This window comes from Ornithorhynchus anatinus, chromosome 17 (genome assembly GCF_004115215.2).
Source record: "Ornithorhynchus anatinus isolate Pmale09 chromosome 17, mOrnAna1.pri.v4, whole genome shotgun sequence".
Classification (NCBI taxonomy): Eukaryota; Metazoa; Chordata; class Mammalia; order Monotremata; family Ornithorhynchidae; genus Ornithorhynchus; species Ornithorhynchus anatinus.
In genome coordinates, this window is record NC_041744.1 from 5934894 (window position 1) to 6076751 (window position 141858).

The following is a 141858-nucleotide window of genomic DNA, read 5'->3' on the forward strand; positions in this document are numbered from 1 at the left end:
TGTGAATAGTAGCTTTTAAAAATTAATTATCCTCTGAGGTTTCTTTCAGATTTACAGAAAAGTATCTGTAAACTTCTGTCTGACATTTCAACTCTTAAGAATTTTAAGGACACTACTAGAGGCATCTGTCTTCCTTTCTATTCAATGCTTCATTCATACATATATATATATATATATATATATGTGTGTGTGTGTTTTTTTCTTCTCGGGGTTGGTATTCCTTTAAATTGACGTTAAGCTAACATGCCAATTTCCCAAACTGACGATTTCATGAACTTCAAGGGAATCTTAGACTTTGATACCAGCTTTGAATTAGGATGTGCAGAGCACTTTACTCACTAGCACGTAGCTGTAAGTCAGTATTGGATCTGCGGTGTGTGGAGGCACCCAACACTACCCTTTCCTCTAAAGGCGGCAGAAGGGGAAAATAATGTAACTACAACAAGGCCAGGCCCCCCTCAGCACCAGTAAATGTCTCTCTCCCTAGCAGAATCACTCTTTCGGAGCTGCTCAGCTTTGATACTTTTGTGTCTTTTTGTTGTGGGGTTTTTGGTTGGTTTTTTTTTTTGTTGTTTTTAAAACCCAAAAACTGATTCTGTAGCAAAAGGACCAATCACTTAGAAAATTCCACAGATGGGTTTGGGGCCAAAGGCCAAATTCTGCCAACAAATGCTCCCATGCAGTTGAAGTCAGTGGGAATTGCCTGATTTGACTGGAGGGCCGGACTTAGTGCTTGGAGACGTCACCAGCCCAGGTTAAGTGCTCGACGGAAAAGACATAAACTACCTGGATTTTTAGCTTTGTTGTTGTTTTTATGTTCCATTTTGCGTTTTCAGAAACAAAGTATGGGTTTGATATTTTCTTTTTTCCTTTTTCTTATGAGAAGTGTTCTGTGAACTTTAGTCTGACCAAAAGTGTTCCAGGCTTTTGAATCAAAACTCGCAGTGTACAAACCGCAAATAAATTTTGCGTGGAAGCACATGGATCCCAGCCGTTACATAACAGAGTAGCTCTCCCGAGAGACACGGAAATATTTCCAGGGCTAGTCCCCAGCGAGCAACTCTGTCTGGAGCCTAGAAAGAAGTCAGAATATTAGTGGTTTTACCTCAGAGCTGCAATAAAACTCGCTGGAGACGGGACCTTTTCAACTTTTTCTTTCTCTGTGTTTCTGTTACTAAGGTTGACATTGGTTTGCCCTGTTTTATAGCAGATTGATGTGTCCAGTTTTATGATGAATGAGCACAGGATCTAACCTAAACACTAATCAGCTGAGTACTGTATTGATATCCCTATGTAAGGATACTGTTGGAACTGGTCTTTGTTGGGCGGGGTGGGGTGGGAATCTGGAGGGTTTGTGTTTGGACTTTTCCAATTGGCTTGTAACACGTATCCATTTCTGTTCTGGCCCAGATTGACGTTGATGTTGCTTGGCTAAAGATGCCGGTTATCGTGGAACTTGGTATAATTTAGTCCGTGCATGTGCTCCCAAAATACCTAAAGAAAGTGTAATAAGTATCCACAATAGTGTTATGTTTTTGACTCAACGTCGAATTTGTATCCTGTTTTCAAAAGGACTTTTGGCTTTGCTGTCAAATCTGCGGAGTTTATGCGAAATGGACTGATTATTGCTTAAATATTTTTCCCTTAGGTTCTGAGAAATTAGGAAAGGAAAGATACGTGATGCTTGATATTGTCGATGATGCAGTATGATTTAGTTATCAAAACTAACCACATCATGGTCAGAACCAGACAACATTGACTTGAAATCCTTGCAGTGGGATTCCACTTCCTATGCGTATTTGTACCGAAAATAAGGTGTCCAAAAGGAAAGAAGACTTTTTTTTTCCTCTCTCTTCTGGCAGAGATGTGAAAGAATTAGTAAATGACTTGCACTCCACAAATCTTTCCAAAGGACACCTCACCACAGTCTGGCACAGACTAATAGTCTGATTTGAGAACCTCTCAATTAATTTTCACCTTTGTTATTTTTACAAAACAGAATGATAAACTTTTTTGGTTTTTTTTCCTTGCGGGGGTGGGTTGGTTTTATTAGAGGCTTGGTAATTATGAAATTGTCTTTTCTTAGCCAACCATTAATTGGAGGGTATCTTTTTGGATTTTATATTTAAAAGGCCAGCACTCTTCGGGTATATGACAGACCTGGAGGGTAAACTTCTTTTGTCTAACACAGGAGAATCACCGTAATTCATTCGGAACAAAGTAACTACAGCTCTAATGTCTTACTTTATAATCATGTGTTTGATTCTTGTCCTTTACATTTTAATCCACGTCACAGATGTTCTCCCCAGTGGGTTGTCTGTAGTCATAAGAGCAAGAATTGCTCTTTGGGAATAGGGTTTTACTTGTGCGTGGGCAGCTGCTGGACTTATAGAAACCAACTGTCTTTTAAAAATACCCTCTTAAAGCAAAATACTAGTACACTATTCAAGCGCGTTTGTGTATTACATCACAGTAAACTCAGATTGGCTGCTATGTTCTATGTAACCTCATTTCAGCAAAGCCCATCCTTTCAATACTAATATTTGACATGGTTAATTCTTGTTAATTTGTTGGAATTCTTGTTAATAGTGCAAATAGGTAATTTTTAAATATCCTTAAGTAGTAACACTTCACTTTATTAATGGTGGGGGAAAGGGTGATAAGCAAACCGATTTGAAACAAAATATAAACATGTGCCATTGTATTATAACACTATACACTTTCTTGACAGTAAAATTTTTTTTACTTTTTGTAGCATGTACTGTATATGTTTATAGCATATGTAGTAAATAAAAAAAGTATGGCCAAATGATTTGCTTGGTGATCTTTTAGCAGAGAGTCTGTGGAAAGTTTGTGAGTGTAATCAATCAGTGGTATTGAGTGCTTACTATGTTCAGAATGCTGCACTAAGCGCTTGGGAGAGTCCAATACAGTAGAGTCGGTAGAAGCGATCCCTGCCCACAAGGACCGTACAGCCTAGTCGTACACAAAGGCAGCGCAGTGCAAATGAAAGCTGAGCGATTACCCATTCATTCATTGAGCGCTTACTGTGTGCAGAGCACCAAATTAGATCGCTCTGCACTTGAGACGGAGGGTATGTTTCCAGAGGGGAAACAGGCACGCAGACGGACTTGCCTGGTGGAAATTCCTTAGGGTGTCCCCGAGCCTAAACGGCAGTAGTCAGTGTCTTGTCACTTTCTTTTAGATGTGTCTGTTGCCGGCCTGAGTGGGAGCACGAAAGGAACTCCCTCGATAAGCAAAGACGACATCAAAGTTTGAACGCCATCCCGACTACTGAAACAAGTTGGACGACCCGAATTGAATTTAAAGACTCTATTTTCTGTTGCAGGGGCGAACGGGATATGCGCCTTAGGGGCCGAAACTGGAGCTGACTGTTAGGAGACCTGCAAGCTGGTACGAAGCTGGCTGCCGATGGGAGTCACAAGGTCCCATTGGCCTGTGCTCGTCCTCCCTGCACAGCTGTTAACCCTCAGCCCTGTCTCTTCACGCGGATGCTGAGAGTCTTAGATGGTGCCAATAGTATAATAATAATTGTGGTACTTGTTAAGTACTGTGTGCCAGGCACAGTATGAAATGCTGGGGTAAAGACAAGATAAGCAGCTCCCAAATGGGGCTTATAGTCTAAGTACTGGAGAGAGGGCATATTGAATCCCCATTTTGCAGATGTAGGAACTGAGGCATAGTGAAGTGACTATTTGCTGAAGGTCACACAGCAGACAGGTGGCGGGGCCGGGGTTAGAACAGAGGTCCTCTGACTCCCAGGCCATGCCGTTTCTCTTTAGCAAGATGTCACATGTGTACAATATTACTCCTGAAACGAGTTTTCAGTTTCAAATACTTTTCTCCCCTTTCACAAGAATTAAAAAAAAAAGGCCACCCCTGAATACCTCAAAGTATGTGGCAAATATCTGAAAATTTGTTTTAATTTGACCATTTTCTTTATCTGGGGAACTGACATGGGATTTGACAGAACTACAGATTCTCCAAAATGGCTGATCTGTTTTGCACACTTGGGGTTGGTGGGGAATAAGATGGAAAGAGGAGATAGGGCTTAAAATCGTCAATAGGATACTTTCTAGTTTGTCCTACATCCAAAAACATAATGGTGAATCTACCATGGAGCTTAGTCCTGAGGCTGGCACCAAGGGAAGAACCAAAGGAGATAGGTGGTTCCTGAGAAAGCAGCGTGCCCTAGTGGGAAGAGCCCGGGCCTGGGTTCTAATCCCAGCTCTGCCACTTGATTCCTGTATAATTTCAGGTAAGTCACAGTGCCTCCGTTTCCTTATCTGTAAAATGGCCATTAAATCCTACTCCCTCCTGATTAGACTATGAGGTCCATAGGGGTCAGGGACTGTGTCTGATCTGATTTATATTGTCTCTATCCCTTGCACTTAGTACAATGCTTGGTACATAGTAAGTGCTTTACAAATACCATAATTATTACTAGTATTATGTCCACCCTCAAAGAGCTTATAATTCTAAAGGAGTAACTTCACAGGAATGGAACTGGGTTTAGGTGGGTGCACACGTCCACCAAACCCATCAGAAGACTACCAGTTTTTTCGGAGTGATGTTGGCAAATATGTTTAGGGTTGAACTCTTTCCCCACTGGGAAGACTTCCTTGGTGAGGTTTTAATAGAATAGACAGGCTTGGTTGGAAGGAGGGACTCATTCCAAGAGCGTGGAGGACAACAGAATCCAAATCAATCAAGAAATAGTGTCTATTTCTGTGAGCCCAGCACTATACTGCAATTGAGAACTATGCAGTAGAGTTGAAAGACATGTTCCCTACCTACGAAGAGCTTACAATTTAGAGGGAGAGATGACTGACTTGTCAATATTAACACTTTAAATTTAAAGCACTGGATCACCTTGCCCCTATCTACCTTACTTTACTGCTCTCCTTACAACCTAGGCTTCATAAATTGCTCCTCTAAAGTGACAACCCTCTCCCTGTACCTCAGTCTCTTCTATCCCGCCCTGACTTAGGTCACACCCTGCCTCTGGCCTGGAACTCCTTCTTTATATCTGACAATCACTCACCCTACCTTCAAAGCCTTATTGAAGGCACATATCCAAGGGGTCTTTTTGTATGCTCTCACTTCCTCTTCTCCGACTCCCAAGCACTTGGATATGCTCCATTCATTCACCACTCCCTCAGCCATACGTATCCAGAATGTTAAAATTATAAATATTTGTTGGTAAATGAATATGTTGGCATATTTCTATTAATGTCTACCTCCCTAGGCTGTAAGCTCATTGCAGGCAGGAAACATGTCTACCAACTCTGTTATATTGTACTCTCCCAAGCTCTTTCTAGTAATAATAATTTATTGAGTGCTTACTGTAGGCAAAGAACTGTACTAAGCTCTTGGGAGAGTACACTATAACACCAGACACATTCCCTGCCTACAATGAGCTCACAGTCTAGAGGGACCTCACAGTGCTCTGTACACAAGAAGTGCTCAGTAAATCCTAATGATATTGTTAGTGTCCCCCATTTTCCACATTGTCTTTCTTTTGAAATGTTTGTAATACCTTCCTGCTAAAAAATGTGATATCCAAGCAGAAATCAAGAGTCAACTTATTCATCACAACAAGAGTGTGCTTTAAACATGAACTGTGCATTTACTCCAGCAGAGGTAGGTAATTATCTTGGCCAGAAAGCCACATCCTGTCTTCTCAAGGGTTGGAAAACCCCACTCCTCCCTTGTCTGACACGTGGGGTTTAACAAGATAGACTCCCAGGCGTGCATCAGTGGATAATGTAAAGGCAGCAGGCTGTATTTTGCATACCCCCTGCATTAGAGGGCCTTCTTCCCAGTGTCCCTTACTGCAAATAGATACATTTAACAAATGCCTTTGGGGAGCAACGTAAAATACCATACGGTCCAATGCCTGTCTCCAGGGTTCTTTTGCTTCACTGGTGTAATGGCTAGGGTCACAAGAAGTTTAAGAGAAGGTGACCACAGGTGGGGTTAGCCACAGCTGCCAGAGAGCTAGTCCAAGTCGCGTTGGGGAGGAGAGGCAGGAGGTTGAAGAGGAGCCTCAGCAGTAGGGGAGAATGGATATTGCTTCTATTCATACATTTGTACAGTGACGAAGAATTGTGGTAATAGGAAGGAAATAATCCAGTGAGGATTGTGAATTTTTCATCTCCAGAGCCTCATCGTCAGAAAGCAACTTCAAAATGCAAACATTTAGGGCATGATGGGAGGGCTATCAATCAGCGATGTCTGTGGGACATGATAAAGATCCCACAGGTGTAGAACCAGAGACCCGGAAGGATTGCCAAGAGATCATGTGAACCAGTTCGTGTGCGCCCAGGCAGGCAGAAGGCAGCAGACTGGGCTGGGTTGCTGGTCACTCAGAGATGCAATTGAAAATGAATCTCAAAAGTAAGTGATCCACCCATGGGAGACCAAATTAGAGTGAAGAGATTTAGGTTAACCTGGCCTGGTGGTTAGAGCGTGGGTTCTAATCCTGGCTCCACCCCTTATCTGCTGTTTGTAACCTTGAGCAAATTATTTCACTTCTGTGCCTCAGTTACCTCATCTGTAAAATGGGGATTAAGACTGTGAACCCCATATGGGACATGGACTGTGTCCAACCTGTTATCTTTTATCTACCCCAGTGTTTAGTATAGTGCTTAGCACATAGTCAACGCTTAAATGCCATAAATAAAGGTGATTACTGGAACAGGCCCCAGACAGGGAGACATGTCAGGGCTCTTGTCCTGGCTCCACCTCTATGGTGCTGTCACATTTTAGGGAAGTGATTTAACAGTAATGTACCTCAGTTTCCCTATCTGCCCCACCTTTCCTCTCAGGGATTGCAGGAGATAGTAAATAAGAAAGGTGTTTGAGCTCAACAAAAGAGTTCGGAGAAAGCAAGCTGCTTTACCATTCTCAGGGGAAGTTATGGAATTTATAGCCCTTAAAAAAACGGTCTATTAGGCAAGACAATTTGCTATCAGAGATGGTTAAGTGTAGTCATGTCTCTGAGGAGGCAATTGGGCCGGGGGTATCTCTTGAGGTCTGCTCCAGCCAGAGGTTAGTAAAGCTAAGCAATTTGGGATAATGTTACAAAAATGAGAAGGTCACGTTTGGAATTTTGCAGTCTGATAGTTATTCGATCCAAAGACTTCTGTGACTGCTGAGAAACGGTATCCACCTCAGCTAACGTCTCTTTAATATCAGTGTTATGGAAATATTTTAAAACCGGAGTTGGCTCTGTAAATATGAATATTACCTCTCAGGGCTGGTGGATACACTGGACATCCATCTGTGTATCCAAAAACATTATTCCAGGTAAGGGAGAGGAGAAGATGGAAGCCGGACACTGGAATCTGTATGTTCTCATGTCGGGAAAGAACATTGGAACATTCCCAATCTACGCTAGGAAAAGGGGAAAGCGGATTCTCCCATATGCAGAGAGAGCCCTTGAGCAAAAGCCACACTGGACCTTAAACTTCACTGGCTACCGTGTTTTAAGACAAACATATTTGAAAGTTTGGATGATGCTTGATTGCCAAAGAGATTTGGTAACACATGACCCAGACAAAACAATTTTTTGCCAATTACGTCACACTTTCAATAAGCCGTTGGGATCCAACTTGGAATTGACTCAGACCATCAGTTGCTAAAGCCTCTAAAGTGGACTCTCAACTTCAGTAGAGCCATGAAAATTAAGACCCTCTCAGGGTCTGAAAAATTATGTCCTGGGGGAAAAAAAAATCAGTTTGAGATCTAACGCAAGGTATCATTCTCCCTGCTGCTTCAGACCTTTGAAGGAGATCAGAAGACTTTTATGGGTGCCACCCCGTTCAGCTCTCCCTGGACTGCCTGAGCTTCGTTTTAGCCAAACAAAGTTGGGCAGAGGTAGGAATAGAGATAGAGGGAAGGTAGTGGGCAAGTTGCTTAATTTCTCGGTGGCTCAGTTACCTCATCTGTAAAATGGGGATTAAGACTGTGAACCCCATATGAGACATACTGTGCCCAACTTGATTACCTTGAATCTATCCCAGTGGCTGGCACGTAGTAAGTGCTTAACAAATACCATTAAAAAGGTGGCTTGCTGTCAAGGGAGCATAGGTGGGACCCCCTGAAAGCTGAGGAGGCTAACAAGGGAGGTGGGCCCAGAGTAGTTGCCCCTCTGCCCAATACTTAAAAGTAGCCTGTCAGAAGGTGTAGACCCTTAATCACACCCTCTCCTCACCTGGGCCTCACAGTTGGCATAGAACTGTGCCAGCTGTTTGCTTGGGAAAAGACCAGGGTCACAGTTGGTGACATGATCTAGAGGAGGGAAGAGCCCCTCTGAATAAAGAAAAGAGAATGTTCAGGACAGAAAAGAGAGAATAAATGGCAGGAAAAAGGAGGGAAGAAAAAGGAATCCCCAAAAAAGGTGAAAATAAAAGTTGACCTGGAAGACCTTTCAAACTAGAAGAGGGGTTACTTGGGAAGTTTAGCACAACTCCAGGACACAGAAGGTGCTAGGGTGAGGATAATGGGGGGTCAGCTGGAGCCAGCTAGGCCTAGGGGAGCCCAGCAGGCACCCCGGAGTGCTGGCAAGAATAGAATCAGAACAGCCAGTGTTACCACCTTCCAAGAGTTAGGGCTAGAGTTGAGTCCTGGGGCTCTTTAGAGGGGTCACCAAGGTCATTTGCAGCTGTGACCATTTGGCATCCAATGGGCAAATTGTCAGTAGTTGGGGAAGGGGGATCTGACTGTGGGTGAAGGGAGTAGATCTAATCCTCACTGAAGGAGGGCAGGGTCTGACTCCGCCAAGCTGCGGCTCCCGGGGCCCAAGCCAGGACTGAGGAGCCTGGCGTAGTTTCAAAAATCAAGTTTCCCAGAAAAAAAAAGACATTGGGCCAGGACCACTGGGCTTCTCCGCCGGAGCCCAGACCCAACATCACGACTCAGATCTCATCCAGAATGACAGAGATGGGCAGTAGTGAGGCTCTCACGTGTGTTCATAAAAACTGTGCCACTGCAAGATGGATTGCTATTTTAAATGCAATTTCATTCTAAAATTGCCTGAAATGGGACAACTGGTGTGTAGATTGTATTGCAAGAAACTGCTCTAGGAAGTGGAAGAGGCTTTTCTTTTAAAAGGCAGCAGGATCTAATGGAGAAGATGCTAGAAAGTTGGGTTCTAGTCCTGGCCCTGCCACTAATTTATAATGTGGCCTTGGACAGATTACTTGGTAAAAATAATAATTGTGCTATTAAGCGCTTACAATGCGCCAAACACTGTGGTGGTTACAATGCAATCAGATCAATAAAGGTCCCCATCCCACAAAGGACTCACAATCTAAGGGGGATGGAGAACATTTCTAGACTGAGGCCGTTGTTGGGTGGTAACTATCTGTTGCCGAATTGTACTTTCCAAGCGCTTAGTACAGTGCGCTGCACACAGTAAGCACTCAATAAATATGGCAATGAATGAATTAATTTAATCCACATTTTACAGACAAGGAAACTAAGACACAGAGAAGGGAAGTGAGTTGCCCACGGTCACCCAGAAGGCAAATGGCAGAGCTGGGATTAGAACCCAAGTTTCCAGCCTCTTATTCTTATTTTCTTATTTTATAATCTTTTGAATATTTGTCATGGCCTAGTGGAAAGAACACAGGACTGGAAGTTGGGAGTCAGGATTTTAGGCCTGTCACTACGACTTGTCTGCTGGGTGACCTTGGTAAAATCACAGCTTTGGGCCTCAGTTTCCTTATCTTTAAAATGGGGGTAAAATACCTGTTCCCTCTCCCTTTTAGACTTTGAGCCCCATGAGGGACAGGGATGTGTTTAATCTGATCATTCTGTATCGACTCCAGTGCTTAAATATAATTACTACTAATAGTAATAGTAGCAGCATTCTCAATTTGGGTCTGGTTCCCCTATTACTATTAGTTCCTTGGAAATTTGGAACCCCCCTCGTAATAGAGGATACGAAGCAGCAAAGGCAGCCAGAGTTTGGTTCAGCAGATTGTGTTATGAAGGTGCCCTCTGAAACACGAGAGAAATTTGAAGCTAGTATTGATGATCGAAATGATACAGCATCAAAGACTGCCCCTTAGAACTGAACAGTGCCAACAACACGCATGTGCCTATCAAAGCAAATTATTTTAATGAATTTCCATTTGAAGAAGCCTTCTGATGCTTGCCAGTGAAGAATGAAATATCAAGAGAGCTGTTGTCAATATTTTGAATTTGTGCCTTTCATCTTGAAAACCTTGGTACAGTGAGAAACATTTCTAGGTACACCTGATTATAGCAATAAAGATTTTCTTGAATATTAAAACCACTTTTTGGGCTTTGTTTTATTGGAGGGATGAAGGGGAGCAATAGTACGAAGAGGTAAGGAATGAAGGTAAAAGTTAAGAAAATGGAGGTTAAATGTAATTTACTATTGGCCTACTACAGGGTTCAATGGCTTTTGCCCTAGGCTGATACTTTGCAGACACTAGTTTAAACTTGCTAAAGGAATGCATGTCTATAAGGCAAGACTGAGGGGAGGGGGGGTGGATTCCGTTAAAAGCAAGATTTGTGCTACATTTCTCTCTGGGGCCATACTACAAGGTCCGACTGGACAAAACACATATTTTGGAGATTAATCTGCTCCCAGGACATCGTATGTTCAATCAATCAATGATGGTTATTGATTGTTTACTGTGTGCAGTACACTGCACTAAACTCTTGGGAGAGTACAATGTAATAGAATTATACAAGAAGGAGTGTAGTCTAGTGGATAGAACAAGGGCCTGGGAGTCAGAAGAACATGAGTTCTAGTCCTGTCTCTGCCACTTGTTTGCTGTGTGACCTTGGGCAAGTCACTTCACTTCTCTGTGCCTCAGTTCCCTCATCTGTAAAATGGGGATGAAGACTGTGAGCCCTACAAGGGACAACCTGATTACCTTGTATCTACCCCAGCGCTTAGAACAGTGCTTGGCACATAGTAAGCGCTTAATAAATACCAACATTATTATTATTCTCTGTGCCTCAGTTACTAGGCTTCAAGGCTCTCCATCACCTTGCCCCTTCCTACCTCTCCTCCCTTCTCTCTGTCTACCGCCCACCCCGCACGCTCCGCTCCTCTGCCGCCCACCTCCTCACCGTCCCTCGGTCTCGCCTATCCCGCCGTCGACCCCCGGGTCACGTCCTCCCGCGGTCCTGGAACGCCCTCCCTCCTCACCTCCGCCAAACCGATTCTCTTTCCCTCTTCAAAACCCTACTTAAAAATCACCTCCTCCAAGAGGCGTTCCCAGACTGAGCTCCTCTTCCCCCTCTACTCCCTCTGCCATCCCCCCTTTACCTCTCCGCAGCTAAAGCCTCATTTTCCCCTTTTCCCTCTGCTCCTCCACCTCTCCCTTCCCATCCCCACAGCACTGTACTCGTCCGCTCAACTGTATATATTTTCGTTACCCTATTTATTTTGTTAATGAATTGTACATCGCCTCGATTCTATTTAGTCGCCATCGGTTTTTACGAGATGTTCTTCCCCTTGACGCTGTTTATTGCCACTGTTCTTGTCTGTCCGTCTCCCCCGATTAGACCGTAAGCCCGTCAAACGGCAGGGACTGTCTCTATCTGTTGCCGATTTGTTCATCCCAAGCGCTGAGTACAGTGCTCTGCACATAGCGCTCAATAAATACTATTGAATGAATGAATGAATGAATAAAATGGGGATTAAGTCTGTGAGCCCTATGCAGGACAGGGACTGTGTCCAACTTCATTAGTTTGTATGTACCCCAGTGCTTAGTACAGTGGCTGGCACATAGTAAGCACTTAAGAAATACAAAAAAAAAAAAAACAACAAAGAATTGACCGACGCATTCCCTGCCCATGACGAGCTTGTCACACTGCTACATTGTGATAAATTAAGTCCCTTTTCATTATCTTAAAATGCTGCTACCCTTGGAGACATTCAGCCGCATGTGGGATCTGTTAACTTTATTTAACTTTCCAAGGTTTTCATTTCAGATAGACCGAGTCATTGTTATATCTCAAATCCAGGGTTTGAAACCGTGAATAGATACACTAGTAAATTTGAGTAGACCGAAGAGGTTACGTAGAAGAGAATTTTGCATTAGACTTTAACAGGCACTGAAGCTGACTGGGCAAAGATCAAAGGAATAAAAAAAACACTTTCTAAGTTTTTAAACAATGTTTCCATTATTGCTAGTTTATATTTGCCTGCTATAGGTATTCTCCCTCCCTCAAGGTTTCCCTAGCTTAACATGCCCCAAATTCATGAGCTCTGAAACCTATACTTAAAAATAATTTTTTTAAATGTTAGGTGTAAGAGCCTGAGCTGAATTTGGGCCGTTATGGCAGCCAGCACACAGTTGACAACTGTGATCCGAAGTGCTGAAGTCTCCCCCTCCCCGCCACCCTCTGCTTCTCCCCCTTTCCTCTTCCCCTCCCCTCAGCGCTGTGCTCATTTGTAGATATCTATTACCCTATTTATTTTGTTAATGAGGTGTACATCCTCTTGATTCTATTTATCTTGATATTGTTGTCTTGTTTTTGTTTTGTTCTGTTTTGCTCTGCCGTCTGTCTCCCCCGATGAGCCGGTCACTGGATAGGGATTGTCTCCATCTGTTGCCGTATTATACATTCCAAGCGCTTAGTACAGTGCTCTGCATATAGTAAGTGCTCAATAAATACTATTGAATGAATGAATGGATGTATCTATCCCCAGAAGATTGATTTGGGGGCTTTTATCGCACTCTCCCAAGCGCTCAGTACAGTGCCCTGCACCAAATAGACTTTCTTTCAATACTGTTCATTGATTGAAGTATTTGCCATTATTGTAGACAAGCCAGAGCTTTTCAGCATTTTTTTTTTATTGGACTCCCGTGGTTTGAAAGTTTTATCTGAAATGCCCCTTACCTGGCTCCACCTGACTTCCCATCTCACAGTCGTCTCTTCCTCAAATATCCCAGACCTCTCTCCTCTTCACATCCACCCTCCACGCAGAAAGGAATACTCACTCCCTGGAGTTGAAGCAGGGAAAGAGCAGCAGCCAAAGCAGATGAGAAGAGGAATTGCCCTGGCTCTTGCTGCTTGGAGTTTGTGGTTCTGGAGCAGTGTGGCTTAATGGAAAGAGCTCGGGCCTGGGAGCCGGAAGGACCTGGGTTCTAATACTGGCTCTGCCACTTCCCTGCTGTGTGACCTTGGGCAACTCACTTCACGTCTCTGAGCCTCAGTTTCCTCACCTGTAAAAGGGGCATTCAATACCTCTTCCTTAGACTATGAGCTCCAACTGGGACAGGGATTGTGTCCAGCGTGATGTACTGAATTTTACCCCAGCACTTAGAACAGTGCTTGACATAGAGTGAACACTTAAATACAATAATAATAATTTTGAAAATCAATGGTATTTACTGAGCTCTTATCGTGTGCAGACTATTGTACTCAGTACTTGGGAAAGTATGATACAATAGAGTTGGTAGGTGTGTTTTCTGTCCATAAAGAATTTAGAGGGGGAGAAAGACATTGAATTAAATTATGGATATTTACGGAAGTGTAGTGGGGCTGAGGATGGGGTAGATATCAATTGCTTAAGGGGTACAGATAGAAATGTAGAGATAGAGAAGCATTGTGGCTCAGTGGAAAGAGCACGGGTTTAGGAGTCAGAGGTCATGGGTTCTAATCCCGGATCTGCCACTTGTCAGCTGTGTGACTTTGGGCAAGTCACTTTACTTCTCGGTGCCTCGGTTACCTCATCTGTAAAATGGGGATTATCTGTAATTATCATGTGGGACAACCTAATTACCTTGTATCTACCCCAGCGATTAGAAAAGTGCTCGGCACATAGTAAGCGCATAACAAATACCAACATTATTATTATTATTAAGTGCATAGGAGACACAGAAGGGAGAGGTAGTAGGGAAAATGAGGGCTTAGTCGGGGAAGACTATTCATGGTAATCAGTCAAGGGCAATCAGTCAATCAATCGAGCAATTGAGCACTACAAAGCACTGTACCACGTGCTTGGGAGAGTACTATACAATAGGGTTGGCTTCTTGCTGTGCTCAGTGGGAGAAGCACAGGAAAATTAACTGATTGATAAGAACCCTTATAAAGAGAGGAAAAGAAAGCCGACCCGAAAGGGATTTTATGCCTTCTCTGGGAGTACCGGAGGAAGCTGAGACTGTTTGAAAATTGTGAAATTCTTTGATAAGACCCCTGACGTCCACGTTTTGCAACAACGGCCTCTCACGTTCCCGGTGACATAAAGAGTGAAAGGCTAAGACCTTTTCTGTAGCTAGTGAACAGGCTGAAATACATGATTTGTACTCCACTAATGAATACGTAAGGGATAAGAATTCCAGGAGGCAATATTGGAAAGCAGCGGGGCTTACTGGAAAGAGCAAAGGCCTGGGAGTCAGAGCACCTGGGTTCAAAAACTGGCCCCGCCACTTGCCTGCTTTGTGACCTTGGGCAAGTCACTTCTTTATGCCTCATCTGTAATAAATGGGGATTACTCCTTTGAGTCCCGCGTGGACGTGGACTCTGTCCAACCTGATTATCTTGTATCTACCTTACTCCTTTGAGTCCCGCGTGGACGTGGACTGTGTCCAACCTGATTATCTTGTATCTACCTTACTCCTTTGAGTCCCGCGTGGAAGTGGACTGTGTCCAACCTGATTATTTTGTATCTACCCCAGTGCTTAGCATAGTGCCTGGCACATAGTAAGTGCTTAAATACCAGTTAAAAATATTAAATTATGAACCGCAGGTCCTATTATCTCTGTATGTATTAAGCACATACTATGGTGCTAAATATTGTTTTAAATGCCAGAATAAAACACAAGATAATCCCATCAGTCACAGTCCCTGTCGAAGCACAGTCTAAGATTCTATTGCCGGTAGCGTAACATCGATAGAAAACGTGGTATTTCTTAAACTGTTGCTTTCCATTCTACATTGGTTTCCACCCTGCATCTTCAGTGGGTGTGGGTGAAAAAGAGCTGACAGATACTGAATGGTGAACCAATCTATCAGTAGTATTTATTGAGTGCTAACTGTGTGCAGAGCACTGAAACAATGCTCAGAAAATGATTAAAACAAACTTTTTGTTACAGCAACTTTTAACAGTAAACGAGCCCTTTACAGTCACAAGACCCTAGAGTTATCAGGTCCAAAAGGAAAACCCTTCCTTATTTTTGTTCTCTTCTCATCTTCCTCCTGCTCCCACTTATTTGTAACTAATTCAATAGTATTTATTGAGTGCTTACTATGTGCAGAGCACTGTACTAAGCGCTTGGAATGTACAATTCGGCAACAGATAGAGACAATCCCTGCCCAATGACGGGCTCACAGCCTAATCAACTAATTGTCTCACCCCGTTCGATCTTAAACTTCTGGAGGGCAGTGAATGTGTATTGCTTCTGTGGTAGTCTCCCAAGTGCCTAGTACAGCACTTCTCAGTGGGCGCTTAATAAATGCCATTGATGATGATGATGATGATGGGTGGAGAATTGTCAGGTTTTTTTATTGTATTTGTGAAACACTATGTGTACTAAGCACTAGGTTAGATACAAGTTAATCAGGTTGGCCACAGTCCATGTTCCACATAGGGTTTACAGTCTTAATCCCCATTTTACAGATAAGGTAGCTGAGGCACAGAGAAGTTAAGTGAGTTGCCTAAGGACACACAGAAGACAAGTGGCAGAGCCAGAAATAGAACCCAGGTCCTTCTGATTCCCTGTTCTGCTATAACGCATGTTTTCATTACATAAATGGATCTAGCATAATGGAAGAATAAGGGGAATGTCCTTCCCACAACACTTGTCTCTACTGGGTATAACACAATCCACAGATTGGTGCGAATAAATTCAGTGTAGGAAGAAACAGTTATGCGCTTGGGTGAGATGTTGGCTGAGGGGTGATGCTGCCTGGCTTCTCCGCCTCCACTCAACCTTACTGTATTGCACTTTGTGTGTTTTTGCAACTTTACAGCTTTTAATACAGTACAATAACAACAAGTGGAAAGGGCGTAAAGTATTCTGCCCGCCAGTAGACATAACAATAATAAAAGCATTTGTATCAGGGAAAATGTCAGCCATGAGGGTATCGTTGAACCATCTGCCCCTTAACCCCTTAATTCCCATCGAATCTATTTTACTAAAACACGATCATCTCATAACATGAGGCTCTTTAAAACACAACTCCTGCGAGAAAACTGGGTGCACCAACTAGTGTCCTTGTTGAATAGCACTGCTAGGAACTGTTGAGAAGCATTACTTGGAGGGTGCAAAATAGTCCTCACACAGTGTCCCTGATTCATTTTTTTGTAACATGCAGATACAGAAATGCTTTTCTCATGGTGGGGAGGAGGGAAGGTCGCTTGTGAAAAATTCATAATACCTGCTCCGGGTTCAAAATTCCTCCAAGCAAGCTTATAAAAATATTGTGAAAAATATTCCTTAAATGCTATGATTTATCCAATAATTTTAACTGGGAGTTTCTAAAGGGGATTGCCATTTGTTTAATTATTTTTGTAGTTGAACAACTAAATAGACCATTTTTCCCTTATCCGTTTATTGTTGAGGTACTTCCTCCCTCACCCTTGACAATCCTTCCAAATGGCAAAAGTCCCTCAATAATAATAATAATTATGGTATTTAAGTACTTACTATGTACCAGGCACTGTAGTAAGCACTGGGGTGGATACAGGCAAATCATATTGGACACAGTCCCTGTCCCACGTGGGGCTTACACTCTCAATCCCCACTTTACAGATGAGGTAACTGAGGCCCAGAAAAGTGAAGTGACTTGTCCAGAGTCATACAGCAGACAAGTGACAGAAGCAGGATTAGGTCCCATGACCTTCTGACTCCCAAGCCCTGCTCTAGGACCAGGCAGGTTCTCCCTCCACTCTTAGCTCTCTTGCCTTCAGCCCACCATAAGGAAAGCTGGGTCTTTCTATAATTTTGGTCCCCAATATATTATGGCCTCCGTTCCTTATCCCCTTTATTTTTGTTCAACTCTCCTTCACATCTGAATTCTTGGCCACCTCAGTAGTAATAATAATAACAACAATCGTAGTATTTGTTAAGCACCTTATTATGTGCCAAGCACTGTGCTAAACACTGGGCTAGAAACAATACAATCAAATCAGGCACCATCCTTGTCCCAAATGGGGCTCAAAGTCTACGGGAGAGAGAGACCCGATATTTAAACCCCGTGAGGAAACTGAAGGCCTGACAAGTTAAGTGACTTGTCCAAGGTCACCCAGCAGGCAAGGGATGGGGCCCAATTAGAACCCAGGTCTCTGGACTCCCAGTCCCAAATGTGGTCCACCATCGCTCGTCTTAACCCCTGGCCTCTTTTCTCGTGGCCTCGTGAGAAGCAGTGTGGCTTGGTGGAAAGAGCAGGGGCCTGGGAGTCAGAGGACATGGGTTCTACTCCCGGCTCTGCCCCTTGTCTGCTGTATGACCTTGGGCAAGCCACTTCACTTCTCGGTGTCTCAAGTGTCCTCATCTGTAACATGGGGATGGAGACCGTGAGCCGCACGTGAGACGACCCGATTACCTAGTATCTCCCCCAGCACTTAGAACAGTGCTTGCCAGAAGGGAAGCATTTAAGAAACACTGTCATTAGCATGGGTCAGTGGAAATAGCCCAAGCTTAGGAGTCAGAGGTCATGGGTTCTAATCCTGGCTCCACCACCTGTCAGCTGTATGGCTTTGGGCAAGTCACTTCACTTCTTGGTCCCTTAGTGACCTCATCTGTAAAATGGGGATGAAGACTGTGAGCCTCATTTGGGACAACCTGATGACCCTGGATCTACCCCAGCGATGAGAACGGTGCTCGGTACATATTAAGTGTTTAACAAATACCAACATTATTATTATTATTATTTGGGCAAGTCACTTCACTTCTCGGTGCCTCAGTGACCTCGTCTGTAAAATGGAGATGAAGACTGTGAACCTCACGTGGGACAACCCGATGACCCTGGATCTCCCCCAGCACTGAGAACGGTGCTCGACACATAGTAAGTCCTTAACAAATACCAACATTTTTATTATTTGGTTAAGTCACTTAACGTCTCGGTCCCTCAGTGACCTCATCTGTAAAATGGAGATGAAGACTGTGAGCCTCACGTGGGACAACCCGATGACCCTGGATCTCCCCCAGCGCTGAGAATGATGCTTGGCACATAGTAAGCGCTTAACAAATACCAACATTATTATTATTTGGGCAAGTCACTTAACGTCTCTGTCCCTCAGTGCCCTCATCTGTAACATGGGGATGAAGACTGTGAGCCTCACGTGGGACAACCTGATGACCCTGGATCTCCCCCAGCGCTGAGAATGATGCTTGGCACATAGTAGGCGCTTAACAAATATCAACATGTTGATTATAGTTTTGTTTTGGGGCGGGATCCCTCGTCGCTTGCCCGCCATGTGGGCCGCTGCTCCCTGTGCCCCCCCCGAGGCCGCGTGGGGGGAGGGGCGCCCGGTCTCTTCCAGCCGCTTCGGGGGCCCCGCCCCTTCCCCCCCCCCCTCCCGCGCGCCAGTTGCCAGGGAGCCGTTGCCATAGAGCTGAGCGGTTGTCCGCGTGCGCAGGCGGAAGTCCCCGGATCGAGGCGCCGCCATCTTTGCCGCCCGGACGCCGAGCGAGAGGCTGAGACGGTCGGAGACCCCCATCCGCTTCCATCCGCCGCCGAAATGGACGATCGGGAGGATCTGGTGTATCAGGCGAAGCTGGCCGAGCAGGCCGAGCGATACGACGGTGAGCGGGGGGCCGACGGGGGGGATCCGGACCCTGTGCCGTCGCCGCCCACGGAGGCCGGGATCGGGAGACAAAATGGCGGCGGCGGGTCGAGCCCCGGCCCGCCGAGGCCGAAGCGGAGGACCGGCCCCGCCCGGCCCGAGGGGCGTAGGGCTGCCGACCCGCCGGACGCCCTCCCGCGGACCGTCGCTCCCGGGGCCGCCGGCGGGCGGGGGGCGGGGGCCCTGGCGGTGGGAGAGCTGGTTGTAAAATGGCGGCCGGGGGAGGGCGAGTCCCCGGGCGGGGGCGGGGGAGGAGGCGGCTGGGCCCGACGCCTCCGGCGCAGGCCGCCCCCCGGAGAGGCGGCTGAGGGAAAGGCGAGGCGTGGATGTGTGTGTGGGGATGAGGGGGGGACCCTCCACATGGCGGGGAGGGGGCGGGGAACGGCGGCCGGGGCAGCGCCCCGGGAGCGGGGAAAGATGGCGGGTGGGGGCGGCGCAGAAGCTTCTCCCCCGAGGCTCGTGTGGGGCGGCGGCCGTGGAGCCTCACAAAGGACCTGCCCCGCGGGCAGAAGGGACTTCCCCGGGGACCCCCGAGGCCCGGACCCTTGCCCGGGGGTCTTTTGGGGGAGGAGGCGCAGGAGCCGGTCTGTCCTTGGGCACAGCCCGGGGGAATCCGAAACTCCTGCTGCCCCCGGGCAGCGTGCTCTGCTGCGGAGACGGAAGTCGGAGCCTCGGGAGGGTTGGCTCCTCCTCCCTTCCCCTGCCTCAGTTTACCCGCCAGTAGAATGAGGTCGGTGCCCGGCCCCCACCCCGCCGGGATCCGACGAGCGCCAATTGACACCCATCTCCAAAGGCCCTTTTATCGCCGGCTGAAGGAGAGCATTTTGGGCGACCCTCCCCGGGGATAAGAATGACGAGAGAAGCAGCATGGCTCAGGGCCCGGTCTTGGGAGTCGGAGGTCATGGGTTCGAATCCCGGCTCTGCCACTTGTCAGCTCGGTGACTGTGAGCAAGTCACTTCACTTCTGTGAGCCTCAGTGACCTCATCTGTAAAGTGGGGATTAACTGGGAGCCTCACGTGGGTCAACCTGATTACCCCGTGTCTACCTCAGCGCTTAGAACAGTGCTGTGCACATAGTGAGCGCTTAACAAATATCAACGTTATTATTATTAGTTACACGCACAGCTCTCTTCTAAGCGCTGGGAGAGGTACGAGGTGGTCAGATTGTCCCATGTGGGGCGCACAGTCTTAATCCCCATTTTGCAGAGGAGGTCACCAAGGCACAGAGAAGTGCCTGTTTTCTCTGTTGCCGAATTGTACGTTCCAAGCGCTTAGTACATATAGTAAGCGCTCAATAAATACTATCGAATGAAGTGACTTGCCCCAAATCACACAGCTGACAAGTGGCAGAGCCAGAATGAGAACCCTCGACCTCTGACTCCCAAACCCGTCGTCTTTACACCACACCACGTCTGAAATTTTCAAAACGGAATTTTCCTGGACAGGTTATTATTATTATTTATTAATAAACGTATTTATTGAGCGATTACTGTGTGCAAAGCACGGTACTGAGCGCTTGGGAGAGGACATGTAACAAGCAAACACATTCCCTGCCCACAACGAGCTCACAGTCTAGAGACGAACTCACATGCCCCTCAGGCACTCATTACCTACAAGTAGAAATTGTCGGATTATTTCAACCGATGATTTCCCTTTTCTTTTTTTTTTTAATTTCCTACCACGGCCGTCTTAAGTATATCTAACAAAACTGCCTGTTCGTTTTTCGATCCATAAGGACTTTCCCTCTCCTCCCTCCCACCTTAGTATTTTGTTCCCCTTAATCTATTGTCAGTTCTCTACTCCTCTGCCCCGGTGTGGCTAAATGCCTTGTTGGCCCCCTCCACCCAGGCTTCACTAACCCAATATCCTGTCTTTTGAGTTCCTTCTCTTCAGTCACCATCTCATCTCCATCCCCAGTAGGTTTAGGCTAAAGTTAAAAAGAACCACAGCCCTCATGGTACCCTGAATCTCCTTAAAAAGAAGAAAAAAAAACCCCTAGTTTCTACCTTTTTTTTTTCCTCTCTGAACCAGACCCAATTCTGTTCCTACTGGAAATTTCTGCCCTTAGTTTCAAGTCTTAGACTGCAGGATCTGAACAAGGACTTAATACTTTCAGAAATTCCCATTTGAAACATTTGCATATATGTATATACATATATGTTAATCGTATTTTTTAATAATAGTAATGATGGCATTTGTTCAGTGCTTACTATGCATCAGGGACTGTTCTAAGCGCTGGAGTAGATCAGGTTAAATCAGGTCGAACCCAGTCTCAGTTTACAGTCTAAAAGGAGAGCAAGTATTGAACCCCCCATTTTGTGGTTGAAGACACTGAGGCATAGAGAAGTAAAGTGGCTCGTCCAAGGTCACACAGCAGGGAAGTGGCAGAGCTGTGATTGGAACCCAGGTCCTTTAGCTCTCAGGCCTGGGTTTTATCCACTAGGCCATGCCAGCAAGGGCCTTTTCTGGACCTCTTGCTGCAGAGACCCTATTTCATAAAAGCTCTGTTTCATCAAGGTCAAATCATTAATTTCTTGGTCAAGGATTCAAAGCACATGTGAAGATTGAAGGTTTTTTTTTCCCTCCTTTTGACCCAGATGGGTCCCTTTCATCAGTTATGCTAAGATTCCCAAGAGGAAATCTAAAATTATATATAGTTTGTGCTCTAAATGGCGTGAGTAAAACTGGTGACCAAAAGTGTAAAAAAATGCATTTTCTTAAACTTTAATTTTAACAGTGTTAGATAAATTAGGAATTCGGATAAGTGTCACTTAATAGCCAAGTATTTCTTTTTACTGGTGGGAAAGAGGCATTTGTGATGGAAATCTGTGCGGTGCCTCTGTTAAAGCCTCATTGTTTCAAATGTGTAACTGAACATAATGGAAGAATAAAGAAGCAGAATGCTAGTAATGGTAGAGCAAACCTGAAAACGATGGACATGGTATTGCTGCGGGGCGAAGAGGAGTATAAGAATTAGAGAATAGACCACGGGCCTGGGGGTCAAAAGGACCTGGATTCTAATCCTGACAATACTACGGACCTGTGGTGTGACCTTGAGCATGTCACTTCTCTGGCCCTCAGTTACCTCATTTGTAAAATGGGGATTAATACTGAGCATCTCATGTGGCACATGAACTGTGTCCAACCTGATTAGCTTGTATCTACCCCAGTGCTTAGTATAGTGCCTAGCACAAATTCCATGGGGAAAAAAAAATCTCTACCAGAGACTAGATTTAACCATGGCTATTGGTGGAGTATTGCTCCTCAGTAGGATCACTTAGGGGAACTAGGCATAGAGATACATTTTATTTACAGGGGCGGTTGGCATTATTAGTTTCACCTCTCCCAAATAAATGGCATGCTTGTCAACTAGCTGCCCAGGAAAAACTCCCTGGATAATATCGGGGGTAGGAGCAGTCCAATAATGGAAATCTGCTCTTTTGGAGATTAAAACTAGGAAAATGTTAGTACCACTTCTCTAACTGACCACTTCTCTTCTATTGCCCTCTCGTCCCCGCTACTCCCTTGCCCTTTTTATTTCATTGACAGTACTGAATTCCAACGCTTTGCCAGTTTATTGTCCCTTCACCTCTGTCCTGGGGAATTGGAATCTCCACATGGGAAACGGTTTAAGGATCGGTGGGCAGGCTCAGTAACTAGGGCAGGTTTGGGCTGCAGAGCAGAGAAGCTCCCAAGGGTAGGGCGGAGGCAGGGAGTGGGCTGTCTGCCTGCTCCCCTTGAAGGTTGTACTTCCGACCACAGTTCAAATGTGTTGATATTTAAGAGTCCTAGTGGGCTGTATAAATCTGAGCCTGTATGCCTGAAGAGAACGCCTTTGGGATGGGAAATGTTTAGGTGGTTTTGGTATGAAACTAGAGAGCAATTTAAAGCTCATCTTCAATACCTGATTAAGTAACTAACGGAGTCCAGGAAAGGGCTCACCCTCTCCCTTTCCCCATCCTGTCTTCTAAGGGGAGGATAAACAGAACTTCTCCCTCCACTCTCACCTCTTCATCCCTGTTTTCCCTGGGCACTGAAGATTCCTGGTACCCAGAGATGCCATTAGTGTAGGCTAATTCAGAAAGCAGTTCAGAAGGGAAATGCACCAGGAACCTCCCTCCCCACCCCCACCCCCCCACCATCTCATGTGGGTTATAAAACGGAATTTGAGCTTGTGGGTTGGCCATTATTGCCCTTTTTTTTTCCTTCTGCCTTTTTGAGGTAGATGCTTCTCTTAAGACAAGGGTGGTGTGGTATGTGCCTTTCGCACAGATAACCTTACCGCTAGAGACACTTGTGTTCTGAGTTGGTTACCTGAGCCATCATGTCTGACATCAGAGCTCCACCCTTTCACTTCTTTCTGCCCATAGGAAAGCTTGGGTTAACTAGCAAAAGATTCAATTTGAGGAAAGTAGATTGCCGTGACAAAGATTAGTTCTACTAATGTGTAAAGAATGGCTTAGTTAAAGATAGCTTCTTTGAATTGATCTGAAAACTTTTTAATGTTGCTGTTCCGTTGGGAGATTATCTGGATTGTATGAATTCATTACCTGCTGCTAAAATGCATGTAGAATTTGGGCATTTCTTCCTTGAAAAAAGCAAATCTAGGTTTCTCCGATCATTTTACTAACATTTTTATTTCAGAATTTTTTTAGGAGTGGGGATTAAATTAAAACCAAAATGCTCGAAAATCCGATGTCATCTTTCAGTCTGCTCTGCTTTTCCTGCAGTATAGCATTTGTGACAGGTCGTAGTGATAATTGTATTTATTGAGTGCCTGCTGGGGGCAAAGTACTGTACTAAGTCCTCAGAAAGGAATACTTGGGTGACACATTCCCTGGGCCCCAAGGGCTCACCATCTAAGAAAAACATGTGTTCACTAAAAAATTAGATTGGCACGCGATTTCAGAGCAGCAACCTTGTAGTTGCTGTACCTTTCAGAGCCAGAAAGGTGACAGTCTGCATTGATCTGATATTTGGTAAAATACCTGAACTTCTGTAGAGGCCAGCAGATAATCATCACATCTCATATATTAAAACACTGCTGCACAAATTCCTGGTCTTGATTTAAAAAAAAAGCATAAGGGGGCAATTTAAAACTTCACAAATCCTTTAACATTGTTTTTATAACTTATTCAAGGGGATGTGATTAGATCTTGTGTTCATCACTATTATGTCCATATTAACAAGGTGACAAGTTAATGAATGGCTGCTGAGAGTTGAAAAGTCTGCAGCTAGTTGGCAATTCAAGAATTTAGAATCTCTCTATAAAACTAATCTGGAAGTGTGCTTCTGATGATGGTGATCTCAGCAAAGGAGATTTTGAGATACTAGGAAAATGACACACTCTTCCTTCTTTTCTCCCCTCCCATGACTCTCCCAGTAATAGTTACATGTCCACCCTTTCAAATCCTTCGTTTTCATCAACGTAAAACATAGCTGTCAAATCAGGTAAGCTTTTTACGTTGTGTCAAAGGTGTGAAGACCAAAAAATAGCATACATAACAAGATCAGCCCATGGTGGTGAACTTTTTCTCTAACCAATTTGAGAAATAAATAATAAAGCTGGATTGGGAGGTTTTTCTGTTGCAAGATTTTTTGAAGGGCAAGATGACAACTAAATTCAGTGGAATGTTAGGAGGGGTTAAAATTTGGTTACTGTACATGGGAAAAGGTAGGAATTCGGAACAAATTTAGTAGAAGCAATTAATCAATCTTCAGTAGATTAGTGTGCATTCAACAGAAATTTCTCCAGGCTGTCTTCCCCCAGTGAAACCACCTTTTTCACAGTGGATAAAATACCTTTGCCACACAGTCTTCTAGCACCTTTTAAATTCCTTTATGAATTTCCTTGAAGTAATCATTATTTTAGGTAATTTAGCTATCTCATTTGTCTGTATGAATGAATATGGATGAATAGGAATGTATGAATAGGAAAATGGTTTGTCAAACCCGTTTGGTTTCTCAGTTCCCAGGATAGCTTTTTGATTTTAATTCTTTAAATCTTGTTGAAACTTTATGCTGTTCAGTCACGTAGGAGCTGTATCACTGGGATGTTTTCTTTCCATCATCTCCCTTTTATGTTAGGAAATGTCCCGTTACCTGTAGCAGTTGTAAGAACGCCCTCAACAGTATGAGGAAGAAAGTCAAATGTCAGGAAAAAATTAGGTCAGTGGGTTATTTCAGCTTTAAAGGGAGGGATAGAGAGTATGGAAAATAGGGGTGAGAGGGAAGTGACATTTGGTGTCAGAGCGGCAACTAACAGGGATTATAGGAGGAGGGTGTCTGGAAAAGATTAAGAATGATGCATGGTTCAAGATTAGGTAAAGAAAGTGGATGACAGTACTGATGCTGCATGTGTGAAAAGGTCCCCCCTACCTATAGTTTGAAATTTAATTTTGAAATTTAAGAGAAGCAGCGTGGCATAGTGGAAAGAGCACGGGCTTAAGAGTCAGAGGATGTGGGTTTTAATCCCAGCTCTGCCGCTTGTCTGCTGTGTGACCTTGGGCAGGCCTATTAACTTCTCTGGGCCTCAGTTACCTCATCTGTAAAATTGGGATTAAGTCTGAGGGCCCTGATGTGGGACAACCTGATTACCTTGTATCTACCCCAGCACTTAGAACAGTGCTTGGCACTTAGTAAGCACTTAACAAATACCATTATTATTATTATTGAAGTTTACTTTTGTGGGGGGGTGCAGTGTGTGTGTTGGGCGGGGGGGCCGCACAACAGTACATTTCTATACAGGAAATAGTCCTGCCAAGCCAAAATGATCCATCTTCTATTCTTTGCCTTTAACCTTCCCAAAATTTCAAGTGGATAAAGCATGATTGAAGAAAACAAAGTGTCACACTTAAGCGATGGCCTGTGACCAAGTAAATCAAGCCTGTAGTATTGAGGAACTCTATTATATTGGATTTTGACCTTTCTAATCAAGAAAAGCCTATGGACTTTCAGATTTGATCCCTAAGGTGGGTTGAGTGTATTTGAAAATGCTTCCCCATTAGAGTGGCAGTACATTAAAGTTGAAGGACGGTTCACCAAAGACACTTGGGACCTTTTTGTGAGTTCAGTTTATTTTTATTTTTTTAAGATTCTATGTGAAAATCACAACACTAGATCAGAAAACTACATTTCGGAGCATCTAGGATTTCCATCTTTGAAAATTTGTGGATTTTAAATTGATTTGGATCAAACTTATTATTGATGCTGATATATCCAATTATCAGTTGCTATTTCTAAATTTACCTGACAGAATATTTGGTGACTGATTGGAATCCCCTTGAGGGCCACCGTGACTTGATCTTACTGTATATATAATCTTCACATATTGAATACAATGGTGTGTATGCTGAAAGCACTTGAATGGTTAAAATCGTTATTTTTCCAGGAGGAGTTAACTAATGATTTTGACCTTGGAAACCTTTGTAATCAAAGGTGCTATGTAAGGGAAAACATCGAAAGAGGATGACAGGATTGATGAGTCTGGAAAAACCAATTTTTAAAATACTGTGTCATGCTTTTGGCATTTGCCTATATGGGCAGGACTTTTTTGAAATATAGTTCTTTAATTACTTTCTGCTGATGAATCTGTAATGGGTTACTTGGAGAGTTTTGATAATAGATTTTCTGTAAACAACTGGGTAATTTTATATTTAGCCTTTTTTCCAAGTTAGAAATTAAGTAGGTATTTCATCATAACATTAAAGTGGCTATTTACAGAAGTGTGAAGGTTTATTTTGTTGCCAGAGACTTTAATAGAAAAAGACACTGTCAGTTCTTCTATATCGCAGGGTTGCATTCTGAAAGAACCCTGCATTCAAAAAAGCTCAAAAAAGCTCAGGATGTAACACTCCCTAGCCCCACAGCGCTTAAGTACATATTCTTTTTCTTTACTATTTCCCTTCTCATTTATTTTAATGTCTTGTCACCCCCTGTAGACTGTAAGCTCCATGAGGGCAGGGATTGTGTCAACCAACTGGTATGGTACTTCCCCAGCCGCTTAGTGCAGTCAGTCCTCTGCATATAATAAATGTTCAATAAATACTATTCACCGATACCCTGAGTCCAACGTCTCCTAATTCTGCCACTAAATTCTCTGTGAAAGACGTAATGAAAATGTCCTGTGAAGGACTGACTATAGATTCCCCCCCTGCTTTGTGCTTTCTTTGTCCAAAGGAATAGCCTGGCTCTTCTAAGCACTAAACAGGGGCAGGATTAGGGGAAAAATTTCCAAATTTAATTTTTCATGAAATCTTTTAGCCTTTTCAAGGGTCCTCCTTTTTTTTTCCTTCGTGCCCCATCTGCACACTAATACCTCATTGATGGTTCTTACTGCTTCTGTAATCTAGTGGGGAGTGGTCAACCACAACCCCACAGTCTTTATGTGGCCTCCCAGATAGCTGGTGGTGGCCTTCGAGCTTGCTCACCCCTCGTCCAGTGTGGTTGTCCAATACTCCCACAGCATAGTAGAAACCTAAGTTTTCTTCAGGGAGCCTCACTGACAACCAGGTAGAGAGCAGGATTGATGAACCAGGTGGAGTAGTTGGAGCCTAGTGTGGCTAAGTAGAAATTGGGGGTCAGTTCCTGCCTCTACTCCTGGCACTTCTCAGAGAAGAATTTTAGAGGGCTTGGGTAAGGAGAAAGGAAACATCCCCTGTATTTTCTTCTCTCCTTCCCACTCCTGAGAGCTGAACGAAACTGTTGGCCTTCGGGGGTTTGTACCCGATGAAGAGTTCTGATAAAAATTTTTAGGCCAATCCAAACAATATGCAGATATTTGAGAGACCAGTGACCACGCAGTAGTAGTTGGTAGTGTGCTTCTAGTGGGCAAAGCAGTAGATCCGGAGCTGGTAAAGGGTATCACCTCTTCGATGCCCTTCAAGGGGTTCATAGTATAAGAGTACCAAGGGGTGTGGGCACCGGGGACAGACGCAAAAGGAAAGATGAAACAGTAAAAGCCCACACACAACAGGAGATGGAAAGATATATCTACATAATTGGCAAGAGCAGGAGTTACTGTGGCTGAAGGAGCAGCATCGTCTGGCTCCTCACAGTTCAGGGTCCATCCATCAAAACCCCAGCCAGCGTAACCTCCACAGCAAAAGCTCTCTCAAGGTTTTAAATTGGGTGAAGACCTGCTGCTGCATCAGTCTTTCCTGCCCCGCTGATGCAAGGCATGTTGGCATTGAGACCCCATGGTGATGCCAAGGTTGGGCGGGATAGCATGAGTTACCAGAGAAGCAACTCGGCCATCTGGCAGGTTGGCGCCAAGGGCATGTGCTACTGCTTCTCTCCTTCCCATTCTGCTAATGCAGGGCAGGGTGGAAATGCTGACCATCTAAAGGACCACTGTCCCCTTTGAATGACTAGTAGGCAGCGTCATTAGGGCTGGCCCCTGTGCTCATTAGGCCGAAGCACGTGTGCAGGACTACAGGTCCCAAGATGCACTGTGCCCTCCTCTCCCTGAAAGAATCATGCATCCTCCCATTTGGCTGGTTTAGTCAATGAATTGAAATACCTTCAATTAGAAGACAGACTCTTCCCGTGGATAGACGGTTAATATGGAGGGATTGGGGAAGTTCCTTTGAGCTTGGTCTGGCTCTAATTAGACCTGCAGGCCCCCCCCCGGGCATTTGCAGTGGATCCAAGTAGTAGTACAAATGCCTGGATTAAGCATTGGGGAAAAAGTACCCAAATGAAAATTAGAAAAGGTCCTCAATCTCAGAATAATGGGATGGAAAGGGTGGAGTTAGTGGCAGACATTTAAGGAAAGATGAAACAACATAGAGACAAAAGATCAGAATAAATACTAGAAGGGCTACAGGAGCTCCAGCCCTACACACTGCCCAAACTTTACCCCTCATCTCCAAGAAGTTAGCCTTGGTCCTCTTACAGTGTGGTTCCCAAATTTTCAAAAGATTGCATTAGTCTGAGCTCTTACTTTACTGGGAAGAAGTGTAATGTCACCAGATGACCAACATAAAAGCCTTGTGGGGTTAATTAGTGTCACAAAACTAAATTAATGACACTAAACTGAGAGATTTAAAATTGTTGAAACAAAAGTAGAGTGGATAGTTAACTCTTCCCAATCCATAATTAGTTCAAGGTAGATGTAGTTAGGAGCACAGAAAAGAAGACCCATCTATTCCTGTTGAATATGAGGCAAAAGGTGGAGCCAAATGTTTATGGGGTTATGCCTTTAGAGTTAGCTATATTGGCAGTGCATCTTATCTTTTTAGTTCTACAGTTGATTGGCCTCTTCAGTTTCATTTTAAGCATATTGCAAGGTTGTTTCTTAGTGAGCTTCATAGGAGTTGTCAGCATTTTCCTGTCTGCTGTCTTGTGTTTTTAAGTCTAAAAAAAAATGATTTAAATACGTCCATGCACTGATCTCTTCTGACAAATTATAGAACTTTTTAGGGCAGATGCTAGACTATATAAGCTCTCCGTGGGCTGCGATTGGGTCTACCAGTGCTGTTGCGTTGTACTTTCCCAAGCGCATAGTTCAGTGCTCTGCTCACAGAGAGCATTCAAAAGATACTATCGATTGAATGGCAGTTACCAAATAATGCCGAAACATAAATCTGACACAAAATATCCAAGAAAAAAATGGGTTAAAGAAGGGATAGAACTAGATAGATATACAGGAATACTCAACCCTCAACGAGTTCTCCAGGAATTCTTTCTGGTAGCAGTCATTACTTTGGTCTCGTTTGTCAGTCACAATGAAATGCTGGATATTTTAGTTATGAAAGGTTTATCTTAAAATGTCATTGATTATTTTAAGTTTTTTATAACTGGTACTCCTGAAACTGACCTCAGACCAATAGCATTCTATTTTTAGAAAGTGCTCAGTCGCTTATCATTATTTTCTTATTTCTATTTTACTGTTTCCTGTTCATACATGGCTTTACTAAATCTTATTGGTGCTTACTTAATGTTAAAATACGGTCTTTTATTTTCACTCACACTATTCCTCTACCTTGCTTTAGTTGAATCTTGCAATATTGCTTCTCCTTTTTTTTCCTGCTTTGACCTCAACAGTTTCCTTTCACCTGCTTTAAATGTCTCTCTTGAAATCTCCCACTCTTGTGCTATGGCATATTTGATCGAAATATGAGAGCTGGAAGACATCTTGATCTCATTTGGTCTTACCCTTTTCTTCCATCAGAACAAACTCCTGGGCACAAGTCATTCCTGTAATGGTTGTGATTTTTCTTTTTTTAATCATTCTGGTATAGACTGACTCTTTAAGTTTAGGAGAGGGACAGGTTGTGGGACCAGTTGTTTTTGGAGCAGCTGGGGGGGTCACCTGCTCTGGTCCGTGGGAGCTCCCCCAAGTCACTTGCACTGTAGAAGATCTGATTCTTTCTAGGTCTGTTAGGGACTTAAGAGCCACGCCCTGCTGGGGTGGCAGGGAGGAGTTATCTTCCTTTCTTCATTCACTCCACTTTGAATGATCTCTTGGTTTCACTTTCTCTCTTCCCCACTGCCTCTGCATTTTTACATACCACCCAGTATGGCTGAGTCATTTTTCAGTGATCCACATATCCAAATGCCTACAATCCCCTCATTAGTTCCTTTCATAAAGCATTTCTTTGTGTTGATTTTGGCTAAGAATCCATTTTTGAGGGCAACTATAGATGATCCATATAGATGACAATTGTCTCATTGCCCCAATCGTAGTCCCCATTCTTCTGTCTTGCCTGTTTGAATCAGATTGTCCAAGTTCCTTGGGGCAGGAACTTCGTTTTGTGCATTGTGGAGTCCAGCTTTAGCCTTATTAGGCATTTATTGAATTAAGGCTCGTGAGTCTTAATAGTGGCAGGAAGGTGTTTTGGCCTTCAGTTTCCCATCTCCTTTGGAGATAAAAGATGTAAGGCATTGTTAATGTAGTTGAATATCTTTTGAAGAAATTTGGACCTCACAAATACTTGACCTAGAGCGAAGGAAGTTTGTTAGTCTTATTTAGGTGGAATTGGTAGATCTACTTGGTTGGGATTTTGGGAATAGGAGGGAAGATTCTCAGTGAACTTCTAGGTGGCATAATATTGTAATTCAGTTAACATCTTTAGTCAGCGTTCCTCAAATTGAACCTTTCCCTGTGTTCTCTTCATGCCTGCCTTGAGTTTCTGATCTGTGTTCTCCAGAGAGAGATGAACTGGCTTTGTGTTTTAGTTGGTTTTGCCGCTCAGGATGCCATGGGAGTGTCTGGGTGGGTGGAGGGCTGTCTCTGGATGTTGAAGTTTGAGAACCACTTGGTATTTGACCTTGCAGTATCCCTGGTGGGGTTATTTGCTTTATGCCTGCTAACGAGTAGCATAAAGAAAATTACTAGGTACCTGTCCGATCTTGTGTTCTGTCTCCAGCAAGTGACAATAGAGTGCTTGTGGAGAAACGGTGAAACGGTTGCCCTCCTTGGCATCCATCCTAATGCTCGTGGCATTTACGGTAGACTGCTGCTAACTTCAGGGGCTGACAAATGAACTATATTGCTCTAATACCGCTGAAATCGCCAGAATCAGAAGTGTCTTTTTTCCTCTCTTGAAAATAACGTTATTTGGAAGGTGTAGAGGCTGTTTTGCACCATCATATTCCCAGAAGGATCACTACAACTTCCAGCCCTCCCGTAGCATTATGTACTTTCCCGGAAACGGAACTGCTCCTTGCAGGGTGATGGCGTGTCGTCCCCCCGTCTTTGTCCTCAAATTATTTTTTTCCTTTGCAGCCATCTTCACTTGGTTTTCAGACTCCCATTCTTTCTGAATGCCTTTCTTTGCTTGCCACCTAGTGGTCAAAAACGGCAACTGCGCAGGGCCTGCTCAGGAGCAAAGACCAAAGCTGATGGGGGTAAGAGACGGTCGAACTCGCCCTTCAATGCCAAAAGCAGCCTGGCAGTGGAAAGGTGGGCCAGCTCCGGGTCAAAAGTAGGCATTCGCTGCTCCTCCCTCCCCCCCACAGCATCCTCAGACCCTGCACCCCGTGGCCAGTGGGCCAGATGCGATGCTACCTGTATCGCAAGAGAAAGAGCTGTGAATACACAAAAGTTCCTGTGGACTCCTTGGTATGAAGAGAATGCGGTCCTGCCAGTCCCCTCAAGTATTTTGGTCCCATCAGAGGGATGAAGCAATTAGGCCTTAAATATTCTGTTGCTGTGAATGCCATCTGTGACCAACCCTTGCCTCCCCTTCGTGCTTGAAGGCTGAAGCCTGGAGACTGTCTCTTGAGAGGAGGGGGCTTTGTGTCTTCCCTTTTCTTGGCACTCTCCCAAGCAGTTAGTACAGTACTTCGCACTCAGCAGGAATTCAGTAAATGCCATCGATTTCACCATCTAGGCAGCCATTTTGTGGGGCTCTTGATCTTGGTATTTCTTAAGAAAATGACCTCTTTAGGTTACTGGGATGACTAGGTGGATTCAGAGCACGTTTTCTCAGAACCCGTTTTCCTCACCAGCCTGTGTGTTGGGGATTGGGCTGGGAGGAAAGCTAGGAAAAGTGGCTATCCCCATGGCACTGCCAGCTCTGGTGTAAGGGTAAAGGAGGAGCACAGTAGATGGAGTAGACACAGAAAGTGATTTTTCTCCTGCTACCCAGTTAATTAGAAAATGTCTTTCATCTCCAGGAGGAGGAAGGGCCTTTGGTCTTTTGAGGGTCAGTTGCTGTCATGGAAACCTTTTTCACTAATATTTGGTAGGCAATCAAGGGATATTCCTCAGGGATTTGAGTTGAAGACAACCTTGTTTAGGCTATCAGACATAAATTGGGCCATTCAGTGGTTCCAAGAAATTAGCTTGAGTGGAGGAAAAGAATGAGGACCCTAGATGGTGTGTCTGTTGGAATAGTCTTTCTAAACATTTTTGAGTTGTGTTCACTTAATTCCTTTGCATTGTCTTTTTGGGGCTGAAAGCAGTCATCTTTAGTTTATATTGAGGGTTTATATGCTGAGAGCATACAAAATAAAATAGATTTTACATGTCCTTCAAGAGTTTAATGGAGAGGCAGGCAGATTCAAAGTATTCATATAATGGGAACAAAGGGAAGATGGATACTAGTAACCAAAGTAAGCCAAACATGATGTCCCTAAATTGTAAGGACGGGTAATGGGGTCATCTGAACAGGGATTTAGTTGGGAATACCTCCCAAAAAAGTACAAAAGCTAGAGGAATTCGAATCTGGTAGACCACAGGATTGCTTCCAACTACTTGGACTAAATGATTGCAGGGTGGTTGTCCCCAGCCTTTTATTTTGTGAGTTGTGCCCCGAATTGTTTTATTTAGGACTCAGTTTAGAATGTGTGAGGTTGTCACTGAGTGGAAGGTGTTTGGATTGGTCTAGATCGGCATTACGATTTCTCTTTGCCCTGTTGTCTGGTTCAAGCAAGCAATGACTGTTGCCAACATACCTTGCTTATATCTGACACTGTTTTCCCCCTTCCCTGTAGAAATGGTGGAGTCAATGAAGAAAGTAGCAGGAATGGACGTGGAGTTGACAGTTGAAGAAAGAAACTTACTGTCAGTGGCGTATAAAAATGTGATTGGAGCCAGAAGAGCTTCTTGGAGAATAATCAGCAGCATTGAACAGAAAGAAGAAAACAAGGGAGGTGAAGACAAACTAAAAATGATCCGAGAATACCGACAAATGGTAGGTGTGCTGCGTATTCGATTTATCTTCCAAGAGGGTGAGACTGATGAAGTTGGTCAGTATCTTTCATTTTAATAGCCTGGCTGTACAGAGGCATTACTAGGTTCTTGGGAGCATACAGTAGAAGTAAAAAGAAGAGGTCCTGCCCACAAGGGGTTTACAGATTTAGTTGGGGAGGCAAGTGGACACGCAAATCCTATAGTGGTGAAAGAAAGTGAATGGGTGCAGGTCAGAGGTAGAAATAAGTAACCCGTGGAGATGTGTTGAAGTGGCTCGGTGGAGTCCTAAGGGCAGGAGAGGCAGGGATGAGTGAGTCAGAGGTGTAAACACCCAGTGTTCTAGTCAGGATGTCCTGGTCCTCTTCCTGCCTTTTTGGCAAATGTCCCCACGTGTTACATTACATGTGCACAACCTGTGGGGAAAGTCTTAGTGCACTCTCTTGTTGACCTCCCTCTTTCCTGATTAGGAAGTAACAGTGCACAGAAAGCACTGTGAAGCGTTATTTAGCTGTTCGTCAGGTTTGGAACCCTGGATTTCATTAGCCCAATAAACATGTACTAGAGGAATCCTTCTACCCAATGTGGGGGAGAGATGCTCCTGGGAAGGGGAGAGCAGTGCTGACTGAATATCCTCATCACTGCCTCACTCTGGAGTTTTGCGGTCCATAGCTTATGATGAGAGGAGCTTTAGGACACAAAATAGGTAGAAACAGGCTCCTGCCCCAAATGCAAATCATTCCTCAGGTCTTTGTTGAAGCGAATTGTGTTTGTGGTGTCTTGCTATGTTCACAATTGTTGTTGGCTCTTTCCAGGTTGAAACTGAACTGAAATTAATCTGCTGCGACATTCTGGACGTACTGGACAAACACCTCATTCCAGCAGCTAACACTGGCGAGTCCAAGGTTTTCTATTATAAAATGTAGGTTCCTTACTAGGAGGGAAAATGACGAGATGAATAACTTGGTTCCAGTCCTAGGATTCTGACCATCTGATCTCTTTCATTGTAGTAGCCACTGGGAGAAGTGGCTTGTTGAAAAGGGGCGGGGGGAGGGGGCCCTACCCTAACAAATCCAGTCATTCTAACTAGTACTGGTGTAGGGGGATGGCTGTTGTTGAACTTTAAAGTGACCCAAAAGAAGTAATCTAGTGCCTGAGACATCCATTGAGAAGCTTAAAATTCACTCTAGCCCTTTTTACCTCTTAAGTTTCTATTTTTGGCATTTACACCCAGCCTCTACCGAGTGCTACTGCTGACCGAAGAATCAGATTTTCTTGGCTTTTGATTGACTGTGGGTCGATTGTCTTTTACTAAAATATCCTGTCCTGTCAGTAACAGGCTTCCCTTTCACCTGCCCTTTTGCTCATGAGAGCATTCATTTTGAGGAAACTGCTGCTGAGCGCGGCCTAAGCGCTTAACAAATACCATCATTATTAATTCAGGGATGGAATGTGGAGTTTAATACTGGTAGACTTGTGGCAGGATGGAGCTTAAAGGGGTAAAAGCAATTCTAAAGCAGCACCTCACTACAAATCAATCAGGATTCGAGTCTTAAAGTTCTTGCATTGATTTGTACCATTAATCGGTTGTAGGGGGAAAACATGAGTAAAACATGGGCTCAGATGCAGGAAGCCTCTGCTCTGTTGTTGACCAGTATATACATATATGCGTATATGTGAATGTGAGTGTGTGTGTATGTGTGTATATATATGTATAACCATGGTTGTCATATCCATATATCCATGGCTAAGTCACTCAACATCCCTGTGTTTTTAGCTCCCAATTTGTAGATGGGGAAATAATTGTGGAAATTGTTAAACAGTTACCACCTGCCATGGACAGCTACAGAATAATAAGGTTGGACACAGTGCCTCTCCCACAAAAGACTCACTATAAGGGGGGAAGGAGGAACAGGTATTTAAACCCCATTTTACAAATGAGGAAACCGAGCCACAGACAAGTGAAGTGACTTGCCCAAGATCACACAACAGACAAGTAGCAGAGCTAGGCTGTGATTAGAACCCAGGTCCCCTGACTACTAGGCCCATGTGCTTTCCACCAGCCTAGACCACACTGCTTCCAATCCAGTCGAATCTTGTTCACTACTTTAAAGAAAATGATTTTGATAACCAAATCAATCAGTGCTGTTTTTTGAGCACTTAATATGTGCAGAACACCCTCCAAAGCACTTGGGAGAGTGCAGTGCAACAGTGGTGATGGACACTTACCTGACACCTTGCCCACATCTCGCTTAAACTCTGGTTCCTGATATGTGTCAGAAATTCAGAAGTCATGGTGACTTAGTTGTTTCCAAAGAGTCCTGGACAGAACCCCGAAAGGTAAGATGTATGAAGAGCTGCTCAGTAAAAGAATAGGGTTTGTACTTTGTAGAAAATTTTAAATCGTCTGTCTGCAGTAGACTATGCGCTGGCTGAAGTGCTCCACCAGTAATAGGGGATGAGAGGGGAGGCGGGGGTAATGGCAGATGGCCATAGTGAAAGAGAGATGACTGACCCTGGGAAGTGTAAAGGAGAGACAGGAGGGATGGAGGGATCTCTTACTAGGGGAATCGTGGCTCTGTTACCTTCCCCAGTGCCTCTGCTTCCTTGCACTGCCCCCCCCCCCCCAACCAGTTCTCCTTCCTCCCCTTCCGGGACCTACAGATTAGTCAGAAATTCCTGGTTCGTGTTCAAGAGTTTGGGATAAACAGCATCAATGCTGCATTAAAACGCAGTCTGCAGATGGACCAACAAATGTTGGTTCAAAAAGAAAGCGAGAGAGAAAGAAGAATGAATGAAACAAAAGGCAACTCTAAATCATTGGCCCCCAGTGCAGTTTTTTGGGTTTTAAATTAAAAAGTTTGGTATTAACTGGGCTTATAAAAACTGTATATCGCTGTCCATTCTGAGTACTTAAAGTACTGGTTAAAATAGTAAAATTGCTTAAAATCTGAGGCCTCTAGAGCTCATTGGCCTAATTCAACTGGCTGGGACCAAGGGCTTTGTAGTCTTTCTGGTTTCCCTAAGGAGTAGATAATAGTGAGATTCAGTAGCTGGCAGCTAGGCCAACCTACTTGCTGGTCTCTCTTTTTTCTTGGGGTGGGTTGGGGGAGAGGAGAACTCTTGGCAGAACAATGCCATGATGAGGAAGGGAGAAGGAAATGAATAAGCAAGATGGAGGCAGCCACTGGGCTGCCTTTGGGAAGGAAAGGAAATTTCCTGTGTCATGGGATTTGGGTCTCTTCACTCTAAAGGCATTTTGAGTTCTTAAAGACCAGTGCTAAATAAATTCTTATCAGTATCCCAGCAACCTTTGTAGGGCTGAGAAATTCTGGGTGTGGGTGGAAATCAATGTTTCTTGTTTTCTGATCTTTCTGGACCCCACCCATGGGACTCCAGGGTGACCTCTGCCTGCTCCCTTTCTGAACTGGAAAGGTCGTCAGCACAAGCTTTGGACTTTGGGAGGCAGAGGAGACCCCTGGTTCTCCCAAAGTGGTACTAGAAAAGATTCGAGGGTGAACACTGCCTCAGCTCTGACCTCTCGGTTGTTTCCAGACTCTATACCGGCTGGAGCCCGTGAGATGGATTTGTTCCTGTCCAGGCAAGGAGGGCCCCCTCCCCCCTTGAATAACTCTCCTCTGCTGTTTTCCTGTTTCTGATTCTGAGTTGTAAGTCCCTTGGACTCCCTCCCAGGGTCTGCGGGCACCCAGGCATCCCTTAGCAGCTGTGGGGTCTGCACAGAAGGCAGGAGGCAGGCTAAAGACAACCCCTTTCCAGATCCAGAGTTCCTCACGGTCAAGCAGTGGGACTGGGCATTTCCACTGGTATTGTGACTGGGTGATATAATGGAGTGGGGGAGACTGCCTCGCCCAAGGTTCATGTTCAAACCAGAGCTAGGCTGATCGTGGTTAAAGTTTTGAGTAAGCACAGTCATTTTACGGTAACCCTGGAAAGCATTAAGTGGTTCATGTTTTGTGACTTTTTCATGAAATGTAGTCAGTTTAAGAAACCAGTTTTTCTACCTTAAAGATGTTTAGAAGTTTATGCTCACTTTAAATTGGTGTTTTCTCTCCCTCCTTTCCAGGAAAGGGGACTACCACAGGTATCTGGCCGAATTTGCCACAGGAAATGACAGGAAGGAAGCCGCAGAGAACAGCCTAGTGGCTTACAAAGCTGCCAGTGATATTGCAATGACAGAACTTCCGCCAACGCACCCCATCCGTTTAGGTCTTGCTCTCAACTTTTCCGTATTCTACTATGAAATTCTTAATTCCCCTGACCGTGCCTGCAGGTAAGTTATGTAGCTGTAGATTGGAGGCTCTCTCTGCCTAAACCAGAATGTTCAGAAACACATTTAACTACATGTGGAGTGATGTAATCCTTCCTTTTTCTGCCAGGGCTGAGGATTATGCATTTGTGTTTTAAGGATTATCAAATTGGTACTAGACTGAGTCCAGTGCTTGGGAGAGTGCAACTCAATAGAGTTGGTAGGCATATTGACCATGAGTTTCCAGTCTGGTCTTGTCCACTGATTTTTCCCTCTTTTTCATTGTGTGTGAGTGTGTTTATGTCTGCAACCTGCAATGAGCACTAGCTACTTGTGAGCCAACAACAGGCTTTAAAGACACAGTTCCTGACCTTGAGCTTAGTCTGCCCTGTCCTCCTGTTGTGTGATCTTACTTTTTAAAATATCTGGTTGTCTCTGACTTGAATAACTTAAAAAAAAAAAAAAAAAAACTTCCCCCTATCCTCAGCTGTGTCTTTGTCATGCACTGTTGTTACTTTTTGTAAGACTTCATGGCTTTCCACTTCTTTCTTTCTTTCATCCTTTCTACTTGTCCTTAGAAATCTAGGTTTTTCTTTTTTACCTCGATGCTTTTAGGCCATGTGATTTTATACTTGTCCTTGGCTGTACTCAGGTTTTGTCCTCCAAGTTCTTGCTCGGTTTGCTTCCTTCCTCACTTCCTTTCCTGTGCTTCCTCTTTCTCTCATTTGCTCTCTCCTATTGCCGTAGCAGTTCCTTGCCCCCAGTTTTTCCCCCTTTCTCCCTAATTTTCTTGCTTTTAGTGCCCTTGGTCTTCTGTAATAGTAATAAAGGTATTTGTTAAGCACTTATAATGTGTCAAGTACTCTTCTAAGCACTGGGGAAGATATAAGCCAACCAGGTTGGACACAGTGCCTGGTCCACATGGGGCTCACAGTCATAATCCCCCAGTTTACAGATGAGGTCACTGAGGCAAAGAAGTGAAGTAGCTTGCCCAAAGTCACACAGTAGACAAGTGGCAGAGCCAAGTCCTTCTGATGCCCAGGCCCATGGTCTAACCACGAGGCCACGCTGCTTCTGTGTACACGGTCTTCATGTCTTCCAGCACATCTCTTGTTGTCTTCCTGTTCTTTCTCTGGGCTCCCAGTGTGGTTTTTTTTTCTCTTTTGCTCCTTTTTCAGCTCTCATCCAATTGTGTTGGGTTACACTGTTCTCTCCCCCTGCCCTCTATGGTTCACAGCACTGAGTGGGATGCTGGGATTTCCTCATGTTTCTCTGGCCTCTTTCACTCCCAGCCTTGTGCCCTCCTCACTCCCCTCTTGCCTGCATTCTTCCTGTGGTATGCTGTCATTTCTCCTTTCCTTCTCTTCCCCTACCTTGTCACTGCTGCCTGTTCTCATCTCTTTCTCTTGCTCTCCTTTCTAAACTGCAGGTGATGGGCTGCTTATCAGAATCCCTGTCTTTTGCCTCCTCCCAAGACCTCGTTTAAATCTGGCTCCGTCTCCGACTGTAGCACGGGGTTGGGGGGGAGGGAAGGGAAACCTTTCCTCAGAATTGACAACCAATTGGCTGTTACTGGAGCCAAGATTGGCAGGGGAGGGTGGGGGGTGTCCCCTTGGTGGCCTGCAACCTGCATTTACTCTGTCTTTTGGCGCCCCATTAAAATCTCAGTAAGCCTAAATCCCATATTCTTGCATAGCATAATAGGAAAAATAGAAATAGAATTGGCACCAGAATTACTATGCATTTAAACCTCCATGGTCTCAAAAATGTGAGTTATTTGAAATGGAAAATGAAATTCTTTCTAATGGACATTTTCCCTACTTGTGCAGGAGTTTCCCAGAAATCCTAGAAATTCCTCCTGAAGACAGGAAAGCCAGTACTGTAATAGCCCCGCTCTTGAAGCCTACATATCACATGATATTGAGTGTTTAGCTTCTTGTGGTGTGCTGTTTCTTTAAATAAATGTAGCTAATATACTTTGTTGGTGTACTAGCAGTCATGCTATGCTTTGGAGAAACTGATAATTTATTTGTCTAGTCTGAAATACAAAGCAGTGTGGGTAGGGAATTCTGCACATCAGTTCAAGTGGTCTTTGTTCGAATACTGAGTCTATTGGCCAAAGTAAAGTAAACTCAGACTCTTTCCTTGAAATTTTGAGGCATTTTAATTTATATAAAATTACACAGAAAATCCACTTTTAATAAAAGCATGCCAGTTATTTTTTGTCGTGAATAGTTTTATTACTCTCCCAGTGGATAATTTAGTTAGCTGATTTCTGAGTCTGTAAATGTATGGTTTCTGGATTGGATTTACAGGAAGTACTCAGACGTAGGACACTATTTATATCTATATCTTATGGAAAACTTGTTGACGTAATCACAAATCCAATAAATATGACATAGTAGTACAGTGTACATATAGTTGTGTGATTATCTCTACTTATAAATTGTCTAAAAAGCCTCGGTAAATTTTAAACACCTCTTTAAAAAATTTTTGTGAAACAAAAAAAATGAGCTGCTTGGGTGACCCGGGTGACACCCCCCCCCCCCCCCCGGACATGTCACAACTTTAAGTCAAGCAGATCGGCAGCATTCGGTAAACAGTGGTGGCTGACTAATTTCTCTGAGAAATCCCCTTGGACCCAGGCCAGCCAAGGTGGGAGGAGAAAATGGCAGGGAAATCCCACAAAAGGGGTGGGGTGTGGGATGGTGAACACCAGCTGCAGTTAGCTGTCGGGGGGACACCGTTGCAGGTCCAGTCTGGGTCAGGGTGCCGACCGAGGGACAGTTGAGATAGCTTCAGCTGTCACCTCCCCCCCCCCCCCAAAAAACACACCTCTGGATCTGGGGAGTTCTTCCCCACGCCAAAGTGGTCTCCTGAGGCACCGTCCCAGCTCATTACCACAAAGCTGGGGCCCTGGGATTGATTTTGGGGGTCACGGAGGGGCCAGCGTGAGGGGGTGGTGAACAGGGAGCTGCCAGCAGCCCCCACAGCCATTCAAGTGAGGGCGTCACCTCGTCTGGTCCCCTCCCTCTTTTCCCCTTCCTGGCTTGGAGACCCTGGGGGCAGAGGTTGCCAGAATGGGAGTCAAGTAGGGTTCAGAAGTAGGAAGAACAGGAGAGCCCCCTACATGGAGGGATTCACCTTCCCACCTTCTCACTGCCAAGCTGGCTCCAGTGGGGGAAAACCAGAAACAGATGTCGAATTCTGAGATGGGGCTGGGAAGTTTGTCACTTGGGAAGTCACTCTCAGGATCTGAGGATTTGGCAAGTCGGTGTAAACGCACTTCTTATTTTGCTTCTTTTAGGTTGGCAAAAGCAGCTTTCGATGATGCGATTGCAGAACTGGATACGCTGAGTGAAGAAAGTTATAAGGACTCTACACTTATCATGCAGTTGTTACGTGATAACCTGACACTATGGACTTCAGACATGCAGGGTGATGGTAAGTGAGCACCGATGTCAAAGGCTCCCAGACAGAGGCCGGAAAATAGACACAATGGAGCACAGACAGATCACACACGAATCATCGCTGAAACTCTGTCCTCTTCATAAGTACTTAGAGCACTCAAACCTTGACTCTGTTCCAGAATGCTGTTTAACCAAGCATTTGCCCCAAATACAGTTAGTTTCAGGTGAGGTTTCACTGCATTTAGCACAATGTGCTAATTGCAGTGTGAAAGGAATATACTTCAAATGGAAAAATTCAGGTGACTCTTGCTCTGGGTAGCTGCCATCTTGAAATAGCAGGGTGGCCAGGGTTTGACTAATTCTGTTCCGGGCTTAATTTGCATGGAACTCAGTGGAAGTGGTGAGTAGAAGATTTAACTAAAGATAATGGGTGTCTCTAGTTAAATTTCTATCCACTGAAATTCACTTCTAGAGCCATGTCAGCTAGGAATCCTGGTCACTTAGAGTTTATAGGAACGCCCCTGGTTCTGATCTTCAGAGGCAAATACTTGATGTGGTCATTCAGGTTGAGGAGCCGAGATCACCCTCGTTTCACTGCAGGTCCCTTGCTCCACAGCATGTTTCTGAAATGTCATTATATCCTGTTAAATTTATCTCAGCCCTTCATGTGGCTAGGAAGGCAGAGAATGAGAAGAGACAAGAAACTTAATTGAAAGCATCGCTGTTGAAATTACTAGCATGACGTTGTGGGGTGGGGATTTCACTTTGTGGTGAATCTACAGCCCCAATCCCCTAACACCTTCTGCCCTTAAAAATAATGGCAATAGTTCACATTTTCTAAGAACCGTGCAATTTGAAGTTTCTCAATTATAAAAGGAGGGCTTGCCCAAGTTGTTTAACCTGTAGACCACTCCGCCCTTAAAGAACGAGAAAGCAAGATTCTCCTGCTGTGTACAGCCATAAAACCTCACATGGGAGACCCACTGATGGCGTCTCCCCAGGAAGCCCTCATTATCTTGTACTTACTCTGGTGTTTAGCACAGGGCTGGGCACATTGTTAAGAGTTTACTAACACCCTGAACATTATTATTAGAAATATCTCATCTTCACAATATTCTGAGAAGGAAGTGGTGGCAAAAAATGAATAATAAACTCACACAGTCCCTCTTTCCCGAAGGCCATAAATTGCTGTTATCTCATTTATCCTGCCAAGCAGAAGGGAGCGGACTTCAGCGTCCTTTTTTTAAAAAAAAAAAAAAAAACATGGAGAAGCCCCAAGCCTGGGAAAATTAATTGAAAAATTCAGGGTCATCAGGGAATCTGTGGGAAGAACTTCGTCTCTCGCCTCCTGACTTCATTCGAGCTCATTTTTTTCTAATGTGTCATTTCCTCTCCTCCTGGAGTTGGAATCTGGAGGAATCTTGAAATTTCACCGGGGAAATCTGCCTGAATCATTGTTCTCTTTCTGGCTGGAGCATGGACGTCTTGAGAGTTGCAATAATTTGAGCAAAACAGGCTCTCCTAGTTCATTTAAAGAACCACAAGTATTGTGCTATAGTTGTGGCACAGAGGCAACTCCAGTCCTCTAGGTTTAATCTACATTTCCTGGAAGTTCCCTGGTGACCCTACTTACCTTAAACATAAATACATACATGTATGCTTGCATGCACACATACATACACGCACCCTCCCATGTACATGTCCTTTGCATGTAAAGATGCTGCTACTGATGTGCAGACCCATCTGTGTGAGGGTCTGTAGCCAAAAAGACTGGTGATTGACCCCATAACTCTTTCCACACTGGGGCTGGGCCCCCCAGATTGTCCTTGGTCATGCCGATGCCCCACCTTGCCACCCCTGTTTTCACGTTTTGTTCGCTGTCCGGTTCTTCTGCGAGCGCTTGCTCAAAGAGACCTGCCCCTTTTCTGATTCCTGCAGGCCGAGTTGGTCCAGGCAGAGCCGTGCCGAGCCCCTCCGCCGGGCAATACCAGGCTTGCTACCCTGAGTGTGCCCAGGCTGGCGTATGACTTGGATGGATGTGGTTGGGTGCACGGTAGCTGATGCTTCCTCCCGGTTTAGAGTCGGCTCTGTAACGCGTATGTGGTGAATTTGCTTAGGCTCAGAAGCTGGGCAGACTGTGGTCCCGCCAGTCCCAGCCAGCCTCAGACGCTGAAGTGAGTGGGATTGGGCTGAGGATGGGCCCCACTCCCCTCCGTGGCCCCGTCCCAAAAAACTACAGGTTATTGGGTTTGGGCAGGGCTGGCGTTGGTCCTTGGACCCGTTCTGGCCAGGGGGATGGGGAGACTGCCAGGCGCGGGGGAGCCTGAGGTTGAGTCGATGGGTTTGAAGAGGTCAGTTCCCACGAGGAACCCCGCAAGTCACGTTCCGTCAAGGCTGTTTCGACTGCCATCGTGTGGCCCGGCACAGTCCAGACTGATGGCTTTTGTCGGACAAACATGCCTGGATTGCCAAATGCAGCCCTAGCCACAGCCCCCCAGGGTAAAGAGCATGTTTAATTTTCTAGGGTATTGTCAGCTGCTTAAGGTGTGAGATTCTGTTGGTAAGATACATTAGAATGAATAGTTGGGTGAAAGAGTAAATTGATACTGGTGCAGTTTTGTTAAAATAGCGACATTAAATTTCCAACGTTTCAATGATTTGTAAATACGCCAACGTTGTTTTTCAGGGTTAACAGTAGGTTGCCTATTATCCCCTCCCATCTTTCTTCTCCCCCTTGGCACAAGCTCTTCAGATTGGGCAAGAAGATTGTTGTATTAGATAAGACCATTTTGCTTTGTTCGGTCAGTTCTCAATGATTGCAGCAGGATTTTTGCATCTATTTCAGTTGGATCAGTGGTACTTACTGAGCCCTTAACTGTGTGCAGAGCACTGTACAAAGAACTTGGGAGAATGCAATACAATAGCGTTGGTAGACGCTTTCCCTGCCTCATAGTTATAGCCAGATATATTCAGTCTGTCAGACGTAGGCAATTCTGTCTCTAGCTCTAGAGCCCATATAAAAATAAGCATTTCCCCATCATCCTAGAGAAGGAGTGGACCCACGTCAGCATACTCCTGTCCCAGGGGAGGAAACTAGAGTGAGAAGAGGATAGAGGACACCGATTCACAGAAGTTAGTGGCGAGATCAAAATTAGGATCTCTTTCCAGACCTGGCCTTTTCAGGATCTGGCCACAAGTTCCCACTGCCTCTGTTTTGTTTTCCACTCGTTAAGTCGCATTCATGTGATTCCTGTTTTTCCCCCCCTCTCTCCCTGCTATATAGATTCCTAAAGGAAAACCCAACTGTTCCTTTCCTAAAAATTCTACTTTGTAAGTCATCGTGGCACAGTGACACGTTTCTGCTTTTAGACTTTTCTTCACTAATCATGCCTGCGATATCACAAGTCTGCTGCTGTAAACTGCCTGTTTTAGACTCCATCCCCGGGCTAAGCACTTCCATCCCTTCATGGAACCTGCCTTCTCAGCCTATTTCTGGAAGGTGGGGACTGGTGCGGGAATTAGAGCTTGCTCAGATTTGGGGTATTGACCGGGCTCCAGCTCTATTGCTGATGAGGATTTGAGTCATTGAAAAGTTCCCTTACTGCCCAGAAGAAGGCATTCTCTTCCCTCCTTCCTCCTCCTCCTCTTCTTCTTCCTCCTTCTCCTCCCCCCAACTCCACCCCTTGGGTAGGAGGCTCCGAGGGCTGGTTCTGTGGGGACCCCACAGCCTTTCTGGTGCGCTGTTAGATATGGTCCTGGTCGTGCCATCACATATGCATTTTCTGATTCTGCTTTTGAAAGTGAGGGAATGGCCAACTCTGGGTTTGGTTGGCCCCTTGGGTCAGAAGTGCTGCTCCAGGAACAGAGGGGTTAGCCACCTGATTTCCATCCATTGGATTTAACCCTAGTAACTGTGGAAACTCTCGGTGGCTCACCACCAAGAACATATGTGTTCACCAGTTTCTTCAGCTATATAGGGCAAGTCATGCTTAAGTAGCATGCATGTTTCTAGACTATGGCTGGCGTGTTTAGTGCTCATCAGACTGATGGTGACCAGTGAGTAGGCTGGCTTTCTGGTGCATGTTAGAGTACAGTTATGAAAACGTCCCTCCAAACTAATCAGCATTATTTATTTTATTTTTAAACAGCATGAAAGCCAAATGGTCTTCTTTAATAACCTCAGTGGTCTGGTTTATTTTGAGGATGCCGTGGCACTCTGGAACTGAAAAGTAGGGTAATTTTGGCCTAGCTTCAGAAGGCACACGAGCTTGAACGAAATCAAAAACGTGTGACCTTGGAGAACGACCGTTGCCAGATTGACTCTTTGGAAACATCTTTGAGTTTAAACAAAACGAACTAAAAGTGTTTTCTCCTGTGGAAAAAGTATCCTTTACTTAGCAGGCTGTGCTCTTGGTGACGTAAAAAGTAGAAGTGAGGTTATTAGGGAAGCACATTTTGGCTTAAGATGGATACACTAAGATTTGGCAACCATCCTGCTGAGATCATTATTTGGGGCTGCCCACATGTCAGAAATCGTATCTAGGCTGACTAATTTGGGTAAACCGGTTAAAAAGTCATTTCAGGTTCTACTGCAGTGTACTCTGCTTCTCTCCAAACCCGAGCGGTTTTTGCCTGACAGTCTGCCTTAGGAAAGACAGCTCATTTGAGTGTTTTTATTTGCAGTTTGACAACCCGTGTGAGAGGGGTCTCTTGATGAGCAGCCCCTTGGGTGTACTGAGCAGAAAAATGATGAAATACCTGATCTTTCTTTCAAATCTACAGGTGAAGAACAGAATAAAGAAGCGCTGCAGGATGTGGAAGATGAAAACCAGTGAGACATCAAAGCCAACGAGAATCCATCTCTGCCCACCCCTATCCCCTCCCCACCCCCGACCCCTGCCCCACAAATTCCCCATTGTCACTGAGAACCACCAAATCTGACTTTTACATTTGGTCTCAGAATTTAGGTTCCTGCCCTGTTGGGGTTTTTTTTTTGTTTTTTTGTTTTTTTGTTTTTTTGTTTCGTTTTGGTTCTTTTTTTGGTTTTGTTTTTGGTTTTGGTTTTTTTTTTTGGTTTTTTGTTTTGTTTCCTTTATTCTTTTTCTTTTGGGTTTTTTTTTTTAAAAAACAGTTTTAAAAGTTCTTAAAGGCAAGAGTGAATTTCTGTGGATTTTACTGGTCCCAGCTTTTAGGTTCTTTAAGACACTAACAGGACTGCATAGGCTTTTTCAGCATTACTGTGTTGTCTCCATGCCAGACGTGGCAAGGTAACCATTAGACATGAATATTACATTCGAAAGCCATTAGACTTCTAGGTAAAGTGTCTAGGAGAGAGGTTTATCGCACTGTAGGGCGCATGTGGTGGCATTTTTCCTTTTTATAATTGTTTAAACCGAATTTTATACCAATGTTTAAAATTAATTGGGTGTTTAGCTTGAAGTTACAGGTTGCGTTGGAACGTTTATTGTAGTGGTTTTGCTGTAAAAAGTGTTTCCAAACTGTGCTGAAATGTTGCTGAAAAAAAAAAGCATGGTGCTGGTAACAGTTCAACAATCCGTGGCTGCTCATTCTTGCCTACTTTTACTTTCCCTCAAAGCAGGTTAGCATTGAAGGTGGTATTGAAGAGCCTGCATGCGTGTTCAATTCTTTGTTTTTTCTCCTCCCTCTTCCCCGCCCCCTTCTCTCCCCTCCTCCCCCCTTCGCTCGCTCAACCTCTTTTGTTCAGTATGTGTAACTTGAAGCTAATTTGTACTACTGGATATCTGACTGGAGCCACAGATACAGAATCTGTATTGTTCTTACTGAAACACAGCATGAATTAACATTAAACTTAAATAAAACAAACCTAAATTAAAAATGCCAAATATCATTGCGACTCCATCCTTTATACTTCTAAAATAAAGTCTCTAGCCTAAACGATCATAGCCGTATTGTGTTTGCATGTATTCTGAGAAACCCAGATGTAAGGTGCTTTGAGTCGAAAGGAGGGTCAAAGATGTAACTCTTCCCGTCTCCTGCACGTGGCTTCACGATACACATTCGGAGCCGCACCTCTGGCCGGCGGCCCGCCCGTATTCGCCAAGGAGCCCAGGCTGCCGCCCGACTACCGGCCCGCGGACCAACGGCAAAGGGTGCCGGGACAGCACGGTGCACGAACGTCACGTCGGGGAGGCTTGCGTCCCGTTGGGGCTCAGACAGGTGAGAGGTCAGTCTGAAAGGCCGCAAGTCCCTCCCCCCGACCCCGAAAGGTGACGGTGGCCCGCCTGACACGAAGCCCCGGCCTCATTCCTCTCGCTTCGGGTGTTGAAGGAACAAAAACTGTAATATAGATTTAATTCTGTGTCGAATTGCAAGGTTAAAGAAAGACGCGCCAAGAAGCCTCCGTTGTGATGTCCAGATGGTTTGAATTCCTTGGGACCGGTGGCAGCGCCGGGTTCAGAAATGGTTTCCAGCCATCTGGGCGGCCACCAGGCGAAGATCTCCGGGATTCTGAAGAGCCTCGCTTGGACTTGCACGTTCCCAAGGGACGATGGACTCCTCTCCTCAGAGGGAATCTGGTGGAACTAGCACCCAAGTAACCTCACTGCCCACAGGGAATAAGGCCCTCCAAAGAAGAGTCTGCTTCGAACCGACTCTGTGGAGCCCCGAGAAAGCTTGAGTCTCCAGAGCGGCCACAGTCACCGGAGGAACTTGAAAGCTGGTGGACAGATGGATGGCATTGCAGACCTCTGGGGAGGCTCCTCTGATGACTGGCGGGCGAGGAAGCTAATGGGTTTCAGTGGCAGAGTCCGAAAAGGAATTTTCTGGAAGAATCCCCTCTGCGGATTTTGCTTGTTTAAGATCATGTATCTGGAGTGGTTGAACTCGGTATAAAATTAAAAGTCAATGTTCTCGAGAGTGATGGTGAGGACGGCTCCAAGTTCTGGAATGATTTCTTAACCGGCGGACCCCGAGCGACCAAATCCTGTCCCCAGAGTTTGGATTGGATTACTCAGGGCCCGGAAATGTATTCTTGAATGTGTCTTTTACAAGTCTGTCTGCTCCGCAGGGATCCGGTGGCAGGACGACCAGGCCCCGTTGTGAGATGGTGGACCCCCAGAAGTAACAACCAGATGGCTGCTCCCCCTTCGGCTCAGCCCTCGTTCAGCAGAGTGGAAGATGACAGACGGCCAAGGGGATCCCACATTACGGAGGTGTGAGGTATTAGCCTTGGATTTTAAGTCGGGGATGTTTGAAAGCGGAGTTCTTAAAAGTGCAGCAGGAAATGGATTTAGCCTGAAAGCTCCATGAGAAATCTCTGGAGGCATTGCTTGTCCACACTAGGAGTAGTGGTAGTTATTTATTGAGCAGCCACTGGATGCCGTGCACTATAGCAAGCACTCAGCTTTGCGATTTTTATGTCGTGTCTCTCCTGTGGTGAGCCAATTGCCCTTCTTATGCTCCACTGTTTCCCGAAGTAATTTTGCCTCCCTTAGCCCCTACGCACCCAAACCCTGCATCAGTCCTCCCCACCGGGGCTGTCACGTTGCTTTTTTCAACTAGTGACCTGGGCCCACCGTGGGAATGGGGACATCCTGATTGCCTTGTATCTACCCCAGTGCTTAGAACAGTGCTTGCACATAATAAGCACTTAGAAGATATCATAATTGATATTATTTTTGGGCAAAAACTCCATTTTCTCCATCACTAGTAACCAGTTGTTCGGCTTCGATTGATCCTGGATATACTTTTCAGAGGAAGTTCTTGTAGGGTGGGAGGAAGGAGTATTTTCTCGCCTTCATTTATTGGTTCTCATGGAAGAACTCATTTAGAAACTGCCCTCTTCCCTTCACCACCCCAGCCGTCAGCATCTGTAAAAACTTCCCTCAATTGTTTCTTTTTCTCTATGGGCTCACGGCCTTGAAATACCCAGGTAGGCCTCAGGCAAATAGATGGGCACGTGAGTCTGTGAGTGTCCCCCATCTCTGGCCTAGCAGGAAATGGCACGAGCTGCTTTTCTTTCCTATCATCCGTTCCCCGAGAGAAGCGTGAGCAACCCAGGCTAGAGGAGGCTGGTGTCGGGAGGCCCGAGAAAACCCACCCCTGAGCCTCAGTTCGCCTTTACTGCCCCTTCTCTCTCACAGCTTGAGTGTTTTGGCCAGTTGTTTCCTTTTGATCTGGAACACGGGGAGGTCTTTGACTGGACCTTTACTATTAGCTGCCTCCCCTTCTTAGATTAATTATCCTCTCTCTACTAAGTGTCCTTTCCACTAGGCTGTAGCATAGCAGAAAGCACAGACCTGGGTTCTAATCCCGGCTGTCCCGTACCTGCTGTGGGAAGTAGTATAGTCTAGCAGAAAGAGCCCAGGCCTGGGTCCCGATCCCGGCTGTGTCACGTACCCGCTGTGCGACCACGGGCGAGTCGCTTCTCTTCCGGGCCTCGGTTCCCTCGGCTGCAGAATGGAGATTCAATACCTGCTCTTCCTCCTCCTCGTACCGTGAGGCCCGGGCGGGACCTGATTATTCTGTATCTGTCCGAATGACTGGCACACAGTAAGTGTTTAATGCAATTACTTCTAAGCCACCCACATGGGGATCTGCTTTCTCTCTGACAAGCCCCACTGGCACAGGGTCGAGGAAGGGCCAGGGGTGCCGGGACTGAAAAGTGTCAATTGGCTGGGCTTAACTAGGTGCGTAGGCGGTGCGGGACCAGGGGCCGGGGGCGCCACGTGTGGTTTCCCCCCTTCCACCCCAGCCCCCCTCCAATTTTAAGGAGAAAGATACCTCTGCTGTGCTTTTTTCCACTTTACTGTAGGTGCTAGACATCGTTATAAATATTAACAAAGAGAACCCAAAAGTACACAGTTGTGTAGATAATACTCAAGTACAAAATTCTGGTGGCGGCGTGCAGTGAGGGACAGTTGCTGCAGCCTTCACGACGTAGCAAAACAGTATCAAACAGACCAAGTTAGAGGAGGGAAGGACAGCGGGGTTCCATGCACGCCAGCCACACGAGGGACCAATTAGAAAAGGGACAAATGAAGACAACCACCCACCAAGGCGCCAGGCCGCTCTCTCGGGGGCCCTTGCCAGTTCAGTTAAGTGAAACCAACAGCTTCCCGCGCAAGTGGGCGAGAGCCCCTACCACCCTCACCCCAGGCCCTTCCGCCTAGGAGAGGCCTTAGGGACTCCGGTTGGGAAGCGGGGCCGCGGGCTCCGTTCCTCCCTCTTTGCTTGCTTCCCCGCTATACTTATCAATCCCTCTTGCACACACCGTGCCGCCTTCCTCCTCTAACACACAAGCAAATGAAACGTGACTTAACGAATGTGACTTTTGTCCCTGTTTTCCGCAGGGGCCCAGCAGCCAGCCTTTCCCTCTGCTAAACACTGTAACTCTAAACACCAGAGAGAGAGAGACCCTCTGAATCTGCTTACGTTGGACAGGCTTCTCCCCAGAGCCTGAAACGAGGGGTGGGGGAGAAGCCGTTCCCCAGCTCCTTGCACCCTGCCACCCCTTCCACACGAGTGGCCCTCGCGCAGTGGGTCACCCTTCCCGAGAAGCCGAGTGGGCTTCCCTGCCAGGGAATGATCTCCTCCCACCACCTCCTCACTTTATACCTTCACTCTCCCTTGGGCAACTAACTCATCCGGTTCCCCCTGCTGCAGGATGGCCGACTGCCTATCACCTCCTCTGCCATCTTGACTTCCTCTTCACTCTGGCGAATCTCCACCTGTTTGGGACCCGGTACACCCTAAACACAAAGAGGAGCCTGAAACAGGAAGAACTCACACTTCCCAAACCCTCTCTCCCACCTCTGTCTCTCAAGTTCCGACTTGAATATTATTCTCGTCATCTCTTTGGACTATTTTAGACAGAAAACTCTTCTATGTTTTTTTCCTCCAACTAAAACCTGCCCCGTTTCCCTCTATCTTTACCAGACCTGCCCCTTCCTATCCATGCTTCCTTCACAGGCCCTATTTCTTCCCTCTGCTGCCTGGTTCACTTTTCTAAAACATCATTCTGTACCCAGAGCTCCCTTCCTCTCATGCCAACCTAGGCCCTATGCCCCATTCTCAACGACCCCTTCGGGACTCTCTACTTGTTGCCGCCCAGAGCCGTGGCCCACCTTACCTGTGAAGGAGAAGATTCTCTCCTTGGCTTCAAACCAGATCCCTGACACTGACCACCCCCCACCCCTTGACCCCATCGCTGCTGGGCAGGGGGCTGTGGCTTCCCTCTTGCAGCTGTGCTCAGTGGGTTTATTATTCCTGACTGGTGGCTGGAGGGGTTCAGACTGGCAGAGATGATGCACACATATACACACATACACACAACCCCCTCCCTCCCCCCAGGTGGTATTTTTCTGAGCTCACGAGAGGCAAGGGGTGCGAACACCAGTGCGGAATTCAGAGCAACTCTGGCCACTCTTGCTTCTTTGGGCCTCTGGCTCAGCCGCTGCTGAAATGAGATTCTGCTTCTCAGATGGTTAAGCTAATCAAGATGTCCATTTCCCCCTCTCTAAACCCTTGAACATCACATCACTAAGGGTCTCTTTGTCTAAACTTCCCCCAACTGGCAAATGCTGCCCTTCTCTCGCCCTGGTCACAAGGTGAATCGAGAAAGCCCATCACCTAAGGCAGGGCATCCTCACTTCTGCACCCCCCCACCCCCCGAGGCTGGGGGAGGTGGGGTGTGAGCCAGAAGGGTCGGGAGAGCGGCTCACCTCTTGCCCCGGCTGCCTCTCCCGGGGCCCCCGTGGGGCGGAGCAGGGCCAAGAAGTGCCACTGGCGCTGGGGAAAGGGCTCCCGCCCCAAGGCCAGAGTCAGCATTTCCCCTTCCCCAGGGCAGGAGGGCTCCGGCCCAGTGGACGGGCCCGGAGGGGACACCGGGGGCCCCCACTCACCCTCGCTCCCCACCCCGCCGGCCTTTCGGCGCGGTCAGTCACTCAGGACGGAGGTGGCGCCCGGCAGCTCGTTGGTCAGGGTGTGCCACCGCTCCATCTTCTTGTCCTTGTTCTTCAGGCAGTCAAACCAGTGCTTCAGGCGCTCTCCCTTGGCGTTGATGCCCAGGACCACACCTCCTGAAGGACACAGACCAAAAGGGCCCTGGGTCAGCAGTGGGCGGGGGCCTGGGGACAAAAGTCTCATTTCCTCACACCCCCATTTCCCAGCCTCCACCGCCCTTAACAGGTCTCACTCTCCACCCCAACCACTCCTTCCCCTTCCTGCTGCTCCCAATGATAAGCTCTTCCCGGGGCCTTTCCCAAGACCATCCCTATCCCTCCTCCCTTGACGGCGGAGGGGCAACTTCCTCTGGGCTGGGTTTCAGGTTAGAGCAGCCAACAGTCTACCCTCCATTCCCCCTCGGTTATTCAAGTGCTGATGTCTCCCTCCTGTAACTCAATCACTGGCATTGACTAGGCACTGTATTAAGCGCTTGGGAGAGTACAACACAACAGTCAGACATGATCCCCACCCTCATCACGACATGCCTCAGATTTAACGTGTCATTCATTCAATAGCATTTATTGAGCGCTTACTATGTGCCCAGCACTGTACTAAGCACTTGGAATGTGCAGTTTGGCACCAGATCGAGACCATCCCTGCACCATGACGGGCTCACAGTCTAATCGGGGGAGACCGATGGCAGAGCAAAACAGAACGAAACGAAAACGAGACAACATTACCACGAATAGAATCAAAGGGATGTACACCCCATTAACAAAATAAATAGGGTAATTAAAAATATGTACAAATGAGTGTCCAAAACAGACCTCCCCACCCAAACTGTCCTCGTCTTTTCCCTCACTGTAGATGACATCCCTATCCTCCCTATCTCACGAGCCCCCTAACCTTGACATTATCAATCAGTGGTACTTGCTTGCTCTGTGCAGTGCACTGTATTGACAGTACAACAGAACTAGCAGATACGTTCCCATCTCTCACTTGACCCACATAATCAAATATGTCACCAAACGCTGTCGGTTCAACATTCACATCCCTACTAAAATCCTCACTTTTCAACTACTATGCTGACCCAAGCGTACAATAATTGTGCTATTTGCCAGGCACTGTACTAAGCACTGGGGTGGACACAAGTAAATCGGGTTGGACACGCTTCCCGTTCCACGAGGGGCTCACAAAAGGACAAGTGGAACCGGGATTAGGAACCGGGCCCTCTGACTGCGGCCCTGCTCTATCCATTAGGTCACACTGCTTCTTGTGGGCGAGGTTCGTATCTATCAATTCTACTGTACTCTCCCAACCGCTTAATACAGTGCTCTACACCCAGTAAGCGCTCAATCAGTACCACTAATTGATTCATCTCCCAAACTAGCTATCAGTGACACCAGGGAAAGTCATCCCAGACGGCGGGATGTGCTCCTACTTGGCAAAGGTCAGCCGAGCCCTCAGCTTCCCCGGAACCCAGGCCAACGGTGGGAAAATGCGAGAAAGAACGGCCGTGCTCTTCCTTACCGATAAAGTCGTTGGATTTTCCAATGTCATAGTCCCAGACTGTCACTTCTAAGGTCTTTTTGGTCAGGTCACCATGTTTGATTTCGTAACAGAATTCCTATCGGCAAAAAGAAACAGTCAGGCCCGTTGGCCCCCGGCCAGACAGCCCCCTCCCTATCCCCAGCTCGGATCAGGCAGTCAGACCCTTTGAGCGTAGTGAGAACCCAATAGCCAGGCAGTGTGACAGATGGGCCAGTGGAGCCCCGGGGAGGGCCATAAACTAAGGTTGGAAGGCAGGTCAGCCCAACCTCAGCTTGAGGGAGGGATGGATGGATGGAAAAAGGGAGAGGTGGCGGCAGGCCCGCAACACGCCCTTCTCTGGTGGACGGGACAGGACAGGATGCCACGCTCTTCTCTGCATTGCCTGGGCCAGGCAGCAAAACACAAAGCCCACAACCAAGTACCAACAGCCAGGGATCCAGCAGACAAATGTCTACATGTTTTTGAGCTTGGGGGATTGGGCTTCCCAGCAGAGCCCTTTTAGAAAAGTTTCTTTCGGGCGGGGGGCCGTGCCAGGGAGATACAACACTCTGGAAGGATGAGCAGGACTTGCCAACTGGGGAAGTCCGTGCCACCTCCCGGTGTGAAACTGTTTTGGGAATTTTTAACCCAACTGGGTAGTTCCTGGGGTGGACAACCCCAGCACGGGAGAAAGCACTTTGCCGGCTGGCCACCCGGTCGTGAGGAATGGTAGATGCCTTCCCCAGCCCCACAGGCCCCTGGGGTGGCTGGCTCCGGGCCCTGGCACCCGCGGGCCAATGCTCCTCCCCCAGAAACCAGGCCGGAGCCAATGTACCTCATTAAATTCCGGGTTCAACGTTTTCTTTTTCACTGCCGTCTTGTGCTTTGATTTCTTGTCCACGTCGGGTTTGAGATATCTAGAATCGAACAAAGAACTGGTTACGGACAGAAAGGCAACGCCGGAGAGGATTTTCCAGTTCTGGGAGGGGGCGCTTTCTGCCCTGGTAGAAACTCTTTCTACTCTCTTCATTAGGTAGCCATCACCTTGCCCGGAACTAGCCTAATTTGCTAGGCAACATTGGGTCTCCTGCTCACTTCCTGGCCTATTCTGAAAAACCCTTACACAAAGAGATGGATCCTGCAGGGAAATAATTACGGTATTTGTTAAGAGCTTAATAGGTGCCAAGCACTGTTCTAGGCACCGGGACAGATACGAGGTAATCGGGTTGTCCCACGTGGGGCTCACAGTTAATCTCCATTTTACAGATGAGGTAACTGAGGCACAGAGAAGTTAAGCGGCTTGCCCAAGGTCACTAGAACCCACGTCCTCTGACGCCCAAGACCGTGCTCTTTTCATTAAGCCCTGCTGCAAGTCTTCTGTCACCTGGGTGGCTGCCCCTCGACGTTCAGAGGGAAACTTTGCCGCTGGACTAGAAATGGCAGCCACTATTTCGTCAGGGCTGGACCTTTAGACCTTTGGGGAGGGGGCAGGGGGGAGACCCCAAAATGGGGAAAGAGTAAAATCAAGCCCTAAAGGATCACCTCTCCTCTGTGGTCTACATCCAAGAGAAGCAGCGTGGCTCAATGGAAAGAGCCCGGGCTTGGGAGTCAGAGGACACGGGTTCGAATGCCAGCTCTGCCACTTGTCAGCTGTGTGACTGTGGGCAAGTCACTTAACTTCTCTGTGCCTCAGTTACCTCATCTGTAAAATGGAGATTAACTGTGAGCCTCACATGGGACAACCCGATTACCCTGTATCCACCCCAGCGCTTAGAACAGTGCTCTGCACATAGTAAGCGCTTAACGAATACCAACGTAATAAGTGACTGAACAGGAGGAAATGAGATCAAAATAGAGCAGGAGAGTGTGTGGACACAAGGGAGAATTTGTCAGTCGTCACTGGGAGAGAACCCCGGGGAGGGTAGAGGTCTCCATCCCCAGGGGAAGATTTAATTCATTCATTCAATAGTATTTATTGAGTGCTTATTATGTGCAGAGCACTGTACTAAGCGCTTGGAATGAACAAGTCGGCAACAGATAGAGACAGTCCCTGCCGTTTGACGGGCTTACAGTCAAGGAAGAGTGGGTGCTGTCCTGGGTGTTTAGAGGCTTAGTACAGTGCTCTGCACAGAGGAAGCGCTCAGTAAATTCGACTGATCGATCGATCAATTGTAGCCGGCCGGACCGTGGCCAAAGGTCCCCGCCTCCCCGGCTCTGGGATGCAATGTTTCTATCCCAGATGGTGCCAGGAGGTGGCGCCACCAGGGCAAACAAGTCACGAAAGACTAGACTGCTTCCTCCCACCCTTCCCCCCCGGCTCAAACGCGGGGACAGTTTCGGGGGGCAGTTTCAGGGTCCAACCTCCCACCGGCTCTGCCTAGTTCTCTGGCCGGTGCTGGGAGCCAGTCCCCCTCACCCGCCCCCTAGATTCCCAGGGCAATGCCTGGTCCGGGGGAGTAGGGAAAGTGCACAGCAGCAGCCCAGGGCCTCTGTCTTCCACCTGGCAGGTCTTCACGGACAGATCATCCAGATGCTCAAAATACAAGCCCACACTTTGGCCACAATGATCTGGGTATTCTGGGCCAGAAAAATTACCTTCTGGATTGACAAGACTCAAGTCTACCTGCAAGGAGACGGGGGCTGAACCACCCCGAGAATTCGACGGCGCAGACGGAATTCAATGGGTCAAATCCCCCTGAGGCCGTCACTGGGTTTACCAGTTGGAAGGCTGGGGGCACCCCCTTCCCAGCTCTGCCGGGCTCTCCAGAGCCTCCCCGGACTCTCCCGCCTGAAGCTGCCGACCTGCGAAATGTGCCCGATCCTTCACTGCAAGGGTGATGGGGAGGAGAGGCTCCCACAGAACCCCCTGGGACACAACAGAGACAGCTCACCTCCGTCTTTCCTGACTTGAAGCGTTCCTACGGTGGCGGGTGTAATGAGATAAATAGATCATGTCTCCCCTGGGAATCGCTTAGAAGGCGAGGGACCCCCCCAGAGCCATCCGTTGGCTCCCGTCCCAGATGGGGGCTCCCCTGGTGACCTCTTCATCCTCCTCCTGCCCCCCGCCCCACTGGACGCCTGGTGTTGATGCTGCCGCTGCTCCTCCCGACGCCGAGACAGGGCAGGTGGCCCAGCTTTCCGAGCCACGGACTGCTCCCGCTCCTCTGGCCGGAGGGCTCTGTTCTGCTCCAGACCCAACTCCTAGCCAGCGGCTACCCGGCAGGGGACTGAGCCCTCTGACCTCTGCGCTGAGTCCCATACTGACCCGGCCCCAGACCACCCTTTCCCGAAGGAGAGCAGAGGGGTGGACGGGGCGAGGCGGGGTGTCGGAGGCCCGGGTTCTCCTGCTTCCCAGGGGCACCACCTACTCACATTTTCACATAGGGATCCGAGTATCCGTTGGCATCCATCGCAGCCAGGTGCGCGCACCTCACGATGCCCACGAGGAGGCCTTGCTTCTGTGAACTGTATTTTAAGGAGATGAGGATCCGGCCTCGTTCTTCCAGGGACTTGTCTTCTGTCTTATCCACCTGTGGGAAGCCCCAGGGGACGGGTTCAGGGGAGGAAAGGGCCGGAAAACAGGAGCCCGGTCGGAAAGGCCTTCAGTGAAGGGTGGGCTCCGGTGAAGGGAGAGGGAGAAATGGGAAAAAGATAGGGGGTGGAAGGGATGAGGGGGAGACAATGAGGAGGGAGATGAGGGAGAGACAGAGATGGAGAGATGAGGGGGAGATAAGGGACTGGCGGGATGAGGGGGAAATGGAAATAAGGGGGAGATGGGAATCAGGGGGCAGAGGGGCAGGACTGAGGGGGATGAGATGGAGGGGGAGGGGGAACTGGGGTGGGTTAGGGAGGCAAGGGAAGAGAGGGGAGAGGGAAGAGTGATCCCTCAGCCCTCCCACTCCCGAAGCAGATTCTGGGAGGCCCTCTGGGAGCCAAGGCGATCTGACCCCATGTCCAGGGCCTGAGCTCCAGGCTTGAGCCCCGAGCCCAGCTCCCTCACCGGCAGCTGCTTCTCCAGGCAGATGCTGAAGGTTTTGGTCTGATTGGGCTTGAGCTTCTTCAGGGGGATCCTCGTCTCTCCGATGAACTCGTTGTGGCGGAACTTGTCTTCGTCACAGACTGAGATCCTGGAAAAGAGAGCCCGGGGAGATGGGGTCACAGGGATATCCCAGGGGGCCCTATACTGGCCCGAGACCCCCTGAAATGGCTGCTCCGTAGGGGAATTCGATGTGGCCAGCCCTCAGACTTAACCTCGCCTTCCAAAGTCCCACCCCTTACTGGGTCAATGCCCCTGCCACGCTGCTCTCTGCCTGGCTGTGCCACCTGGCCTCCCGGGGCCTGCACTCACTATACCCACCCCGGACCATCTGCTCCAACCTCCCTCCACCACAATGTCATCTCGTTCTCTGAGGAAACTTGGCTTAAAACCATGCCTCCTCCATGAAGCCTCCCCGATTAGACAGAGTAAACCCAGTTATTATAGGAAGCCCAGTGTCCTGCTTTTACAGCTCTGAAAAATGTTTCTGTCACTTGTGATCTTCGGTGCAATCCAATCGTTGTGACTACCCAGTGTTTTTTGCCCTGAATTGTTAAAATTAGTTTTGACAAATCAGTGGGACCAGACGATCCATCCAATCCAAGAGTTCTTGGAGAGGAAGCTGCAGAACTCTTGCCAAGAGCGCGTAACCTATCGTCACAAACAGCTACTCTTACCAGAGGGCTAACGGACTGTCAAACTCCCACCTTTGGAAGGAGTTCCAGAAGAGCTCTTGGAAATTACAGACTAACGAGTCTCGTTTCAAACCCTGGCAAATCTGTGGAATCTAGAATGAAATTCAGGAATGACGAACACTTACAAAAGCACAACCCAGTGGGGAAGATGATACAGTTTCTCTAAGAGGAAATTGGGCTTCACCAATCTGCTGGAGCTTTTTGGAAGGGTGAACAAGCAAGTGGGTTGAGGGGAACAGGTCGACTTAATATATTTGAAATTTTCAAAAGGCCTTGGACTGAGTCCACCCCAAAGGCTCTGAAAGAAAAAGTAATCGTGGAATTGGAGGGAGTGTTCTGTTGTGGTAAAACTGGTAAAAATACAGGAAGAAAAAGGGTAGGGATAAAGGTCACTTTTCAATATCGAAAAGGGTAAACAGGAGGGTCCTGAAGATCGTTTGGAATATCTTCATTAATAATCTGAAAGAAGGAGTATGAAGTGAAATCTCAAGTGCACAGATGAGAAGCCAAGCTCCTCCAGGTGGTGAAATGCCATGCAGACGGGGATGAGTTAGAGGAACTCGACCCCCACCACCCCCACCCTGCCCCCAGAGAACCAAGTGAGGGGGCTGAAAAATGGCACAAGAGCTTCAGGGTAAGGAAGTGAAAATCAGGCCTGGAGGGAAAACCAAACCCCAGTCCCAGTGACATTTTTTTTTTTAAATGATATTTCTTAAGCATTTACTTTGTGTCAAACACTGTTTTAAGCACTGGGGTAGATACAAGGGATTCAGGTTGGACCCAGATCCCGTCCCACATGGGGCTCCCGGTCTAAGTAGGACATGAAGGAAGGTACCTTACCTTACCTCCAGCCCACCTGTCACCACTGAAGGAAAAAGGACTTGAAGTCGGCATCAACTCTTCCTTTGGAGCACAGTCCCACGTGTGGTGGTAATCGAAAAGGGTCATTATGAGTTGGAGGGGTAGGAGGAGGGGTCACACGGGAAGGCACAGACAAAACTCTCGACCGGAAACATCGTATGGGCCGTGGACCACCCCCTTTGGAAACATTACCTAACCTTGGCATTACTAATACTGATCTCTCCCAGTTCTCCTTCCTACCACTCTGGCCACTCCTTCTCCGTCTCTTTAACAGGCCCCTCCTCTGCCTCCCATCTTCTAATTGGGGGGGGGGTCCCTGAAAGCCAAGTTCTGGGTCCCCTTCTATCCCCCACCTACACCCATTCCCTTGGAGTGGTCATTCGCTCCCACGGCTTCAACTACCATCTCTATGCAGATGATTCTCAAATCAACTCTCCAGTCCTGACCTCTCTCCTCTGCAGTCTCACATCTCCTCCTGTCTTCAGGGCATCTCTACTTGGATAATCCCACTGACACCTTAAACTTAGTATGCCCAAAACAGAACTCCCCATTTTCCCACCCAAACCCTGTCCTCCGCCTGTCTATCCCATCGCTGTCGACAATACCACTACTCTCCATGCCTCACAAGCCCAAAAGCCTTGGCATTGTCCTCAACTCATCTTTCAGTCAACCCACATGTTCAATCTGTCGCCCAAATCTGTCAGTTCTACCTCCACAACGTAACTAAAATCCTCCCTTTCTTCTCCATTCATACTGCCACCTTGCTGATCCAAGCACCTATCGTATGACGCCTGCATCAGCCTCCTCACTGACCTTCTTTGCCTCCTTTTTCTCCCCACTCTCGTCCTTACTACGCTCTTCTGCCCAGCTCATTTTTCTTAAAAGTTCAGTCCATGCCTCCCCACTCCTCAAGAACATCCAGTGGTTACCATCCATCTCTGTAACAATCAGAAACTCCTTACTATCAGCTTTAAAGCACTTAATCAGCTCTCTCCCTCCCACCTTACCTCGCTGATTTCCTATAACCCAGCCCACACATTCTGCTCCTCTAATGCCAACCTACTCACTGTACTTCAGTCTCATCTATCTCATTGCTAACCCTTTGCCCACCCCCTTCCCTCTGGCCTGGAACTCCTTCCCTCTTCATAGATGGCAGACCATCACTCTTCCCACCTTCAAAGCCTTATTAAAATCACATCTTCTCCAAGATGCTTTTCCCAACTAGGACCTCATTCCCCCTACACCGTTCTCCCTTCTGTGTCACCCATCCTCTTGGATTTGTAGCCTTCAAGCCCTTGCTATTCACTCCACCCTGAGCCTCACAGCACTTATGCACATATCCCTAATTTATTTTAATGTCTGTCTCCCCAACTAGGCAGTAAACTCCTTGTGGGACGGGGACAGGTCTACCAACTCTGCTGTAGTGTACTCTCCCAAGCACTTAGTACAGCGCTCTGCACACATTATGCTTAATAAATACTACTGATTGATTCTTCCCTCTATCACACCATAGTACACCGTCATTTAAGTACCATGTGCAGACCTGGCTGTCAGGGTTTAGGAAGAGCATAGTGGAGCTGAAGGGGGGACAGAAATAGGCAACCAGGACGACCAGGGGGGATAGACAAGCATCTGACAGGGAGAGATTGAAAGGATTGGAACTCTTCAGGCTGAAAGGCAAAGGCTGACAGAGAGACATGACTGGGTCTACGGAGCAAGAAGAATGCAGGCAGGGTGAGGGCAGCATTGGTGACCGTCAAGTCTCACAACGGGGCTTAGGGCACCAGTTGAGTCTCGAGGGTGGCCGACTCGAAACAAGCAAGAGGAAGCCTATTTTGGCCCAGCGGCTGGTGAGCCTGTGGAACATGTTACTGCAGGGTATCGTGCAGGCTGAAAATCTCAGTTGGAAGCAGGGGTCTGGAGAGAGCAACGAGACTTTTGCTCCAAGCATCCTACTCCCATGGTCACAGAGGGAATCCTAGGCTGGAGGAGCCATTGGGATGACCCAGTAGTAGGATTAATCATCTTTATTAAGTGCTTACAGTTTGCGGAACCATGAACTTAGCACCGGGAAAGAATCCACAAGAGGGAGGCTGCTTGTGTTCTCAGAAACCCCGAAACAGTGTACACACAAAGTAGAACGAACACTAGACTGTAAGCTACCAACAGTTACAGTGTACTCTCCCGAGACCTCAAAAATGCCAATGACTGAAGTAGACCGGTGCATTCCTCATCACCGTCGCTCATCTCTTCCCCTCCCCTTGGCCGCACCCATCAGCTATTCCTTCAGGCGTGATCATGACCGCCACACTTCCCCTCTTCTCCATGAGATTCTCTAGCCCATGGCAGCTCATCTCCCTCAGGGTTGGCCAGAAAAGCGCTAGCTCCTTCCCCGACCCCTGGCTAGCTGTTCCTTCAGGAGCCGTTCGGTCTCAAACCTGGAAAATCAGGGTGATCGACAAATTTGGCTTTCAATTCAGACCTCCCCTTCGAGCTCCCCAAAACTACATTCAGCTCCTCAAACCCCTCTCTCCTCCTGACAAGGCATTTTTCCCCCTTGGCCCATTTGCGCTTGGATTTCCTTCAAATTTTCCAACTGGCCGGCCTGGGCCCGACTGTTGCAGTTCAGTGAGCGGAGCGGCAGCTGGCCGGGAACTGAGGAATGTCTCGGCCCGGCCTGGCCGGGAAGCGAGGGATAACCGGGCCCGGTTGGAGCTGCCGCGGGGCTCCCTGGCCCGCACAGCCCAGGACGGCTGGGTCTCACCTCAGTGTCTTGCGGATCATATCTTCGTCTGTGATCCCGTAGTAGGTCAGGGTCTCGTTCCAGGTGGGGTTCAGGGTGTTGCGCAAAGTTTTGGTCCTTAACTTGTTGGCCTGGAAGAAAAACATGAATGGTGAAGGAGGCCATCAAGGCCTGTCCTTTACACAAGGGCCCGGCAGGTAAGAGGAGGTTGTTGGGGCTGGGTAGACGGGTGGCCGCAGGGGACAGGAGAATGGCCTATGGAAATGCCCGGCCCTGCAGAGTGTGAGCACTGCTCATCTGACCCCACAAGGCTCTTGATTCAGAGTCGGTGGGTGTGGAGAGGTAGGAGTCGGGGGAGAGAGCATAGTGGTGGAAATGGCAAACTGCTAAACATGCGCACACACACACTGACCCCCACCCTCCTTCTAGCCCCCCAGCCCCTTGTTGGAATGGGCTGAAATCCCAGCAAGGGGGATTTTCAGTGGATTTGCGAAGGAAATTTTTAACCGTCAGGGGGATCAAATACCCGAGAGGGTGACTCAGGGAGGCTGTGAAGTCTCAATCCCTGGAAATCTCCTAAAAGAAGAGATGGTTTAGTCATTTCCCTGCCTGGAGGGCCTTCTTGGTTCTCTGAAGACCACCCGCCAATTGGTTATTACTGTGGAGGCGGAAGAGGTCACAGTATTCAGGAGACACACAACCTGTAATAACTTTCCACTGATGCCAGGGGAGTGCCTGGAACAGAACTGGCCAAGCAGAACGCAACACTGCATTCTGAGCCTGGTAATTCTTTCAGAACTGTGACCCAGAGCTGCCCTTTACTTCTTCCTGTGTCCAACACCCGAGGCCCTAACTGGACCGAGGGTCAGTGCCCCACTGCCCTTTCCAATTCTTCTGCTAATCACAGAGGCTCCTGAAACTGTGAACTTCAGCCTTTCATTGTCAGAGGAGCTGAGTTCGTGCTGTGCTGCAAACACCTTTAGGGGCAACGGAACTGTTGAATTATTAGTTCTTATTTTACTACTATTAATAATAATAATGATGGTAATAATAATAATAATGGTACTTAAGCGCTTACTACGTGCCAAGCGCTGTTCTAAGGGCTGGGGTTGAGTCAAGATCATTAGGTTGGACACAATCTCTGTCCCACATAGGACTCACATGCCTAACCCCATTTTACAGATGAGGTAACTGAGGCCCAGAGAAGTAAAGTGACTTGCCCAAGGTCACACAGCAGACATGTGGCAGAGGTGGGATTAGAACCCAGGTCCTTCTGACTCCCAGGCCCACACTCTATCCACTATGTCACGGTGCTTCACCTAGGAACAAATAATATTGTTGGTATTTGTTAAGCGCTTACTATGTGCAGAGCGCTGGGGAACAAATGAGTGAAGCGGCTGATGGGAAGTGAGTGGATGACCTCCAGACTGTTCCCAGCCAGTTGATGTCTCTGCTCCCAAATCCATCTTCGCTACAGCCAAGCCGGTAATGTTTGGGCACATGGGCTGAGGGCCAGGGCAGGGACAAAGGCCAAACAGCCAAGGCAAAACTATGAGAAGAACCTCCCAGACCACAAGTCTTTCTAATGTGGACAAACCCTTCGGTCTGGGAAAACACAGAGAACCAGAGAGAAAGTGGAGTCCTGTCACCTGTAATTCATGCAAAATGGAAATGACAGCATTGATGAGTTGTGACATTAATTTGTGAGGCATCCCTGAATCAACTGTGACGTGAGCGATAGAAACCGTACCCTTGCTGGAAACAACGTCAGGAACGATGCGGCCAGCAATGAGCCAGGCAACGTACAGCAAGTGTGGAAAACTAGCCCGCTCCAGGAAGAGGGTGGAATAGTGCTATGGCAGTGGAGAGGCTAGAAGGGGCTGGGGGGAAGAGGAGGGAGAAACAGCAGAAAGAGGAAAGGGGGCAGGGAGACGTGGAAAACCTCTGATCGGCAATACCCCTGTCACTTCTAATTTTGATTCTTTTCCTCCTCTCTTGGACACTTAGGCTGAGCGAGTTTAGGAATCATGCCCAAAACACTTGGTAGGTGAAAGCGAAGGTTTTGTCCCATTCGTGGCTGGAAATCCAGTGGGGATGACTGCCCCCACTGAAGGGGCCTCTAGGGCAGGGTTCCTCTTCCCCCAAGCCAGCACCGCTAGACAACTTACGGAGCTCGGTGTGAGAAGCCGAGAGGAAGCCGTGTGGCCAGCAGCAAAGACCCCTGGGTCTGGGGAGCACCTCCACTCGGGGGGGATCCAGGACTGACTCTGGGAAGGAAGTGGTTGGGGACCGGGGGGCAGCCCCTTGGCTTGTGCCCTCCCTATGAGGCTGGGCGGATCCAAGCCTGCACACAAACTGGATTTTTCACTTCCACATCCCAACCGGTTCCTCCTCTCCTCCCGCCCCGCTGCCTCCGGTCTTGGCCAGAATGCCCCTGGATCTTGCCCGAGGGGACCCCAAGCCTCCACAACCTCCCTATCACAGCTCTGCAAAGGGCAATGACCATCAGATGCCTAGGTGGCTCTGCAAGAGAGCGCCAGCACACATCTTGTTCTATGCCATCTCTCCCTTTGCCAGTCCAGGGGAAAGTCAAAAGCGGCCCCCTCTCCGGGGGCCCAAGGAAAATCTGCCCAAGAGGCCGGCACCAACCCGTGGAGCCCCAGATAACAAGGGGTCACCCCTTTGCAGAGGTCCCTCGGGAAGGATCCAGAAAGATCCTCCCTCTGGACCAGGAACGGCTTCACTCTGGTTTCTCCTGCAGTGACTCTTCCCAGGGCCGGTGGGCCAGGAGGCCCGAAGGATGGGGTCGGCGGGGAAGCTGGGTATGACTTCCTGGCACTTAGGGAGCCATTTATTGAGCCTGCTGGAGTTTGAGAAATGCCAGAGACGGTAACTAGATTGCAGTTCCATCAGGAACCCAGAGATGAAGACAAACCAATGAGCCACCCTGCGTAGAGCCGCGGACCCAGACGGAGTGTGCCCATCACCCTTCCGGTCAGTCGGCCAGCCCAGGGCATCCCCCTGGGGGGCTGGGGGCTGCGGCCACCCCCACTCCAGCTTCTGCCAATTGCTGCCGAATTGGTGCTGGACCATTTCCTCCTCCCGGGACTGTGTTGGGGGAAAAGGAGGTTCGGTTTGCCGGTCTGGAGTCAGAACCAAACCGGTGTGAATCTCTGGGACTAAAGGGGGGAAGGCGGGGTAGGGTCTGGGCTGGGGGTAGTAGATGCGGGGCCCTGGACTGGAACACTTCAGGCCCAATTCCAGCCTCTGCTGACCAGGAAGGCAGAGGAGTTGGAGAGATCACGGACCACGTGGGACCCCTGGACACTTCAACTCAGGACCGACATCTGGACGCTCAGATTCACAGATCTTCTGGGGAAGTCTCGAACCCCCCAACAGAAGAACCCTAAATCTGTCCAGTTCCGGTTTAAGCCCCAGGTTTCAGGCAGAACCCCAGAGTGACCCAAGAGTCCGGGGAGGGACCTGACGGTGAACGGGTGAGCGACTGTCCCACCGACCTGATATCTTCCCACAGCCACACCCTGGAGGGAGCGAAGGACGATCTTGGGCCGCTCAGGCGCTTGCCAGCCAACAGTCCTCAAAACCCCATCACCCCTTTCCCTGTCAGTCCTGCTTGCCCAGGCTGGGGGCTGCCAAGCTCTCCTTTTTTCTCTACATCCCTTCTGCCAGCCCAGAGCTGGCCCCTCTGTTCACTTCCACCCGTGCCCAGAATGACAGCCACCGCCCCGATACTAGGGTTGGAGATTCAAACTCAATGCAAAGCCACATAAATCGGACCGCTGCCATTCCCCTTGCCAACACAAATGTGACAGGAAAGAACTGCCCCGAGAAGCAATAACATTCAACACCACCAGGCACGAGAAGCCAATACAGAGAAATCCAGATGACCTGCCCTGCCCATTTTTTAATTGCCACACTTACTGAGGCTCATGGGGGCAGGAGATTTAGAGATGCCTCACCCAAACAAAACCACATTTCTTCAACCTTTTCTTCTAACAGGGTGGGTGATACTTTCTTTTAGCCCTTTTTTTTTTTTTAAACAAGAAGTCGGACTTTCAGGCTCTGGTTTAAGTGAAGGGGATTCTTGGGACTACGGATACCCAGTAGAGCTACAAAAAATGGCTCAGAAGATCCGAATGGGTCAGAGGATGGGAGTTCTGGGTTACGAGCCCTGTCAATGGGCACTGAGAAGAAGTCTCCATAAGATTTGGCTTTGTTTGGGCTCTTAGCACTTTTAACTCCTTACACTTTCATCAGGCTCAGAGATTTAAGCATTTTGGACCAATCCCACTCACTCCCATGGCCAGTGTCCAGTTCCTCAGGAATTAACTCCCTCGACTTGGTAAGAAAGGGACAGACTGAATATGGAAGCCTTTGGCTACAGCCTGGCCTGGACTCACAATCGATCGATCGATCGTCACAGCTCCCAGGATTATTCAGGGAAGTGACCAGCCCCTGGTTGACACACCCTGAAATCTTTCTCTGGGTCAGGAGCTAAAGACCCTGAGGGTTCCGAAGAACTGAAGCGCTCAATAAATATAAGTGAATGAAACAATGAATCGAGAATCTGCAAAGAAAAAGGCCACTCAAGTCAGTGACGGGGGCGGCTGGCTCCAAAGTCAGGTTCAGACTACAATGGACTAGCTATGCCTTATTTCAGCTTCATCGCTTCATCGACACCCGGGGAGCGGTTTCACCTACTCTGGGCAGGGGACTCAGGGAAGGTGAGGGGGATATGGTCCAAACTTCTTCATTTATCTCCCCGCCGGGGGTCTCGGAACCAACTCCCACACTGGTCCTTAAGCCGTGACCGTCTCAGCCTAGTTCCAGGAGCCCCAGGAGGCACTGCCCAGCACTCACTACAGCCTACAAGGCGTTTTCACTGCAGCTGATGTCCTCTGAGTTTCAGAACAACCCTGTGCCCTCTCAGTTCCAGTGCAACCCCAAGGCATGGGTTGAGGCAGAGAAAGGCTATGGGTGGGGTAGATTTGGGTGTGACCCACATCTGAGGCAAAGACTGCAGAAGGGGTAATTGGTCTGCTTGAAGTCCAAAATGAACAACACAGCTCACCTTGCTGGCTCCTGGCAGTAAATGCAGTTTGACGTACGGATCTGCCAAGCCGTTGTGATCCATTGGTTTCAGGCCCTTCGAGGGAAAGTAGAAATGGAGCCTGTTAGAATGATGGACTGACACCGGAGCTGCCCAAACTCCCCCCACCGACCTCTGCCCAACTCCTCTGTTTTCCTCAAGGTCTGAATTAAATAGTGGTATCTTTTGAGCACTACTGTGTGCAAAACACTGTTCTAAGCGCTTGGTAAAGTACCATATTACAGAGTTGGCAGACATGAACCCTGTACACAGTCTGTAGCTTACAGTCTAATAACTACTGTAATATCTGTCGAGTGCTTATGTGCCTACCTCTGTAGGAAGCACGGGGTAGATACAAGATAATCAGGTCCCACATGGGACTCACAGTCTAAGTGGGAGGGAGAACTGGTTTGAAAATCCCATTTTGTAGATGACGGAATTGAGGCACAGAGAAGTTAAGTGATTTGCTCAAGGTCACAGAGCAGGTAAGGCTAGAGGGGAAGACTGACATTGAAACAAGTTAAATGAACCCTAGCCATCAGACCTGTATGGATGGTGGCCTCCCCATATCCTGACCCAAACCTCACCTCGGAGGGCCTGAAGGGAAGATGCGGGGGTAAGAAGAGGTTAGTAATAATAATAATGTTGGTACTTGTTAAGCGCTTACTGTGTGCAGAGCACTGTTCTAAGCGCTGGGGTAGATACAGGGTAATCAGGTTGTCCCACGTGAGGCTCACAATCTTCACCCCCATTTTCCAGATGAGGTAACTGAGGCACAGAGCAGTTGAGTGACTTGCCCACAGTCACACAGCTGGCAAGTGGTGGAGCCAGAATTCGAACCCATGACCTCGGACTCCCAAGACCAGGCTCTTTCCACTGAGCTGCGCTGCTTCTCTAACAGCATTCCAGCATTCTCTGTCATTCCAACAGATACTCTTCCCCACTTTAAATCCTTTTTGAAGGCACATCTCCTTCTCTAAACTGTCCTTTCCTCTTCTCCCACTCCCTTCTGCACTGCCTTGACTTGCTCCCTTTATTCATCCCCCCATAACATCTACGTACATATCTGTAATTTTATTTATAATGAAGTCCATCTCCCCCTCTAGACTGTAAGCTCGTTGTGGGCATGGAATTTAGGAGTACTAAGTACTAAGCGTACAACACTCTGCACACAGTAAGAGCTTATTCAATATGACTGAATGAATGAATGTGGGACCTGGACTGTGTCCATCCTGATTAGCCTGTATCATCCCCAGTGCTTAGTAATAATAATGTTGGTATTTGTTAAGCGCTTACTATGTGCAGAGCACTGTTCTAAGCGCTGGGGGAGATACAGGGTCATCAGGTTGTCCCACGTGAGGTTCACAGTTAATCCCCATTTTACAGATGAAGTAACTGAGGCCCAGAGAAGTGAAGTGACTTGCCCACAGTCACACAGCTGACAAGCGGCAGAGCCGGGAGTCGAACTCATGACCTCTGACTCCAAAGCCCTGGCTCTTTCCACTGAGCCAATACAGTGCCTGGCTCAAAGCAAGCACTTAATGGATACCATTAAAAACATAAAGCAAAATGCAAGGGCGAGGATGTCTGGGACACAGGAGAAAGCAGGTGCTGACACGTGTCCACCTCTTTGGGGTCCCCAGGCCCGCCCGCAGCTACCCCGCCACCCTTTGGCGCTAACGGGAGGCCACCTGAGTTTCGATGGGAAACATCAGGGAGGTGAAGCCCGAGGAAAAACGACAAGAAAAGCTGCAAACGGCCTCCATTTACTCACGCAATAACGACCAGGAGGCCTCAGGACTGGGCCCACGTTGGCCATGCTAAGGTCGCTGCGCACGGCCCCATCCTCGCTCACGTGTCGCTGCGCGCGGCCCCATCCTCGCTCACGTGTCGCTGCGCGCGGCCCCACCCTCGCCCGCGTGCCGCTGCGCGCGGCTCCACCCTCGCCCGCGTGCCGCTGCGCGCGGCTCCACCCTCGCCCGCGTGCCGCTGCGCCCGACCCCACCCACGCCCGCGTGCCGCTGCGCGCGGCCCCACCCTCGCCCGCGTGCCGCTGCGCACGGCCCCACCCTCGCCCTTTGAATTTTTTTTTAATAGTGTTTGTCAAGTGTTTACTGTGCACCAGGCGGTGTTCCAAGCAGTGGAGTTAGGTACACAGATTGGACACAGTCCCTACAAGTTAGGTACAAGTTAGATTGGACACAGCTCACAGTGTAAGAGGAGGAAGACTAGGTATTGAATCCCCATTTTATAGTTGGGGAAACTGAAGCACAGAGAAGTGGTGACTAGCCAGAGGTACCACAATAGAAGAGTGAGGGCTTAAGTGGTAAAAGCATCCTGGCTTTTTGTTTTGGGTAGTTGCATCTCGCTGCTGTCCTTGGATGGAACACGGACCCGGGAGTCAGAAAACCAGGGTTCTAATTCCCACTCGGCCACTTGTCTTTGGTGGGACCTTGGGCAAATCACTTCACTTCTCTGCGCCTCAGTTCCCTCACCTGTAAAATGGGGATTGAGGCTGTGAGCCCCATGTGGGACAGGGACTGGGTCCAACACAATTATCTTGCATCTGTCCCAGTGCTTGCACGTAGTACACAAAGTACAGTGGTTGGCACATAGTAAGACTTTAACAAATACCACATTATTATTATTATCCTGTCTCCACTGTTATAATCAACTTCTAATAATAATAATAATGTTGGTATTTGTTAAGCGCTTACTATGTGCCGAGCACTGTTCTAAGCGCTGGGGTAGACATAGGGGAATCAGGTTGTCCCACGTGGGGCTCACAGTCTTAATCCCCATTTTACAGATGAGGGAACTGAGGCACGGAGAAGTTAAGTGACTTGCCCACAGTCACACAGCCGACAAGTGGCAGAGCTGGGATTCGAACTCATGAGCCCTGACTCCAAAGCCCGTGCTCTTTCCTCACGGGGAAGGACACCTCTGGCTCTTCTGTCCCCTCTTCACAGTCCCTGGCTCAAAACTCTGGTTACAGCGGGTGCACAGTACACATTTTTATCTGACAGTGCTTCTCCTTGAGCCCCCCTGCTTTAAACATCCCACTGCTCCTCCAAAAGGATTCTCCTCTCTAACTGGGTTTAGGAGAGGCTGAAACGGTTGGCAGGAGCTGCTTTCTGAGGGTTCTGAGCTTGGGCTGCTGGGTACCAGAGGGAGCAGGACAAGAAAGGGGGCATAATCAAGTAGATAAAAATGACATTTTCAAACTGAGCCTAAATGATGAATTTAAGGAGAAAGTTTGGGATGTTAGAGCAGTGAGAACTTCAAAGTCAAGGAAGGCAATTATGGGATTGTTCCCCCAAGCATCCTGTTGTCACTGGATGAGACAAGGACACTGAGCCGGGATGAACGATGGATCTCAGTAGTGATGGCCTGACCTCTGACCTGATGATCCTTTCTCTTCCCCTGCAGAGGAGCCATCTGCAGCACAGTGACTGGTCCACCATCAAACTGAAGGATAACTCTACTGCTACCAAAAGATACTAGAGGACGTTGTCTGAGGGCTGCAGGGCAGCCTATACTTTTCTGGGCAAGGGGAGAAGGTCGGGACTGAGCGGGGAGCTGGAGCAGTAAGAGCTCTCGGACGTGGTTAGGCTTGCGGGTGGCGATGGGTGTCGAGGGGCCTTGGGGTGGGGCCGGCTGCGTCTTAATAAAGCATTCGTTTCCGGGTGTCGTCGCGGCTGCCTCGGGATCTGGTCACTGACGTCTTCGGTCCCACCCAAACGGGACTCTGAGTATAAGCAGCATGGCTTAGTGGACAGAGCACCATGTCTGGGAGTCAGAAAGATCTGGGTTCTCATCTCAGCTCTGCCACATATCTGCTGGGTGACCCTGGGTGAGTCACTTTACTTCTCTGGGCCTCAGTTACTTCACCTGTAAAATGGGGATTAAGACGGGGAGGGAGTCCCTTGTGGGACTGGACTGTGTCCAACCTGATTAGCTTAAACCCACTCCAACACTTAGTACAGTGCTAAGCATCTAGTAAGCGCTTAACAAATACCCTAAAAAAAAATGCAAATATCCAGTTTGTCCCTTCCCTGACTGCTGGGTCACAGCCCCTTCTCAGAGCTCCTGAAATCTGCACAGGCAAATTATATGGGAAATTGAGCCCTACACTTTCTGGCTAGTTTTAGGAAATGTCTATCTAAAATACCTGGGTAATTCTAGCAAAGGTTCATTCGGAGGCCTGAGTTAACTGGATCAACTACGTGTCTTAAGGCAGCCAGGTGTTCTGCTGTGCCTCTGTCGCTGCTACCCTTTCTCTGGTCAGTGACATTTCATTACAGGCAGATCGATAGGCTCTCAATGCTGATTGCCTCTGCTGGGCAGGAACACATTTCTAGAATGACATCAACTCTACCGTCATGTGCAGCCTTCTGTGCAGTCAGGAAACTGATTTTCTTTTTTCTCAGGCTCTGGTGGTGATTTCTTCTGTTCCCCGGGCTATGGTGAACTCCTACTTAAACTCCTGAATATCACAGAATCCTGGAGTGGGGCGGGGAGGGGGGGCTCAGGAGGTCATTGGATCCAGCCCCCAGCCTCTGATCTGGGACAACAGTTCCCTGTCCTTTTTCAGAAAACTCTGCTGGGGAGAAGACTCCAAAGCCTTCCTCAGTCAACCGGTTCAGAGTTTAATTCCACCTGATGGATAGGTGGAAAGTTCTTCCTTAGGTCTCCGGTTGCAGTATGATCTGTTTCCTCTTGTTTGCTTCTTTGTGTTCCCAGAAGACAACTGGTCAGCACCTTCTCCATGGAACCCTTCATGGGCTTGGAGATTTTGTTCCCAGTCAATTCTGCTCTCCAGCTTAGGACGACGGTTCGCTCTCCAGACGCTCAAGCCCGTCCCTGGAACACACCCCCGGTTTCCAAGAACTCTCCTGGGAGAAGTGCCCTTTCGGCCCAGGTGGTGGTTGTGGGGAGAGGAGCAGGCTGAGCGGAACCGGCCCCAGCCTCCTAAGCCCTGGCCGGCTCAGTCCCGGAATTCCTGGGAAGCCCCGCTGTGAGCTGGGGGTGGGAGAGGGGAGAGGCTTGCCTCTGCCTACCCTTCCCAAAGCTCATGCAGGATTAAGGCCTGGCTCTGGGCAGGTAAGGAGCCACTCAGGGTCAATCAAAGCCCAGAATGATCCTCCAGACACCATCCCACTGAGATTTTCCCAGGATCCCCGTGGGCTGGAATGGCTCAGGGCCGTCAACCTCCATCAATTTACCAAGGAGGGAGAGAGAGGTCACCACTCCTCTCACTAGCCATGACATCCCAGGGCCAGTCTGGGGGAACAGAGAGGAACTGCTCATTGCCTATCCTGACCTCCACATCCCCTCCTACCAAAACAGCACATTTGGGAGGAGGCACAACTTGGCTTCCTTCCTGTACTTTCAGAGGCCCCCTGAGCTGTGTGCGGTGAACAACTGACAGGCCCAGAATGGTGAATTAAAACAACACTCACATATCCAAGGTAAACTTAATAAACTACCACTTTCCATTAAAGGGACCTAAACAGGTATCTGAAGCACGCGAGCCTGCAGATTTCCTTCATCCTCAGTAAAGCAAAGGCTTCAGTGATTTCTCTGAGGGTCTTGGGCTATAGGTTGTGTCTCCAAGTGTGTCATGAAAGATGACCGGTTGATCCTGCCCCAGGTCCCTCAGGACCCCCGAAGCCAGAAGGGACCCATCAATCAACAGTATTTATCCAGCACCCACTGAGGAGCAAAGCTTGATGCTAAACATTTGGTTGAATCCAACAAAAGCAAATGTGTTCTTTACCCTCTAGCAGAGTGACCATGTGGTCTGTAGAGATCGGGAGTGAAGCTGACCACCTGAAGTTTGGACAGGGTGAGGAAGGGGCAGGGAGGAGGGTTTTTCCAAGAATCTGCCCCTCCTCCAGTTTTTCTTCCACCACCTCTCACATCCTCCCTGACGTCTCCAGATCATGGGCTGGGGGGTCCCCACCCAGCCTGCCCCTGCAGCCCCCAGGGATTGGGTGGGCGGAGCCGTGACCCAGGACACCACGGGATGACAGACCAATACACAGAACATGATCTCGCTAAGAGGGAGAGACCTACCTTAGCTTTATTGATTGTGCAGTGGAGAGCATTGTTTTCCTGGTCGTACAGCAAACTGAAATCTAATGTCCCCAGGGCAGCTGAAAAAGACAAGACAGTGATATTAATTTCAGCTTCCAGACCAGACCCCTTAAAAGCAGGAATAAAAATGGATTATGGAAGGAGATGCATCACCTTCTAAGCGGCCAACTCTTCGTTCTGTAAGGGTTGAGCCACCTCCCCGCTTGAGGCCTCCTGGGAATTTCTTTCTCCACTAGCATCCCAACATTCGCTCTGTCCTCTTTTCAGTCCTCCCTCTTTCTCGATCCCTCTTTTCCCCACAAACCTCACCCACGCCCTCTGTCTCATTCCCAAACATTCACTTTTCTAACCTTAATTTTGCCCATCTTTCCTTCGTGCTGCCTGTTCTGCTGTGTGAATAGGGTAGAAGCAGGGGCACAGCTGTGAATTACGGGAGAGAGGACTAATCATACTTACTGTTTGTGTCCCACTTTTAGGTTTCCCAAGGGCTTGCACATCGGTTATCTCATTTTACCTTCCCATCATCCCTATTACTATCCCCTTTTTATAGGTGAGGAAACTGAGGCCCAGAGAAGTTAAGTGATATGCCCAAGGTCACAGAGCAGGCCGGAGGCAGAGCCGGAACTAAAACCCGGGTCTTCTCGTTCCCCATGCTCTTTCCATTCCCTCAGAGTAGGCTTTCTCTAGGCTGTAAGCTCGTTGTGGCAGGCAACGTATCTACCAATTCTGTGAAACTAGATTCTCCCAAGTGCTTAGTACAGTAATTTGCACATAGTAAGTGCTCAATAAATACCACTAATTGATTGACTGATTCCAACCCTACTCCAACGTAACAGGAACAGCCATCTGGGCCTCTGCAGTCTTTGGTGGGGAGGGGAGACTCTCCAAAGGGAGAGACTGAGGCTGAATTCTGGGTGGCAGGGAGAGGAAGCAGTTATAAAAACAGAAACACCACCACCACCTTGGTTGGCACTGGCCACTGCTTGGCAGGCCATATCCCAAGCTATCACATTCAACTAGAAAATCCCTCCTGCCAATGAGAGTGCCGCGGGGCCCGATCAGATGCTCAGCAAGTCCCTCACGTCGGCGTTAGAGCGATACGACCTCCTTCCGCGATTAGCAGGGCCAACTGAGTGTCGGCCTTGCCTCAACGGCCACCTGCCTTGTCGCTCCCATTGAAGCTGGCCTTCCATTCAGCCTAGTGGGTAGAGCCCGGGCCCGGGAGTCAGAAGGACCTGGGTTCTAATTCCGGCTTCGCCGCTTGCCTGTTGTGTGACCTTGGCCAAAAAGTCACTTCACTTCTCTGGGCCTCTGTTCCCTCATCTGTGAAATGGGGATTAAGACTTTGAGCCCCATATGGAATAGAGACTGTGTCCAAAATAACTTACATTTACCCCAGCTTTTAGTACAGTACCTGGCACAAAGTAAGTGCTTAACGAATACCATGAAAACAAATAAAAAACCCAAAAAACTCACAGCTTGAAGACTTAAATGGGCCTCCCATGGAGGTACTGGGAAGGGACTTCTCCCTTCTACATTACAGAAGGTGTCCTAATGAACTTGGAATCCAGCCCAGCCCGGCCAGTTAGCGAGACTGGCCTTTTCCATCACACACTTCATTCATTCATTCAATCATATTTATTGAACCCGTAATATGTGCAGAGCGCTGTACTAAGCGCTTGGGAAAGTACAATTCAGCAATAAAGAGAGACGACCCCTGTCCAAAATGAGCTCAGAGCCTAGAAGGGGGAGACAGAGTGAGTACGAGACACATACGCACTCATAAGTGGACTTCACCACAGGTGGTGTCTTTTTAAAATATAAAAAGGTGGTGGAGGGGCCCTACTCTTGCCTGGGGGGATTGGGATCTGGGGCTAGAGCAAAGACATGGTTCTCATCTCCCCGGAGCTTACAGTCGAATAACTTCGGGACCTGTTGAACCTACTGTGTGAAGGGCACTGTACCCGGAGCAAGGATGACTCCTGCCTTAAGACGATCCCTGCTCTAGACTGGAAGCTCCTTGTGGGCAGGGAATGTGGCTACCAACTCTGCGATACTGTACTCTTCCGAATGCTTAGTCCAGTGCTCTACACATGGTAAGCACTCAATAAATACCACTGATTGATTGATTGCTCTTGAGGACTTGATGGTCCAAAGGGGGAAGAGACCGTAACCACCTGAATCCTTGGAGTTTCTCCACAAGCACACTCTTCTTGGGGTCCCAGGAGGGAGACAAGCATAATGCATCATTCTTTCCAGCTGCCAACTGCCTCTTGCCCTCGCTTACCAGAGGCCACAGATGGGATTAAAGTGTTTGTGAGACGAGGATGGCTGGGGGCAGGGACCCCTCCTGCCCAGAGAGGGGCCCAAGTGGAGCCTATGGGGAAATCCTCTGAGCTCAGGGAAAAAGGTCTAATCACGCCGGCCAGCACCAGCCAGTGTTCGCGGGGCCCTGAGACAGAAGCCTGTTTCTGATGCATTTTAATTAATGTTGCTTCGTTGTACCTGCTCCCTTAGGCTATCTGAGTAAAGGACGCACTTTCAGAAATCCAATAAATAAAACGAGAACAAAGAGTTCCACCCCCCGATTAAGCTGGACGGGTAATCAGGTTTCAAATGATCAGCTTGGTAGCCACCCATTTGTTAAGCAGAGCAGAAGGAAGGGAAATGCAGGCATCTCTGGAGGCGGGCGGCAAGTGGAGGAAGGGAAAACAGGAGCCGGGGAGGGAGACCCGACGTCGTTAATGGACAGAGTTCTGCCCATTAGACTGGAAGTTCTTTGTGGGCTGAGATAAGGGCTCTTCCTCTAGTGTGTTCTCCCCAGCGTCCAGTACAGTACCCTGTTCACAGGAGATGCTCAATAAATACCACCGAATGAATTAATGTCCTGGAGAGGCCAGAGAACTCAATTCTGTCCCTGACACCCACACTCGCTGGAGTGTGAGACCCCACCCCCGAGGCTTCAAAATAGCCCCAGTTTACCTCCCCAAGGGATTGGACTGGAAACCACTGCTTTGAGAGACAAATGGAAAGGGAGTTTGAGCAAGTGTTCCCTGTCCACGGAACCAATCCTTCTTCTTCCCTGCTCCTTCCCACGAGCCCTAAAAGCCTCACAATCTTGGCATCAATCCATCAAAGGTATTTACTGAGTACTTACTGGGTGCGGAACACTTGGGAGACTACACTATAACAGAGTTGGTAATAAGAATTGTGGGTTTGTTAAGGACCCACTCACTGTGTCCTGAGCGCTATATTAAAGCCCTGTTATAGCTAGAAATTAGTCAGATCGGACACAGTTCCTGTCCCGCATACATCTCACAATCTAATTAGGCGGAAGAATGGGTATCAAATCCCCATTTTACAGATGCGGAAACTGAGGCACAGAGACGTTAAGTGACTTGTCAAAGATCACACAGCAGGCAAGTGGCAGAGCGGGAATTAGAACCCAGGTCCTCTGACACCCAATCTTGGGATCTTTCTACTAGGCCATGCTGCTAGACACAGTTGCTGCCCGAGCTTCTGCTCTCAACTCTTGCTCCTGTGGCTGACCCAAGAACTCCCACCAATCCCTAAAAATCCAAATGCAGATGGCTACTCCCTCTTAGCCAAGACTGGGCAGGACCAGCAGGAGAACTTCAGTGGTCTAGTAGCCAGGTGAGCCAGTGTGGACTGTATACAGCTCTAAATGACTCAAGGAAATCCTTCTGAATTCCCCTGGCTGCGCTGCCCTCCTTCCTGGCTCCAGGTCAGATCATTTGAATTTAATTTTGTTATTTATTAAGCACTTCCTGTATGCCGAGCACCAAGCTAAACCCTGGGTTAGATATGAGGCAACCAGGGAAGTAGCATGGCCTAGCTGAAAGAACATGGGGCTTGGGAGTCAGAGGACCTGGGTTCTAATCCTGGCTCCGCCACCTGTCTAGGTGACTTTGGTCAAATCACTTCGCCTCTCTGGGACTCAATTACCTCATCTGTAAAATGGGGATTAAATCCTCCTCCCTTCAACTTGAGACTGTGAGTACTATATGGGACAGGGACTGTGGCCAGCTTGGTTATCTTGTACCTAACCCAGTGCTTAGTACAGTGTCTAGCACATAGTGAATACTGAACAAGTACCATTAAAAAAAAATCAGGATGACAAGACAGGGAGAACAGGCTGTCTTCAGGGGACAAGAATAGAGCGCAGAAATCCCCTCGAGCTTCAGAGGGTGACAATCTTCCTTCCTCTTGATCCTACTCGCCACGGCGGTGTGGGCACATCGGTGCTGAATGAAGAGGGTAGGCAGTACCTGGGGTGTGGGCAGGCAACGGGCCACTGGAGACAGTCTCTGATGCCTCGAGGCAGGTTTGGGAGCTGCAGAAAAACAACTGCTTGATAGAAGAGTCATCAGAGCGCCTGCCAGCCACCCTGATGAAGAGAGATACCCCCTCCCTCCTTCAGCCCTGCCCGGGGAAGAGTGTAGCCTGCATCTTTATCCGGGGGTGGGCGTCTGGTTTCCATCAGTCAGCTCCACATCTAAGCAGCTCGTGGTCTCCCGGTGGGCCACGGTGCAATGGTTATTACCTTGGAGTCTATTTCCAGGCAGAATTCCGGGCAGCTCTTCACAGGACGCGGAACTAGCTCTGACGGCCCATAGGACCCTAGAATCCCTACTGGAAGTCACCTCGAGAGGTCTTCCAGTCCAGCCCCCTGCCTCCAAGCTGGACCTCTGACTCCCAGGTCCGTGCTCTTTTGCATTAGGCCACACTGCTCCTCATTTTTGAAGCTTCTTCCTCTGGACCCTTCCCCTCATTCTTCTTCAAGGCAGCCGCCGAGACAGGATCCGGAACTGTAACTAGGGTGTGTTGGTGCCGAGTCAGCTGCCGAGGGTGTCTTACCTGGCTCGTGCGTCCAGCTCCGGTGAGCTCACCTACCCCATCCAGCCTGGGTCCCTGACTCGTCAGCTGTTTGGGGTGCCCTTGGATCCCATAGTCTTCTCATCTCAGGCTGAGATGGACTCTCCTATCCTGGGCTTGGGCTTGGTTTGCATAATAATAATAATAATGTTGGTATTTGTTAAGCGGTTACTATGCGCAGAGCACCGTTCTAAGTGCTGGGGTAGATACAAGATCATCAGGTTGTCCCATGCGAGGCTCACAGTCTTCATCCCCATTTTGCAGATGAGGTAAATGAGGCACAGAGAAGTGAATTGACTTGCCCACAGTCACACAGCTGACAAGTGGCAGAACCGGGATTCTAACCTATGACCTCTGACTCCCAAGCCTGGGCTCTTTCCACTGAGCCACGCTGCTACTTCCATACTTTTTCCCCACTGAATTTCACCGGTTCCCCAAGCGGGCTGAGGGCTCCGAAGGCTGAACCAATAGATGGTCAGGATGCTCGAGACTGGGAAATTCAACTGAGGGGATGTTAATGGCCCCTATTCACTCATTCTGCAGCTTGGAGAGAGGACCAGGAAAGAGCACTTCTGCTTTCCCTCCATCTATCTGGCCAGGAAACTCCCTCCCCCTTTCCCTCCCCCTCCCTCCCTCTCTCAATATATAGAGTCTATCATTATGCATATATATGGACAAGTTAATCAATATCAATCGTTTTCATTCATTAAATTCATTCAATCATATTTATTGAGTACTTATTGTGTGCAGAGCACTGTACTAATCGCTTGGGAGAATACAGTACTACAATAAAAAGACACATTCCCTGCCCATGAGGCTCTTGCTTACTGTATGCAGAGCACTGTACTAAGCACTTGGGAGAGTACAATATAACAGACTCTCTCCATATGCAGCCAGGAAAGCAATTTAACCAACCAACCAAATAATAACATTAAGCACCTGCAGAGGTAGAGTACACCCCAGCGCTTAGAACAGTGCTCGGCACATAGTAAGCGCTTAACAAATACCAACATTATTATTACACTAGATGTCAAAATACAAGCCGTACCCTCAAGGAGCTTACATTAACCAGGGAGCCTACAGCGCTATGGTTTAACTGGTCCAAATCTTAAATCTCCCTTTTAGTCAGGAGGGGATGAAAAACCTGGGTTTCTCTCTCCCCCGCCCTCCTCCCTACTCTCTGCTTCTGACCTCTCTCTGTCCCTGCAGGATTTTCTCCTTTCCCCAGCGGCTCCTGGCCTACTCGTCTTCCCCTGCAGGTTTTGGACCATCTGCTCCACCCCTCACCTGCACAGACCTCTCCCCATCTTGCTCGCGGATGCCGCCGAGCCTCGATTATCCAGGGGGCTGATGATATTTGTGGATTTTCTGAGCCCTTCGCTTCCCTCCTTTCCTCACCGCAATTGGAGCCGGGCAAGATAAGGGCAGGAACAGTAGGGGAAACTCCTGCTGCCCATCTACCTGGCTCCTTCGGGTGGTAGGTCTGGGGAGAGAGCGGGGCCTCCTCTTTGGTTAAAATGGGGCTGGGGATCATTGGCAGACAACCTGGAGCCAGCTTCTGGTGCTTGGCTCCCTGCCAGAGCGGACGCTTCATTTCCCTTGGCCAGACCCAAGAGAATCCAACGGTTAGCGCCCGGAGGCCTCGGGAGTTCTGAGCAGGTGTGGCTCCCATTGCCCAATTCCAGCAACATAAGGGAGAGAACTGGCCGGTGGGAACATGAGTCTAGCCAGACACGGCGCGTGTATGCACTGACCCCAGCATGGGCGCTGACCCAGAACATGTACACTGAGCCCAGCCCTCTGAGCAATAAAAGGGTGAAGCGGTAGTCTGGAATCCCACAAAGACACAGGCCTTGCTCTCTGGGAGGTGGTCTTGTCCTCCCCGGGTCTCTGAGCAACGTTTCAGCAACCTTGGGGGGGTCTGGTTCAATCTAGGCGCCCTCCCCCAAATTGAGAAGCAGCTGTCTGAGGTCCCTAAAGAGGGGCACGGCACCCACCGGGTCAGCAGGGGTGGCCGACCCCCGCCCCGGGGTGTTCTCGGTCTCATCTTTTGGAGGGTGGGGGCGGGGGGCCCACCCTCTGTCCCAGTCCTTTGGGGATCAGTCCAGGCCCTCCAGCATACTGTGGAAGGCAAAGCAGGTGGCTGGGGTGGTTAAAAGCCCCGGTGTCCTCGCTTCCCCTGGTGGGAACAAAGCTAATCCAATCAATAGGGCCGCAAATAGCCCCGATCCGGTTAGAGCCCTAACAAGGAACCGAAATAGCCCTCTGCGTGTAGGTTCCACTTCCAGCTCTCGGGGGCCCACTTGGAACTGACTCGTGTCGCCGGAGGGGTCCACACCCATCCTGCTCCGTCAGGGCCTGGCTCCCTTGGGCCAACCCAATCCAAAACCCGCTCCTCACTCAACTCCTAGCAGCGCTGGGGGATACTCAGGTAGGCCCTGGATCCGGGCTTGTCCCCGGGTTTGGGAAGGTGGGAATGGCAGCCAAGGGGCAGGAAGCCCACTCTGTTCGACTCCTTCCCTGAGCCTTTAAATGGAGGGGGTGGGAGACTCCCACGGGGTGCACACTCTCCCCCCCATACCCCTCCCGGAGTTCCTTCCCAGAGTTTCCTGCCGGAGGGAAGAATCGCGGAGCTGGCCGGGAACCTGCATCGGGGTGTCAGGGCTTCCCCCATCCCAGAGGGATGAGCAGTCGGTTTAGGGAGAGGGCCTGCTGGCCAGCGGTGCCGGAAGGCATCGCCCCCTCCCCCGGAGGCACCAGGACCGGATGGTTCGGCTCCCCCCAGGAGGGGTTCGACCGGGGGCCCGCATCTGCCCTCTCCTCCTCCTCCGGGGGCCGGGGTCCCTAAATTTCGGCCTGGGCTATAGGGGAAAGAGACGCCCGCTTTGGGGAGGTGAAGGGAGGGAAAGCCCCCACCCAGAGAACTCCTTTCTTCCCGAGGGGTTCGGCCTGCCTCCCGGGGTTGGGGGTGGGCGGAGGGGTGGGGGTTCTGAGCCTCGGTTGGGGGCAGGAACCTCCAATCCTAGTCCGGTCATAGATTCGGCAACCCACCCATCCATCAATCCATCCATCCATCGATGGTAGTGGGCGCTTATTCTGTGCAGAGCACTACACTAAGCGCTTGGGGGAGTACACTACAACACAGCTGGTAGTCGCGTTCCCTGCTCCCACCCATCCATCCCTGCCTCGATTTCCCGGGGGGGAGGTCGTCGCCGGCTGATTTTCCCGGGACATCAGTTTCCCCCCGCGGATCCGTCCGGAGCCAACACGACGCCTCTTTCCCCCTCCCCTGCCTCCTTCCCCTCCCCGTGTGGTTTTCTGCAGGCAGCAGGTGGGGGGTTCGGGGAGAGCAGGTGCGGGGGGGGGGGAGCTGAGCTCTGTTATGCAAGAATCGGGGGGAACCCGGAATGTTTGGGGAGGGGGGCACAACCTCCGACACCAAGAACTGGGTTGGAGGTCCCTCTCATGCCAACTCCTCTCCCCGGTGGAGCCCAGCCCGGGGGGGGGGGCTCTAACGGACCCCGGGGAGGCCCGAGCCGCCGTGAAGGGTGTGTATGGGGGTCGGCGGACGCCCCCTCGGCCCCCAGCCCCCGGCCCAGGGAGGACGAGGTCGGGGATGCACCTGCACGAACAAAAGGCGGCCCAGCCGATGGAGCAACTAGTGTCCGCCCGGCGCGGCAGGACTGGCCGGGTGTCCCCCGTCCATCCCTCCAGCCCGCCCCCCGCCCCGGGGAGGGTCCCTTTGGCTGGGGGGGGGCGGGGGGGCGAGGGTCGGGCAGGTGGGGAGGGGGCGCCGAGCGGGGGCAAACTCACTGCAGTCGTCGGATTCGTAGCCCTCGGCGTCCACCTCTTCCTCCTGCTTGGCCGGCTGTCCGGCCGGGCTGGACCCAAACGCCCCGAATAATTGATCGACGTCCTCGTCGTCCTCCCGGGGCGGGTCGGAGGGGCTGCCCGAGCCCTGGGCGGCGGGGGGCCGCGGGCAGTGGCCGCGGGGCACCGGCGCCGGGAGCCCCCGGGGGAAGCGGGGGAAATAGTCGGAGATCTGCTTGATGGGCTTGATGGGACCGGGGCACACATCGATGGCCATATGCTCCTGGATGCTGATGGTCATCTTCTCTCCCTTCCGGAGGGTCATGCGGGCGGCAGCTCTGCCCCCGAAGCCCCTCGGGGAAGGACGCGGGCAAAGACCGGGGAGGTGGGGGACGGAGGACTCCGGGGCCCAGGACCGTCCTCGGTCACCAAGGCGCTTCGCCCGTTTTCCCGCTCGGAGCGCCAGCTCCTCTGTGCATCGCTGCAGCTCCTCCTCCTCCTCCTCCTCTCCCTCCTCCTCCTCCTCCCCGCCCTCCGAGGGGCTGGGGACCGGAGGGGGTCGGGGGGCACGGGGGCTGACGGGCTGGGGGTGGGCTCGGGGTGGCGTCACCGGGAAGCAACGGAGCAGGAGGGAGGAAGCGAAGGAATGAAGCTGGATGGGGCACGCGTACACACAAGCGCACACAAACACACACGCACACCCAGGGCACAGGTGCACTCTCCACAAACTCGGCCACTCGTCACAGTCCCCGCCACTTCATTGTCTTTCTGGGTCGTCTTCAACGCCCTGGAGAGAAGCAGAAGCCAGAGGGGAGCTGGGTTTGGTTTGGGGGGGGGGGGCTCTGGGGTTTAGCTCGGTGGGTGACCCTGCCCACTCCTCCCCTCCGGCGACGCAGGTTATGGCTTCACTCGGGCCCTACACAGAGGGACGAGGACCGCAAGGACCCCGCAGACTTCCCCCGGCCCCCTTCCCAGACCTGCAGGGCGATGCCCGATGCCCATGAGAACGGTAGAAAAGGCAGAGAGGTTCATCCTTCCCCAAAAGGGGGTGTCGGACTCCACCATTCCTCAGCCACACGGGGGCTGGCCGAGGACCGGGAGGCGGCGGCCGCCGAACCCGTCTGCCCTCTCTCCTCTCCTCTCCCCGGCCTCGGCTCTGGGCGGTTTAGTGAAGAGGCGGGCTGGGCCGGGATGGGAGCTGGGAAGCTGAAATGTCCAGCCTAGAAAGACAGTAAAGGAGATCCCTTTCAGGAGGAGGGCTTGGCTTCTGTCCGTGGGGGTGAGAGGAAGGGAGGGGCAGGTGTGTTAGGTGTCCCCCCCCCCCCGTCCCTCCCCACCCCAGATGCGATGGACACTCCCTCTGGCTACCCACCCCAGACCAGGTGTGATGTATACTCCTTCTGGCTGTCCCCACAGACCGGGTGTGACGGACACTCCCCCTGGCTCCCTCCCACCCCCGCCAGATCGGGTGTGATGGACAACCTGTCCCTGGCCAGGTTTAATGGACGTCCCCTCTGACCGTCCCCTCAGACCAGGTGCGACGGACGCTCCCTCTGGCCGCGCCCCCAGACCAAGTGTGACGGACATCTCCGCTGGCTGTCCCCCCGATCCCCGTCCCTCCCTGCCCAGATCAGGTGCGAGTCTTCCCAAACCCTTGGGATCTGCCCTCGTGGCTGCGGCTTTCACCCAGGTAGAGCGCCTGGCCTCCCCAACTGTCCCAGCCTCCCTGGTTGTCGGGGTTTGTGTCAAGTCTGAGTCCTTGAGAATATTGAGTCACTTGCCCAGTGGCCGGCCCCGCTCCCAGCTGGCCTGCCCTGGGCTCTCTGCGGTCCCTTGCCGACTCCAGCAGTCGGTCGGTCAGTCGTATTTATTGAGTGCTTACTGTGTGCAGGGCACTCCTTTTGGGTTTCCCTGAACCAACTCTTCTGGTTCCAGGAAACTGCCAGGAGTGTGGAGTTGGTTGTTCCCCTCTGGCCCCTGGCTGGAGCCCTGAAAGATGCATTTCCCAGGCAGCTTGGCATTCGGATGATCCAACAGAAGCCGGAAGCCCAGAGACGGGCTGCCAGTTCAGACAGGGCACTGGGCACAAAGAAGTTAAAGAGTCAGGATAAGGGAAAACCGGATTAAAAGGCAGTTTCTGGAGGAAGGAAGACAGTAGAATGGGTCCCCGTCGGCTCTCCCCGGGAGCCACTTCGGCCTCTTCAGATATCTTTAGGTCTATAAGGGGGGGATGGTTATAGCTGCCCCCCATCACATAGCTTGGAGTAGTCTTGGTGTCTACACAGGGGTGAAAGGAAAGAAGATGCTTAAGGAGTGGATCCGGGAGGAGTGAAGGAGGAGGAGGAGTCCAGAGAGGGCATGATTAGAGAGGGATTCTCTAGTATTCCTCCAAAAGGAGTTCTCGGAGGCCACGCGCATTTCTATAGGGTCAGGCCGGCTAGGGCTCTGCCGGTTGGGTCGTACTAGGTCAGACACACTTATGTGCTACCTCAGCCCCAGCCCTGACGGAAGAGTGAGTGGAGTCGGGAGAAAGTTCACAGCCGACATTGGGCCAGGAGCAGATCAATCTCCCAGATTCCCGGCGTCAGGACTGGGTGCCCTTCCTGGAGGGCACCCAGTAAACACTCAATAAATACCATTGATCAAAATGATTGACCGATTGGTTGGTTGCTCTGTGCTGGGTGACACAGCCCCCTCAGCCAGCCGGCATCCCTTCCCACACTGTCCAAGCCCTGCTGATTTAACCGTTGTGCTGCAGAGCTGCAGGCTGGGCTGTGAAAATGGCTGAACTTTCACCTCTTCACAAGTGAGACTCATTTACAAGTGAAAAAACACACCTTCTCGCTTTGCAGCGGCACCTGGGTTTTTAGCTTTCTGGTTTCCATCCCTCCCTTACCTTCCTGCCAGCAAGTGGGGAGGAGGGTTCCAAATTCAGCCATTTGACTTCTCAGGGCCCCAGCGACAGGGTCCGGTCCTGGAAAATAAAATTCAACGTCCAATTAGTCTCCCTTAATCCCACCCTGTCTGAGGTCACCCTTTCACTGCCAGGACTGGGAGAAAGCTCTTTAATGGGGAGTTTTTGTCAGAGCATACTGGTGGAAGGCAGGGGGGCCGGACACATTTGGGGTCCCTTCAGCCTCAGTAGCCCTCGGGATTCATCAGAGATCTGGGATGAGCGAGGCCGGGAGAAGAATCCAAAAAGACAACATCAGTGCGCTCACAGCTGGAAAACCAGGGGCTCCCTTAGCGTCGAGATGTCTGTCTCACTCTCTCTCGCATCTCTCTGTGCTGTTTGGAGTAGTTTCAACTTTCCAGAAAAGTTGAGGGGAAGTTATCACTGTCAAGAACAGTTAACTAGCTATAGTTGTCTGAAAATGTGAGTCTTCACTCCCGGGGTAAACATCAGGAGGAAATAAGGATCATTATTCCGATAAAATGCGTCTGTCTAGCTAGAACATGTGACGTCAGAAGAAACTGTTGCGTGTCTGTGTTGGGCCGGGCTGTCTTACTCCACGATATCTCGGTGCCGCGAGCTTCCTCAAGTACACAACCCCCGCGTTCCAGAGAACTGACTGTACAGGGACAATAGATCCATAATGAGTTTTCAAAGGGAAATCATTAAGAATGATAGATGATCCATTCTAAGCCATGAAGGTGGATATTGAAAAGGGCGACCAGCCCACTTGTTCCTCCAAACACCTGCTTCTGATGAAGACAGAATTCGGCTCTGGATAGAACACCGGCAGTCTAAGTCGGTAACGGGCTTCCTTAAGTGTAAATTCCTTACGCTCTGAGAAGCAGCGAGGCCTAGTGAATCGAGCAGGGGCCTGGGAGTCAGAAGGCCCTGGGTCCTAATCCTGGCTCTGCCACTTGTCTGCTGTGTGGCCTTGGGCAAGTCACAACTTCTATGTGCCTCAGTTACCTCATCTGTAAAATGGGGATTAAGACTGTGAGGTCCTTGTGGGTCATGGATTGTATCCAAACTAATTAGCTTGTATCTAGCCCAGCTCTTAGTACAGCGCCTGGCACGTAGTAAGCACTTAAATACCATAGAAAAATTCAATCTTTTCTCTTCCCCATCCACAACCAGTCAGAAGTGGGGCCAGCTTTGAGGGAGTGCTGCTGGCCCCCTGGCTTCACTGGGGCAAGCGGGGAAGGATGACAGCCAAGCCACTGTGGCATTGTGAACTGAAGTAGCTAACCCCAAGCGATGCATAAGAGTTTAATCCTATAAGCTATTTATTTCACTAAATCTTTAGTGAGTGTATCATTTACCTTTATTGCGTGCTCCCTAGTGTTCATGCAGGTCCATCATTGTCCAGCCTCTCCTCTCTTCAATCTCCCCTGCACTGGCTGCCCACCCAGATAATCTTCTCTTCCTCCCTCCCAGCCCCACAGCACTTAAGATATATATATGGATATAATTTTATTTATTTGTATTGATGTCTGTCTTCCCTCCTCTAGACTGTGAGCTCATTGTGGGCAGGCAATGTCACTGTTTATTGTTGTACTCTACTTTCCCAAGAGCTTAGTAGAGTGCTCTGCACACACTATATGCTTAATAAATATGACTGAAGGAATTAATGACTCTTCCGAAACAGTTGCTCAGCCCTCACCTCTCCACTCCCCAAACTCCCTAACTTCCCGTGTCCCTCTGTAACAAGCAAAAACTCCCTTCCCCATCGTCTTCGATAACCTCACCCCATTTGACATCTCTGGTCTCCACTCGCTTCTCTCCAGCTCACTCTCCCTGGGCCTCTTGAGCTCCCCTCCTAACTGAACCTCACTCTTGCCTCTCCCTCGCTGTTCCCCCAGGCTGGAACTCCCCCGGCCCCACCAACCCAACAGACCGTAGTGCTCCTCAAATGCAAAGCCGCCTAAAACCCCACTTCCTCCGACAAACCTTGCCCGATCCGTTCCCAGAGCCAAGATGAACAAATCCACCAGCAGCCTCCAGCACTTACGCACTGATTTATACCCATCCTGGGCCCTCTTATTTACACGCTATTAAATTATTTCCTCTGATCACTCCATTTGTAAATATCTTCGCGTCCAGCTCCACCGCTGGGATGACAGCTCTTCGTGGGCAGGGAATTAGCGTAGCGGATAGAGAGCGAGTCTGGGACTCAGAAGTTCGTGCGTTCTAAACTCGGCTCTGCGACTTGTCTGTTGTATGATCTTGGGCAAGTCACTTCACTTCTCTGTGACTCAGTTATCTGGTCTGTAAAATGGGGATTAAGACTGCGTCCAACCTGATTTGCTTGCATCCACCCCAGCGCTTAGTACAGTGCCTGTCACATACTAAGCACTTAACGTCCACAATGATTACTATCATTCTTTGTCTTGTACTTCCCAAGGGATTAGCACAATACGGTGCATCCAGTGGGTGCTCATTAAGGGTTTACCGCCTTTCTCCTTTTCCTCTCAGCTGCATTCACCCAGCTAGTCTCTCTTCCCCTCCGTCTAGTGAGCTGGGACTCTGGGTCTGGATTAGAAGTCTTTTTAGGGGCTAGCAGGTCAGGCACGGACTGAGCGATGGATTAGGCTGCCCGGGGCCTGGACTCAGGGCCGGCGGACATGGAATGCCAGGAGCCGGGAGGGAAGGAAGAGAAGCTGCTTGGCTCAGTGAAAAGAGCAAGGGCTGGGAGTCAGAGGATGTGGGTTCGAATCCCGGCTCCACCACCTGTCTGCTGTGCAAACTTAGGCAAGACACTTAACTTCTCTATGCCTCCGTTACCTCATCTGTAAAATGGGGATTAAGACTAAGCCCCAGGTGGGACAATCTAGTTACCTTGTATCTACTCTAGTGCTTAGAACAGTGTTTGGCACATAGTAAGCGCTTAACAAATACCATTATTATTATTAGGAGACAGAAACAAGAATAATGGAAGGCGAGAAGATGCCCAGCTGGGTCCGTGCTGTATCAGAGTCAGAAGGGCCTGGATTCTAATCCCGGCTCTGCCGCTTGTCTGCTGTGTGACTTTGGGCAAGTCATTTCACTTTTCTGTGTCTTAGTTCCCTCACCTGCAAAATGGGGATTAAGACTGTGAGCTCCATGCGGGACATGGACGGTGTCCAACCTGATGAGCTTTTATCTAGCCCAGAGTTTAGCACAGTACCTGACACCTATGAGGTGCTTAACAAATACCATAAAAAAACCCCCAAAACAAAATGCCGTGGCTACTTGAAGGCCAAGGGATGGATTTCCCTGCTTTAGCAAACTTTTTGAGAGCCAAGTTATTCGCTGCAGAAGAGGCTAGTTCCCGCACACTGAAGTGGAAGCCCGGAAGCTGGCGTCCAATCATGGACCACAATTGGCCTCCAGCTGGGAGCGGTCCAATCTGCCCGTGGGATTGAACAGGGCCTTGTTCAGGGGACACAGTCTCCTGGGGATACAGGTGAACAATGAGAGCAAACATAGAAAAAAGGCTGAAAAAGCCCAAGGGAGAGAAACATTTAAATAAAATAATTTAGAAATGGCAGCTGATATAAATTTATACAATTGTGTTATTTGGTAAGGGCTTCCTTCGTGCCAAGCACTGTGCTACATGCTGAATGTAGTAGGTCAGATGCCCCTATCCCACATGGGGCTCATAATCTAAGGGGGAGGGAGGGCAGGTATTGAATTCCCACTCTACAGATGAGGAGACTGGGGCACAAAGAGGTTAAGTGACTTGCTCAAGGTCACACAGCTGGCAAGGGGTAGAGCCCAGATTAGAACTCTTCTTCCCTGCTCTTTCCACTAGACCACACTGCTTCTTGTTGTCTGGATACGTTAACCAAGGGAGAGTTTGGAGGATCTGGATCCAGGACCTGAGGTGAATCTGGGAAGCCTTTAAGGAGGAGCGTTTGTAGATGAGCTCTGAAGGAGGGTCAGGGTTGGGGGAAGGTGGGCGAAGGGCACAAAGCTTAGTGGTGGGAGAACCGGGTGGTGGTGAGGGAAGGAGGTATGCTTGGCTGGTGTGGGGCCATTTGGGTGCCGAAGCGGATGAAGGAAAGGGCGGATGTTTGGCCTCCTGTTACCCCATGAGCCCTGAGCGTGTTACCAGGCTTCAGGTGCCCAATCCAGAGCTCTGCCGCCTGTGGTTGGCTCCCGAGCAGTGGAGTGGTGGAGGCAAAACACCACACCCTGTGGTCACCGCTGCAGGTCTGGGGATGCCACTGGGGGCTGGGCGGACTCATGACCCATATCAGTGTGTGTGTGAGAGAGAGAGAGGGAGAGAAGGCAGGGAAGACTCACCCCCAGATCCCATCGCTCGCTCCACTCCCCCATCCCAGGCGGACCCGGGGGTTCAGGTCAAGCTGGTGACAAGGCACACTGGCAGAGCACTATCCTTAGAACTGAAGAAAAATACAATAGAGGATAATCCCTGGCTCTCAGGGGGCTCACAGTCTAAACGAAGGGTGGGGGCTGGGGGATAGAAGGGTGGCTATGCCACACGAGGCAGGACCGGTCACATAATGATAAAACAACACGAGGACAAGATGCCATCGAGGAACACGGAGGAGCTCAAGACTACGGTAGGCAAAGGAATCGCTTCCAGGCTTCTTAGTGGGCAGGCAAGGGGTCCACAGTTCAACAGTCATAGCAACCGCAGCCTTCCCCGTGTTCTAAAATCTGCGGGAGCCACACCCCCCTCCCGGCCCTGCCCGGGCAAAGTGGGATGGGATACCCAAGGATGGCACGGGGTTCAGCCGGTGGCCTTGCAGATGGCGATGTCACTGCAGAGGCAGCCCGCCTCCTCTTCTGCCCCAGTTTACCCCCAGGGCACGAGAACAGGAAGGCCCCCTTGCTGGCTATGGTAAAGATGACCTTTAAGTCTTTCCTGGCACCTGCTCTGCTCCTTCTGGCCGTGGATTCCATCCGGGCAAGTATTTGAAAAGGACCAAGGGGAAACGAGAAAATGGAATATGAATGGGCCAGTGGGTGGAGAGCCCTCTGGCCGGGGTCTGGCTGAAAAAGGAAATCTGATTCATCAGGGTGAATGTGGTGGGATGGGAATTGAAGGAGAGGAGCTGTCGGTGTCCGTGGTGGTCTTTTGTGTGTGCACGTGTACCCACCTGTCCGCTCTCCTCTAACTTCAGCGTCTGCCACTGTGGTCTCTTGCCCACCTCCACTGCCCAGCTCTGGCCTCTTCCACCTCTCCTCTCCCACTCGCGCAAGGCTCAAAGCCTGCACCCCCATTTCACGGGCCGGCTCTCGGCACCGAGGATTATTCATACAGACACGAATCCAAAAATAATCCGAGGGGGAGGAGTGGGCCGGGGACTCTGCTGGCAGGTTGAGAATGGGTGTAAGCCAACCAGGGAAAGCTTCCCAGCGGCGGTGGGCCTGGAGCTGGGGGATAGGGGGATGAGGAACGGTCGGGGTTTGTATGTGTGTGTGTGTTGGGGGGGAGGGTTAGGCCCCACCTGAAGGTCAATTTGGGCAAAGGCTCGAGTAAGCCTCAAAAGGGAGGCTCAGAGCTAATGATGGCTGTAAGAGGCTTGCCGAGCTGGGGCACGGTGGGAGGGAGGAGCTGGGCTGACCAGCCGGCAGACCACATTTGACTGAAAGGAGTCGGGGCTCGTTGACGGTGGGGTGGGCGGCCAAGCCTGCTTGGGACGCCGGTGAGCTGGGCCTCTGCACGCTCCCTCCACTGGGCTTAGGGGTGGGACAGGACCCCCAAAGGTGGCATGGGGCTCAGCAGGTGGCCCTGCAGAGGGAGATGTCACCTGCCGAGACAGCCCGTCTCCTCTCCCTGGCTCTCCGGGCAGATCTCGCCCCTGGTGCCGGGGAGGGCCTCTTCCGCAAGACGGCTCGGCCCAACCAGTGGGCGAGCAGAGGCCGCCGCCCGCCACGTGGGCTGAGGAGGCAGCCGCTCAGCCGGGGGCCCACCTCCAAGTGTTTTAATTAAGCACGTGGGGAAGATCAAGGCTCTTTTCCACCAGCGGTCCTGGGCGTCCCGTTTCCCTCTCCCTCCCACCACGGGCCCATCTGGGGCAGAGGCAGGTGGGTAGGTCTTGGCTGCCACCGGCAAGCCTCTCTCCTTAAGGGGCACAACCCAGTGAGCCCCCTGGTTCCACCCTCTTCTACCCGTCCCTGGGGGAAGCTCGGGCTCCGGGAGGAGGGGGTGGGACCCTCCCCCAGGGAGCCTGACCGGCACTCCTGTCCTGGCCCAGACCCAGTGGGGCAGTGCAGACAAGTGGGCTTTCAATCAATCAATCAATCAATCGTATTTATCGAATGGTTACTGTGTGCAGAGCGTTGTGTTGAATGCTTGAGTACGCTAAAACGGGGTTGGTAGATGCGTTCCCTGCCCTCAGGGATTTTACAGCCTAGTTTCCCATCCAAAGACAGCTCACCCCCCTCCCCCATATAACCCCAAATCTTCCTGCCACGTATCCGAGTCCCTCCCCTCCGGTCCCTGGCATCCCCCCTTTCCTGGCTCTCCTCCCTGCCCCGCATAGACGGTGCCGGCCGGTACCGGGCCACCCTTCTGCCGGGGCCTCCCTGGGTGCTTCTGGGGTCCAGGCCTGCCCTGAGGCAAACTGCTCGCTAGCTGGGCCCCAGAGTGCCCGGGTCCCCATCAGTTTTTGCTGGGCACTGGGGTTTTCTTCCAGCACCAGAGAGAGAAGCCGGAGAGGAAACAGGTGGCCGCACCCAGGAGGGTGTCTCCCAGATCTCTCACGGGGTGGACCCGAGGCGGGCCAGGCTCAGATGCACCATACAGACTCGCCTCGGTCCCGAGAGGCCTTCTGGGGAGAGGGGAGAGCCCCACGGACTAGCTGGGTTTAGGAGTAGGGGTCCCACTGGCCAGGCCCGGGTCCCACGGGGGCCTGATCTCCCCGACACCAGTTTGGCCTGGAGGGAGGAGGACAAGGATCCAGCCCGGCACAGCTCATGTGCGAGGGGGCCTGGAGACCCGGGGGTCGGTCTCTCCTCTATCTCATCTAGATCAAGGGCCGGGGAAAGGTGGGAAGCAGCCGTGGGGCAGTGGCCTCGGGCAAGGGAAATGGGGCTCCAAACGCCAGAGCCGGGGCAGCCCATCCATCTGGTTCCGCTGTCTGCAAGAATGCCAGATTTAGGCTGCGCCGACCTCACGATCGGAAGGATGGCAAGAACCCCCTCTGATGGTGAGGGTGGACTGCGGCCAGGCAGGGCCGGGCATCGCCTGAGGCTGCCCCGGCTCTGAGCTGGGGCTGTTTGGGACTCTGGGTTGCCCTCGGCCGTGACAGCCGGCCGGGACCAGCTCAGGTCTCTGGGGTCTCGGGGATGGCAGAGGTTATGGTACCCCTTCGGAGCCCAGCCTGCCCTCTGCCCCCTCCCGTGATGGGGAGCTCAGACGGTCTGTCGTTGTTTCCTAAGGAGCAGTGCAGGGGTGGCCACTGGGCTACCTGAAAAATGACCAGGCCCAGGCCCCACCCCCAGATCTGCCCCAAACCCGGGTTCAAGGAGGCGGGGGTGGGTGGTGGGGAGGGCCAGGAGACGACGGGGAGCCTCAATGTGCTCAAAGCCGCTCTCCTTTCCCTTCCTCCTCCGCTCTCCTCTCCCCCTCCCATCAAATGGGATGGGGGAATAATCAGACACACTGTGTTTCTGGATAATCACGGTATTATTATTGGATTAGAAAATTAGCATAATTATGGGCAAACAGCTACCTATTCCTCAGCAACATGTGTACACGAATTTACATTCATTTGCAAAGCAACTAGCTGCTGCTGCTGCTTTTGTCACCCGCTTCTCCCCCTTCTCCCCACTGAGAAGAGAGGCCAGAGAAGAGCTGAGCCCGGAAGGGCGGGGAAAGGCGGGGGGTCGGGGGGCAGCAGAAAGCAGGGGGGAGGGTGTGTGTGTGTGTGTGTGTGCGCACCTAAAGCCCACCCATGATTTCTCCTGATTGGGCTTGTCCGATCTACCTCAGGAGGAGCTGGAGGGCGAGGGAGGAAAGGGTCTTCGCATGTTTTTGAAGGTAAAAAAATGGCAGGCAAATGACATACTATGCAATTTTGATAATGATGTGCAAAATATCAGCTGAATGATAATATGGCTATATTATAGACCATAAATCATGGAGCCCCCATGCCATGAACTACACTGCGTGATTATCCTATGAATAAATTGCCAATGATCTGCAGCTCTTAGGGAACTTGGTGAGAGCAGATTGTGCCAGATGCAGGAGGAGCTTCTGGTGCTGTTTGGCCCAGGATGGGTGTGGGGCTGGGGTATCTCAGGGAACCACACTGCCCATGGTGGTGCCCACTAGGTGTGACCTAGGGCAAGTCACTTAACTTCTCTGCACCTCAGTTTCCTCAACTGCAAAATGGGGATTCCATGCCTGTTCCCCTCCTACTTAGAATGTCAGACAGGGATTTTTTTTAATGGTATTTGTTAGTACAGTGTCCGGGACATAGTAAGTGCCTAAGTGCTGAGGTAGACATAATATAATCCAAGTTGGACACAGTCCCTGTCCCACATGGGGCTCACAGTCTTAATCTTCATATTTACAGATGAGGTAACTGAGGCACAGAGAAGGCAAGTGACTGACCGAAGGTCACACAGCAGACAAGTGGCAGAGGCATGATCAGAACCCACATCATCTGACTGTGTCCTACCTAATTACCCTGCATCTACTCGAACGCTTAGAACAGTTCTTGACACAGAGTAAATGTTTAAATACAATAATAATGATGGGAAGAATAAGCAGAGGAGGAGGAAGAAATATCACGTGCCTGACCAATGGCCGGGCAAGCCTTGTATTCTACTGCTAGCACCTCCAACAGCAGTATTAGAGGAACCACAACATGGTTGTCTTCCCAAGTGCATTGTACAATAAGTGCCCACAGTAAGTGCTCAATAAATATCATTACCTATTGATGGATTCCATCCTCATGATTAAGGATCAGTTATATTTATCGAGTGCTTACTGTGTGCAGAACACTGTTCTAAGTGCGTGGGAGAGTATAATACACTGGAGTTGGTGGAAACGTTTCCTGCCTCCAGTGAACTTACAGTCTAGAGGGGAAAGCAGCCATTAATATATGACCCAACATCACTGACGTTTCCTTTAATAATTCATAATTTGACCATTGTTCTTGAATCTAGATGAACCTTTTTTCTATGCTTCCATCTCCTCTAACATCCCTAAACTGCCCATGAATTTATCCAAATCGTTGTCAAACCCGTTGATATTCCGTCTCGACTTCTGGTGAAAATGGATTCTGCAAGATCTTTTCTCATCTCATAATTCTATAAGCCAAATGTTACTGGACTGGATCAATGTCTCGTCCAGGTCTGGACTCTGTCTCTGACAGTGGCTTCAGCCTTCCACCTTTAATGCTCCTCGTAGGAGAGCAATTTCAGAACCCCTTTCGGCCTCTCCTCTTTCCTTTCAAGAAGGAGGAAGAGTGTGCAGAGTGGCCTGGGAAAAAAGCCTGGGCCTGAGGGTCAGAGGACCTGGATTCTAACCCCAGCTCTGCCACTTGCCCGCTGGGTGATCTTGGGCATATCACTTCACTTCCCTGAGCCTCAGTTTCCTCATCTGTAAAATGAGGGAAGCGGCATGGTTTAGTGGCAAAGGCACGGGCTTGGGAATCAGAGGACTTGGGTTCTAATCCCGGCTCCGCCACTTGTCTGCTGTGTGACCGTGGGCAAGTCACTTCACTTCTCTGGGCCTCAGTTCCAAGTTCATCTGAATGAGATTGTGAGCCCCATACGGGACGATTTGCTTGTATCCATCCCAGGGCTTAGCAGAGTGCCTGGCATATAGAAGCGCTTAACAAATACTGTTATTTGTTATTATTGAGTTGCATTAATGGGATGACTCTCTAGGAGGGGGGAGCAGGAGGAGCTGAGCCTAAGAGTGGAAAGTTTGGAATGGCCCAGACCAGCTTCCCAAGAAAACGGAAGCCTGTTAGGGTGGGATCCCCATCCCTTTCCGGCTTCTGGATTTCCCCCGCCAGTCCGGTCCAGTGCCCTGCCCACAGAAGGGCTTCATCCTCTGCTGTTGATGCTGAGCCTGATTGCTGCTTGGCTGGTCCTCCGGCAGCTGTGATTTGGGTCTTAGCCAGGGGAGCTTTCTCCAGGGTAAAACCGGGCCTGGTTGGGATCCCAAGGTGACATTTAATTGCACCCTTTATTCGTCCCACCTTCATCCCCACAGAATTTTTGTATGCAGCCAAAATTTACTTCAATTAATGCCTAGCTCTCCCTGTAGGCTGTATGCTCCCTGTGGGTGGGGAACGTGTTTACCAAACTTGTTATATTGTACTCTCCCAAGGACTTTATAGTACTCTGCACAAAACAGTAATAATAACTGTGGTTTTTGTGAAGTGCTTACCCTGTGCCAGACACTGTTCTAAGAGGTGGGGTGGATATAAGTCAATCAGGTTGGACACAGTCCCCGTCCCACATCAGGCTCACAGATTTAATCCTCATTTTACAGAGGAGATAACGGAGGCACAGAGAAGTGAAGTGATAAACATGATTGATTATTTCTGGGAGCAAGGCAGGCTGGATCGCCTTCCCCACGCACCTTCCAGCCCTCTCCACCCACCAAACTACATTGGGGAGGCCTCTCTACCTCTTGTTTTGCCGAGTTCCTCCTCCTGGTGCACTGGGTGTTTTTTCAACATTCTTTTCGTACCCTGCCGCTGCCCAGAATAGGTTATGTGATCTCTTCTAGGGACTGAGTTAAAGGGATTGGGAACCATCAATGAAAATGACCCCACAGTAACCCCAAATTAGGCCCCTCTCCCAATTTCTTTGTGGGGGCTTGTTTTCCCAGGACGGCACCTAAAGGGAGAGAGGCAATCTCAATTCTATGAATTGAGGCATTCGTGGTGGCATCATTCAACCCCTAGGTAGCGCCCCCCGACCCCTTGCATGTACCTATTAAGGGGTGGCTCATGTCACAGGTCCACATTCTACTGTCAATCCAACTTTGCCAGCCCATTGAGAGGCCCGGCCTCGCCTCGCGCCGCCGGCTTGTTCCAGAAAACGCTTGCGGGAGGTTAATTACTTTGGCAAAGAGACTTGTAATTCGCCAGCCACCCCGCGTGCGACTTGATGGGCGCAAATGTAGTGTGTCCGGGCCTCTAATTACCCCGGGATTGTTTGCTAAACAATGCCGGGAAATTGGATCAGTGGTTTCTGCCCTCAGACATTTCGAGCTGATTAAAGCGTGTGGGTTTGGTAGGAGGGGGCAGTGTTGAAAAGCTGTGATTACCTTGGGGTAGTTTGGAGGAAAGGGGCCAAGATTCCTCTCTCCAGCTGAGGGGCCGGAGCCAGGGGGGACCCATTAAAGCCCCACAGGTCGTTCTCAAGGCCTTATTTTAGCCCACGACAGTGCTGGAAAAGGCGTGGAGCTGGAAGGGCAGCCCACATGGTCGTGGGGAGGCTGGGGCAGACCGAAAGGGGTTAATAGCTGGTGTTTGGCATATGCCAAGAGCTGGGGTAGATGCCCCGCGTGGGGCTCACAGTCTAAATTGGAGGCAGAAGGGGTACAAAAATCCCCTTTTTATTATTATTAATAATAAAATAATAATTATACTATTTGTTAAGCGCTTACTAGTGCCAAGCACTGTTCTAAGCTCTGGTAAATAGAAGGTAATCAGGTTGTCCCTCGTGGGGCTCACGGTCTTAATCCCCATTTTACAGATGAGGTAACTGAGGCACGGAGAAGTGAAGTCATTTGCCCAAGGTCACACAGCAGACAAGTGGCGGAGCCGGGATTAGAACTCATGTCCTAAACAGTGAGCCTGTTGTTTCGTAGGGATTGTCGCTATTTATTGCCGAATTGTACTTTCCAAGAGCTTAGTACAGCGCTCGGCACACAGTAAGCGCTCAATAAATACGACTGAACGAATCAACGTCCTCTGACTCCCAAGCCCCTGCTCTTGCCACTAGACCATGCTGCTTCTTTCATTTTACAGATTAGGAAACTGAGGCTCAAGGAAGTTAAGTGACTTGCCCAAGGTCACAAAGCAGACGAGTGGCGCAGCTGGGATTAGAATCCATGACCTTCGGATTCCCAGGCCAGGCTCTATCCACTACACCATGCTGCTTGTTGTTGAGCACTTAGTGGGCACAGAGCGCTGCACTAAGTGCTTGGGAGACTACAAAATAACAGTAAGCAGACACACTCCCTGTCCTACTTCCCAAGCAGATGACTCCCAAACCCCCTTCTCCTCCCCACGACTGGACCTTCCGCGTCGCCAAGTGAATCCTAAACCACCCGTTGGGGCTCAGCCCTTCCACGGCCTGGAACCGGCCACCCCCAATTCTCCGTTATGGTTGTTTTTTTTCCCACAGTGGTATTTGTCGGGCACACGTGTGCCAGGCACTCTTCTAAGATCTAGGGTAGTCATAAACTAATCAGGTTGGACACAGTCCCATCCCACACGGGACTGTCTTAATCCCCATTTTACAGATGAGGTGATAAGGCACAGAGAAGAGGCTTGTCCAAGGTCACACCGCAGACAAAGGGCAGAGCCGAGATTGGAACCCTAGTCCTTCTGACTCGCAGGCCCGTGCCACACTGCTTCTCAGGGTTGTTCCTATAATTCTGGGCGGGGGGGGGGAAGTAGAGCTCCCCAAACGACACACCGCCTACCCGCCTGGCCTAGCAACCGGGGTCCTGAAGCCCGGAATCCTGCAGAGAAACTTGTGACATTACACCTCTTTTTTCCCCAGGGTGGGCCATTGCGAGCGCCTGCCTTTCAGCGGCAGTTTTCCTCCCCGGCAGTGCTAATGAGGGCTCTTCTCAGGCGGCAGAACCCACAGGAGGAAGCCAATCCCGGATCAAAAGCCCAGCTGCTAAGTAACCTATCTTGGGCGTCTCAATTACCGTTCGATTTCCCGTTCAGACGCTGCTGGCTGAGCTCCAGGCCGATGTGAACGAGGGGGAGAGAAGGTGGGGGGCTGGCGCTGAGCTCGACAACTCTCCCTTTCCCACCCCACTTCCATCCTGAGGCTGTGGATGGGGGCAGCCGGGCCTAGGCAGTCACACCGACTCTGGGCCTAGGAAGGTTGCGGGGGTCTCCCCGCGGAGCTGACTGCTCTTTGGGGGCCCGGGAGGGGATGATGGGGGTTGATGCCCCCCTGCTCTGGGGAAGGCTGGAAGGATGCTTTCTACATCAATGCACGGTCAACCGTTAGGACGGAGGGTGAGGGAGGGGGCGGCGCTAGGACACCTGCACCCTCAGCTTTTCGGGAGGCCTGGGAGGGGGAGGAGGGTGAAGAAGGAAAGGCTGATTTCCTCTGCCTTTGCTGCTGCGCCCGGTAGTATCTTCCTGGGGGCTGTGATGGAGGGCTCCGTCAGGAGGTGGGGTTCAACCCCAGGGCGGACTCACCGTTATTCAGAAGCTCCTCCTTTGGCTTGGAAGGGCGCCCCGTTAGAGGCCCGGTCCTGCTTGTCCAGGCCACGGGACCTCGGCCCAACCCCATTGCCCGCAAAGCCCTGGGCTTTTAAGTAGAAGTGGAGGCTCGGAGGCAGGGGACTGCCTCTCTAGAGGCCTGGCCTGGGGCTCCCTTGGCCACTTGCCTGCCACGCGAGGGGCGGGTGACGCCCTGCTCGGGTGGCCAGCGTTTTGGGGGTAGAGGGAGAAGGTTGAAGGAGCTTAGTTACCCGCTTCTCCTTAAACCGACCCCTACCCGGAGATTGAGGGGGGTGAGCGTCGCCTGGGCGGCCCACGCCGCCCTGGGGCACGTGAGGGAGGGGTGCCCCCCAATGCTTGGCCAGAGTCGGGCGTTGCCTAGGAGATCACTGGCACCACACAGGGCACAGTAGTAACGTGAGCACATCCGACGTGCTACTTTAAAAAAAAAAAAGGTACTTATTAAGCCCTTCCTATGTGCCAGACACTGTACTAAGCACTGGGTAGATACAAGATAATAATAATGTTGGTATTTGTTGGTATTTGTTAAGCGCTTACTATGTGCCGAGCACTGTTCTAAGCGCTGGGGTAGACACAGGGGAATCAGGATGTCCCACGTGGGGCTCACAGTCTTAATCCCCATTTTACAGATGAGGTAACTGAGGCACAGAGAAGTTAAGTGACTTGCCCACAGTCACACAGCTGACAAGTGGCAGAGCTGGGATTCGAACTCATGACCTCTGACTCCAAAGCCCGTGCTCTTTCCACTGAGCCACGCTGCTTCTCTATCAGGATCCACATGGGGCTCTTCATCTAAGTAGGAGGAAGAACAGGTATTAAATCCCCATTTTGCAGATGAGGGAACTGAGGCACCGACAAGTTATTTTTTAATGGTATTTGTTAAGCGCCGGCTCCGTAACGGGCACCGTACCAAGGACCGGCAGATACAAGCTAATGAGGTTGGATACAGTCCACAGCCCATGTGGAGCTCGTGGTATTAATCCCCCATTTTACAGATAAGGTAACTGGGGCTCAGAGAAGTTAAGTGACTTGTCCACGGCCACGCAGCAACTAGTGGTGGAGCTGGGATAAGAACCCATTCTGTGGAAGAACGCTAATTCCACCCAATTCTGGAGCTCTTTGTGGCCCTGGCAAGTGGGGAATGGCATGGTGTGAGGACGTCTCTTCCTTGCCCCACGTTCCAGAGCCTTTGGATTAGAATGCCCTGTGGATGTGACATTGGGCACCGGATCCATGGCGCAGTTTGGCTCTGTGGAAAGAGCACAGGCCTGGGAGTCAGAAAACGTGGGTTCTAATCCCGGCTCCACGATTCATCTGCTGCGTGAGCTTGAGCAAGTCACTTAACTTCTCTGGGACTCAGTTTCCTCATCTGTCAAATGATTCAAAACCTGCCTCCCACCTGCTTAGACAGTAAGCCCTATGTGGGCAATAAGAGGCTGGGCCTTTACAATAAAAATTCAGGCATAAAAAGCATTTGGTACTTTATTCTGAGGCGGAGGTTAGAGCTGGTCTTCCAGTATAAAGCCGGACGAATGACTTTCCAACGTAGCCCTGAACTTGGCCCAGTTTAAAGAGTGAACTACCAGGGAAGCAGGTAGTCTAGCTATTTCAATCTTTGGAGCAGGTCTGCATACACCAGTTTGCCAGGGGTCACGGGATCTGCTGCCCATGGGGAATGGCAGGGCCTGGGTGCTCACAGCCTAAAAGCAGTGCTGGGTTACAGAGAGACCACAGTTGTTTGTTGCTGAGAGTCCTGGAGCGGACCTGCTGACCCAAGGCCCAAGTGTTTAGCCCAGTTGGAAGCAGCGTGTTCTAGTGGGAAGAACATTGGCCTAAGAGTCAGAAGACCTAGGTTCTAATTCCATTTATGCCGCTTGCCTGCTGTGTGACCTTGAGCAAGTCACTTAACTTCTCTGGGCCTCAGTTTCCTCACCTGTCAAATGGAGATTCAACACCTGCCTCCCTCCTACTTAGCGAGCCCTATGTGGGACGGGGACTCTGTACAACCTAATTATTTTGTATCTACCCCAATGCTTAGTGTTTGGAACACAGTAATCGCTTAACAAATACAGCAATTATTATTATTCGGGGGCAGGCAGTCGGGGTTGAGGCTAGTTTTAAAACGAAAGGTCTGTGCCAATCAAGGCAGTCTGCCTATGCCCTCCCCAGGCATAGTATCATAGAAACACTGTGCAGACTAACTGATATGACTCTTTACAGGGTTCTCTATTAAGCGCTTGGAGGAGCACAGTAAAAGATCCAGTCCCTGCCTTCAAGGAGTTTACAGTCCAATGAGGGGGGATACATAGACACAAAAAAGAAATGAAAAATAAGTAATAAAAGAATATGAAAGACAAAAACACAGCCGGCGCATCTCCACACATGATTTACTAGTGCTAAGGGATAAGAGACTGTTTCTTTAGAACCCAACTGGGGAGCTAAGGTCTTCTGGCAGTTGCCAAGCCGAAGACTAAATAGCGTTTTCTTAAAATCATTAAATACCAAGAGTCGGCTGCGACCTCAGTCTGTCCACTGAACATTACGCAAAGCAGGCAAGACCTCATTACGGGGCTGATCGCTCATCTGACCTGCAGGAATGAAGGAGTTAAACTCCGTTTACTCATAAACAAAACTGACTTTAAGAGGTGATTAATGTCTTCCAAACAAAAGACATTTCTAAATGTCACCCTCTCTCGTGTGTTGGGGGCGGCAGCAGGGGGATGGGGGGAGAGAGACATCATCCATCAAAAATTATTGGAAAAGCTTTATATAGATCTTCAGAGCCTCAAAAAGTCTGAAGCTGGGCAGGCAGGGCTGGAGAGTGTCAGACTGCATTTACACTCGGGTATAATCCACAGAAAAGCCCACCTCATGTGTGACAGGCACAGTGGCAAAAACAAGAGATACTCTCTGAACAGAAAAACATAAGACCCCATTTCTGCAATTTCAGTTAACATGTAGAGGGGGTTGGGGTGAGGGAGGGAAGAATATACCGAAAAGGAGAATGGGATTTTTAAGTTTCCCCCACCCTTTCAGCAACCAAATCCCTTTAAGGGGTATGAAGGCTTGTGCAGAAACTGATGAAGCTGAATCTTGGACAGAAATGAGCCTCTGATTACACCAGCAGTCCAGCAAACAGCTCCATTTTCAACAACACATCTGGGGCTTGGGGCGGGGGTATTTGTTAAACATTTACTATGTGCCAGGCACTGTACTAAGCACTGGGGTAGATACAACCTAATCAGGTTGGACCCGGTCTATGTCCCACATGGGGATCACGGTCTTAATCCCCCTTTTACAGATGAGGTAACTGAGGAACAGAAGTTAAGTGACTTGTCCCAGGTCACACAGCTCCAGTTTCCCCCTCTAGACCGCAAGCTCATTGTGGACAGGGAAGGTGTGTACCAACTGTTTTACTCTTCTAAGTACTTAGTGTGTACAGTGCTGTGCACACAATAAGTGCTCAAATACCAGTGACTGATTGATTGATTGATTGACTGATCGAGCCTTTCTCCTCCAGATCCTGGTTCAGAGTGATTTCGCCACCCTTGTGAGCCAGGGCTGCAGACATCCACAATGCATCAAAGGCAGTCCCGGCTATTGACACAGAGAGCACAGGGCCACTTCGACACTCGGGATTGGCTTTTAGCCAAAAATTCCTGCCGGTTTGACGGTCGTGTTTGTTGTCATAAAGCAGAGAGAAGAAGAGGGGGAGGTGGCAGAGAGCTTGACAGGCGTCTTTAAGAAAAGCAACTTCATTCTCCAGAAAGTGACAGCCCTGAACCCGTAGGCGAAGAAAGATCTGAGAGGCAATTCATGTAATGACTTAAAGGAAAAACAGATACAGATGCTATTTATGACCTTAAAACACAAAAGCGAGAAAATAGGTTTTACTAAGTGGAAAAAATACCGATACCTTTCAGCATGTTTTGAAAGGACTCGTTTGCTCGGGGAATCCCGATTCCTGATCTTCTGAAGGATGAGGGGGAAGGTCCAGCAGGCTCCTCTCTTCACAGCTGACTGTGAGCCCCATGCGGGACAGGGACTGTGTCCAACCTAATTAACTTGTAAGTACCCCGGGGCTTAGAAAAGTGTTTGACACATAGTATTCAATTAACACATTAAAAAAATGAAATTTAAAAAACCCCAGAAAAGGGTGATGCCTCCAGGACCCATCTGACTGCTCACAAAGCCCCGGCAGTGTTGGCCGAGTGGAAAAGTATCTGAGTCAGGAGACCCTGGTTCTAATCCCAGCTCTGCCACTGGTCTGTGGAACCCTGGGCAAGTCAGTTAACCTCTGTGTGCCTCGATTTCCTCAGTTGTAAAATGGGGAGACGATACCTGATGGCCACTTGGATCGTGAGCCCCAGGTGGGGCAGGGACTGGGTCCGATCTGATTACCTTTACCTACACCAATGTCTGGCATAAAAGTAGTCTTCCCCAACTAAAAAAAGGCCTTTATATTAAAAAAAAGGTATTTATCAAGGGCTTACTGTGTGTTAAGCCCTGTACTAAGTGCCGGGGGCAGGTACGAGGTCCCACATGGGGCTCAGAATCTAATTAAGAGGAAAAAATAGGTATTGAACCCTCATCTTGCAGATGAGAAAACAGTCACAGAGAAGTGAAGAGACTTGCCTAAGGTCACTCGGGAGACAGGCAGCAGAGCCGGGATTAGAAGCCAGATCCTCTGACTCCCGGGCCCAAGTTCTTTCCACTAGGCCACACTGCTTTACACTATTACGTACCTTACACCCTGTTGAAACAGCAAGTCCTCGCAGCCTGGGGGCTGCTCCCTTCTCGATAAGACAGAGGATTTTCAGTCTACGGGAGGAGCAGGCCGATGGTAACCAAACAAGAAGACCAATGTGAGTATTGATATTTTAACACAATCAACGATGAAATGCCCCTTTCTAGCAAACGCTTTTCCAGAACCACTGGCTGGCCATTGGGAATTAAGTATTTACATGTACGTAAGACAGGTGAAATGCCCCAAAGAAAAATGAAGTATTTCAGGAACCATACAAAGCACCTCGACTGGGGAGTGAGAAGAGATTAGCTAGCCAGGGGGTAAAAATGTAGGTTTGCTGTTCAGGACACAGAGGTGATTTTACAGTGCGTACAGACTCAATTCTGACTCTCCATCCTCCCTGAGGAAGGGTGACTACACTGGAACTCTACAAAGTAAAGGAGATAAGAAGTCAGGTAGAGAGAACAAAGAGCAAGCCTGAAAACACAGGGCCGCTTGCCGTTCTGGCAGCAGCAGGAGCGGTCTGCTTTGCTCAATTGAGTTTGCTGAGGAAAGGTTGAAATTGCTATGAAAAGGTCTGGCAAATTCTGCATTGATACCTCCTTTGGTTTCCCTGGGGTTTCTTTGGTGAGGTTCCTGCTGTTTTCCCCAAGCTTTGGGGAGGCTCTAGGAAAGTCAGTGCTTTGATGGGTTTTTTTTTCCCTCGCAGAAGAGAAAATCTATAAGCTGGTGTTTTGTCAATGTCCACTCACAGACATCACCCATGTAGACAGATCAGTCCCAACTGAGTGGTTCTGAGAAGGGTCACCTCCTCCGTGCCCTGAGGACACATGGAAGAGAAAGCCAAAGGACGGTCTGAATCTCAGGACAGGAGAGAAGGCTGGGGAATAGCTGAGGATAACCCTGAAGGCTGGGGGATGCCTGGCTGGGGAAGACCTCGCTCAGACAAGCCCGGGAGAGGGGATTCATTACCTAGAATCCCCTCAGGAGGAAGGCCACCGTATTGACAACTCCATTTCATTTTCCACAAACCTTGGTCAATCCTCAGTTACCCCAACCACACACTTAGATGTCCTGCCCTGAAGCTTCAAATTCAAAACACTTCATCACCCTCAGTGACAAGGGCCCCCCATCCAAGCTCTTAGTACAGTGCTCTGCACACAGTAAGTGCTCAGATACCATGGATCAATATTCACTGATCCAGAGAAATCTTTGAGGGAGGCTGGAATGGGAAGAGGCAAAAAGCATTCTTCCGGGAGTTGTCCTCTGTCAGATCCAACCTATTTATCTTGTAACGGGAGGGGTCCTGGTCCCCGGTTTCTGATGACACACAGTCTGTCCAATAATTCTGGCTCAGTGCCCAGAGCGCAAAAGTTCCAGTCTGGGACTCTCAAAATTGTGTCCAGGTTAACACTAACGTCCAGACTGCCGGGTTGAGGCGGGTTTTGGGCTTCCATCAGCAACTTGGACCTGTCTGTGGGCGTCTCTTGCCTTAAAAAGACAAAAAGGGAAGAGAAAGAGAATAAGAAACTGACAAAGGGGTTCATTTAATCCATTTTTATATTTTCCTCACCCAAAAAACATTCTAAAGCTTGGGTAAAAAAAAAAGGATAATTATAGAGAAGAGTCTTATTACCTTGAGCTCTGTCAGCATCCGAGCCCCATTTAAAGGGTGGGGGAGAGAGAGTGAGCGAGCGAGCGAGAGAAGGTGAAGGAACGGAGGGGAAGGATGGAGGAGTTGGGGGGAGGGGAGGTACAGGCATGACTGGCAATTTGGGGAAAGCAAGCAGGATTCAGGCTGTGCTCTCATAGAGGAAGGGGAAGACAGAGATAATAATAATAATAATGATGATGATGTGGTATTTGTTAAGGTCTATGAATATGCCATTCATTATACTAAGTGCCGGAAGAGATACAAGATAATCAGGTCACGCATGGTCCCTTTTCCACATGGGGCTCACAGTCTAAGGGGGAAAAGGAAAGGAAAACGGGTATTCTAATCCCCAGTTTACAGATGAGAAGCATCATGGTCTAGTGGATAAAGCAGGGGACTGGGAATTGGGCGTTGTTAGAAGGACCTGAGTTCTAATCCCAGCTCTGCCACTTGTCTGCTGTGGGACCTTAGGCAAGTTGCTTCACTTTTCTATGCCTCAGTTACCTCATTTGCAAAATGGGGCTTAAGAGCGTGAGCCCAATGTGGGATATGGGATATGGACTGTGTCCATCTGATTAATCTTGTATCTACCCCAGCACTTAAAACAGTGCCTGGCACAAAGTAAGCATTTAACAAATACCATTAGAAATAAAAAGAGCAAATATGAAGCCCAGAGAAGGGAAGTGACTTACCCTAGGTTACACAGGAGCAGGAGGCAGATCTGGGATTAGAACCCAGGGTCCCCGACTCCCTCCCAGGCCTGTGCTGTTTCCCTGGCTCCTTGCAAGTGTAGTGTCCACTGACTTCAGCAAGGACTGTCACCGCCAGCCCACCCCAGCCGTCTCCAGTTCCCGCCTTTCCTGTCTGACTAGATCAGCTCCGTTTTCTCTTTTTAATCGCTCCAGTAACCCCTTAGCAGATCAGAAAGTTACATGCTTAAACACTTTCATCTTTTTATTCTTCTATAGGTTTTCTTAAATTGTCTCTTCTATCGCAGGTATTTTTTGTTTGTGGTAGTTTGTATTTTCGGGTCTCCTCCGTTATAAAGGAAACCCTCAAGGGCAGAGTCTGGGTTTCCAACCCCCTGCAGTATCCCGAGTTGTTTCTGCACCTCCGCTGGGCACTTAATAGAGTTTCTTTCCCATGGTGGACAAAAGTTACATCAGATCATGCTGGCTATTCACAGAAACCAGTTCACCCTGACAGAATGGACCTATCACAGTCCATGGGCCTCAAGTTTCCTCCCTCGTAAAATGGGGATTCAATACCTGTCTCCCTCCCACTTGGGCTGTGAGCCCAATGTGGGACACGGACTGTGCCCAACCTGATTAACTTATATCTACCCAGTGCTTGGCACATAGTAAGTTCTTAACACATACCATTATTAATTAATAAGAACCTAAAGGATGGGGCCCCAGGGAATTAGCAGACACCGCCCTCCCACCAGGGGCAAAGATTTGGGGATCTGCTACTAAAACTTCGGTCAGAAATCAGCAGAGCTCCAAACCTCAGGTTCCCCAGATGTGGACACCATCATTTGGCCGAGATGGGGAGGGATCTCCTGTCCGAACGTTACTGACCGACAGAGTGTGGGCCCTGTCAGAACATGGTCCCTAAGCCGGATGTCAGGTTTAAGAAAATTGGAGTGTCGGGGTGCCGAGGACGTTGGGGATAACCCAATCGGACACCCTGCGCTTCAGAGGTCGGAGGACCAGGCCGGCCCCTCAGGTGTGCAGGAGGGTGAGGCCAAGCCTGGGGTCAGGGAGGGAGACAGGTGATCCCGGCCACCCAACATTTCAGGTTCGAGGAGCCCGACCCGACCTTCGGATCTGCAGATTTGTGCCCACGCGGCCTCCCAGTTGGCCTTCTGTTCCACTACCCCTCCCCTCCGGGTTACTGTACGGTTCCTCCTCGCCCAGCAGACACCCAGACACGTCCCTCCCCTCCCGCCACCCCCACCCGACCTTTTTCCCAGCAGCAGAAGACAGATCCCTTCTGCATGTTCACGCCAGCAGGGCTTGCTGCCTTAGGCCAGAAATGACAAGGACCTGGAGAAGACATGAGCTGCGCCTGAAGTGAGTTGGCAGCAGGGGGGTGGTGGTGGGGGGAAGAGGCTCAACAGGAAATCTACTCTCGTTTGCCAGGCGCGGGCCCCCTCCCTTCCCGCCTGCCCAACCTCAAAGCCCGACTCCAAAGGAGCCGAAGAATTCCCTGATAAAATTATCGCTTTGCCAGCTGTTAAACCCACCCCTCAGCCCCTTCCTGCTGTCAGTAGCGCAAACTCCCTCTGCTTCATGCCCCCCTCTTTCCCCGAGTGGGCACCCCGAGTGTGGCTTTGTGAAGACAATTCAATTTGATAAATGGCAAGTTTCCGCTGGGCCTCTCCCATTATTAAATTTCCCTCAGGTAAGTAATTTATTCTTCCTGGGGCTGTGTTCTTGTGCCTTCTGAGATGCTCGGTGCAGTAATTAAACTCAGGGCCCCGACGTGGAACATGTGTAAATATTTTATCATGATTCCTACTCCGATAAAGAAAACAAATTTAATTCCCATCCCCCTTCTAATTCTCCCAAGGGGCGAGGGGGGATGAGGGGGGATGAGGGGGAGGGAGCAGGGGAGAAACCAACAGGCGGAGGGTCCTGATTCGTAGTATTGTGCTCATTCAGTCACGAAACGTCTCGTTTGCAACCTGCCCCGGCGGGTTGTGGAGCCCTGGACTTCCCTGTCTCTCCCCTGACTGGGACCCTCCCATTATATCCATGTTTCCATTCTCTACTGCCTCTTATTTGCCATTTATTTTAGGGTCTGTGTCCTCCGCTAGATTGTACGCTCCTTGAGGGCAGGGACTGTGCTTATAACTTTACCGTATGCTCCCGAGCACATAGTATGGTGCCCCCCCCACAGAAGATGCTCAATAACTACTGCTAAGGGAAGAAATCCAGGCCCAGAACTAAGGGGAGCAGGAGAGGCTTGGCTGGAGATTCTTCCACAGCCCGCGTCGGCTTGCGCGAACAGAATCCCCAGAGTATGTGGCATTCCCAGCCAAGAATAGGAACGACGAGCCCAGCTGCAGACATCCCCAACGCTCCGACGACCGGCTTCGTGGCCTCCATCCCGAACCAACCCCTGGCCCGCCGTCCTGGCCCGGAGCCGGTCCTCTTCCCTCTTGCTGACCTTGAGAGGTCAGGTGGATTCCTTCAGGTTAGTGCCCCCATCGCCCTGGGATCCGGATGGTGGCACACGCTTGTCGGGGCAAGCTGCCTTGCACTACCCTCTGCTTGCGGTTCTCCTCTCTAGCTGGAAGAGATCCCCCTCCAGTTCAATTCACGATTCAATCACAATTCAACGTGTGAGGGGAATTGCAGCCAGTCTGGCTTGATGATAAGCATCACCCTCTAAGGGGAGGAACCACTAAGGACAACCTGATAACCTCGTGTCCACCCCAGTGCTTAGAACAGTGCTCGGCACATAGTAAGCGCTCACCAAACACCATCGTCATCATCACCAAGGGAGGAGGCGGGAACTTAGAAACCGGTGGTGGTTCCGACGGGGTGATGTGAAGAGTAGGGCTTGGGCCTGCCCATCTGCCCACCTGGGATGGTTTCTCTCCCCAGCCCAGGAAAGGGAAGGAGGAGACCCGAAGGACTGGCCAACGGTGACAGGGTGGAGGGAACGGAGCGAGGAGGGGGAGGGAAGGGTTCGGCGATACTCACCGGGAGCCTTCCTGCCGCCATCCCTGTCCGAGGCGTGCCCCTGTGGGTCCCCAGTCCCACCATCTGCTGCGCCGTGGCCTCCCCCGGGCTCGGGGCCCGCCCGGCCGGTCCGGCTCTCGGGGTAGGCGGCGCCCGACGCTCCGCTTCCTGCCGCCCTCGGGGTCTTGACGTTCAGACCTGCCCAAACACCCAAGACCCATCTGGCTTCACCCGCTGCCCTGCCCACGTAGGCTCCCGCCGCTGTGGGCTGGCACAGTCGCCCGGGAAGACCGTCCTCCTGGTCCCCAGCATCAAGGGACCATGTTTTTGGGAGCTTGAGGCGGAAGGGAGCGGGGCCTTCAGGGGGCGACAGACTCACGCATTCACACCCGGCACCGCCTGCCTGGGGGGGGCCAGCGGGCACTCACACAGCCTCCGCCCTCATCCCGGCTGCCACGGCTTGTGCGGCGGAGGCGGATCTGATGCCAGGACAGGCTGCATCCCGGAGGTTTCTCGGATGGCTGGAAACCCGTCACAGGGGTTCCACCAGAAACCGTCTAGGAAACTCCGTGGGCGGCGGTTAGTTTAGCCACGACGTTGGCTCCCACCGCAGAGGAGGAAGAGGCTGGGCCGCCACTACCTCCTCCTCTTCCCAGCCGCCACGGCCGCCGTAGCGGCGATGACTTCTGGGTTCCCTTTCAAAAGTGGGGATCTAAATGGACCCTTCCGGAGAGGGGCTTTATGGGAGGTGGCACGGAACGCCCGGGCTGGTGACGCCCCCTCCTAACGCGGGTCCTTCGGCCCCTTGGCACGTCCAGGACGGGTTGGGGCTCGAGGGGGAAGCTTTTGGAACGTGCGAGGGGATCTAAGTAGGCGCTCCCTCCGGAAGCATCCTAAACTCTGTCCCCGGACTCAAACCCAGCACCACCGGCTTGTCCAGTTGGGAGCGAGGGTCAGCCAGGTTGGGATCTGATGGTCTCGGTCACCCTGATCGGGAGGGAGGGATGACGGGGAGGAGAAGCTGCTGAAGAATGTGGTCCTCGGGAGTCCCTGCCCGCTGCCCCGGCTCCCCATTCCCCTTCTTACCCGATTCCCCGTGGGGAGTATCGCTCTTGGAGTCCTTGTTCCTTCGGGAGGAACGCTTATCATCCGGACTGGACGAGCTCGGTTCCGAGTCACTTTCGCTGTCGCTGGAGACCACTGGGAGAGGCCACGATGCACGGTAGTTAGTGTCTTGGCACCGGGTCACCAAAGTCAATCGATCAAGGGTATTCGTTGAGTGCTTACTCCTAGTGGAGCACTAAACTAAGCGACTGGTGGAGTACAAGAGAGGCAATGGATCCCTGCCAATCTCCTTCTGCTAATGCCTGTGCTTCCTCCACAGTGCCCCACCACCCCAGCGGGGTCACAAAGGCACAGAGAGCTTAGGTGTTGGGTGGGAAACAGCGTGGCTTACGGGATAGAGCACAGGCCTGGGAGTCAGAAGGAGCTGGCTTCTAATCCTGTCTCTGCTCTATGACCTTGGGCAAATCACTTCACTTTTCGGTGCCTCAGTTACCTCATCTATAAAATGAGGATTAAGACTATGAGCCCCATGTGGGACATGGGCTGTGTTCAACCTGATTAGCTTGTATCTACCTCAGTGCTTAGTACAGTGCCTGGCATAGAGTAAGCACTTAAATACCATAAGAACAGCAACCAAAAAAAAACCAAAACCCCAGAGAGATGGGAAAAGCAGGTCTCTTGTCAGGGGGTTAATATCTTGAGAATTTACAAAACAATTTATTATCATTATTAATATGGTTAAGCATCTATGATTACCATTATTACTGTTGTGTTTTTTAGGTGCTTACTATGTATCAAGCACTGTTCTAATCACTGGGGTAGATACAAAAATCATCAGGTTGGACACGGTCCTCGCCCCATACGGGGCTCCCAGTCTAAGTAGAAGGGAGAACCAGGCATTAATCGTACCGTGGTATTATCGGCATGAGTTTTGAGGGTGATGAAGACCTCTGCAGCACTCACCTGGAGGAAGAATACTCAACTCCAATTTTATCAAGTGTATACTGGCCCCCATGGATTCACTTCTGAAACCACAAAGCCAGGCTGAGTTTTCTATCACCGGGCTTGGGAAGCCCCATCAACGAAGGTGCCGTCCCGCCACCCTGCTATCCCCCCACGTCCCCCATCCCCGACTCAAAATGAGGAGCGGACACCCCCGGCCACGGTGGCTGGCTCCTGCCCCCCAGCCCTCCACCTCCGCCTTCCACACTCAGCCGCTTGGTCCAGGTGACAAAAGAGGAAAGTGGCTGGGAAACCGTTCCCTTTCGAAGGAGACCGATATTCTGCCCTCTCCCCGCCGCTGGGCTCACAGGTGGGCAGGCGGGTTGAGACCGAGAGAGCCGGGGAACAAACGATAAATTTTCATTTCGTACACTTAAAAAACCCTCACTTTGCCTTTCTGCTGGGAGGTCTGTCCTGACTCCCCTTTGCTGCTGGCAGCCCAGGGCTTTACCCACTCTGCAGTCAGCACCAATTATTTTAGGTTTCCAGCTGCTTCTGCGACACAGGCGGGGGTCCTCCCAAGGGCCGGGGGGGGGGGGGGGGGGGGGGGGGGGGGGGGGAGTAGGGAGCCGGGGAGGGCCTCGTTAGATTCGTACAGCTCAGTTGTGGCCGTGCCGGCTGGTCTGGAGTCAGTAGAGGTTGAGGGCGGCCTATCCCTGTCCTTCCGCTCTGCTCCTGGGCCTGGCAAGAACTACCGAGATCTCCTGTGGCAGGGGTTTAAGTTTTATCGTCTCCACTCGGTGGGCAAAGTGAAGTCGTCGGCCCTGAAGACAAGGGGCTTTTACCACACGAGACACAGTGCGAGGATCCCCAGTCCTAGGACTCTCTGGATTCTTTCTAACGCCCTGCTGGAGGCGGATCAGATGATCTAGGCAGCACCCGCTGGCCACGTGTGCTTGCAGCTAGAGGACGGCTCCCGAGCGGCCACAGCTGGACCTCTGGGGGCCCCTGATCCTGGTCTCTACCTGTACTTGAGGTTGGGAGGGGGTGGGCGGGCACCCTTGCCCTCTCCAGACCCGAGAAGCCCCATGTGCAATTTTGCTTCATTCCCCTCGACACATAATAATAATAATAATAATAATAATGATAATAATGGTGCTTTTTGTTAAGCACTTACTATGTGCCAAGCACTATACTACTAAACACTAGGGTAGATGAAAGATAATCAGTTCAAGCACAGTTCCTGTCTCACTTGGGGTTCACAAATGCCAGAGAGACAAGAGGAAGCTACTTGGAGACAGAGCCGAAGAGACGCATTAGAGCAAGCAAAGAACATGGATTTGGGAGGCGGAAGACCTGGGTTCTACTCCCAGCTTTGCCATTCGAGTGCTACGTGACCATGAGCAAGTCACTTAACCGCTCTGTGCCTGAGAAGGGCACAACTTTAAATGGGGATAAAATACCTACTCTGATCGGTCTCACATGTATGTGGAACCCTCTGCCCGAACATCTCACTTTCCCAGAAAGAAAGGGGAATCCGGGGGGCCTCGTGGGAACTCCTGCCCTCTCTCAGCACCAGGCTAGCCATCCCAAAACAACACTGGGATAAAAACACCAAACATTTCTCACTCACGTTTCTTCTGGAGTCTGAACTCCATCATCATCATCATCAGTGGTATTTATTAAGCACTTTCTACGTGCAGAGCACTAAACTAAGCGGTTGGGAAAGACCAATACAACGGAGTTGGCAAACACGTTCCCTGCCCACAATGAGCGTAACTCCACGTCCAAGAGTGGGGCCTCTCTGGAGTCTCAGCGACTCACGCGCCACCGGGGCTGGGCAGCAGTCCGGGGACCTCCCGGAGCAACCCTGCTGGGGGGAGGGTTTCAGAGGTGGCTGCCATTTTTGGACTGGAGGCCAAGAAACTTTACAGGTTACTCAGAACCCCGACCTCATGACATACAATAGGGAAGGAGGGGCAGCCTCAATATTCCTGGATATTTTGAACCCTGATCTGCTTCTGGGGCCCACCGGGAGCCAAGCTCCCCAAACCGTGGTTGGGGAGAGCATGCTTCCCCTCTTCTGTTTGCTCCAAACTCAACTTCTCTGGGGGATCGGTTCAGCCCTCTGCCCTGCCCGGTGACCCTTCCTGTTCTGTGAGCCACGCCAAGAAACTCTCAATGGTTTCTCCCAGCCATCCTGTCCGAGTCAAAGCCTGTGACGCTGTAGATGGCAGAGCCATCGCTATGGGGCTCGTGACAGCGTTGCTGTTTTCTGAACTCTCTCTCAGCCGCCCAAGTGGCAGCAGGAAGCTGGAAAATGGCCTCTCTTCCCCGACCCCTGCAGGACCCGATTTTCATTTTTCAACTTGCAGACGACAAAAACGACAAGGGCAGCAACAAACCAAGGAAACACGTCGGCCAAGAACCAGATCTCAAAGAAAGCAATGACCAGCCTCTTCGTCCGGAAAAAAACAAGACCACAAAGCGTCTCCCATGTCCACTGTGTGTTGCGGCAAGGATGCGGGAGCAAATGTCAAATGATTTGTGAGCCTAAAAGCTTTCCTGATAGACTCCAATTTATGATCTCAGCTCCAGTGTGAGGCAAAATGGAGAAAATAGCAGTAAAATGGAAAATTAAATCCAATGAGTTTCTGGCTTGAGGGGGACACTCCTTAGGCCTGTTTTCTTTCCCCTTGAGGAGACTTTATGTAACCAGATGCCCCTCAGAGGCGGCGCTGCTCTGGGGGACCGGGAGCCTGGAAGAACCAGAAGAACCCAAGGGAAAGTGTTGGAGGCCAAGCTGACACTTCTATCTCAGAGTGAGGCCAAGGGCCCAGGGAGCCCCGGTAAGGTGGAGACTGGGGGAAGAGGGACCTTGCTTGAGAGTCTGCGGGGAAGAGTGTAACAGCTTAATCAAACAATCCCAATAACTTTAAAAGCTCACCTAAGTCTTATTACGCACCCCTAATGAACTGTACACCAGCATGGGCCCTCACGGAACAGCCGGAGACGCTCCGCGGATTCGGCGGGACTGTGACACCCCTAACAAATGAGCATTTCGGGGGGAAGAAATATCTTATAATTTGAGATCTGAGAGCACTGGCATAGCCTTCCCACTGATAACGAGGCTTCAGTGCGGGGCGAGAGAAGCCGCAGATCTATCCTGTTTCTTCGGTGGAATCGATTTCAACAGATTAGAAATGGGATTTCTGTCAACGCCAGGAAAACCTAAAAACTTTGGCCCAGCTTGAAGTCGCAGACACAATAAAGGCCAATGCTACTGGGGGGCGGAAGGGGGGGGGGTGAGCTGATTTGAGAGAGAAAATCTGTTGACAGCTGGTACCCTGCTCTCTGGGACTCTTGTGAGCGAGATTGCTATTTGAGGTGAGAGAGTTGGCGTCCTTCAGAGTATGTCAGTTTCGGTGGAAACTGAAACAGCACGCCCCCTCCCCCCAGCCCTCTCCTCCCCACAACCCTCCCACCTGGCAAGAACCACCTCAGCTGGTCTGGAGACACTGGAGATAACTGACAATAGGAAGGAAATTTCTGGGAAGGTTAGAGGGTGAAAATCATGGTTTCTTCTTCATCATCAACACTGCCAAGGAGGCCTTATTGTACCCGCATCTGTAGGCAGTGTAGATGAGCAGAAGCAAAGAAGCACAAAGAAGCTGCGTGGTTCAGTGAAAAGAGCCCAGGCTTGGGAGTCAGAGGTCATGGGTCTGCCACTTGCCAGCTGTGTGACTTTGGGCAAGTGACTTAACTTCTCTGTGCCTCAGTGACCTCATCTATAAAATGGGGATTAAAACTGTGAGCCCCACGTGGGACAACCTGATCACCTTGTATCCCCCCAGTGCTTAGAACAGTGCTTGGCACATAGTAAGCGCTTAACAAATACCACCATTATTATTATTATTATGAGCAAGAAAATGGACTCAGTCCCTGCCCTCTGGGAGCTGCCCATCAGAAGCAGACCACCCCCACCCATCCCAATAGGGAATCGCTCCCCCAAAATCGAGAAGTGAAGTAGCCCCGCCGGTCGTCGTGATAAACAGATCGTTATCGAAGAGTTTAGGGTTCAGGATTCTAGGGTTCCAGAATTATTTCCAAATCTCACTTGGATGGGGGTGGAAAATGATTTCTGACGAAGACCCATTCAAAACCCTGCAGAGATAGAGAGTGGGCATAGAGTCACGCATCCCAAGCTGGTTAGAGTTTATTTTTACCATTGATGTAGGTTTCAATGGAATATTTCAGCTGCGCGTCTCACAGCTTCTCTTCACACCCATTAGCCTTAATGGGTCCCGGAATGAAGACCCCACTAGAGTCAAGACCAAAGAGCTTGCTCCCAGGCTGCAATCCGGATTGAATCTGTATCGACGGTAATAGCTTGGTCCCCCAGACCTTTACTGTCAGGAAAGCTCTAGCGGCTGCCATTCCCACTCTTTCCAATGCAAGGGCAATCTTGGCTGCCTTGGGGACACAGCTTCTGCCATGGGAAGAATTTACAACGATCATGGCCTAGTGGAAAGAGCCCAGGCCTGGGAGACAGGCAAGTCGTTCCCCTCCGCCACTTGTCCGTGAAGATGTCACTTCACATCTCAGAGCCTCGGTTTCCCCATCTGCAGAAATGGGGATTCAATACCCGTTCTCCCTCCCTCTTATCTTGCAGCTCTCCCAGTGTTCTGTACAGTGCCAGGCACATAATAGGCGCTTAAGACATACCACCGCTGCAGTGTGGGAGGTGCTTGGAAAGAAGGCAGGCTCGCAGCTGGTGAGACCTTAGAAATCCTTGTGGATAACTGGATAAGTCACAGTTGATGGAATGGTTCTACTTGGTTATGAGAACATTTTGGAGAATACTGACCTCGTTTCGGCGCCCTATCCAGGTTCCCCAGATTGGCCAAGTCCGGGGACTTGGCAACCCTTCTCTGCCCAACATTTAGCTCCTGTGCCATTCATTTCTTGTCCCCCTTGAATGGCTTTTGCACCAGTTCTGCTGTATTTCCTTGAACTGTGTGGCCTCAAAATAAGGTCTCGGGCCAAAGTTAAATAAGCTAGATTCTCCCGTCTGCCAAGAGGGAGGGCTGGACAGCAGAAACTGGAGGAAAGATGTGCTAAGCATCCCACTGGATGTTGGAGAATGGGGACCCGGCCCCGCCTATGCAGTCCCAGGCCCCCGTCAATGAAACATTGGTATTTACTGAGCACTTAATTGCGTACAGAGCACTGTACTAAGCCCTTGGGAGAGTACAACACAGTTGGTAGGCGCATTCCTGGCCCACAGTGAGCTTACAGTCTAGAGGTTCTAGAGGGCATGGCAGGGCCGGGGCCTGGGTGAACCCTGCAGCTAAGCATGTCGCCCCTTCACCGGATGCCTCTGTCAACAGCTAATGATCTGTTCTGCTGACCAGCCCAGCAGAGCTGCACGGCCATGAGCATCGCGTCAGGGCCGGAGGACCGGGCGGCCGGGTTCTGTGGTCCAAGGGGAAGCCAGCGGCAGCGGGCCAAGCTCTCAACTCTAAAAGGTTGGCCCTTCTCATCGCCTGGGAGATGTCCTGCTTGGTCTGGAGCTCAAGGTCCCATGGCGGGCTGGCACTGGTCCGCGGGACACATTAAAACTTAGTAAATCAATCTACTCCACCCGGGCTCAAACTCCAACAGGAAGGCAGCTTTAGGCTCCCCAAATTAAGACACATAAAAGGAAGATCTCAAAGTCCTGAAGGTCCCAAGTACACCGTGATGTCCGTGACTGAGAAACAGGGTGGTCTAGTGGATACAGCACAGGCCTAGAAGTGGCTCTGCCACTTGTCTGCTGTGTGACCTTGGACAAGTCTACTTCTTCGGGCCTCATCTGTAAAATGGGGATTGATACTGTGAGTCCCATGTGGGTTATGGACTGTGTCCAACCTGATTAGCCTATATCTGCCCCAAGGCTTAGTCCCGTACCTGGCACAGAGTAAGCTCTTAAGAGATACCATTAAAAACAAAACCAAAAAAAACACCAAACCCCCAAAACCACAAACGGAAGTCCTGGGTAGGTGACTCTACTCAATCATCACAGAATGATACGGATCCTGAACTCTCCTGCCGCCGCTCTACCCGGCATGGGGCTTCTTCCAATCTGGGGAAGTTTTCTTCCCTGTTGTTCTTTCTCAAATGTGAGGTCCAGTCTGGGAAAGGACTTAGCAGAAGCCATGCCTCCTGCTCTGAGATGGGCAAATTTATGGCTTTGTTCAATATTACAAGGATTATCAGCTTGACTGTTGCCATGGAAACACTTGGCCTTAGGCCTGTGTGGGGGAAAAAAATGTCTTTTTCTGGAGAGTGAATTGCTCCTGGCAGAATCTGAATGGGGCAGCATTCTTCAATCGGCAGGTTAGGGGAAAGTTAACAAGGCTCAGGGGATAACTGAACAAATGTCATAGGAGAGAGTGGAGACGGACACCTTGGGCTTCAGGTATTCCCAAGAGTGCACTGCTCCTGGGCTCTCAAAGCACCCTGGAAGAGAAAGGAAAAATACTCCGGAATAGTTCCCCAGCCCAGAACCAAGTCCATGTGTATAAGGGCAAACACCGGGCTTGAACGTCCTGTGAAATCGCAGCCTCTAAATGAATTGGAGAGCCGAGATCAGCCTGGGTCAAAGAGCTTCGACATTACAATCAGCCCGGCCTGGAGAACTCTGAAGTCATGATCAGCCCAAGCCAGAGAGCTCTGACGTCAGGATCAGCCCAGACCAGAGAGGTCTAACATGGTGATCAGCCCAAGCCAAAGAGCTCTTTCATTATAATCAGCTAGCACCAGAGAGCTCTGATGTCACGATTAGTCCGGGGCCATCCTTGCTCTGATATTATCCACCTTGTCTGTGCACAACTGCTGGCTGTGCTGCCCAGACGGTCGATCCCGAGGACTCCAGGAGCCATCCTTCAGGGCCCAAACCTGACTCGACACAAGAAACTCTCCCTGGCTACTTTCCCTGCAGCTCTAGCTTATAATACTAATACTAATCATGGTACCTGTTAAGCACTGACCTCAGCACTAGGGTAGATACAAGTTGATCAGTTTGGACACAGACCCTATCCCACATGGGACCGACACTCTTAATCCCGATTTTACAGATGAAGGAACTGAGGCCTAGAGAAGTGATTTGCCCCAGTTTACACAGCAGACCAGTGGCGGAACTGGGATTAGAAGCCAGGTCCCTCTGACGCCCAGGCCTGTGCTGTATCCACTCGATCATGCTGATTCTCATAGCCACGTTCAGAGGTGCCTAGGCTGGGCTTGGGCTGGGGCAGGATGGCCACGGTTCCCCACCTCGGGGCCTGCTGGGACTCAGGGCCTCGGTGACTCTGAAGGCCATTTGTGCCCGCTCCCCCGTGAAAGGCAGTCCGTCTGGCTCGGGCTCATACTGGGCTCGACCTGAGCCCCGCCTGGGGCTCAGTCTGTATGGGGTTCCACTTGCTGGCCCTTTCTGGGGCTAACTGCTGCTGACCCCGCAGAACAGCTCGACGACGCTTACTCCCCGCCTGCCCTGGCCCTCGGCACCGTCCGGAAAAAGCAATTCTCAGATCGTGGGAACGGGGAGCCATTTTTCTCTCTGGAGGAAGGGCGGGACAACATTAGCCCGAAACGGCCTTTGTACGTCCAGGTGCGAAACAAGCCGTCTGCTGAGGCAGGCACCCACCCTCATTCAGCCTGGTCTCCTTTGAGGGAAACGGAAATCAATGACCTGACCAGCCTCCAATAAGGGACACGGCAAGGTTGCCAAGGCAATGCCAGCTGCTCCTGATCCTGCCCGGCAACAGCATGGCGGGTGGGAGGGTACCAGACCTTCCGGATGATTTGACTGGACCCTTTCCCTGGGGTACCTAGGAGAAACGGAGCATTCTCTTTGCAGCTGTCTGAAAACCCCACCCGAATAATCTAGATCTGACATCCCTCCAGACTAAAGGGATCGAGATCCTACACCGTTTAAGCTCCTTTTGGGCAGGGAACATTTCTATCAACTGTGTTATTCTGTATTTGCCCAAGCACTTAGTACAAGGCTCTGTACATAGTAAGCACTCAATAAATACCACTGATTGGTAGGCATCCAGCATCCAAAGCAGAGGACCATCAAGGGCAGCTCAGTTTCCACTCAAGCCAGATGTTCTAAACCAACTACACTGGGGTTTTTTAATGCTATTTATTAAGCGTTTACTATGCACCAGGCACTGTTTTAAGCGCTGCGGTAGACATAAACTAATAAGGATGGCAGTTGTTTAGCGTTTACTATGTGCCAAGCACTGCTCTAAGCGCTGATCAGGTTGGGCACAGTTCATGTCCCACAGGGGGCTCAGAGTCTTAATCCCAATTTTTACAGGTGAGGTAACTGAGGCACAGAGAAGTGAAGTGACCTGCCCAAGATCATACAGCAGACGAGTGGCAGAGACAGGATTAGAACTCAGGTCCTTCTGACTCCCAGGCCCGTGCTCTGTCTACTAGACCCCACTGTTTCCCATGCTGGGTTGTCTTCTTTTGACTCTCCCAAACACTTAGTACAGTGCTCGGCGCCCAGGAGGTGCTCAGTAAATACCACTGATAGATCGACACCGTACTGCAGGGCAGCTGCAGCAGCTTCTCACCGCTGTCCTTTCCGGTGTAGGAGGGAGGGGAAGAGGCTGGCTGGATGGTTCCGTCTAAATCCAAGGGGTACGACGAGCATCCGGAAAGGAAAACTGCCCGGTCACCGCAGAGACAACCACATAAAACCAACAGCTGCTCCTGTGGCTCAGCTATTGCTGCCCCACAACTAAAGCGCTTCCTAGTCAACAGGGGTGGTCTTTCTTTCCACTTCCCCCTCCCCACGCTCTCCCTCTGCGCTCTCAGGACCCAGAGTCCCAACAACCCAAATCCAAGGCTCACCAGCCACATTCCCTTTATTCTCACAAAATCACAGGTGTCAAATGTGCCCCTGACGGGTCCCCCTCCGCCCCTGCCCTGGCCGTGCCTCAGCAAGCGGCGATGAGGCAATCTCTCGGCCCCGGACACGCAGAAGCACAAGTTGGGAAAAGCCGGTGAGGGAAAGAGAGGGAGGAGGCAGGGTCGGAGCCGCCGGGGTCCAGAAATACCCAGCAATCTCCTGGGGGTTCTAATTCATGGCCTTTCCCTGACGCTCCACCTGCTCTTCAAAACGTGGGAGAACCAAATTTGGAAGGAGAGACCACTTTTTCCTCCAGCTTTCTCCCCCACCCCCTGCACCCCCCCCACCGCCCATTCCGGGGGCACGATGGGTGTCGCCAGCCCCACCGACTGCTCCGGTGGATGCAAGTGTGAGGATCAGTGTGAACAAATGGCGTCTTCTAATTTGAGTTGGGAAACACCCGGCAGGGCGTGGAGCCGATGAACTTCTCTAACGCTAATTTCCCTAGTAACCAAAAAGGAAGGAACACACCATAGAAACTGTGGGACGTGGGCAGAAACCAAGCCTGCCTCTAAATAAAATATTTTACAATCCACAAGGCACCCTATCTCATAAAGAATGAATGGCCTAATGGAGCAAAATAGTCTCAGGAAGACACAGGGAAATGGCAATTGCATTTGGAAGAATTATTGCTTGGTAAGACCTGGCTCTCTGCTCGGGTCGGGGCTCCCGGAGCAAACCCGAGTGAGAAAAACCAAATTCAAAGCAAAGCCTGAGGGGTGGTAGCTCTCCACATTGGTTTCCCAACCACAGCCATTTAGAATGGAAGTTTCAGTCTTCACTCTCCACTACTGTGCGCTCCCTCTCTCTCTCACCCTCCCCGACATCTTACCCCAGCAACTTTTCTCTACCCCAAGATCGGCCCCGAAGGACCCGTAACAGGTCCATAATTCTGCCTTTCGGGGGTTTTGAAACCGAGAGTCTGTCCGCCTGGGCCAGCCAGGGAACCCCCAAACAGTAAATTGCAATTTAACTCCCTGGGTGCAGGGGAGGGGTACTAGGCAGCGTGACTCAATAGAAAGATCACGGGCTTGGGAGTAAGCGGTCATGAGTTCTAATCCCGGCTCCGCCACTTGTCAGCTGTGTGACTTTGGGCAAGTCACTTAACTTCTCTGTGCCTCAGTTATCTGGAAAATAGGGATTAAGTCTGTGATCCCCATGCGGGACAATCTGATTACCTTGTAACCCCCCCTCAGCGCTTAGAACAGTACCTGGCACATAGGAAGCGCTTAACAAATGCCATCATTATTATTACCAGCCCAGGGCGGAGCCGGTTTGGTTCAGTTCTAGACCGTAGGAATCTACCCCAACCAACCCCTAACGGGTGGCACATGCTGGTCAAGAAGGAGCACTGCTGGCCACAGGGAGGTCCGACAGGGCCGCAAGGGGGAATTACGGGGAGCCAGACAGCCAAATAGCCAGCACCTCACCGGTTCCCTTCTTGAAGGCTCAGGGATGGTCCAGTTTGGCTCAAATCCTGGCCGGTTCCACTGGATTTTCGCTTTCAGAACTCTAGTGAGACAGACCTTCCCTAAAGCCCTTCAGAGGTCTTGTGGGGGTTGGTTGTGGCTCAGGCCCCCTGGGATCACCAGGTACCTGGGGCAGTTATCCTGTGGCTCAGTGGAAAGAGCCTGGGCTTGGGCGTCAGAGGTCATGGGTTCGAATCCCGTCTCCGCCACTTGTCAGCTGTGTGACTGTGGGCAAGTCACTTAACTTCTCTGTGCTTCAGTTACCTCATCTGTAAAATGGGGATTAACTGCGAGCCTCACGTGGGACAACCTGATCACCCTGTATCTCCCCCAGCACTTAGAACAGTGCTTGGCACATAGTAAGCGCTTAACAAATACCAACATTATTATTATTATTGTTATTATTAACTATCCAGGCCTGGAACTGGCCCCTCTCCATGAGATCCTCTGTGTGGAGCTGACCTAGAAGCCGTTTGTCCTCTCCCCAACCCCCTACCAAAGGAAGGCCCCTAAAACTGGACAAGTTTTGAGATCCAGATGCGGGGGCTGTGGGGCGTGGAGGGCTAACGGCATTTAAACACGCCTGGGAGTGCTGTTTCCGCCTTCGTTACCAAGCCCCATCGGAGTGGGGAGAGGAGGGGACCTTTAGGGTCCGCTGAGATTTTGCCAGTCCAGTTAGCGTCTCCTCTTGGCCCTGTCTGGGCTTCCACGAAGGGGAGAAGGGAGGCAGGTGGCAAGGTGGGTGGGCAAAGGGGTTGGATCTCTACAGGTGGGGAACCAGTTGCTGGAAATCCAATTCTGAGGACGGAGCCCGAGGGGAAAGCCTAACCGTCAGGCCAAGCACAGCAGAGCTCTTGCCTGAATTATCACTGAGGTTTCCCTGTAGGAAGGGAGAGATATGTTTCCCAGAATGACAGGAACGAAAGGCAGGGAACCGAACTGCAGGCAGAGACCAGTTTTGTTTTATTTCAGTCATAAAGCTGCAGCAATTATGCAGTATATCTGTCAGAGATAAAGCAACCCAGAGAACTCATATAGCCTGGATAGATAGTGCGAGACCTGCAGCCTCCAAGGCGGGAGCTAGGTTTGGGCTCTGTCCCCCCGTGGACCTCCAAGAAACACTGTCAACTATAATAATAATGGTGATTTTGGTTCAGTCCTTACCACGGGCCAGATACCGTACCAAGTGCTGGGGTAGAGACAAGAAAATCGGGTTGGATGCAGTCCCGCGTCCCACACGGGGCTCATAGTCTAATAATAATAATAATAATACGTTATTTGTTAAGCGCTTACTATGTGCAGAGCACTGTTCTAAGTGCTGGGGTAGATACGGCGTAATCAGGTTGTCCCACGTGAGGCTCACAGTTTTAATCCCCATTTTACAGATGAGGTAACTGAGGCCCAGAGAAGTGAAGTGACTTGCCCACAGTCACACAGCTGACAAGTAGCAGAATCGGGATTCGAACCCATGACCTCTGACTCCCAAGCCTACGCTCTTTCCACTGAGCTGGCACTGACTCCCCATTTTGCAGATGAGGAGACCAAGGCACAGAAACAAAATGACTTGCCCAAGGTCACACAGTGGGCAAATGGCAAAGGCATGATTAAAACCCGGGTCCTCTGACTCCCGGTTCTGGCAACATGAGGGTCCTGGCAACGTGGTGCAGCGTCTCCCTCGGGTCCGGACCGTGGGTGGGGAGGGAAGGGCTGTGTGCGTGGAGCAGATGCTGAGATGGGCTCCTAGCCAGAGGGCTGGGCACAATAGGGAGGGCAGCAGTTGGTGGAAATCAAGGAGCTGCTGTGAGCCAGCTGGCCCCACGCGGCCCCCCACAGCCACAGCCAGCTCTGGTCCCCCTGGGATTTGCTTGGCCTAGAGATGCAGGCCCCGGGCCACCGGGCTCCAGGGCTTATCCAAATCTGAGTCACCACAGCAATGGGATCCCAGCTGATGGCAGGAAACTCAGCCAGAGCAATAGGAGGGTTCTCCCAAATGCCTAGGGATTTTACATATTGCCACCCGGATGACTAGGACACATTTTTAATTTTGCCCGTTTCATGACTCTGGAATAGCTCAGCATTATGAGAGAGAGAGAGAGAGAGAGTGTGTGTCCGTCTCTCTCTTGCTCAGGCTTGCAGTTAGTGACTCGCCCGCATCCTTGGGAACCCTAATCACTTGTGGCTGCCCCTCACTTAACACAGACTGACCACATCACTGCTTATTTTACACCCTAAACCTTCTCTTACTGCGTAAAACGGGGTTCACCACGCACCGAATCAGCCTCTCTCAGGACACGTGTTCCCCACCCCAGCGAGGTCAGCTGTAAAATGGGCACTCGAGCAACGGCTGCGGCCCAGCCGCCCCTGCTCTCAGAAGGAGAGGCCGGCTTGGCCCGACTGGGCCCCTCCCTTCCAGGGCGGGCTTGGCTGTCTCCCAGGGCCAGTGCTCTCTCTCCCCTGGCCAGTTTGAGGGGAGCACTCAGAGTGCTGGGCTTGAGCAAATTGCAAAGGATTAGAGTAAATCCCCTGAGTGATTGTTTTTCCAACCCAAGGCTGGGCTTTGATGACTTGTTCGCCATAGAGAAAAATGAATCTCTCTTTTCACAAATGGCAAAGACTCCCAGGCTACCCATGGAAACAAGGAGAGTGTGGTCTAGTGGAAAGAGGTTGGGTTCTAACCTTGGCCGTGTCACTTGCCTGATGGGTGACCCTGGGCAAGTCACTTATCTTCTGTATGCTTCGGTTTCCTCATCTGTAAAATGGGGATTCGATACCTGCTCTCTCCCCTTCTTAGACTCTGAACTCCACGTGGGGCCGGGACTGTGTCTGAGCTGATTATCTTATAGCTACTCCCACGTTTAGCACAGGGCTTGGCACAGAGTAAATGGCAAACACTATGCGAAGCATCGGGGTAAGATACAAGATAATCAGATAGGACCCGATCCCTGTCCGACATGGGGTTCGGGCACTAAAAGAGAGAGGGAGAACTGTTATTTGATCCCAGTTTTACAGGGGAAGAAACTGAGGCCCAGAGAAGTGAAGTGACTTGCCTAAGATCCCACTAAACTATAAGCTCACTGTGGGCAGGGAATGTGACTACCGACTGTTACATCGTTCTATTGAACTCTCCCAAGCGCTTATTACAGTGTTTTGCCCACAGTAAGCGCTCAATGTACACGAATGACCGATTGATTGGTCACACAGCCTACAACCGGTGGAGCCGAGAGGTCTCCTGACTCATTTCCGGCCTCCCTGTAGGATCCTTTCGGGGAGGAAATGTGACTCACGTTTCCGGCGCTCTTCCCAAGTGTTTAGTGCAGGGCATTGCGTTCGGCAGGTGCTCAATAAATACCATCACTACGACTACTCCTGGCACAGGCAGAGCACGGGAATTTGGGACAGGACAGTTCGAGAAGGGGAACCGGAAGGGCATCACTGCAGGGATTCTACTGCTGCCTTGGCTTACCCGCCGTTGAAATGGGTTTCTAAGAGTGGGTGGGTGGGGACAGGGAGGAGGGCTCTTCCCCAGCAGAGGATAAGCTCCTTGTGAGCGGGGATCGCATCTACCGATTCTGTGTGCTATACTCTCCCAAGTGCTCAGTACAGTTCTCTGCACTGACCGGCTGATCTTGGGGAAACCGCTGTCCCGCTTCAGTCCTTCCAACTGCTCTCGCTCCTCACGGTGGGATGCCTGCTGACCCTGAGCCTCGAGCTAAGTCCCCCAAGTCCGACTGCCGGGGACCCAGGTCCTGCAGGAGGGCGGCCGCTCGCCACCACAGAAGTGCCGGCATCGGAGGGGCTCGGGAGTGGCATGATTGAGAAAAAGCAGAGAGGCGACTCACACGCCAGCTTTGGTGATCCTCACACTTAATGTTCTCTTTTAGGATCTCCATCTGCTTCCCCGCTCCGTTTGCTGGGCTGGCTCGCTCAGCGAGGAGAGTTGGAACCGCAGCCCGGACCCACTGGAGGGGACGCTTGGGGGGGTGCCCCCAGCCCTCCACCTCCCTCTCTTGGGCCAGCAGGACTCTACAGCCTCTTGCTTCGACTGCAGCACCAAAGGTCTCCTGGGCTCGAAGAAGGGATCAATTTCACGGGGTCCTGTCATTCTGGACCAGGCACGGGCTGCCACGAAAACCTGAATAATCGAACACTGAGCAATTGCAAAATCTGTCGTGCGACTGGACTCCGCTTACACGTTATTAAAAAGCCGGATGAATAGCCAACTGCCTTCCTGGCCCAGGCCGGAGCTGTGGCTGAATCTCCCCGATCTGCCGCCGAGAGATGGGGTGAAAGGGGCCACTCCTCCAGAAGGCAGCATCTGCGGAGGCTGTGGTGGCTTTCCCGCCCTGAGGGGGAGGTGGGTCAGGGAACCTCAGTTCCTCAGCCTGGCAGCCGAATGCAGGTGCCTGCTGGGGGCAAAGTCACTGCGAAGGGAGCCGCGGGTGACCCCTCCCGACTTGAACGTTTCCAGTGGATTTGGGCCAGCTGCCCCTTGGCAGCCCGCTCCCGGGGCGGCCAAAGCCTGATGTGGGGCGACCCACCCAGCACAGGTGGTTAGCGCTGGGAGGGAGATCCAGGGGTCCTTGAGTCATCCATTCAATTCATTCAATAGTATTTATTGAGCGCTCACTATGTGCAGAGCACTGTACTAAGCGCTTGGAGTCCTGCTTCACCCCCTAAGTTACCTACTGCCTTTTTCTGCCCTGAAGTGTATCTCAGTCCCCAAGCCTCTCGGGAGCCTGAAGTTTCACCCTGAGGAGAGGAACTGAGTCGGGTTCTCTAACAGCAAATCTCTGGGCTGCCATGCTGCCCTGCCCCTCCTCCTGGGATCCTCTTTCCTCTTCACAAATAGCCATACTCTTTCTCGGAGCCCCACCCTCATCCTCAGATCTCTTCCCTCTTTCTCGGATCTCCACCTTTCTCATGGATCCCCACCCTCCTCACAGATCCTCGCGCTCCTCATGGATCCCAGCCCTCCTCCTCAGAACCCCACCCTCCTCCTCGGGTCAGGGGGCTGGGACCGACAGGAGTGTGAAGCACAGCTGTCTGGGCTTCCACGGCCACGGAAGATGGCAGAAATTTATTGGGAGGAGGAGATGTGAATTCAGGGAGGCTTTGAAAATGGGGAAAGCTGGGGTCTGTCAGATGCGAATGGGGAGGGAGTTTCAGGCAAGGGATTGGAGGCAGGAGAGGCGAGAACAAGACAAGATGAGAAGAGACCCCCCAGCGGCCCACAGCTCAGCCGCAACATTTGAGGTTCACTGTCTCTTTCTTAATCAGGCAAATATTCAAAGCGTCCAAAGCCCATTGCAAAGGTACAGAGACCAACGCCCCCGTGAATTCTCTGGCTCAAAGGAAGAGGAGAACTCCTCAAGAGAGAAACTTTCTGGACTGGAATTTTGAGGATCAAAGGAAGTCTCCAGGGGGTCCAAGGATTCCAGACAGACAAATCGCTCCAGGGGCTCATTATTGACTCACACCTCCTGGCTTCTGCTGGGCCGGCCGGAGGCCAGGAAGACACCAAGGTAGACACCAAAAGAGGAGCGGAGAAAACCCAGACAACAGTGGGAAACGCAGAGGTCAAACCCCCAAGGAAGCTGTCCAGTAACTCCTAACCCTGCTAGGCAGGCGATCGATCGAGAACTCTGGCTCGGCCGACGGGTGGACTGACCTTTTCCCCTGGCCCAGGTGTAGGAGCGGCTGGCCAGGGGGCTCTTTGTGGTCTGGTAGGGGGGCAGCTCGACCTGCAGGGGCCTCAAGTGTGCTTCGTGCGTCCGGCCGGCAGTCTTCAGTGGCAAGATGTACTTGGGGAGTCCTCTGTAGAACCAGGCACCCGACCGCTTCCAGACCTGTGGAGTAGAGACACGGTGATTCGTCGCCGTTTCCGGCCCCGGGGCCCGATCACGGCAGGCGCGTCTAAGCCGCCCACTCCCCTCAACCTCACCCAACGGGAATCTGGGAGAGCCCTCGGGGCTTCGTGAAGGAGTGGAAGCCCAATTTTTAGGGTTACGCTGCTGGAGAACTCCTTGGGGATCTGGAGGTGGCTCCTGGTATTTCTGCAGGACGACCCCTTCATGAAACTCAGGGCTAAGTCACTGGTTGCTGAAGGGGGACTACCAATCTGGGAGCGGAAGCGGATAGCTGCTGCCTCTGGGTCAAGGTGGGAGAGAGACGGAGTCTAGGCACCCTCTGGACTGGGGCTGGGGTGAGCAACACTGAAATGGAGAAAAAAAAATCAGGCAGGAAAGCCACATCAACCAGCAGAGCTAGCGGGGCCAGGAAAGGGCCGGTGGCAGCGTGGCCTTCTGGACAGAGCACAGGCCCGGGGAGGTCCGCAGACCCGGGTTCTAATCCCGACTCCACCACTTCCCTGCTGGGTGACCTTTGGCAAGTCACTTCACTTCTCTGAGCCTCAGTTTACTCATCTGTAAAACGGGGATTCCATCCTGTTCTCCCTCCACCTTAGACTGTGAGTCCCATGTGGGACCCGGACGGTATCCGACCTGCTTATCTTGTATCTATCCAGGGCTTAGTACAGTGCTTGGCACATAAGAATAATAACAATAATGTTGGTATTTGTTAAGCGCTTACTATGTGCAGAGCACTGTTCTAGCGCTGGGGGAGATACAGGGTCATCAGGTTGTCCCACACGAGGCTTCCAGTCTTACTCCCCATTTTATAGGTGAGGTAACTGAGGCACAGAGAAGTGAAGTGACTTGCCCACAGTCACACAGCTGAAAATGGCAGAACCGGGATTCAAACCCATCATGAACCCATGACATAGTAAGCGCTTAACAAATACCGGAGCTACAATTATTATAGGAACTTGGTTGATTGATTATTCTGTATATCCCCCAGTGCTTAGCTACAATGACAATAATGGTTAATAATAAAGGCTAGAACCAGGAGGTTTTGCAAGTAGGCAGCAAGCTAGGGAACTGATAACAGTTCAGCAGTCTTCCCCACCACATCCATCCCCAGCATCTCTGTCCCACCCTCCCAACGGACCGAGCTGTAACATCCCCTCAGAAGTATTAACACGCCCACAGAGAGGCGGAACCTGACGTGAATCACACCGCCAGACGCCTCCTTCTTCAAAGCTACTCAGGCTTAGAAATCCCCTTTAGAAGGCATCTCCGAAAAGCCCAAACACGTTATTTTAATAACAATGAAAACCAACAATTAGAACCCTCAGCAGTAAATGAGATTAGTGCCGAGGACTTCCAGGGCTCCCTGCCAAGAAAACCCCAAGTTTTCTCATTTCATTTTTAACACCGGCACCAGGATGAAGAAAACCCATTAAGAGTGTTATTAATATAAGGCAGGGTGAGAGATAGGGCAGGGGAACAGTGTGACCAGATAACAGAGTGGATGAAGCAATATCGGTGGTGTCCAATGGGATCTTAGCCTTCATGCTGCACAACAACAGAGTGGGCCCCTATCTTCTGGAAGAACAATTTATTAAAGCAAGAGAAGATGAGGAAATGTCTTTAGGGTTTTCATGAAGGCCAGGACCCCGGCTCTTTACCCGCCCACGGAGAAGTCCTGCAGATCGGGGTTTGTTTGAATTACTTTAACAGGAGAAAGGGTGGAGAGAGAAAAGAGTAAACCATCACGGCAGCAAAAATCGTACGGCCCTTTGTCGACGCCGGCCCTTTTCTGGCAACCGGGGAACCCTGGAGCTCGGGTCCACGTACGGTTATCGCTTTCACTTTGGCCTTCTTGCCTCGTGGTCCTTATGAAGCGAGGGAGGGGGGAGGGGGGACTCAGAAGATTTTCACAGGCAAGAGGGAATGGGGTCAAAGGCTCAGAAGGAGGGGGCAGATTTTGAGAGCTGGTGGGAGATCTCTTTAGAGACGGCTAGAAAAGAGGAGGAAGTGGGAGTTAGAGGGCACTGGGGAGGTGAGGGAGGCGCTTGGGGAAGTTCGGATCTGACAACTGCTGTTCCCTCTCTGAAGTCCAGGCACCCTGCCTCCGTACTCCTCAGCCGGGATGACCTGACCTCGTGTTGGCGGGTCCGGAGCGGGAGGGCTGGAAGCTGACCGCTTCCCTGCCTGGTACTGAGCACGGGCTGAACTTGACTGCGGTCACACTGTCGAGGCCTCCTCTTCCAGGACCACAGACGGCACCCGTTCTCTTTATCGGCCATCTTGCAATGCGGCGCTGCTGAGCAGTTGGGGACCGAGCGAGAGAGTGCGGATGGCTCGACTCGAATCACCCCCATTGCTACGAAAGCAACACAAGTGTCTGCCCTGCTGCTGGGAAGATAGCTGAGCAATGCTGACCCAGATGGCAGGAGGTCCAAAAGGTCTATTTTCTGAATTTTCATGCCCAAAATAACGACCAGATAAAGCACAAATAAAGAACAGCATGATCTAGTGGAAAGAGCGCACTTCGGAGTCAGAGGCCCGGGTTCTAATCCCAGCTCCGCCACTTGCCTACTGTGTGACCTTGGGCCGGTCACTTAACTTCTCTACGCCTCCGTTACCTCAGCTGGAAAATGGGGAACAAGTCCGTTAGTGGTATCTGCCCCAGTGCTGAAGACAATGCCTGGTATCTAGTAAGCACTTAGCAAATACTCTTAAAAAAATATATGCAAATATGCAAGAGATTGAGTTCCGTCCTGTGTTTCAGGACACCCGATCAAAGTACAGCGGGATTTCCCCGGACAAGTCAAACCGTGCGGGAGACCTTGACTAAGGCAGCCTGGTGCGATCCCCTGCAGTGCTCACCCAGCATGCCCAGCTTCTCCCTCATATCCTCCCCTCCCCTCATCACTGTGTATCTGCACCCCACATCCTGAGCTTTCCAAATTTAGGCGGCTGCTGGCTGGTTCCCCAGGCTCCCTCCTGCCCAGCAGTTTACCGCGGACCATCAGCACGATATGCACTCAGGGTAGCCTGAACGTGTGCTCTCACCGGCACTTCGGCTAGGGTGCCGCCAGGGAATCAGGGAGTGTGCTTCCGCCGCCGTGAGCCCATTTAGATTCAGCATCCCACGGGGTCGGGAGAGATGGCGCACCCACGTACGGCCTCAGAACGGTGAGTGCTACAATGGGCTTGTTCCCTAACCTGTGGTTTTCCAAGAAACCGGTCCTCGCATTCTAGGAGCAGTGGGTTTCATATCTTCCCCGGAAACGCGTATGCCCGCATGGGGAGGAAGACGGACGTCGTAACGGCCCCATTTCTCAGTTCACGATACAGCAGCTCCAGAGACCCCGCTACCCAAGCAAGATCCACTCCAAGGGAGGGGCTTCTGGCCGCAAGCCGAAGGGGAAGGCGCTGGATGGCGGCCTCCCGGGGAAGAGGCCCGGGAGCAGGCGTTTATTAAATAAGATAAAGCAACGAGCCAGCATCTTCCGGGGCCCGGGTGCTTGCTCGGCTGGGGTAATGGGCCGTCTGCAGACCGCCGTCACACGGGGCTTTCCGGGTTCCGCTACATTAAACCGAAGAGTTGGTCTGGACGGAAAGGATGGTCCCTGGCACACAAAACGGGGACTCATTACCCCGGTGATTGATGTCGATTTCCAGCCCGGGATCCATACCGCCTAACTGAGGGTTTGTTCCAAACTGATAATGAATGCATGGGACTTTTAAAGACACGCACACACACCAGCTAAAATTGGTTCATCTGCTAGAGTCATATTCTCTGCAGGAAAACGATTCTTCACCCTTCCTGGGCAGAAACACTCAGCTCTCTCCCCGTGGAGAAGGGGAGGTGCAGAAGCTGAGCTGGAATGTCTTCTGTCAGGGCAGCCTGTCCATTAGACAAAAACTTAATGGCTCTTCCCACTTCAAGGTAGCGGAGAATCCGGTGGAGAAATCCGGCTTGGGTATTTGGGCTTGGGCTGACTCTTACGCTCTCTGCTTTCCAGAAAGCAGTCATTAGTGCAACGGTGAGTCAACCATTTAACACCGAGCCTACAATGTCTAACACGGGGCCCTCTCCTCCCCGTGGTTTCAGATTATTCTTGTAAATTGAAGTGACCACTTGGCCGGCCCCGAACATCACAGATCAGACAGGCAGGCGTGGCCGCTGCCCTCCAGGGGCAAGCTAAATTGGCTGCCGGAGAAACACGGGAAAGATGAACACCAGGAGAGAGAGGGAAGGGGGGAGAACAGAGAGACTGGGAGAGAGAGACCGAGACAGAGAATTGGGAGGGTTGGGACCCTGCAAAGTGGGGCAGGTTAAGGCAAAATAAGTGGGCAGGGGGAGATGAAAGGGTTACTGGATCGAGGGAGGAGACGAGAGTGTGAGATTTGCATATTCATCTGCATATCAGTCGGCATAAGATATGCTCCCATCCCCACACTTCTTTAGCAGAGAATGAAGGAAAGGGAAAGAGAGAGAGTGAGTTGAGAGTGAGACAGACAGTGAAAGGGCAAAAAGAGAAACAGCAAGGCTGAGCGGAAACAGAGGGGAGGGCGGGGGAGAGGGGAAAGGGAAGAGAATGGGGACACCGGGGAGGGGAGGGGGAGAAGAAGGGGGCACTGGGGAGGAAGATAAAGGGGACATCGCAGAGGGGAGAGGGAGGAGAAAGGAGGCACTGAAGGGAAGGAGGGGAAGAAAGGGGCATTGGAGAGGGCAGAGGGCTTCAGGAAGGATGGGCGATTGGGTCTCCTGGGCGATGGCTGGAGGGGACATCAGAGAGAAAGGCACAAGGTAAAGGGCAGAGAGCACTGTGGGCATTATGAAGGTCCAAAGAGGTAGAAAAGAGGGCAAAGATGCCCAAGGGCAGAGCTCTGGAAGTGCCTGGGGTGTTGGAGGAGGGCAGGACAGGGATGCTAGTGGGAACATTTAGAGGGAAAAAGAAAGAGGGAGACCAGCAATCTAGAGGGAGAAGTAGCAGTCCAACAAACTGCTATTGTATTGGGCTCTGGTCTCCCCATTTGGCTTGGAAGAGGGGGGGCAAAAGTGAGTGAAGCAGTTGAGGGGTTGGATGGATGGGAGGGAGGGAGGCAGAGGGAGTGAGAGAGAGAGAGAGAGAGAGAGAGAGAGAGGGAGAAAGTGAGAGGTGCAGTCGGAGGATACAATCAAGAAAGACAATGATGGAGAGCAGAGATTGCTTTTGCTGTTTCTGCTGCTCTTCACTCTCCTCCTCCACTCCAACTCCCTCAGGACCGTGCCCTCCCCACCCCCAGAGCCCTAGCCTTCCCCATTTAGGGTCCAGCCTGATCTGCTTTCTTCCACCACCACCAAAACCCTTTACTGAGGCTCCTCAGGTTCTCACCTCAATCCACCAGACCAGGACTCTCCTCAGCTTCAAATCTTTCCTGAAACACCACCTCATCCAGGAAACATTCCTGGATTAGCTTCCATCATGCCCTTCCCTTTAGCAACCCAGGCCTGGGGTGTGTCGAGCCCAGATCTCCTGTCGTATGGAGGTTGTGTTTATGCAAGACCTCATCCTCCGGAAAACTCACTAGGCAGACGGTACCCGATCTTGTACCATGTTCATGAATTCAGGTTAAGCTCCCTGAAGGCAGAGACCGTGCCTGCCAAGTCTATCGTACCCCCAAAAGCGCTCAATACCATGCTCTGCCTGCAGTAGTCTGGAAGCTCACTGAGGGCAGGGATCGTGTCTGCCAACTCTATTGTACTCTCCTAAGCACTCAGTTCAGTGCTCTGCCCACGGTAAGTGCTCCAAAATTTGACTGAATGAATGCTGGGTTCTGCTCCCAGAGAATTTTCAATCAATCAATGGTATTTACTGAGCGCTTCCTGAATGCACAGCACTGTACTAAAGCACTTGAGAGAGTACAGTATGACAGAGTTGGGAGTCACGTTCCTTTCCCCAAGGAGCTTCCAGTCTAATAATAATAATGTTGGTATTTGTTAACGCTTACTATGTGCAGAGCACCGTTCTAAGCGCTGGGGTAGATACAGGGTAATCAGGTTGTCCCACGTGAGGCTCACAGTCTTAATCCCCATTTTCCAGATGAGGTAACTGAGGCGCAGAGAAGTTAAGTGACTTGCCCACAGTCACACAGCTGACAAGTGCCAGAGCCGGGATTTGAACCCATGACCGCCGACTCCCAAGCCGGGCTCCTTCCCCTGAGCCACGCTGCTTCTCTAGAAAGGGAGACGGACAGTAAAATAAATTACAGATACGTATGTAAGTGCTGCGGGCCTAAATGGGGAGGGAGGAACAGCAAGTGCTTAAAGGGTACAGATCCAAGCGCATGGGCGAACTCCCGAGGCTGTTCCCCGCGGCCCCTTCCCCACATTCCCCGCCCCCTTTCCCGGCTCTGGCAGTTTTTGAAATGATCAAACTGGCTGGAGAAAAACCTGCATTCCTAGAGAGTTCCTAATCTCCCCTTCCCTCGCATGGTGAACTGTGATAAGCCGAGCAATAACGCAGCCAGCCTTAAACATGCCGGTTAATGAGAAAGGATGGATGTGGTGCTCGTCGGGGAGGGAGGCAGCAAGTCTACTTACCGTTTACTGGAATCTCCCCTTAAGTTGTTTGCCTGATTGCAACGTTCCATGAACGTTTGGCTTCTTTTCAATTCAGATATAAATTGGCCAAATTGTTCCGGGGGAATTTTAATCAGAATGATAACCATCGTTAATTACTGCCGTGACCGACTCCCGCCTGCCCCCGCTGAGGCGCGGGGGGCGAGGAGGAGGGAGGCGAGAGGGTGGCGTGGAGTCCGCCAGCAGAACTAGAGACCCGCAGAGGGAGGGAGGGGGCGGGTCTGCTCTCCGCCACCCCAACCCCGCCTGTACGACCCACAACTACACATCCAGTCTTCCCGGACTCCACCAGACGCGATCAGGAATTTGCCGAGCTCCGTGACTCGGAAGTCTTCCGGGCCGGTTCAGGCCGGGGCCGGGAAGGGCGTGCCAAGGGAAGAATCGGGCTCGCTGCTTTTCGGACGCCAGGTCCCAGTGGGTTGGGGTGGGATGGATGGCTGCCTCCGATCCCACGAGGGGGGACGTGAGCAATGTTGGAGAAAGAGGCTGTGGTGGCCCTCCCAGTGGGTCAAGGGTAGGACAAGCCTGACCTCTACACCTCTGCTCCTCCGCGTCCCCCGCACCTTGAGGAACACTGAAAAGCTCCCTCAATCGATGAAACGCATTTGAGCAGCAGCGTGGCTCAGTGGAAAAGAGCATGGGCTTGGGAGTCAGAAGTCATGGGTTCGAATCCCAGCTCTGCCACTTGTCAGCTGTGTGACTGTGGCCAAGTCATTTAACTTCTCTGTGCTTCAGTTACCTCATCTGGAAAATGGGGACTAAAACTGTGAGCCCCAGGTGGGACAACCTGATCACCCTGTATCTACCCCTGCGCTTAGAACAGTGCTCTGCACATGGTAAGCGCTTAACAGATGCCAACATTATTATTTATTGAGCGCCTGCTGTGTGCAGAACACTGTACTAAGCATTTGGGAAAGTACGATTCAGCAGAGTTGGTAGATGTGCTTTCCTGCCCACGAGGAGCTCACGGTCTACAGCCTCACCCTCTCCTCCCAGTCTCGGCCTCTCCACTGCCTCTTGGCATTCCTCTTCTCCTGGAGTCTGACCTTCTCAACCCCCATATCCTGAAACGCCCACAACCACCAGCAGCACTTTGGTACACTTCGACGTACAAACTCTACTGAACTTAAGCCCTAGCTAATTCTCCCGTCCATCTTTCCATTCTCTCCTTCCTCCTATTTATAATTTATTTTGTGTCCATCTCTCCTGCGAGACTGTAAGTTCCTTGAGGACAGGGATTGTGTCTTCTAATTCCTGTACTCCCCTAAGTGTTCGGTAAGCACTTAACACTACTGACTGACTGTGTCAAAGGGGGGCTGCCCCGCCCCCCCCCCTCCCCCCCCCCCCCCCCCCCCCGTGGTAAACTCCTCTGGACTCTCCCTCTTTAACTAAGGCCTGCCCCTATCACCCTCCAGCCGGGAGAGAAAACAGGATGAACTCCTCAAACTCCCTCCTCGGCCAGGAGTACCACCGACCCGTCAACCGATCAGCATTTATATATTGAGCGCTTACGGTGCGCAGGGCACCGTACTAAGCACTTGGGAGAGCACACTATAACAGACTCGGTAGACCAGGGCTTACAGTTTGTCCGGTGCCAAGATCATAAGGATGGACTGGTTTTTGACACCTCACGTACCTATTGCGACCGTTAGGGTCAGTTGTGGATCTGGAGCAGAATCAGTCCATTGAATCAGTCCACCTACTGCCTTCTCCGGAGCAAGCCCAGCTCTGTTCAGGATGTGCTCTCCCCTCCCCAGCTCCACCAGGGATATTTAAGGCCTACGACAGTGGCTGGGGGCAAAGAGGCACTGTCAGGGTAGCTTTCTGTCCACTCCTCCGGAGAGGGAGGGGCCCAGCTGCCCCTTCTGCTAATAAGTGGAAAGCCACTGGTTGTAACAAGAGAGAGAGAGTGTGTTTGTGCTTTTTTGGCGTGTGCATGTGTGTGTGTGCTGGGGGATAGGCAAGGACACCTCAGGGACTCCTGGCTAGTCCAGGTGTCCACCCGAACGATGGGGTTGACCAAGAATGTGGACATCTTTCCCTCTGGAAAAGGAAATGTTGCCAAATTCAAAATACATCTGCCCTACTCTATTTTCATTCAGTTCTACTGTTTTGCTGTCCCGAGTCTCTCTAACCAAAGATCACCCAAATAATACTAGTTGAAGTTAATAAATGTCAAGCTAAGCACTGTGTGGGAGGGGATGGAGGTGGCCAGAATTCAGAGAGCAAGGGAAGCTTTTTTGGCATTTGAAAGCTACCTTTCCTTAACTGTCTCCTCTGGGGTCTTCCTGTCTCTTTCTTAGTCTCGGCACCATCCCACGGTGGGCGCTCTCCACCTCTGCCCCATGGTGGGCTGCGGAGGTCCCCGACAGCCGGGAAAGCTGGCCGGTTGGCCCTGTGAGACAGAGGCCTCCACAGCCACCTTTGCCCATACCACCTCCTGATGATGCCGGGCAGCATAAGGAGAGGGAGGAGGGGTGGGGAGACCCAGGGATGGGGTAGGAAACGGGGCTGGAAATTTAAATGACCCCTTCAACTCAGCCTCCTCACAAGGGGGTTGTTTAGACTTCCCGGCAGGAACAACAAGACCAACCAACGGCGGAATTTTCCAAACTCAGAGCCAGGGCCGACTTCGACCATTCAGCCGCCCAGAGGCTGGGGAAAAATCCACTGTCCCCTCCTGTTTCGTAGGATGTCACTTGGCAAATTTTGCGGGCACCTATCTGAAGAGCATTTCTCCATGCCTGCTATTGTTATTATTGTTATGTTGGTATTTGTTAAGCGCTTACTATGTGCCGAGCACTGTTCTAAGTGCTGGGGGAGATACAGGGTAATTAGGTTGTCCCACGTGAGGCTCATGGTCTTCATCCCCATTTTACAGATGAGGGAACTGAGGCCCAGAGAAGTCAAGTGACTTGCCCACAGTCACACAGCTGACAAATGGTAGAGTGGGGAACACACTCCGCCCCTGTGTTGCCAGCCTGGGCACTGGCCCTCGGGGGGCCCTGAGAGCATGAGAGCCTGGGATATTGTACTTTCCCAAGTGCTTAGTACAGTGCTTTCCCAAGCATTTGGGAGAGTACAACATATCAGAGTTGGTAGACACATTCCCTGTCCGCAGTGAGCTAGTAGTCTGGAGGGGGAGACAGACATTAATAAAAATAATTAACATTATTCATTTATATTATTCATTAAACACGGCACCTGACCTCCACCACGCCTCCTTCTCCTCGGCTGTGGGATCCCCCGCTCCGAGAGTCGTGGATGGGGGCGAGGGAGATCACCCAAAAGCCCTAAACTCTCCGATCCGGAAGGTCAGAAGCTGCTCCCCTTGACTCATCCCTACCCCAAGAGCATGGGTGGCCAGATTCACCACGGGTCTGGTTGCGGGGGAAGAGATGGTCCCGAGGGCAAGGAAGGGTGGTGGCCGTCTGGGTCTTTGAAAGGCTGAGGCCAGGATGGGGATGACAAGAGAAGCCCCGGGGAGCCCTTAGATGGACGGAAAAAGAAGCGGCCGCACTGACCAAGCTGCGCCGCCCCCACGGCGGAGAACTTTCCCAGAACCTATGGGGACCTTTCCCAAATCCATTTGCACAAAAAAATCAAAACCGCAAGGTAACAGCAGGACCAGGAAATAACAGGAATGGAAAAACAGATGGCAGCCTTCAAATCCGGCACAGCCCGTCCCGCTCAGCAGCTGCACGGGGATGTTCTGCGGGATTTAGCCTGGAGCTAACGATATATGACTTCTTGGTTTGGAGGTTTTTTCCTTTTTTCTTTCTTTTTAAATCATTTCATTAAAACAATTTATTCCTCCAGCTACCGACCCAATGAAGTCAGAGCTTCCGGGAATTCCAGAGCAGCTTCAAGGACTGGGCCTGAACAGAGTGCTCTACAGCTTCTTCCTTTTTAGGGACTAAGACGTAACTATAACTGAAATAGCTGGAGAAGCAGTGTGGCCTAGTGGGTGGAGCACGGGCCTGGGAGTCAGAAGGACCTGGGATCTAATCCGGACTCCTCCACTTGTCCGCTGTGTGACTTTCAGCAAGTCACTTAACTTCTCTGTGCCTCTGTTATCTCATCTGCAAAATGGGGATTAGGACTATGAGCCCTTAACAGAACCTGGGTTCTAATCCCAGCTCCGCCATTTGTCTGCTGTGTGACCTTGGGCAAATCACTTAACTTCTCTGGGCCTCAGTTTCCTCATCTGTAAAATGGGGATTCAATATCTGTGTTCCTTCCTACTTAAGACTGTGAACCCCATGTGGGGCGTGATTATCTTGCATCTCCCCCGGCTCTAAGTGCAGCCCTTGATAAATACTAGTAAAAGTATAAAAGTAATAAAGGTAAGTGCTTGACAAGTACAGAGCTTAACAAACACCACAATCCATCAGCCATATTCATTGAGTGTTTACTAAGCAGGAGGGAGTAAGACCTAATCCTCATTTTACATATGAGGGAACTGAGATCCAGAGAAGTGAAGTGACTTCCCCAAGGTCACACAGCAGACACGGCAGAGCCGGAATTAAAACCCATATCCTCTGACTCCCGGCCCCGCGGTCTTTCCACGCTGCTTCTCACGGACCGAAGCATAGCAGTGTCTGCCTTGACCAATGTTGTGCGTACGCTTGGACCGCCCAAAGGGAGGCTCAGGCCAGGGTAGGTAAAAGGGGAGCAGGTGTAAGAGGGAGACAACTGCGGAGAAGGGGCCCCTTACACGCCCAGCTTATTTCAGTCTATTTCTTTCAAAACAGGGCTGTGTGTTCATTAAGGCTACATGCGTGGAAAGAGGAAAAATTTATGCAAATCTAGTCAGATAAATATGCAATAACCCAGAGTAGAGAGTTCTACCTTTAGCACGGCGAACAGTGCTGATACTAAGGGTATAAAGGTCATGTCTAAACAGGCGCAGTCTTTTAAATTGATGAAATAGTCAAGAAGCAAATGCTTCTGTCGGGCCAGTCTTATTAGATGAGAAGTTCTCTGAGGGCAAGCACCAGTGCCCAATCTTTAACATGTTCTCCACAAACCCATGCGCCCTGTGGACGCACGCACCTAATGATAAATTTCACTGCCCGGGGCATCTTTTGAGGCCCAAAACACATAAAAATAACATAATCATCATATACATCATTTCTATTGCCCATGTGGGAAAAAGCGTGGCCTAGTGGAAGGGGCTCGGGCCTTGGAGTCAGAGGACTTGGATTCGAATCCTGACTCTGCCACCTGTCTGCTGGTTGACCTTACGCAAGTCGCTTCACCTCTCTGTGCCTCGGTTCCTTCATTTGTAAAATGGGGATTGGGACTGGGACTGTGGCCAGCCCGATTATCTTGAATCTACCCCTTGTATCTTAGTAAAGTGCCTGGCACATAGTAAGTCCTTACAAATATTAAAAAAAAAACCTTCTCCATTTTATGTCATTGTTTCTTTTTGGTGTATAGGTTCTCAGATTGTTATTTACTTAAAGGCAGGAGAGGAAGGGGCTAAGAGCAGACAACGTGTCTACGAATTCTGTTATTACTATACTCTCCCAAGTGCTTAGTACAGTGCTCTGCACACAGTAAGCATTCAATATATGATAGGTCGACTCTTCACTTGTATAGTGGCGAGTATCCCCACCCGTTACGCGGGAGACCGGGGCTCGATTCCCCAACGGGGAGGCAGCGTTTATGCCAAGCAGCATGGCGTAGTGAATAGGACACAGGCCTGGGAGTCAGAGGTCATGGGTTTTAATCCCAGTTTTGCCACATGTCTGCTGTGTGACCTTGGGCAAATCACTTCACTTCTCAGTGCCTCAGTTACCGCCTCCATAAAATGGGGATTGAGACTGTGAGCCCCAGGTGGGACAGAGCCTATGTCCAACCCGACAGGTTTATATCCACACTAGTGCTTAACACAGTGCTTGGTACATAATAAGGGCATAACAAATATCATTATTTTATTAGTATTATTACTGTACTGTCTTCTCTCCCGCAATGTTTTTCTCCCACACCAGTTTCCCGTGCTCTTTGTCCTCCATCTGGGGTTTTGCTCTCCTGACTCCACTAGCCCTCTCGAGTCCTGTTTGCCCTCCTGAAGGTGCCACTGTGGTTGCCGGGATTGCCTGAGGACAGCGCTGCTGGGAAGAACCCAGGACTGCCCTCCCAGGGGTCAAACTGGGGCTGGAAGGGAGATAGAGCACAGGTTTAGCAGTCAGAAGGACCTGGGTTCTAGTACCGCTCCTCCACTTATCTTCTGCCTTGGACACAGTGCCTGGCACATAGTAAACCCTTAACAAATACCTTTCTTCTTCTTATTATTAAGTCATTTAACTTCTCTGTGCCTCAGCTACCTCATCTGTAAAAAGGGGATTAAGATTACGAGCCCTGTGTGGAACAGGGACTGTGTCCAACCTGATTAGTTTGTATGCACCCCCACGCTTAGAATAGTGCCCAGCATAAAGCACAAATATCATAAACACCCCCCACCCCAAACCCTCCGACTTCACCCCCAGGCTTCCTACAGCCAAGGAAATTTGCTCAAGGGCAGAAGCCAAAAAGAAAAAGCATCCAATCAGCCACTGGAGTCAGCGCAGGGTTCAGATTGCCCTGCAGCTTTCTTCTTAAACTGTAAATAATCTTCCTCCACTTTCTGCCCCAGGTTTCTTTATCTTGTGTAATAAGAATAATTGAGGTATTTGTCGAGTGCTTACTATGTGCCAAGCCCCGAACTAAACACTGAGGGAGACAATACAATCAGATCGGACACGGTTCCTGACCCACACGGAGCTCAAGATCTAGGTAGGAGGAAGATCAGGTATTGAATCTCCATTTTACAGATGAGGAGATTGAGGCCCAAAGAAGTGAAGTGCCTTGCCCAAGGCCGCCCAGCAGCCAAGTGGTAGACCCGGGATTAGAACTCAGGCCCTCTGCCTCTCGGGTCTTTTCTCCTAGGCCTCACTGGTTCATTTGAGGCTTTGTGGCCCGAGCCAACTTGGTTATTGTCAAAATCCTCTCTTCCACTAAAGCTTTAAAGCTTTAAAGCACTCGCTGAAAACCTGGGGGGTTAACTTCCTCTTCCAAACCTTTGTTCCCAAATTAACCTTCCCCTGAGATCCTACCTTTCAGCCTAAACATTAGGGCTCAGGGAAGCAAGGGGGTCTCAGAAAAAGAAGTAACGGAAGAAACCTGCTGCAGCCTCGGTGCCCTGCCGGCAGAGGAGGGTTGGATTTCTAAGTGTGGATGGACACGGACGGGCCTGGCGGGGTTCTGATTCATCGCAATCACCAGAAAAGGCTCTCCGGCTCCCTGGAGCCTGGCTCGCAGATGGATCCTTGCGACGGGGTAATGTCCCCGTGAGGAAACTAAGATGTCCGTCTATTCCAGAAAGCTCCTGGGTTGAGCCGTGCTCTGTTGCTCTGAAACCACGGGCTTAGAGTCTGGATTACCTTGGATTTCAATTTCATCCCCCCAAAATGAGAAACTCACCAGTGAAGGGGGACGAGCAAGAGGGTCACCACACCGCCCCACCCCCGGCTCAGACGGCCCTGAAGGCAGCACGGAAATATCAGCTCGACACGCCTCTCCTGCAAGACCCTACAAACATCAGTGCTCTGCCCTGCAACCCCTTAAGGAGGACCCTGGATATATTATATCTCCCAAGCGATTAGTACAGTGCTCTGCACACAGTAAGCCCTCAATTAATACCACTGATTGATTGATGTGGAAAGACTACTAATAATAACCAGGTTTGACTAGATGGAGAACACAGATGAGGTCTCCTGGGGGCGGCACGTTGGACGTGCAGGTGGCACATGGGGCGTGGGTGAGGCTCCAGGGGTCCTGACCAGTGGCTTCTGGCCCCTCAGCCCACCGATTCCGGGGAGCTCCAGGCCGTTTGTAAGAGGATGGTACCAAGGGAAGAGGTGGGACCACTTGTAAGAGGCATGAAAGCTGCAGCAACCAACCCATTTTTCAACTCCAGATCATTGTCTGCCGTTCTCTGGAGAACCTGAGACAGCCAAAGCTTAGAAGTCACTCCCGTGGGTGGAAAGAGGGAGAGAGGCTCACTTAGAGCCACCCAGCTCGGGGACGACGCAACGATCCTCTCCATCAGTTGCCAGATGGCTGCCCGTCACTCTGCTCTCCCCACGTCCTTCCCCCTGCTCTGGCACCGGCCAACACACCCCATATTCCGTCCAAGTCTGAGCCCAGTCCTCCCCATCCACCCCACTCCTCTGTTCTCTTTTTTCCCCCAACTCACGCCTTAGACAATTGCTTTCTTTCCCCTCTGGAAGACACTGAAAACCAGGGTGAGGATTCTCTTCTCCAACAGTACCTCCCGGCGTTTCTCAGCTGGTGTAGATCCTCTCCCCTCGCCCCCCGTCCCCCTTCCCCTGGGGGACCTTACCTCTCTCTGCTCGCTGCAGATCTTACAGAGCCACAGAGGTCGCTTCTGGCCGCCGGAGGTTTCAATCCCACACTTGGTGCAGACTTTCTGAGGGAGAAAAGGGATGGCAAAAATGTCAACATCCGCCGGGCCGACCGCACCCGAGGCTGACCCCTCCTGAGAGCAGCCGCTCAGAGAGATGAGTTCGGGCCCTGGAGCTGGCCGGAGGGGCCGTCAGCTTTGGAAGAGTCTCGGGCTCCGGAGTGCCGGCTGGGCGGCGGA

The 141858-nt window shown here is 50.4% G+C and overlaps 3 protein-coding genes and 1 long non-coding RNA gene across 8 annotated transcripts in view; 1 reads left to right on the plus strand and 3 right to left on the minus strand.

The window, feature by feature from the left end:
- The first annotated feature begins 18600 nt into the window (after positions 1–18600).
- On the plus strand, positions 18601–48030 carry YWHAE (tyrosine 3-monooxygenase/tryptophan 5-monooxygenase activation protein epsilon). The gene is made up of 6 exons (XM_029082041.2): positions 18601–18767; positions 33251–33450; positions 34262–34368; positions 37531–37737; positions 41021–41157; positions 45906–48030. The coding sequence occupies exons 1-6, from the start codon at positions 18704–18706 to the stop codon at positions 45956–45958; spliced, it is 768 nt and encodes a 255-aa protein (XP_028937874.1). The 5' UTR covers positions 18601–18703; the 3' UTR covers positions 45959–48030.
- A 1862-nt stretch (positions 48031–49892) lies between these two features.
- On the minus strand, positions 49893–82324 carry DOC2B (double C2 domain beta). Its single transcript, XM_029082825.2, has 9 exons — positions 81833–82324; positions 73103–73182; positions 67007–67081; positions 61936–62045; positions 57580–57706; positions 56952–57109; positions 54415–54496; positions 53580–53676; positions 49893–52183 (listed from the first exon to the last, which is right to left on the minus strand). The coding sequence occupies exons 1-9, from the start codon at positions 82152–82154 to the stop codon at positions 52041–52043; spliced, it is 1194 nt and encodes a 397-aa protein (XP_028938658.1). The 5' UTR covers positions 82155–82324; the 3' UTR covers positions 49893–52040.
- An 84-nt stretch (positions 82325–82408) lies between these two features.
- On the minus strand, positions 82409–89388 carry LOC114817974. The gene is made up of 3 exons (XR_003765804.2): positions 89070–89388; positions 84726–84803; positions 82409–82616 (listed from the first exon to the last, which is right to left on the minus strand). It is a non-coding gene; the product is annotated as an uncharacterized LOC114817974 (long non-coding RNA).
- Positions 89389–103188: 13800 nt separating this feature from the next.
- RPH3AL (rabphilin 3A like (without C2 domains)) overlaps positions 103189–141858 on the minus strand; it is an 86562-nt gene continuing 47892 nt past the window's right edge. For 3 of the 5 annotated variants that reach the window (XM_039914486.1, XM_007664547.4, XM_007664548.4), the window contains 5 exons: positions 141598–141684; positions 126403–126580; positions 109383–109496; positions 108318–108494; positions 107367–107901 (listed from right to left, as the gene is read on the minus strand). In XM_039914486.1, the coding sequence (XP_039770420.1) occupies positions 107807–107901; positions 108318–108494; positions 109383–109496; positions 126403–126580; positions 141598–141684 (651 nt within the window). In that variant the 3' untranslated portion in view covers positions 107367–107806. Of the gene's footprint in view, positions 104442–107366; positions 107902–108317; positions 108495–109382; positions 109497–126402; positions 126581–141597; positions 141685–141858 lie in introns of those variants that run through there. The other 2 variants (XM_007664545.3, XM_007664546.3) reach the window with 2 other exon arrangements.

Coding starts and splice junctions, on each gene's coding strand:
- YWHAE (XM_029082041.2), top strand. CDS start 18,704: ATGGACGATCGGGAGGATCTGGTGTATCAGGCGAAGCTGGCCGAGCAG. Junction 37,738..41,020: donor TCCCCTGACCGTGCCTGCAG/GTAAGTTATGTA, acceptor TGCTTCTTTTAG/GTTGGCAAAAGCAGCTTTCG. Junction 41,158..45,905: donor TTCAGACATGCAGGGTGATG/GTAAGTGAGCAC, acceptor TCAAATCTACAG/GTGAAGAACAGAATAAAGAA.
- DOC2B (XM_029082825.2), bottom strand. CDS start 82,154: ATGACCCTCCGGAAGGGAGAGAAGATGACCATCAGCATCCAGGAGCAT. Junction 53,677..54,414: donor TGAACCCGGAATTTAATGAG/GTACATTGGCTC, acceptor TTTTGCCGATAG/GAATTCTGTTACGAAATCAA. Junction 52,184..53,579: donor AAAATCCAACGACTTTATCG/GTAAGGAAGAGC, acceptor TGTGTCCTTCAG/GAGGTGTGGTCCTGGGCATC.